Genomic DNA, 144,179 nt, shown 5'->3' with positions numbered 1-144,179 from the left:
CAAATAATTTTAACTAGCATAAACACGTTTTGATTTAAACTTTCACAATATTTACACATTGATACCGAGGGAAACGCGTTTTCACTGAGGCGATCCAGAAAAGTAGTTTTGACCAGTGAAAGCGCGTTTTTATGGAATCAATACGGAAAACTATATTTTAAAAGGGAAAACGCGTTTTCACTAAAAGGTTTATACGGTGGCAAACAGACTGAAGTTTTCAACGTTCATCTCTTTGCTGTAACTGATACTTTAATATTAAGTCACACATCACATCTCGGACTACCTAAGTACCGTGAGCAATCTCAAAACTTTTCCAAACCTCACCGTGTCATTTACCAACTCGGAATCACGCGGGAACACTTAGGACCCACTTAAAATTTCCCAACACAAATTCGCTAAATGCAGGCAATGTTTTCAGTGCAAGTTGCTAAGTACAGAATTTCTTAACTCATAATTACTTGAGAGTTGTTGATAAGTTGCGGTTAGTTCGGGACGTGCAGTGCGTGGGTTAATTATTTCTGATGTGGAGTTAATATTAGGGAAACTTTAATTTTGATTAAGTTTATAAATTTACTAATATTGCAGATGACAGGCTTCTCGTGTGTTATATTACTAACGTAGAAGGATTTGATATAATGCCTATGAATATTTTTACCGTTGCAACACACCGTGTACAATATGGCCTTTACACACGCTGGTCATGACTGGATCAAAAACGTTCGGGAAAGTGGTCATGCTTTCTGAGGACATTATAAACATCACCTAAAAATTTGGATACTTACATATTTTGATGACTTGCCGATAAGAATAAAATACAAAAAATATAACTTGCGATATAACAAGGAAATATCGCCAGCATCCTTAGTACAATACCTCAAGTAGAAGAGGGAGCTGGAAGGGGTAGACCTCGGCGGACTTTCTCTGATCAAATCGGGGAAATCCTGAAGAAAGGATCTAAACCGACGAGCGTGTATGAGGAATGTTATGAAAGTGAAGGAAGCGAAAGAGGTGTGTCAGGATCGTAGCAAATGAAAATCCGTGGTCTCTGCCTATCCTTCCGGGAAGTAGACGTGATTATATGTATGTATTAATTAATACATACATATAATCACGCTTAAACTAAATTTAGTTTAGTGTTTGTACAGTTACTGTTATACCTCTGTTTATATGTATTAAGTAATTTAATGTCCTATTGTAAATAAAGGAAACTTTAAACTCCGTTTATTTTATGTTTACAGGGAAATGGCGTGACCTTAACCCATACTAAAAACTTGGTCGCGCATTGAAAATTTTAGTGAAATTCTCTCCCTAGAAAACTTTGGCAGCAGAATGAGTGAAAAAAGGATACTTATTTAGAAATGTGCATGTAATTTCTCAAGGCCCGGCAGCAGCCATAAGTATTGAAATATACGATTAGCTATTTCACCAATATATTTTAAAAGTAAAAACACAACTTGTCAGTTTTCTTATCCAAGGAAAATACAAATGCTATCGATATCAGCTTTACGTGTACATTCAATAAAAACTAAATCTAATATATTCACCAAGATCTATATTAGCATAAGAGTAATATATTCCAAGGTGCAAATTATCCCGCAAAATAGGAGAAAGGAAATAAGCGGTAATTCTCTGACATATTCTACTATCCAAGCGGATATTTCGATTGTCGAGGTATTTGAATATAGTTAACCCCCCTTCCGGGTCAAACATAGTGGGAAATTAAGAACAGTAGGTAAAGTCACTTGATGGCGTAATTAAATTAAACTCCGACGCAAAAATAAGGGTTGAAAGAAAAAATAGATTAACGAATTTTCATTGCAGTCTAGTGTATTTCTCAAGCAAATTATTTAATTCGGTTCTTCAAGTAGTATCATTAATTAAAATATCCGAGACATATCTCGTTTATATTAATTAGTGACTATTCAATACGTACGTTGACTTTTGCAATGTAAATAGTTAAAGTATTATTATTACTCCACGAATTCCACGATACTTTAACCTGAATTAAATTATATATTAAAACCCTTGAAAAAATACTGACTTTTCAAAACAGTATGCCACTTTCCAAATCGGTTTCACATTCTTCGAAAGTCAGGGAACATTCAAAAATTAACCATGAGTTTCTCAAAATATTGAAAAGCCCCTTTTTAGATATTTTGAAGTCTGTTACAAATATAAAGTTCCCTTATGTCTGATACCGGAAACTACTATAGGTAAGTAAGCTACGAAACGACCCCAAAACAGATCAAATAGCTCAACACCATTTAGCCTACTGCTATACTTACCGCAGCACCAAGTGGCGAGTCGGGCAATAAAGTCATGTACCGTACCGATTATGACAAAATATGTACTATTGTGAGTCCTGCACGACTATTGTGAGACTCACTCAACCTCCGCTTCACCAAACCGAGGTTAAATTGCTCAATACCTAACTAGCCTACTGCTATATGAAAGTTAGATACCGTAACTTTTACGCCGTAATACTACTTGCACTACTGTTGCAAGTCCCAATCAAGCTCCACTGTAAGTACGAAAGAGATAGCATGATTCAGATGATTTACGACCTTACTCGTCACTTAGTTTTGCGACAAGTATAGTAAACTGTATACTGCGGCAAGTCGTGATGAAACGATGATTGATTTCTGTTTGCACTGAGGGTGGGTTGCAATTTAATATCTTATTGTTAATCGAAGGAGCGCTTAATTATTGTAAACGCCATTATTGTTTTGGTTATAATTTTAGTTGCGAAACCGGTCTTTGATGTTTGTCTTGGAAACGGATTGTTGGCTGGGATGGTTTCTTGATTTGGATGGAAATTATTTGAGTTGTGAGATATTTTACGTAAAACGTGAATATCAGAGATATTTAGGAAGTTAGTTTATTCGTTTCCTTAGTCCACTTTTGAAATAATAGCAAAGGTTTACAAGTCAACACGCGGAAAAAACTGTACAGTCAGTATAATATACACAGTGACAGCCAAAGAGGCCAAATATATAGGAATACCTACACAACACACTACGTAAGAAACGTGTGACACAACATACTCGTATTTATTCACTTTGGCTATCACTAATTTGACGCTGACTCTACAAGCCCGATTAGTGCCATATACTTATGATCAGTAGGTCTATCGCAAATTAATTATATATAAAACTTAATACCTAAACTCAACACATCGGTATCCTTCCAGAACTAACCTAGGCGCAATCTTTCGAGGTATTATTGGTGGCAATCCTGCGACAAATGGGATACTCACAACAAGAATTTGCACCGCACAAAGCAACTATCTTTCTCATATTAGCGTTTATTCCGGTTGCATTCTCCGATCTTGCTACGAAGCCCAGGGTGCACTTTCCTACTTTTTCTCCTCCACTTCGCACGGAATTAGGTTTCCTCTTTAGAAAATCATTGGCACGCATGCCATCCTTGGCAACTAGTGCAGCTGGCATCGCCAGGGCTTTCCCCTTTTTTTAGGTCCAGCCATAGCTAGACATTTGTTACCCACGCAGCTTGTCGATTTTTGCAAGATGTGGCCGTAAAAAACTACGTTCGAAATACCACTATGTACGAGTAGATAATTTACTCAGCCCACCGCACAAATGTGTCAATGCTGCAAGAAGTGGAAGTCACTGTCAGGCTGTCGACGATCTGTCTTCGTAGGATCTTCGAATTCTTCGGACACATAGCCAAGAAGAAAACCGCCAATCTGGAAATGATCCTGATAACGGGGAAAGTCCAGGGAAGGCGGCCAAGAGGAAGAAACCCATTGCGCTGGTCATATCAGATCCGCGACAGCACAAAATCCAAGGTCCACGATGCGTTACACACTGCCCAAGACCGCAACATGGAAGGCGTTAGTCCGCAAATTAATTAATAGAGGCCACGACCCTCCGCAATAAGGAATACGACACAAGGAGGATAATAAGATAAGATAATTTACTAACTTTTAACTGATTATTCATGTACACCCCTGCTAACATCCAAACACCATTGTGTAGATTCTAATTCAATTTCTTAGTCGTCAAATACATTTGATGAGATTAAAATAGCATCAATCTTTATTAAAACGGCTGAATTTTAAGGAAACTTTAGAGATTACTTGGTTAACTCCAAGTTAACTTTGCTATTTAGACGAGTGTTACCGAGCCTAAGAGAAGGGATTGAATTGTGATTTTGTGTGATACACACGGTCACCTAAGCGCATGTGGTATCTACTCGTATTGTGTGTCTGTAGTCTATTCAAGTTTATATAAGTACAATAAATGAAAATATTTTGTGTCAGATTAGTTAGGAAGCAGTTAATTTCAGTTATTTTTTAGGACTTCAAAATTCTAAAACGACGACGAGGTTCTTTAAACGATTTTATGTTTGTTACCTCAGAATTTCGTCATTTCTACATAATTATGTACATACAAAAATATAAGAAGTTTCCGATTTTTTTCCATATGGATATCGCAGTTTTGGAAATTTACCGACGGCACATTAGTACAGATGTAGACAGTGCATATATTACGTCGGTGGCAAACTAGCATACGGCCCGCCTGGTGGTAAGCAGTCTCCGTAGTCTATGTACGTCTGCAACTTCAGAGGAGTCATATGCACGTTGCCGATCCTAGCACTCCGCACCCTCGCCGAGCTCTGGCAACCTTACTCACCGGCAGGAACACAACATTATGAGTAGGGTCTAGTGTTATTTCGCTGTGGTTTTCTGTAAGGACTTCCCCAGTTGGGCTCTGCTCTAAATCTGGAATGACATCCGCTGTGCTGTGCCCTGCCACACAAAGCGTGATGACATTCACAATGCCCATACCTGTCTTTTGGACGTAGTTTAAGAACGTACCCGGGTCCCCAGTAGGCATTATTCTCCATCGTATTTTCACGGAAACGTACGAACGTGTCTTGCTATTTCAGTGACTTTCGGTACAAAAAGTCAGTACTTTTATACACGTACACGTAAAACGATCGTGTTTGTCATGCTGCTTCAGTCAACCTCAGTAGGTTGACCGAAGCAGCATGACAAATACGAACATTTCCGAGAAAATACGATGGAAAACAATAACACATCAGCATCACCAGTGTGTCAGCAACCACACGCACCTAACATTAGTGTAATTGCGATGCAAGGAAAGTTTGTCCATTAGTGGCATTATTGATGGGTCTCAAATTGCATCCTGCCCATTGGGACACCTAAACGGAGGGTAATGCCAATACTTGGATTGCTTCTGTAATAGTTTCCTTGTGTGACGGTAGTCGATGAAAATATTTTAGATTTTATAATGCATTTGGCGTATAATTTTTAATGAAAATAATCGCAATATGAGTAAAGAAAATCCAGGTTGTACAGGTAAAAGACGATATAGGATAAATGCAACTATGGGTTTATTGCGTCTATTATTTACTTCTCGAATACGATTGGTCGGCACATTACGTTTTATTTAGGTTAGCTCAGGCTTTTTCATCATCATCACGTTGTCAAGGCATTTTTGCCATGGGGGCCAGGAGTCCGCTTTGCAACTAAAACTAAGAATTGGCACTAGTTTTTACGAAAGCGACTGCCATCTGACCTTCCAACTCAGAGGGTAAACTAGGCCTTATTAGGATTAGTCAGGTTTTGTCACCATGTTTTTCTTCACCGAAAAGTGACTGATAAATATCAAATGATATTTCGTATATAAGATCCGAAAAACTCATTAGCCTGGGTTTGAACCCGTGACCTCCGGTTGCAAGTCGTACTTATCGCTAGTTTGTATTAAATTACTTTTGAAACGAGATTCTAAACTGTTATCGCTCGACTACCAGTCGCCACTTGCCAGTCGAATTTATAAGCGGCACCAATAGTTTAAAAAACTAACCAAAACACCCGAAACTCTTCATAAATTCCGGATCAAAACATGAAAGTGGCCAATTTGCCACTTGGAAGTCCTCAGCAGCCCATTGTCTTGACCGAAATTAAGTTCGTCAGAGTAAGTTGGCACGCCGCCGAGCTCGGTTTTATATATATCTGCATTTTGCACTCAACTATTTTGAAGTTACTTACTTCAATTTACCTTACTTCAGATTTCTAGCCTTACTAGAACATTTTTGTTTAACCTTTTAACGGTTTAAGTCATAAACAAAAACGTAACATGCCAAGTTAAGCGAGCTAATGTAAACCTTACTTCAAAATGTCAAGGTTACTTTAACAGCATAGGCCATAGCATCCATAGTTGTCCTTGGCGCTGTGGGCACGACTAGTAACGACGACTTTAGGTGTTCTTGGCGTTCAAGAGGTTAATGAGAAAATTTGGGTGAATACATCGCGCTTATGTGAATAGGAAATTAGCGTACTAAATAGAATTTTTCCACTATGGAAATAATAATATCATCATCATCATTATAATTTTAGCTTCCAGTCACCCACTGCTGAGCATAGGCCTCTTTTCGTGTACACCACGCCAGGATAACTCTTCTTGATATAAAAATCTATACATATATGGCGTTATGCGTACACGCGTTACTAACCTGAATTAGCTATGAATCGTTTTTCTTTATCTGACATTTTGACTTATGTATTTGTAAGAAAGGGATAAATAAAACATAATTTAACTAAATCCGGCCCGTAAAGTTTTATGATTAAGCGCGATAATCTATAGGGCCCAAAACATTTTGAGTCAGGCAAGGCCAGCACAATATGTTTAAATGATTGTTATACAATGGTCATACCGTAGACCTTAGCTTTTTGGAAAAAAGATATAAAAACGGTCTGTTAAAATTATCAACGATGGTAGAGGTAAATGGCTAACCATTTAAAACAAACAATATCAATGTGTTTAAAAATAAGAAATACTTGATTTGTTAACACAAATGACAAGAGAAAATACAAAAAAGAAGGATAAAGTGCCGTGAAGTGGCCTCTTCTCATGTGGTAAGCTAGATTAGTCAAGTTAGCAATAGCTAAATTTACGTCCTCAAAAAATTAAGCATTGAGCAGTAACTAAAAATTTAAAAAAACTAAAAAATTTAATTACTTCAAAAGTCCTTGTAATCACTGAGAATTTGGCAAATTGGCTGAAAATACCTGAAACGTCCGATACGGTTTAAATGTTAAGCCTATTTTTAGAGTAAATTTCCCGTCGTGACTGGCTCTCAGCTTACCAGTACAAGATATTCCACATATTATTTTTTGAATTATTTCTCATCGAAATATAGAGACATATATGCGCGACTCTTTAAATTTAAATAATGTTTCTGTTACTCCTTTTTTCTTGGGGTGACAATTTATAGATAACTAGAACCTAGACAGTATACAGTAAACAGGAAAAGGAAAATAAAAAACAGCGGCAAGTGCGAGTCGGACTAGCCCACTGAGGGTTCCGTACTTTTTAGTATTTTTTGTTATAGCGGCAACAGAAATACAATACATGATCTATGAAAATTTCAACTGTCTAACTATCACGGTTCATGACATGAGATACAGCCTGGTGACAGACGGACGGACAGCGGAATCTTAGTAATAGGGTCCCATTTTACCCTTTGGGTACGGAACCTTAAAAAAAGAATTTACATACTTTGATATTACTGATAAGATGATAAGACTGATGCTTTCTTCAATAAGATTCTAGTATAGAATAACAGATTTATTTTTTATGCAATGTATTTTATATTTTATGTAATTTACATATATATATACCTTTCAAGAGATCCAGAAATGTCAGACGCATCGGTCGGTCAACGTAAAAATATCGATACGAACAAAGTCCTAAAAATATGTGTACACGACCTTATTGCCCATATATTAAGGTGTATACATATTTTTGGCAATTTATCGTCCGTATCTATATTTTCAGACGTGACCGTACATAATAATATAATAATAGTAATAATTCAGCCTATATACGTCCCACTGCTGGGCACAGGCCTCCTCTCATGCGCGAGAGGGCTCGGGCTATAGTCCCCACGCTACACCGTACATACGTTTCGAAAAACTTATTTAAAGTCGCACACCTTAGCGCTATCTTCAACAAGTGTCGCTGTGGCATTCTCTTCTGAATTTGAGCGCGCGCCAAGTTTTGCAATCACAGCCGTATGTAGGCCAAGAGGCTGCGGAGGCTTAGGCTTTTTTACCCTTTGTATATTGGCGGGAAGGTATGGTAATGCACTTTCTGCGGGTCTTTTGTTTATAACGACATTGTTAATAGAAGGCAACGGATGCATGTTATTGAGATGAAATGAAATGGGTGGAATACGTAAGCATGAAGGAAAGTAGCGTGTGTAGTTTGAGAGCATTAAGCCTGACCTGATAGAGACATGTAATGCGTAAAGACAAAAGTTATCTTTAAAGATTATCTTTATACTTGTAGAGCTGTTAAAAAAGGTAAAACATGAAAAATCATGGACAGGATCAGTATTTTATTATAAATTAAAAAAGTAATAAAAACAGTTCAAACCAAAAATACAACACTATAAGAATGTAAATTTTCCACACTTTTGTCATACCTACCGTTTAATAACAAGTTTTTAAACAAGCTAAAAAAATATATATTTTTATAAAAATTACATTTATTTCTCAACATTGACCCTTGAAGGGCCAAACACTTATACCAGCGAGTTTCCAATTTTTTCATCCCCTCCAAAAAATATAATTTGTCGAGGTCTGCAAAAATTTTGTCCTCCAAGCCATCTTTTCAAATTTGGAAATAGGTAATAATCACACGGAGCTAAGTCCGCTGAATACGGAGCATGCTCGAAGCCCAATTCGTGAATTTTTGCCATTGCAATGGTTGAGTTGAACTGTGGCATTGTCTTGATGAAAGAGGACTTTCGTGGGGGATAACTTTGGTCGTTATTCCAACAATTCGGCTTTAAAACGGTCCAATAAGTCTGCGTTATGACGGCCAGTGATAGTCTTCCCCTTTTCTAGGTAGTCAATCATGATAATTCCTTCGCTATCCCCAAAAACTTTTGCCATCGCCTTCCCAACCGACAAAACAGTCTTTGCTTTCTTTGGAGCACGTGCACCAGCAGCCATCCATTGTTTGGACTGTTGTTTTGATTCTGGCGTATAATGGTGGATCCAAGTTTCGTCCACAGTCCCAAATCGTTTAAAAAAATTCCAAGGTTACGCTTCATCATATTCAAACAGAGCTTTGATATTCGCTTTCTTCCGCGTTTTTGTTCGAACGTCAACAAACGAGGCACGCATCGTGCAGACAGCTTAGTCATAGCCAAATCTTCGTGCAGGATTTTATGTACACCCTCAGTGGAGATGCCTATCTTCTCAGCTATTTCACGAACCTTTACTCGGCGGTCGTCGAGTATGATATTATGGACTTCTTCAACAACATCCTCAGTAGTGACTTCGATTGGGAGACCAGAGCGTGGAGCATCAGATGTGCTTGACCGACCACGTTTAAAATTATTTAACCAGTTATAAATAGTTTGCAACGTTGGTGCGTTAGTGTCGTGAACAGAATCAAGTTCAGTTTTTATTGTCGCACTGCAACCTTTAAAAAAAGGGTTTAATAACAGCACGATATTCTGATTTTTCCATAGTTGGTAAAAATTTATAGGTGATCACGGTTAAGCAATGGTTAAAGTAACAATTTGTTGTTTTTTTTTTGCCGAATTATCGATATTTTTCGTTTGAAAGATTGTGCCAGTCAGTGTTAATGCCGTTTGCCAAAAAAAGGTTTTAAAAAAAAAATATCAAACGGCCTTCTTACGTGGTGAATGGGTAGTGTAGGGTTAAGTGGGTACGTTATACCGGGTGTTGCCTATAACAGGAGCAATAAATTAAACTGTAGGCTGTACTCCTCAAACAGACCAACATTTGTTCGGCGACTTTTAAAAATTACTTATGTTTTGATTTTTATTACACTTTAAAGTTTATTCTACGACGCAATGTATTGCGAATTTTATCATGTTTAAAGCGTGACAAGTAACGCCAATTACAACGATGATGGCGTATGGCGTCGTTTGAAGAGTACAATATATGTTTTAATTATTTGCTCTTGTTACAGGAAACACCTGGTATATCAGTATTTTATTATAAATTAAAAAGTACCAAAAACAGTCGAACCACAACTACAACACAATAATAATATAAATTTTCCATACTTTGGTCATATCTACGTGGTGAATGGGTAGTGTAGGGAAAAGTGGGTAGGTTATATTATATTTATTTATTTTTGATGACCTGTCTGGCCTAGTGAGTAGTGACCCTGCCAATGAAACCGATGGTCCCGGGTTCAAATCCTGGTAAGGGAATTTATTTGTGTAATGGCCAGAGATATTTGTTCCTGAGTCATGGATGTTTTCTATGAATTGAAGTATTTATAAATATTTATATATTATAATTATATATCGTTGTCTAAGTACCCACAACACAAGCTATAAGCCTACGGTGGGACTTAGTTAATTTGTGTAATAATGTCCTTTATTTTTTATTTTCTAAACCAGCATTTCCCAAACTATTGGTCGCACTAGGTCACGACCAAAATTTGAGTGGGCCCTGGATCATACTTAAGACGACATGCCGAATGCCGACCGATCGGGTTCCTCGGTACCCGGTACTGATAATATTTTGTGGTCTGATAGGTATTACATCAGAATTGAGCGAGTGATGTAAAGAAACTATATATGTATAAAATATTTAGGTATCTGATTTAAAAAAAATCTGCAAGTAAGCCTCAATGACTCTTTTACAAGGCAATACAACATTTACAGTAACATCATATAGTGACTAGTGTCAAAAAAAATAGCAACATTTATTTCTATGAATTTTTTTAGTATATTCTACAGAATCAGCTTGCAAAATATAAGAAAATACCTAGTTTACATACAAAATATAGGTCGTTATACCAGATATAAAGGTCCGAGATCCTTGTTAGGATCCTATTTGTCGATGTCCTTTATTATAATATCGGATTTCCGTCCCTGTCCGTGTCAGAGCCAAAGCTGTGTATCCACATTTTGTCGGTAAACATGTCTCGCGATCAAACAACATATCCGAGGGAATATTTACTCGGAACTATCGACATTCTCAATGTATTATGGCACGAGTTATAGGTGAAGCGAGTTAACGCAAAATGAGTACAAACGTATAATAATACTATTCGCTTAGCACCTTCGCATACAAACTTCTATTCAAGGGGAAGGGGTACATTTTCTCTGCAGCTGACTATACTATGTAGGTGGTAGTTACCAACGTTTTAAAATGTTCTAATTGTAAGGGCCTGTTCACAATGTCTAAGTAAAGTCCGAAATAATTTGCCAATTATCTGACCAATAAAGTCATCATTGACGTTTCACAATCTTCAAATTAGCTTAACCGGTAGTTAAAGTGCCAAGTTTTGTAGGAAATTTTATCTGGCAGTTAATTTACTTGTCAAATAATTATCTATCCAATACTTTCGTTGGACATTGTGAAACAGGCCCTAAGTATTTTACTCGAGGACGCACTTCTTGGATTAAACGGATTGTAGAAAATTATTAAGTAATATGCTATTTCATCTGTGTGAGATGTTTTAAACAGCTTCCTGGCAACGAGACTTCAGTTCCTGGCTGTATAGCCAGCGAGAGAGGATCCCTCGTCCACACAAGCGGCAACAGTATGCTCCTCCGGGCGGGCGGAGGTTGGAGGCCTGGGCTATAACCGCGAACACCGAAGTTCGCATATTTGAGGCATCTTTCTCTGTCAGGCCTTAACAAAAAAATAAAAAGCATTTATTCCGTTAAATAGCACAATACTCAGAGTTGGGACTTCCTAGTACGCATGAATAATTGTTTTCCACATTTATCTAGTACATTTGTACACAGTTAACATTAATTGGAGTAAAAGAGAAAGATGCCCTCAATTTGCTAACTTCAATTTTCGCATCAGGCCCGGCTAGTGGCACCACATGCGTTTCTCTTTCAAAGATAGGTGAACCGTTGGGATAGTTTGGACTATAATTGGGTGGTTGTATGGTCTTGAAATTTGGACTTTAAAACTGCTACCGCCTATGGCTTAGCCCCTGGTCTCAGTTGTGAAGAGAGAATAATGTTCAGGATAGTTTCACTTTTCCACACCGCTGAACTGGATGCCATGAATATATCGCGCAACTTTTAAAGCGGAATCATTATTGTCACTACTAAGTTCGAATTTTAAAATATTTCTCTCACAGTGAAGTTTGCCAGGCATTTTATGAGGCGCATTCAAGTGAAAATTTTCAAGTGCGTTATGTTTTTTGAAATTTAGACTTTATTATTTATTTATTAGAGTTTTTGTTACAATGACCAAGTTGAAGGATGTGGACGTTAAGGAAGTAACTAAATGAGTTTTTTCTTACTTAGTCGAAGTATCGTTGGCAAGTTTCCAATATTTTTGAGAATCTGTTTTCTCATATATTCATAACTAACAAGTAAAGACGGCTGAATTTAAATACATACGGTCCGATTCAAACTTTAAGGTACGTCAAATCTTAGGTCTAGTTACGATGTGGATCGGAAATGTCAGTGTCAAAAGTGATGTTTCTGTTTGATGAAACGTCACTTTTGAAACTGACATATCCGATCCATATCTTATATACTAAAAAAACCTAGGCACGCATTCAGTTATTTTCTCGTCAGTTCGTTACATTACGAATGTTGTGTGTGTGTGTGTAATTTGCCGGATGTTGTAGATATTCATGGGTATGTACATCAACATTCTGTAACTAAACTGGTTACACGCAACTGTATGCTGAGGGTGTTGGCGGAGCGCCTGGACTGCCCGCTAATAAAGTACTGGGTTGATGTGGTCATTGGTAGGACCAAGTAGTGAATAATTTTTTTTTCACTGCTTGCTTCTGCCAATGGAATTGTTTCCCATTTTTTTCCACTTTTGTTTTATTTTGTTTGTATGTAAATTAACTAACATAGTCTTTTTAAGTTTTACTAATTCTTATATGGACATATATGTCTGAATTAAACAATTTTAATTTTAATTTTTTTAATTATAGTCCAGCAACCAACAACACATATTATAACATATATACATTACTATATATTTACTAATACATGACACGGTTGTTATATATTTATTTTTTAGCTTAATTTACCACACAAATTGTATGGGTAAATTTTTAGTACTAAAGTAGGTACATCAGTATCAAACAGATAGAGGCGGCCAAAGTGGTCAAATAAATCGTAACCTTCCTGCGGTATTTCCGGACCGATGCGATCATCAAACCTTTAAGAAAAGAGCTTACTCCCATCTCAAAGGCCGGCAACGCACTGGTGTTGCCAGTGTCCATGGGCAGCGGTAATCGCTTACCATCAGGCGATCCATTTGCTCGTTTGCCTCTTGTATCATAAAAAAAGTTACAATAGAAACAAGGACATTTACGGAACTCTAAATATGAAACAGTTTAAAAGTAGAATAAATACGAGTGCATGCATGCTACTTTGCCCACTTTCCTAATACAATCCTCCAATAATTGCCAAAAAGGTATAAAACATACGCAAGAGTGCTCCATTTCCTACTTCAAAGGCAATGGTCGGTGTCGGTCCTCATGGGCCAATTCTCCCCATTCTCCCCAATTATGGGGAGAGCGGGGGAAATCGCGCGACGAAACAAAGGGTAGTCCGGGCACTTAGCCGCAGTATCTGGCGCTAGATATTGCATTTTACAATTTTAATCTATTTTTGTTGAATAAAACCAGGAACTTACTTCTTCTTTTATAGATGCAAAATAAGTTTTCGCAAGAACTTAGGAGTCACATGAACGTAAATAATTGAGCAATTATTTATATCGGAAACTTATTGGCAACTACGTGAAACAACCTTTTGTTGAAACTATTTAAAATTGACACTTTTACATCGAATGCAAACCTACTTTAGATTACATGAAATAAACTATAGAGGGGAGTATACTACGTGATCGTCATACAAAAAGAAAAAACGTTTTTCTACTTCTAAATATTTTCCGTTCTCCATGATTTTTTAGGTTTATAAGTTTTCCTTTTTTTTAATTTGCAAAACAAAAGTTTTTTTTTCAAACAAGCGAATATATTATGCTCAAGCGATATACATCAAACTAAAAGTGATTTGTTAAGATTTTGTTAGTGGAAACCGTTTTCTCCCGAAATGGAATATCATAGAAAAATTACTGTGTTTTCGTTAGATTCAAAAAGCTATTGTTCCCTCTTAAGGTGCATTGGGACAAATTCGCATGCAGGGTAATTTAAAAAATAGCAAATATGTACTAAATTAGAAACAATTACAGAGTCCTAATAGGTTTGTTTTAAAAAAATCCCTAAATGGGTACCTTGCTGGCAGCACAAAAAAATGTTTGCGACTCTGTTTTGTAATTTTCACCTGACTTCATAATATATAGGTAATGTATTTGTTAAAAGTATGTGTATGTTCATATCTGTGTGTTATTTATGGTTGCAAGTACTGTGTCCGGCAAAAATACCAAATCGCATTATTTTTTTTTTTATTGCACCGCCTACAACTTATCTGCTTTGGCCATAGGTTGACTGGTATGGCATTAAGTTCGCCTTTTGTACGGGGTGTCTATTTTGTGCAATAAAGGTTAAATAAATAAATAAATACTGTAGCAACAACAAGCAAGATGCCTCGGTAGGCGACGCAGTAGCGTACCTAAACGGGCCTACTGATTAACAGTCCGCCGGACGGTATCGGCTGTCAGTTGTTCGAAACTGTCAACTTTTTGTTTTAACTGACAGGCCGATACCGTCTGGCGGACTGTTAGCCAGTGGGCCCCTTAAGGGTACATTTACTCGCATTCGAGTTTCACTACATTGCGGTATTTGATCAATAACCTCAATAGTCCGCAATGTAACTAAAACCGCATGCGAGTTCGCGTGCCGTCTCCCTAAGTGTTACTAAAGTATGAAGCGTTTCTGATATTTTTTACCAATTTTAAAATTAAGGGTAACTTTCGAAATAACCCCAATGCATCTTTCAGAATGGTATAAGGGAACTTTCATAGAGATAGGAAGTGCAGCAATGCATAGTCTCTAGCAATTATTTCAGTTTGGACTCTGCCGAGCGGAAAACTTCTTGGATTGGAAGCGGAGTTTTTGCTCATTTTAACAAAAACATTGCACAAGGGAGAAAAATGGTACTGTTAAGATAGTTAAAAAAGAGCACCAAAGTATACTGTTTTAGCAGGTAAAAAAGGATAAGGAGGTTTATTATGTATGTACAGTCAGCTGCAAAGAGAGGTTACCCCTTCCTGCAGATTAATTGTATCAATGTATGCAGGGATGTCATCTCTCTCTGCGCCTGACTGTACATAATATTATACAATTATAGGAATGTTTATTTTATAAAGTATAGTGTCAATCTATTGTAAGTACGTAGTATGTATAAATCAAACACCTTAACCGTTGTACAGGTACTACGGTCAAGGAATTTGATTTGGTGTCGTAGGCTCGGGCTTTTCATTGGACCCCAAAATATAACATTGGACTCTGGAAATATTGGTATTTTTTTCGATTATCAACGTTATAAACTTACTTATCTGTCTGGATAATCAGTACGCGGAGGAGTTCTAAAACTGACCACATTTTATTAAAGGAATTATGATAAACTTAGACTAATGCCTAAAATCAAGAGGAGATTATTCTATCTCAAACTATACCCTAAAACTAAACTATTACACGTTGCAATATAACGTACCAATATGCTACATTGTTGCGCTTCTTAACCGACCACGATTTGCTGAAGTTAACCGAGTAGCCCGAAGTTTGCCGAAGTTTCACGAAGTTCGGCTAATCTGGCCCGAATGGAAGGCGAGGCGTGATGGCGTAAAGTTTGGTGACTCGGTGTTTGGTAACTGGTCTTATTCCTATCGCCTTTTAGGTGAATCGGAACATCATTATCCTTGGTTACGCATGGTTAACACACGAGTAATGTGTGACTCATGGTGTAACTATAATTAACATTTTGCAAATTTCGGCAGAAGTCGGCTATAAATGATTATAGCCGACTTCTGCGTCATTATTTGGTAATCAGGCAATATAGACATGGGCTCCCGACAGTTAGGATTTAGGTCATATTGCTAACCAAATACTACCCACTAATAGACACATGCGGATTTTATAGAAAATTACCAATTTGGACAGTTTGGAAGATTTTTTAAACTGTTAGGCAATAGTTCTGCCCAACACCTTTGTTTTTATAAATTGTATGCGTGTGTCTAACCCAAATTGCGCAATTGGTAACGCGTTGGACCGGAAGTCCAAAGATGTGGGATCGAGTCCCACGTTTGACGTATATACAATTTATAGATTGTAATGTGGTACGTTCCACAATATCAAAGGACTTATGTTTTAATTTCTAAATGTTTGGTTTACTTACTTACTTACTCCGTTGGCTCAGCGACCCAAAATGAGACTTGGCCTCCGACACAAGACATCGCCACTTTTCTCGGTCCTGTGCGACCTCTCGCCAATTGTCGACTCGAAGCTCGCGCAGATCCACCTCCACCATGTCGCTCCAGCGATACCTAGGGCGTCCGATAGGACGTCCTCCTGCTAGGCGACCCAGGTACGCTCTTTTTACGTTCCGATCTCCGTCCATTCTCTCAAGGTGGCCCAACCAACGGAGTCTGTGAGCTTTACTTTCTCCCATGATGTTAGGTTCAGCCACAAGGTCTTCAATCTCACGGTTCTTAAGAACCGTGAGAAATGTTTGGTTAACTTTTTTTTTTTTATAGGTTGCTTGACAAGTATCTTTCAATATTGTTGTGATTTTTTAACGTATAAGTTTTTATTTGGTTGTAAACCCCAAAAAAATCGTATTTTCCACTTTGACCAGCAACATTCACCTGTCAGAGTATCTTCAGCAATTCAAAAAAACATCCTACTTTTTGTAACGCAGTCACATCTAATCTAGTTTGTTCTTTAGTCAAACGCCCGGCAAGCGATTTTTGCCATATTCAACTGTCTCATACCTATGTGTTGTTGCCATTTGCCATAAACCTTGAATATAGTTGCCTAAAGTGGATTTTTGCTTCATTTGTCGAATACACCAAAATGTGTTTGAATGGTTCAGCGTATCGGTCAGCAACTGCCTCCTGCTGCTGATTGTAAACTATTAAAAGGTTGAGCCGTTCATTTTCTGTTTCGTAATTTAAAGCATAGAACGTTATAATTATGTTTTAAGCCTTAAGATAGAAGAATACCTTTGCGATCGTAAGACATTCCATTTCAGGAGAAAACGTTTTCCACTAACTAAATCTTAACAAATCACTTTGATTTTGATTTCGATTGCTTCAGCATTATATATTCAAGAATTTCAAGGTTTTATAATTATCGCTATAAAAAAAGTATTGCAATTTTGAAAAAAGGAAAAGCTATAAACCTAGTTTTTCAATCATGGCGAATGGAAATTATTTAGAAATGGAAAAACGTTTTCTCTTTTTGTATGGACGAGTAAAATGGTATACTTCCCTCTTAACCATAATCAGGAAATTTGATAAATATAATGTTTATGAGGAATTTCCTCCCGAAAAAAAGGAGTGTTGAGATTTTTAAAGGGTCGGCAACGCGCACGTGCCTCCCCTGGATTTGCAGTTCCGTAGGTTAAGGTTTACCGCTGTAGGACCGCTACCATCACGGAGGCCGTATGCTTGTTTGCCACCGAGGTGGTGTATAATAAATACTATATGAATAATAAAGAAAAAATTACGTACAAAAACACTCTTATCTGGCCGTGTTGATAGACCTCTAGGCGACATCAAAGTGATTATCTAATAGGGTGGGTCATTTTTACTTAAAATAAAATAATTTCATTAGAGCAGCGCATTTAAAAAAGGCATTGTCTTTTGGTGATTCATTATTATTGCCTATACAAGGTGCCCGTGAGCATTGCGAGAGATTTTAACGGTGTATTCCTGATGGCAGCAGAAGCAAAAAATGTCAAACTTTTTGTGAAATTCGACAAAATATAATGTTTTAATTTTTTTTTTTTAACACTCCTGTACATAAAACGTAATTTTTATTGATAAACACATAACCTTAAATTAACTAAAAAGTTTTTTTTTTATTTGGGGGTAGCCTCTCGAATACATTTTTTAAATTTTTCGATGTCAATCAATAGGTATTTTGTACCGACTTATGGCGAAAGAATGATTTCGAAAAACATTTAATCATCTCTGAAACTAGGGCCTAATCCAGAAAATTTTATATGTCATTTTAGTTTCTAAATATTACCAGGAATGCACCGTTAAAATCTCTCGCAATGCTTACGGGCACCTTGTATTTTTACAAATTATTACAAGCTTTTTCCTACTCCTCTACTGTTATCTGTCATTTATGCATTCATTAACACGAATATAAGAACATATATAAAAGATTTCAAGAAAAGTCTATATTGTCTATTCCTCATAAAAGCTCTTGTGCTTTTATAAGCTATAATGTTACTGCGATTAATGGCTACCAACCTAACAAAACCAAAACGAATACAGTTTTAAACTAAGTGCATTGATGCCAACTTACAAAATATTCATTTGGTTGCATAGTAAAAATAATTACTTCATAAGTCAGAAACACGCATGTAACACCCGTAATATAGCAACACCCATAGACTACGAAGACCGCTTAGCGTTGCTTGTTAGTCTCCGTAGGCTACGATGGCCAAAATTGAGAAAAAACTGTCCAAAAAATTAATTTAGCAAGTAGCAGGGCCTCATGAGTTACGAGGAGGTGTCGCCGACCGCCACTCACGCCACTCGCCTTTTTTGACCCTTCTTATACAACTGTTGCATAAAATACTATTATTTACTTTCACCTGACCGTTGTCTGTTTGTAATCAAATCTTGCAAGTTAAATTTGACCCACTTTCCGGTTTCCGATGAAGCTGAAAATTTGCATACATATGTAAGTCGGGTGTCAATGCAATATTATGGTACCATCGAGATGATCTGATGATGGAGACAGGAGGTGGCCATAGGAACTCTGTGATAAAACAACGTAACCTAATTGTGTTTGGGTTTTTTAGAATTGTCTCGATGAGTATTAGTTACTCGTCGAAAGAAAAGTACAGTCAGCGATAAAAGCTTGTACCAACTTTCACCTGACCGTTGTCTGTTTGTAATCAAATTTTGCAAGTTAAATTTGATCTACTTCCTGGTTTCCGATTGAACTGAAAATTTGCATACATATGTAAGTATATTTATTTGTGTGTATTTGACGACCGGTTTGGCCTAGTGGGTAGTGACGCTGCCTACGAAGCTGATGGTCCCGGGTTCAAATCCTGGTAAGGGCATGTATTCGTGTGATGAGCATGGATATTTGTTCCTGAGTCATGGGTGTTTTCTATGTATTTAAGTATTTATAAATATTTATATATTATATATATCGTTGTCTAAGTACCCTCAACACAAGCCTTATTGAGCTTACTGTGGGACTTTGTCAATGTGTTTACACACATAATGTATGTAATGTCCTATAATATTTATTTATTTATTTATTTATGTAAGTCGGGTGACAATGCAATATTATGGTACCATCGAGCTGATCTGATGATGGAGACAAGAGGTGGATATAGGAACTCTGTGATAAAACAACGTAACCTAATTGTGTTTGGGGTTTTTAGAATTTGCTCGATGAGTACTAGTTGCCTGTGGAAAGAAAAGTACAGTCAGCGATAAAAGCTTGTACCAAAAATGAAATTTTTGCCAAAAGCTTATTATTTAACTTGCCCTGTTAGTATGTATGGGACAAATCTTGCAGTTTAAATTTGACCCATTTCCCGGTTTCCGATGAAGCTGAAGATTTGCATACATATGTAAGTCGGGTGACAATGCAATATTATGGTACCATCAAGCTGATCTGATGATGGAGACATGAGGTAGCCATAGGAACTCTGTGATAAAACAACGCAATTAGAATTGTGTCGATGAGTATTAGTGGCCATGGCCTGTGGAAAAAAAAGTACAGTCAGCGATAAAAGCTTGTACCAAAAATGAAATTATTGTCAAAAACTTATTTTTAGCATTAATTTTACTGCCTCCAGATTTTAGTTGAAGTGTTCGAAAAATGTTTTTTTGGGTACTTATTTTTTCAGTGAATTGACTTTAAGGATGCCTTACGCTAAACCGGACCGGGGCGGACAAGAGCTTTCAGCGTTTCGTTTTCTATGGAAAGCACCACTTGATCAGCCGTCAAAGTTATAGAAAATGACGTGTTGGACGCTCCCGCGGCGGACCGGCCCCGGCCCGGTCTACCGTGAGTCATCCTTAAACTTGGTATTTCGAGCAAATAATGGTACATCTTTTTACATAAAGTTTAAATAAGGAGACAATACTTCGCAGACCAAACAATATTTACATGAAAACTTTGAAATGGATCCGCAGGCAAAAAGTGAGTTCCGATTGCAAAATAAATTGATATATTGTTTATTGGCATTTATACGTATTTTTTTATAACTATGCCCGAAACACAACTAATACTTTTTTAGGATTCCGTACCAAAAAGGTACAAGAGGAATCCTTATGGTTAGACTCAGTCCGTCCGTCCGTTTGACTGTCTGTCTGTCTGTCACATCGCTAAATATCTCGAGAACCACTTAAGTTATTGATTTGAAATAGTTAAGAACAACGCTAATGTCTGGGCCATATTGAAAGCATTTTCTTTTATTATTATTTTTACCGTTATTTGCAAAGACCCTTACCCTATTCGAAATTATTTACGCAATTTCAATTTATGAAATTTTTTAAATTACTTTATTATTTGGGACTGGTTTGATTTTGTGACCCCAAAAAAAAAAATTGTCTACTTAAGGAAATTTTTTTAAAGCTAAAATTGTATTATATAGCCCATTCAAAAGACCGCGAAATTCTGAACACAACTGTATATTGAAATAATTTTCGTCATTTTGTCGCGAGGTTCGTAAGATACTACGTCAGATTTGGGTAAGTAAATAAAATTCAGTCACTTGTATAAACACGATACCATGAATAATAATTGACGCTAATTTCGGTGGAAACAGATAAGGTTGTCATTCGGATAAACTACGTCGAACATGTTCGACGGTTGCGTGTTGTTGTTATTCATATCAGGGTCCCTGGCCGACCTGAACTTAATAAGTTCGGTGGCGAACCTAACATCGCGGCCGCTCAAGGATATCACTAAAAACAAGGATTTTATCCAAATTGCTATCGAAAATGGATACAATGCTGAGAAGCACGAAGTGACAACCGACGATGGTTACATACTGACCGTGTACAGAATACCACCCGGGAGTAAATGTACCAAGAAAACTCCACTTCTGCTAGTTCATGGCCTTCTGCTATCAGCTGAGTGCTTCGTAGACTCGGGGCCAAGTGCACCCGGGTTTGTTTTAGCTCAACAGTGCTACGATGTATGGTTAGGCAACGTGCGAGGCAACTTTCACTCCCGGAGACACGTGACTTTGGATCCTGACCGCGATTTGAAGTTTTGGAAGTTTTCAGTGGACGAAATGGGACAGTACGATATCCCCGCCATGGTCGACTACGTGCTTGATGCGGCGAGTGCAAGAAAGCTGATCTATATCGGTTACTCACAAGGCGGTGGCAGCTTCTTCATAATGAACTCCGAGAAACCAGAATATGCTGACAAAATTAGTCTTTTTATTGGTTTAGCGCCGGCTACGCGACAATATTACACCAAGTCGGTACTTTACAGATCAGTAGTGGATGCCATAGAGTCTTTGCAAGCCCCTTTGGAAGCCTCTGGAGTTTGGGAGGTCGCGTCCCGAGGTTTACCTATTCAAGAAACCCTAAATATATTGTGCCAAGTGAAGTTATTAGCAGCGACAGTTTGTAATCTGGGATTGTCCGCTGCAGATTCACCTCATCCAGGCTCGATCACGTCAGAAACTACTCAAAGATTATTCGAACACTTCCCAGCCGGAACCTCCGTCCAAAATCTGGCCAGATACGGACAGGCTATGGATGAAATCAAGTTCGTTAAATTTAACTTTGGTTCACAGGAAAATTTAAAAGTTTACGCGGTATCTGAACCTCCGGAATACGATCTGGGAAAGACCAAGATGCCGGTTGTTATCTTCCACGGCAAATCAGACCACTTAGTGGATACGAGAGACATGGATTGGGTTGTTAGCCAGTTACCGAATGTGTTGGAGTACGTCACGGTCGCAGATCCACTGTGGAATCATTTCGACATGGCCTTCAGCCAATACTGGAAAGACCAAATTTTTACTACGTTAGAAACGTACTTAAATGTATATGATAACAGTGAAAATGTATTAAAATAAATATGATGACATCCACTTGGTTATGATATTTGGCGTTACTATTATTTATTTATTTACTCAATTCTTCTAGGTCACTCTATTCAACGCAGGAAACAATTTTATTTTCAGTACTTTTCAAGAATATGGTTTAACGTATTATTCAAAATTTATTTAATTTTTCCTCCAGCTGCCGCCGTCGCCGAAGATATATAGTTTTTTACCCTTGCTTATTTTTCCAACAGTGAAATGTAAAAACAGGAAAGAGACCTTGATTATTGTTTTTAGTCTTCATTCATTTTATTTTCTCTATACAATCATGAGTGACCCACCATAATATCTAAATAATCTGACATAAAAAATGTTTTATTTTTTGTCTTATTTTTTTCTTTTTTTTTATGTGACAATTGCTATTCATTTTTTAAGTATCGATGCATATCTAAATAAAGAACATCATTTTAAAATTTTAAGCAAATCGCTTGAATACATCCCGAAATACAATACATTATAGAAAACACTTCAAAAAATCATTAGTTAAAACCTGTCACTAGTAGGATGTTGATACTTAGCATAAATATCCTTCACCATAAGAGGTACCCACAAAAAAATCCCCGAGTCGAATTGATTTCAGGGCCGACTTGCTATGGAAACCCGACTATGGCCTTTGTTACAAGTTTGTTTTGCTTTGTCAAGTTTTTCCAAGTGACTTGAAAGTATTTAGTAAGTTATTTAGGGTCACAATTTTATCTTGCTATCGAGGCTCGGAATCGATTTATTCGGTTTTCCTCCGAACTTTTATAAGAACGCGAACGTTTTAATAACTTTATTTTTAATCTAAAAAAACGGTTTGTTCGACGTGTAACGACACCGGCCGGCCTGGTGGTGTGCCACGTAAACATAGACACGGACATAGGAAGAAACCGGTTTTTATTGCTCTAAGCCGGTTAATTTGACAAGAAGTGTTCTCATAGTAACCAGTTTAATATAACTGTTGTTCGAGCGAAAGTACATGATAACGGTTTGGAAATTTAACCGGTTTCCGAGCCTTGCTTGATATCTACATCAGTGAAGCTGACAAGCCATGTTTGGTATCGTTTTCGTATAAAACGGGGGTGCTTAATTAATTTATGGCATCACATCAACACATTTATTCCGAAGTAACCTTCAAAAGTAAACTTCAAAAACTTGACTAAATTAAACTTGTAGCAAATTTCATCAGCTTTCGTTTTGTCTAAGTATTCATGTCGCTAAGACGCAAAGTTTCCAAGATATAAGTGATAAACCAAAAAATGGGATCATCAAACCCCCCATTTCCCTCCGGCTCAAGGGTTGCGGTCGGGGACTTTTGATATGTTCACCTCCTAACTAGTCGAAACAAAGTTACGGAGTAAAAAATGTGTTCCAAGCATTTCCCTCTTATATCTTCTTATTGCTTGTTCTAAGGAAAAATAGGGTCAGAAAAGTTCCACAAGTCAGTCTTCATTTTTTCATAATTTCACGAAAAGCAATTAAAAATAGCAACTGGCTATGCGTATTAACTTGCTTAAGATAAACCTTCGTAAGACTTGTAATTTGTACTAGCCCTTCAACACGGGTAGTCCTAAAATATTCCACACAGTCCACTGCATTTGTATAGCCGGTTAATCCGTCACCCTATAAAGTTACCTTAGCTAAAACGTCGTATCTTCAAACGAACTCCATATAACAGCTGTCTTTGTGTTATGTTGGCAAAAGACGGAGGCATTCAAGGAAAACGGTCGACGCAATTGGCTTAGGGATTCACAGCTTGGCGCTTTGAGGTGACCGGAGATAATAGATAGGGCAGATTGAGAGGAACGGGGACGACTGGTTTACCACACAAAAGTAGAAGCCCGCGTTTTCCTCTCTGGTCAATAGAAAACAAATTTTGTAAAAATATTCTTGCACACCTGTGCCCCGTAAAATCAAATTAAGGGGCATAGCTATGATTAATATACCTACATCAAATTGTGTAAAAATATTTCCCACAATGTAATATACAGATTGGAATATATAGCCAAGCACGTAGGGTACAATTGGGGGTCTAGCTACGATGGCAAGCGGACATGGACAAACGCCAAACATAAATAAATAAATATCGGGATGGGATCGGGATTATTTCAGTTTCGATTTAGTTTTCTGTCAACTTGTTCGTACATGTATTGGTGCGAGCGAGACGCATGATAACTAAATGACATAATTCAGATATCATTCTGATGTCAGTGTACATTTGAATTGGCCTGCGAGTACCGTAAATGTTTAATTTTCTTGACTAAAGGGGCCCACTGATTATCAGTCCGCCGGACGGTATCGGCCTGTCAGTTAGAACAAAAAGTTTTTTTTTTTAATCTTATTTATTTTATAAGCCATACATCTTAAGATTAAGTCGGCTTAATAATAGTAACATTGATACTTAAACTTTAGGTGTTACTTAAAACATTAGGGTTACTACTTAAGGAGTATTTTTATAATATTCAAAACTAAACAAAGTTACTTAAACTTTAGATGTTACTTAAACAATTGGGATTACTATTTGAGGAGAGTTTTCATAATATTCGAATCTAAGGTCCAATGACTGTATGATGAAACTTAAAAATCTACCACTATATTCGGCAGTGAATCCTGAACTTAAAATATGATAGAAAAAGAAGAGAAGATCCCCCGCAGAGCACCGAGTTTCTTTTAAGAGATCCAACCTAGATTGTTCGTTGATTTTACACTCGAGAACTAAGTGGAGGAGGTCCTCCTCTCTCTCACATCGTGTACAGTTTGGATAGTTGACAGTTCCAAACAACTGACAGGCCAATACCGTCCGACGGACTGTTAACCAGTGGGCCCCTTTACAGTTGTTGTAACCTTTTCACCTGCATACAATTATTTACTCACAATTTTTTGCAAAGCACAAGCTTTGTTTATAAAATGCTTGATTTAATATTTTTAGTAATACATTGTTCTTATTTGGTGTAAGATAAACAGCGGGTACACAATTTTTCCTGTTTAGCGGGTAGTTATAAGTCATAAACCTAGTAACCTGTAATCCATTATGTTTACTTTTGTAAACACTGAGAAATAAGCGACAAGCGGGTTTGAAAGACAGTTTTTTAACAAATACAAATTATAAATAGCGACAAAATAACTAAAATAGGTAGGACCTGTTATAAATAGGTACCTATAGAATGTATGTAAAACTTTGCAATAGGTTAGTGTATCTAGTAATCAGTCAAATCAGCCGACCTAGCCAGCCTAGATAATAATCGTACACTTACAAACGAAAAGTATAAATGTACCGGGATGCTACAGAAAGTTACGTGACTATCTATTTCCATACATTGTTTTAAGTTCCGATTAGTTGGCTAGGCCCCCTGCTACTTTATAAGACACCAAAACAAATTGTTACCATGATAAGCCGATAAATATCTAAATAACGCAGCGATGAATTCACATCATTATTCTTGAGTTTGAGTTGATAAAATAGTTGAAAGGCAAAACCATGTTTTATTTTTAATAGTTAAATACAGTTTGGACTTCATAATAGTGCGTTTTAACCGTGGTACCACTGCTTTGACCCACAGGGGGTCCACGGGTATTTTTTTTACCCGTTAGCCTACCATTCTTAACAGTATTTGCCATTAGGGTAATTTATTTTTACAATAGTCCCACCGTACTAAGTGGTAATTTAAACAATCATTAAAAACTATAGCTTACTCGTATAGATTTTTATTCCAAAATTTTTTTACAATAATATTTCCTTCATAACATAACAAGGCGGCTCCTATTTCTGGGCGGTTTGCCCTTCGGTTATCTGAAGCTACCTAACTGTATCTAACGAACCTAACCTAACTACCTATTGATTTGGTCTGACTATACCGTGAAAACATTACACTTTGGGGAAACGCGACTTGGATTTACACGTGTAATAAAACGTGGTACTATGAAAATAAGCCAATGCTTGTTAATTTTGCTAATAAATTTAACACTTAGTGCGGCTGGATCCGTGGGACCATGGTAAAAATAAATTACCTACCCGTAGACCCACTGGCAAACACTGTTTAGAACGGTAGGAATACAGGTAAAAAAAAAATATCCGTGGATACACCAGTGGGACATGTTGTTGGGAGCAATAGTAATACACCCATAATCGCTGTGAAAAAAATTCTTTTATCTATAGGAAACAGCCCTATTGCAAGCGAACATATGTATTGTTATCATAGGGCAAAATTGAATAATGTATTTCTCCGCTATTTTCAAAAAATTTAAGAAACTGAAACGACAAAAAACATATTTAATTATCGAACCCGCTCACAAAGTTTCACAACAATCAATTGAGAATTGTGACCTGTAGAGGAGAACATCCGGACACATGAAAGCATTTTTGCTCAAGCCGGAAAGGAGACCTTCGCTAACGCCCGGTAAATAACTTTTTAAGTCATTTGCAACGCAAACCTTTCAAGACTTATACCAGTATTCGCCTACTGGAACGGTGGACAGTCATGCAGCGTGGCATGCCAGTATAGTATAAAAGTCGAATCGCCCCGTCGTCCACGCCACGGGGCAACACAGAACAAGGCTGCCCTTTATCATGCTTACGAATTACTTCATACGGTTATTTTTATTTAATTTGAGGTGTGAAATTGATTTAACTTTTATGCGTATATATTTTTGTATTGCCCGCCGTTTCGCACATTTAGAAGGGGTATTTAGAAATATGAAATATAATAACTTATAACTTGTATTAAATATGATTGTTTTTATTTTTTATTGTTTTTGTTTCTTATTATTTTTAGCTGTTGATTAGGAATTTTGTTTTAATATTTAATGCGACTATTTTTATTTTAATACGACTTAACAATATTATTATTAGTTCTGACATTACATATGTCTCTACATTACATTACATCGCTCTAGCAATACATATGTAGATAATTTTTTGACATTGTTCATTTTTTTGACATTGTTATTAGCATGATTATTACTCTCTGATATTTTATTTTACTGTAAGTATTTGACTTTTACTTTTAATATTATGTCATAATGATTTAATTGTTTTTTTTTCCATAATATGTAATTATTTTTAATGAAATATTATTATCTTATACAATCTGACGATCTTTTTGTGAGTTCATGTTATTTAGAAACATTGTGACATAGTTAAATATCATGTAATTTTCCGTAAGAAATAAATTCATCCATCTATATCAGTTATATTTACTCGTGACCAAAGCGAATATATAGATTAGATACAGGTTTTAAAAGTTTACCAACGCGTAAGGTGCTGCAGATGTCAATAGGCTACTATGACGGCTTACCATCTGGCGGGCTGCATTTTGGTTTACCACCAACGTGGTATAAAAATATGTACCTAAATGATTTAAACAGACATCAAAATTCACTTAACATAATACTTAATTCACACTTACCGGCATTATCATTTCTTTATTCAAGTCACGGATAACCGTTTGTTTAGATCCGGCAACTCGAGACGCGACAAGAGTACCCGGGCGTAGTATCCGGGTGCGCAGACTACGTACTTATGTACTTATTATTAAGATACGCCACTTATGCCGTAAATATGCGTTGTAATATTTTTGTAACTATTATTTTAAAATTATTTTTTGCGAGATTAAATGACCCAAAATAATTTAAAAAATCAATTGTTTCAGATACGAGGAAAGGAGCAAGGAGGAGCAAAATGTAGCATTTATTAATTATTATTCTAATTCTAATAATAACACAGATTTTCAATATCTGCGTTGAGGATGTGCTATAGCCATAAGAAACTTGCCATGGTCGTAGTCAGCGTTGAAGTAAAGAGGATCAGTAGCAGAAACAGATCATCTCACTAAACATAAGCTTACATAATGCCACGGGAAACGGCCAAAAAGTATGCAGTTTATCCTTTTCGATCCTTACAGAAATGAGTAACAAAAGGGGCGTCACCTCGAGTTGTTGATAATTCAGCATAGAATGCTAATAATATGATCAAATGAGTGAAGACCTAATAAGCCACATGTCGTACATTTGTTGAATTTGACACACAAATGCATCTTGTGGGTTTGAGGTTTGCTACCATCATGCTATAAATTAATTGTATCTTTTGGTTTTTTTGAGCCTTTGTGTGATTGTGTTAGAATGACACACCTAAATTCTTGCTCAAGGAACATCGATCTTGCTCGCGAACAAATCCATAACTGGGCTTTGGATGTTCGCGCGCAATCAATATTTTGGGAACCTATTTTTCGTGGCGTATCTATTTACCTTATGGCATTTCATAATCTGTGCAAGTACCCTAGCCCCGCTACGGGCACTCGTGAAGAGATTTAAGGCTTCGCCAGCCAATATTTGCCCGGGTTTGCTGTAATTTGAGATAATGTATTTGGATTACAATTACAGGGAACTCGATTATGGAGCTTGTTTGAGTTTGTAGGTTTTTCGATAATGTCTTAAATTACATTTATTATTTGTTTATAAAAGATTTTTGTTTTACGAGTACAGTAGGTAATGCGCTTAAAGACAGAGTTGTATATGTAATGTATCGAACTTCTTACTTTACAACAAAAACAACAAAGCAATAAACAAAGCAATCTTACAAACAAAAAAGCAATAAGGTAGAAGTACTAGTGCTCGACGCTGCACTAGTACTCGACATGGGCACTTTATGTCAGTGACAAGGATTAAGTTCGAATACAGAAAAATCTTCGTTGTTCAAATTTAACCTATATTTTTATGAAATAAAGTGCCCGTGTCGGTGACTAGTGCAGTGTCGAGCACTAGTACTTTTGCCTTACAGCAAGATATGTTAAAAAAATCAAAACATATGATTGAAGCTTTATTCGGCTAAAGGTGGAGGAATTTTTAATTAACAGACTTAATTGTAATGGCGTTACCAAACGTCACCGATAATCGCATGCGATTTGCAATACATTCCGACATTTCCGACGTTTGATAACCTCTAGACTTCCGGTTCCAGCGCCATCTTGATGGTTAGCCTCATGATTAATTCCTTTGTTTCTTGCTCATTAATATTGTTTAAAGTGTAGTATCGACAGCTTATAATACAGTAAACCAGGGGTCACCAAATGGCGGACCACGGTCCGTATCCGGATTGCCGACCTATTTTATGTGGAGCTTAAGGAAACAATAACTTGTATTACTAAGTACGTAATTTAATAAAAAAAATGCAGCGCTTTCTCTTTGCTGCCGTCAATTGGACAACAGACGAGCGAAGTAGCGTGCGATAGAGAGATGTAGTAGGCAGAGTTGGTACGAATTTGCTTATTAAGCTCAAGTAAGGACCGCGATGTTCATTTTATTTAGAAAACCGGACTGCTGAAGAAATAATTGGCGATCCCTGAGTAACGGGGTAATGTGCAGTGAATGGAGAACTAATCTTGAAACGCGTTTAACCACCATTTTAGAGTCAACAGTCGGTAGTCCACGTGCTAGGTACTTTTAAAATCCAGCTATCGCTTAAAAAGCTAATAAAATCACCGTACACTGTCTTGTATTAATCGTACAATTTTGGTCGTATTTAAAGCTCTTCATACTTTGCTGGCGAAATAGTCCCACTGGACTGAAGTCCCCACCCACCCATAATTTTAAAAGAATGAATGAATTAATGCGACGTTTGGTCGATCGATTGAATTCGTTGCTCCGACTTAGCCAGCGATTATGTAAAATCGCATACCAAGTTGCAACGTCTGTCGAAGCCTTAAAACAACTTTTACAACAAGGTATTTCAATAACTTTAGACATCATTATTTAGATTATAGCATTTCTAAGAATGTATTGCAGCCTATGGTGTTTTTGTAGACGGTGCTGTAATACAAATGCCACAAAATAAAAAATATAACTACAAAATACATAAAAACACAATAAAGTCACCCCTGTAAAAACAAAACAAATAATGAAACATTTTATCGAGATCATTCCCCACTCTCCAAGAAAAGATCTTACAAATGAATTCAACACATAAGTATCGAAATAAAATATTCCGTTAAAAGATAATTTTATCGCCGCCCGTTTATCGGTGCAATTTTAAAAACAGGCCATCAAGATAAACGGTTGATGTGACTTCATTTATTTTTGAATACGGCGGAGTGCGATTTAACTTTTTTTTTATGAGTAAATTTTGGAAGTGTCAACAGTCCCGACTCCCGACCAGTGTTAACCATATTTAAGGGTTCCGTAACCCAAATGTCTAAAATTGAGTTTTTATAATTTTGTCATCCCTGACAGCATTTTACAGAAAACCGCAGCCAAATAACACTAGACCCTACTCATAGTGTTGTGTTCCTGCTGGTGAGTAAGGTTGCCGAGGGGGGGCGAGTTTAGGGTTGGCAACGCGCATGCAGGCGTCCATGGGCTACAGGAACTGCTTACCATCAGACGGGCCGTATGCTTGCTTGCCAGCGACGTAGTATAAAAAAAATACATGTATTTTTTTTGCAGAAAACAAATCTTTTTGTCTCAGAAAAAGGGGGAGCATTAGTAAAATATTAAATTTGAGTAAATAGCTAGGAGCCGAAACGAAATCTTACTGCCGAGATCCCTTGTATTCCAATAAAACATCTCCGTAAACAATCCGTCCAATATTGTAAGAGATCGCTAAATGTTTGAGCAGACCGGGCAAATATTCCCTTTCCTTGTAACCAAAGACCACTTAGTAAGAAAGACTACAGGGGGCCTAGCCAAGTGACAATCGTTAATTCTTGTAGAAAAAGCCAACCAAATGAAATAACGTATATTTTTCGATCGGCGCTTTGTCGATATACGATTGGCATCTTGGCCAGATCCTCTGAAATATTCATGAAAAAGTTGGAAAAATATGAGCGATTGGCGTAAAATTGCCACAGAGCGCAAACCCTGCAAAAAAATGAATACATACATAGGTAAATCGCTGTTTCTTTTGCAGTAAAGAAGTAGCAAACTTTGATAACTAGGATTAAAAAATACAGTTTATACTAGTTGATATAGGTAAAAACTTAAGTAACTCACCTAACTACATACAACAGCTGACTTACTTAAGTTTTTTACCTATACAAATATAATCTTCTAACAGGCACTATGTCTACTTAGTTTTTTTATTAAATGCCAAAAGCTCTTAGAACGAGGTCTAATCGGAGAGCCTAGCAGCAGGCCAATTCGAATGTACACTGAAATCATAGTGATGTCTGAATGATGTCATTTAGTTAACGCGCCTATACATGTACGCATAAGTACGAGCGAAATGCACGATAACTGAATGACATCACTTACATGTAATTCTGATGTCAGTGTACGTTTGAATATGCAACGTGAGCAGCGGTTACGATAGCCGCCCGCCGCATTTGTGTGATATCATGTCGCGCGAGTGACTGAAAATACGCGAGTTATCTGTAAAATTAGTTTAATGTTACTATGACTCACGACTGTTAAACATTGATTAAAAGTCTTTATTATTGAATCGTCTCGGTACTAACTAACCAAACCAAGTCACTTCGATACCTAGCTCTGTTGTTTGTGATCTTAGAGTTACAAGATTGTTATAAGGGTTTGTGAGCGCTTGTCGAAACTGTTATTGATTAAATCATAAATTGTTCAAATATACTGTAGCCATGTATAGAAAGGAGTGCTGATATTAACTCCAGTTTCGAGTATAAATTTGAAGAACTCGACTCGTATTTACGAGATGCTCTAAAAAAAACTGAGTTTTTTTAAGTCCCTAATCGAGTCCTTTATTGAGTTTTTTCTAAGCGCAACTCAAAAGGACTAGAACCTCCGAATGAAGACTACGTCAACAATTTTGTAGGTTTTATTTAAATACTTGTCTGCTACAAGTATTTAAATAAAATAAATAAGCGTTATTGTTTGGTTACGTAACCCATGAACTGCACATGAAGACAATGCATTTTGAATTTTCTCGTGAAAAATGAGAGTTCTCTGTAAAGGACTCAAGTTTCTACAGAAGACTCGGGTCTCTAAGTTGAAAAGAAATCGAGTTTCGGCCTTACTATATGAATCTGAGAACAAAATCAAAGAGTCTCTCGAGTCGAGACTCGAGTCTTAACACTACGACTGCCAACGTTTTCATATCGCTACGCTCGTAGCCGATCCCATCGTTTTCCCGCTTTGTAGAGGAAAGCGAATACGAACAGAAAACCCGCCGAGTGGGTTCCCGGCACTCAATGTGTTAAATTTGTTTGTATTTATGTAGCTCGCGAAACATAAATAAAAAAAATATATCATATTTTATAGTGTCGGTTTCGACAGATTTCGTCGTGAACTTCATATTCCGACCAAAAACTGCCGAACATTTCGATAATATACTTTCGGATCGCGCTTAGCTAGTTTTCTATAATTATAAATCAATTCTAATTATATATCTAAAAGAAGTTTTTATCTCGTCTGAGAGCTGAGACAGTGAATTTTTCCACTTTTCATTTATTTCTAAACTGTGGCATCGTTTCCATTTAATTAGAATTGTGGTCTGATATGTACTCGGCCGGTGTTTTATATTACTTGCACAAATTAAAGGTAGGTATTCCATTATTCATATGTCTAAAAAGAAAGGCCACCGACATTTTTTCAACACGTCTCTAAAAGTTTCGGTTTCAATTTTTCCGAAACTAAGTTACAGCCGAACCTTCGGCTTTGGTTTCGTTTTCAGCAAAAAATCCAGTTTTACTCGGACACTAATATTTGATTCGCCTTTTTACTCCCTTGAACTAAGTTTCCTTGTCAATAATAATAAAAAAAAAACAATTTTTACAGCAAAAAACAAGTGCACCGAACGGAAATACAATTAAAAACTACGTTGATCAAACCACCAATGAATATTTAAATACTATCAAAACTTCACAGACTTTCCACGATTTTGAGGCCGATTTAGTTTTAAAAAAATTATTTGGTTTTCACTACGAGATTCGACCTTGATCGTGAGCATCAATCAGCTTTAGCGACTAACCCCCTTATTCATAAAACTTTACGAGCCTGATTAAATTCAATTATGTTTTATCCCTTTCTGACAAACACAGAAGTCAAAATGACAGATAAAGACAAACGATTCATAGCTAATTCAGGCCAGTAACGCGTTTATGAATAACGCCATAAGGCTGTAGTCGTCTCATAAGGCATTTCGCTTGTACGTATTGGTACGCGTGAAATTTTTGATACGTCTATGAGTCGTTATCACGCTACAGTCAGACTAAGATAAGTTGGCAGCGATTTTGATAGCCCAAATGTTGCAAGTGTCAATAAACCTCATAATTTCATAGAAGTTTGACGTTTAAAATAACACTTGCACCGTCTGGGCTATCAAAATCGCTGCCAACTTAGCTTGTTCTGACTCTAGAACGGTCCGGGTCCGAACCGAGGCGTTCGAAGTTGCGTTTTCTATAGCACGCATCATGTGATCACCGATCACTCTTCATAGAAAATGAAGTGTTGGAAACCTCAGAACGGCACACGATGGGTTTGAGCATTTTCAAATCGACTTTCATAGAAATAGTAACTAAATTTTGGACGTGTTAGTTTATTATTTATTGAAAAAGCTTTTATTTAGATATAATTATATCCCAAAATGAATATACTTAGGTGAATTTGGTCGACAAAATAATTCGAAAAATATGTATTGATCGTATGGGAAAATATCTGGAACTGAGAGCGAAAGTGCAAGCATTGGTGTCGAACAAAATCTGCCACACGTGAGTTTTTTAATCGAATTTATTTCATTTTTTTCTGTAGTTAAAATAGCGAGTAAAAGTAAATTTTCAGTAAAAAAAAACAAACTTTTTTTATAGAGATGATTTTATTAAGTGCTACCGGTATAACAAGTCTTAAAATCAGAAATAATTGTTATTGTAATCAACTGCGACGATATTAGGGTTTACCTTTTAGTTCCAGAGGAAATACCATTTTCCAATATTCTAGGAAAAAATATTATGGTACGTTATTTTCTCGACTTAATTCACTTATATTCATTTTAGGATATAATTATATCTAAATAAAGCTTTTTAAATAAGCAATCTAACACTTATTGAGTTTCTATATCTATGAAATCCGATTTTCAACCCAATGTGGGCGGCCGTTCTAAAGTGAACAACTCAAGGTCATATAAAAAATTGTTAAATCAGAATCGGCCTTTGAACCGTAAAAAAACATAAAAGTGGTGAAAAACTAGCATAAGTTTATTTGTGACTCGAATAAATTCCGATAATTTTCGCTGGTATGGCGCCCGTTTTATTCGATGTTGCAGACATTGATTGGATTCGAATACGAAAATCGTAGTGCATTTAATCAGTCTGTGTTAGTATAACTAGCGGGTTATAAGATTTGGAAATAATAACATTTGTTTAAATAGGTAATGGGCACAATTTATTATATCTACGGAATTAAGATGAGATGGGGTAATACTAACACTTGGGCAAGAATAAGACTTTATGTATTCAAATTTAAACTGTCGTGAGACATACTAACATTAAACTAATTCGAGCTGCGTGAGTTCGTGCTGTTTGTCACTACAAGTGTTAGGTGACCCAAACCCAAACACCACACCACCTATGCCCGCGTACTACGACAGCGCAAGACCTCCCCCAACCGGTTCTCTCAGCGCGGGCGTAGCAGTACGCGAATCACGGCCATCGTGAACGCTGCTCGCACTGTTAGTGCTTGAGAAAGGAGACCTAGGCTCTCCGAAACATGTCGCGCGAGTGACTAAAAACACGTTAGTGGAATCCGTAGAATTAGTTTAACTTTATGTATTCGTCACCTTGCCTCGAGCAAAATAAACAATGTTACTCGTATTCTTACCCCATATCACGACATGTTTTCAATTTCTGATAATATATTATACACAGCAGTAAAATCGCGGCAACCAAATTTATCATGATATATTCGAAAAAAAAATAATATTTGAATAGTTTTTACACTCATCGTTGATTCTAATAATCTGACGAAGTTCGGCGGATCCATCTTATTCCAAAAATATTAGAAAATGTTAATACCAAAAAATTAAAACAATTACTCATCGTTTAGTCCTCTTTTTATACATTAACACATAAAACTTGCTTAATTTAAACGCTAATTTTAAACGTTACATTGAACTATTACTCGCCTTCGAACTGAATTAGCATCTCATATTTCACATTGAAGATTTCCGTCCAAGCTAAAATAAGAATATATATTATATTTAAATATAGAAAAAATGCAGGAAATATTTTGCAAGTGCATAGCTCGCGATTTCCGAGCTTTTTCCACGAGAGCGCGCGTCGAGCATTTCTCGCGTGAGAAGGCATTGCTTACACTGACGTTAGAATACGTGGGGTGTAGTTGGCGTCATGTCTGGGTGAGAAATCGGATGTTTTTGGTACAAATTTTACTCTTATTTCTCTGTAGGTAACCAAAGTGGATTTACAGATTCTATAGAATTTTACTACATTATGTATGCGTATAAAGTCTAGGTAACCTCGTCATCCTAAAGCTCGTTAGCATAAAGAAATAATAAAAAAGTGAAAACCATATTTCAACATTTCACTAAAACATAGTTAACTTAAACGCTAATTCTGAACTATTCATTCAACAATATGCTCGTTAAGGAACTAAATTAGCATAACATAAGGGTTGAAGGTTTGCAAGCTATCCAATGCAAAATAAGAAGCAATATTTAAATATAGGAAAAATGCAGAGAAAGTTTGCAAGCGCATAGCTCGCGATTTGCCGAGTATTTTCCACGAGATCGTGCGTTTGTCGCATGAGAAGCGCGCGCTTACATTGACGCAGAATATGTATAGTTGACGTCATGTTTACGCGGAATATCGGTTTTCGGTGTACATTTTATGGCTATTTCTCCAAGTGGATTTTTCCATACAAAACGAATTCGTATTTTTAAGTACTTGCCTACGGTTCCAGTTCGGGCGGTAGGTAGGTATAGGTATTAGGTCGGTCGGTAGTTTTTGTCTTATTTAAGGGGACAAACCTTTTGATTTTTTGAGTAATATTTAAAGCATGACTTGATTTTGGTAGAGCAAATAGTATTGTGTGCAGGGTTTCATACTTATTTGTATTTTGACTTAAAATGTTGTGCCGCCCATCTTTAATATAAAAATAAAAGTGTGTAGGTGTCACTGGGCAAGACGGCAAAAAGTAAAACATTTGAACAGAACCCTTCCATGAATATCGTAGTCGTGTAAAATATAAGACAGTGCAGCCCTTAACCCTTAATTTGGCACTGTATCACATGTTATACAAGTAATACAAAAAAATCTACCAGTCGCATATTGATATTTATTTGTTACCATTAATTTTTTTATGATAGCAACATTATTCACAAATTTGGTAAAAAAATAATTCATGACACTGGCAACCTCAATAATCAGTTGTCAACAAGATGCCGGGGCGAAGGAAGAAAGTTGCACTTTCCAAGGTAATTATTGTTGTTTTACTTTGTTTTTCTCTATGATACGTGCTGTTTTTTTCTAAGTTTGTAATGTGGTAATATATTTCACATCTGCTTTCATTAAAAACTTACACCAACTAACCTTATACTAACAACTATTTTGCTTCAAACTTGTTGTATGGTGTGACATACTCTGCCAATAACATAAGAAAGCATGGTTTTATTTAGCTGTATGACGTGTCATACACTGCCAAATACACTAAAGTTTATGATTTGAATTACATGTATGGTGTAGCATACATTGCCAAATAGTAAAGAAATAACCTAAAACCTTTTTTGTATGACACGATATGCACGGCGAACTGGTCATTATTATTATTTTTGCATTTTTTGTTTGTTTTTGGGAATGGTTACCATAGTTTTTGTTTATGTTGCCTACAGCACCAAGTTCAAACGCGTGGTGGAAGGTTGCTTGCTCTTGTTTCGATGGTAAATGCCACATCAGATCACAGCGAAACCTCAGACAGCGAACATGAACTGCTCTCCCCTGCACAATCCTCATCTCCAGCCCCATCCATTGCTAGCTCCTTAGAGAATATTAACATTTCTGATTCCGATGGAGATGAAAACGTCCGCTTGACAACCCATTCTTCATGAACTTTGCCCAGAGCCTGATAAAGATCCGAATTTGAGCCAAATCCCGATTCTAACAGAATTACCGTCTCTAACTGATACTCCTTCATCCGAATGCACCTCGCTTCGGTCTCCTGCCTCTGTGCCTGTCAATTTTTCTGCTCCTGTTCCACCAGCTACGCCTGCGACATCTGTAAATCTCTTCATAAGCCCTTTAACTCAACGTATACGTAAAAGAAACGCTAATGCTAGACCACAACAAACTAGATACGTCGTTCTACCCAAACGACCACGAAAAATTCCAAAATTCGTTCTTGTTTATAAGTGGCAAAGGGCCATGTTTCGCCATCAAGCAGTTATTGAAGAAGACGAAGATTGGGCAGACATCCCTGAAGTAAAATCACCGTTGCACTATTTTTCCGAGTTTTTCTCGTCAGATATGATAAAGGATATCGTAGAATAGACCAATCTCTACTCAGTTTCCAGTGACGGAAAATCGGTTAACGTTACAGAAGAGGAGATTCGCGATTTTCTTGCAATCAAAATATTAATGGGTATCGTAAAAATGCCTTCTTACTTGGACTACTGGTCTCAACGTACGAGATATGATAAAATAGCCGATTGTATGACCCTAAAACGATATCAGCATCTTCGTAAATATCTGCATTTTGTTGACAACGCTTTTGAGGATACCGACAGATATTTTAAAGTGAGACCTCTCGTCGAAAAGGTACGAAATAATAGCCTAAAACATGAGAATGAGCTGACGATGTAGACGACGTAGATGAGATGATGATCCCTTACAAGGGGACAAAAGCTGGAAAGAGACGTCAATACATGAAGGACAAACCAACTAAATGGGGATTTAAATGTAAACTGCAAAAAAATATTATAAATATTGCTACAAATACTTGTTTTATTTTTTCCATAACAAAGTCTCTTAATTTGGCAGTGTATATTGTGACATACATGTTTTTTTTTCTAAAATAAGCCTAATAGATTTTTTTCAATATTTTTCTGTGGTATATTAAAGCTGTATAGACATGTTAAAACAAAAAGAAGAAAAAAATGCATTTTTTTTTCTCTGCCAAATTAAGGGTTAAGGACGTACCTGCTCGTCGCAGCCCTAAACGCATTTCCTGGCCGTCGATCGGCGTCTTTTATACAGTTAGCGCCAGAAATAGCTAAGCCGCGGTTCAATTCGAAACGCGATAAAATTCAAAATGGTTTACTATAACATTTCAGGAAAGGATGTCAAAGTTTTATTTCCGACTAATCAGTCATATGTAACTTGAGTTGTCACAATTGTTTTTGAAATGGATTTCAAACAAAAATTCATTATTGGCGTTCTTTCAAAAGTTACTCCAACTAGCGAAAAACAATCAGAACAATATAAAAGTCATTTTGGCGGTTTTGTTTCTTACCTAAGGTCAACGTCACGGTAATTTCCCAAATGATTAAGCTGTGATCCGATAATTTTGCACACCTCGCTCGCTTAGCTACTGCTGTAAAAGTGACGTTCGGATTCAGGCTACACCAGCATTTCTGCAGCAGTATTGCAGCGCGACAATACTGCCGCGAATGTCAAGAATCCAGATATCAACATTTTGCAGTAATGCAGTCGTCAGTAATGCCACGCTGCAATACTGCAGTCGACTCCATTACTGCAGGAAACTTCAATACTGCAGCAGTATCGCTGGTGCAGTTTAAATCCAAATAATATCCAAATTTAAATATTAATTTACCCCGTTAGCTTGAACATGTCATGCTTGCCTTAAAGTCTTTGCGTGCGGTGGTGTCGTTGATCAGGTCGCCACTTTCCCGAATGAAGGTTGAGGGAGGCGATGGCTGAGATACGCGTCATACTCGAGAACGGGTACTGTTTGTGGAGACTGGTCTGTTTAAGCTAACTTTATTTTTGAGTATAATTACAGTGAGGCACCTCATTCGCTTCTCGTATGTTTCTTTTATCTTAATGAATGTTTTAATTATACACAATATTGACTTTTAGACACTCTATACATCTCTAAGGATAATTTGATAAAAGTCATTTAATTCTGTCTTTTAGAGATATTTACACCTCTAAATAAATTTTGACTTTTTTTTGTATCTGTTTGTGTTTTTTTTTTGTAATTTGACATTTAGAGACTTCATACATCTCTAAGTAATAATAATACTTTACTTACTTTTCTGTAAAGAAGAATACTTTAGTATGCATTAATATTTTCAATTAATTGTATTTCATAATTCTTGATGTCTTTGTTTTTGCTTGTATGTAAATTCCATTTTGACGTGTAAAAGTGCCCTTGTGGCCTATTTTACATGTTGAAGTTGAAGTTGAAATAGTACCTTAATTGTTTTTGTTACAGGTGCAGCATTTAGCAGTTCTTATTAAGCGCACCATCCATCAGTGCCACGTATTACTTATGCATTCGCCACTGGCCGGTAATCCAGGACGCCGGGAAGTAATGTTTTATTGTACTCTATTTAGATAATTAGTTATTCTGCGTGAGGTGTTTTTGAAGCCACCTTGTGGTTGATGTTTGGATTGTTTGCTTAAATATTTCGGAAATATGTCTAATTTTTTAACTTTACTGTAATTCATGTTACTGATATGTTTAGATTAACCACTAAGGTACATGACGATATTTTCGCCTACGTCAAGATCAAAATTAAACACTATTTTAAGACTAAAAATTATCTTATTTTGTTCAAGCTTTAATAAGTAGTCTATGGTGCGTGATTGTTTCTAGGGAATCATCAGTCTAAAAACTTTGTATTTAAATTAACACTGTATTTGCACGTGATACCAAGTAATAATTAGTTTCCTGGAGCCCCTGGAGGTCTAACCTATTTAGGATGCAGTAAAGTGCCCTTTTAAACCCTATTAGGCATCTAATGCAAAATATTGAAGCGCAGAATCAAATCTATTTATCGCCGCTCTACTCTTACACGCTGTCACGCGATAACTAAGTATCTGTATTGAAAACAGAGTTTAATTTTATTAGTACTCGCCAAGCGGGCGTAATGCAAAAACGGAAACTCCCTTGAGACAAACTCAATTAATTCCCTTTAAAACACAAGTCGCTTTCAATGAAAGCCTGAAAATTTAAACATTTTCTGATACAGCTCTAAACGCTTGGCATCCATTACTTTCTTTCCTACCACCTTTTATTTTTAACTATTAATAAAAGCAGCAATGTACATAATACGAGTCCTTGTTCAAACTGCGAGAGAGTTGTTCAGTGCGCATGACTGTAAGTAACTTGTTGGCTCGGAAAGCGTTTCAAAGCGGCAGTGCGGCGTCTAACGTCCTCAGCGTATCCCGCTGGGGTTTACCGCTCTCGGACTAAGTTTCTCGGACGAAAAATCCGCGAAAAGCGTTCGGATTTTGAATTCGAAATGGATTAGTCGTGTTTTGTTTTTAATTGACTTTTTGTCATGTTGGAAGCGGGGTTTTTCGAAACATGGATACAACGTGACTTTAAAGAAATTAATGTTGATTTTAATGGAATGATTGAACTGTAAGTGTTTGTGATGGCGTTGAAGAGACTTGTTATCGCCTGGGCGGTCTGGCTGGCGTTGCCATTGGCAACGGGCCATCTCAACGTGCTTATCAGCCAGGCTGAAGTGATGAAATTGCTCGGTAAGTCTGATTAGAAACTGTACTTGTGTAAGTCTTGAGACTTGGCAAGTTGTCTGCGTTGTTCATCTTAACTATCTGATGAAACTATGTTTGTTGTTTATGTCAATCTACAGATAGCACATACACTATTAGGAGCATCGTTTCGATAAGAAAGTTGCGCGTGGAAAATCCGACTAAGCATGAGTTGTACCGTAATGGGTAGCAGGTAGCACAAAAAAAAATTAAAATCTATACCCATGTTTGCGTTAAGGCTATGTAATATTTTAGATATGTAAAAAAAATATTTATTGCTCTAAAAAACTTTTCAATAATATTCACACGTGGGTTTTCATGATTAGTTCATGTGCCATTTTATACGAAAAATTGTTTGTTCCTAACGACAACCGATAAAGTTAACGTATAATATAAAGGGATGTTTTTAAGATAAGTAGTCGCCACGCTGCTTTCACGCACTTCAAAGTAATATTTTCCTTTCTGCATGATATTTTAGTATGTTATTGACACAATGAAAAACTAGGTTCATAGGTTTTCATTTTTTTCAAAAATTACCAACCCAAAAAAAAAAAAAACGAAACCTATAAACTTAGAATACATTATGCTGAAGTGAACATCCAAATCAAAATGATTTGTTAAGATTTAGTTGGTGGAAGCCGTATTCTCCCGAAATGGAATTTTATAGAAAAATTTCCTTTATTTCGTTAGATTCAAAAAGCTATTCTTCCCGCGTAAGCTTAAATCTTATTACAAATCAGTTTTCGTAAAGCTCGCTTAAACTTATTAATAATGGCTTTTAATCTGTATATGGAGCGAGTACTTTAAGCTTATTTATTTCTATATGACGTAAAACACTAGTAATCATTAACATATTTTGTTGATTAACAATAAAGCTAGAAATTTAATGATTAGACGTGTGTAACAAAGTAGGTATATTCCGTACACGGCGGAAAGAAGTTGATAACTCGAGAGAAAAAAAATGAAGAAAATTGAACCTTATGTTACCGCCATGTACAGTCAGCGTCAAATACTTCGTAGCAGTCAAAGTGGCCAAATAGTTCGGTACACCATACTAAATATATGGTGTACCGAACTATTTGGCTACTTTGGTTGCTACAAAGTATTTGACGCTGACTGTACCGTATTAGAATCGATATGTTTCTACAAAATCATATTTGTTGTAAATTAAGGGGTGTAATATTTACCAAGGGGTGCCGGAAGTACAAAAATGATGGATAGGCAAGGTTAGCCCTAAAAATAAATATGAGGGCAAGCGGTATGTCACCGGATAAGTTCTAAGGGCCTGTTTCACAATGTCCAAGTAAAGTCCTGAATAGCTACTTGCTACTTAACTGACGAATAAAGTCATTATTGGCGTTTCACAATCTTCAAATAAGTTTAACTGGCAGATAAAGGAAGTTTCATCTGGCAGTTAATTTATTTGTTAATTAGCTTTGCAATACTTTACTTGGAAATTGTGCAACAGGCCCTAAGTTGTAAAACTTTGCAATGGCAGGCAAATCTTTGTGTGAAAATGTTATCACCGCAAAAATTTGTGTGAGTTGAAACGTGACAACTTATATAGTTTTTTTCGATACAAAGTTCCTGTGCCGCAGATCATAGAGGTTTTGTTACTATCGATGATGTTGTGTCAAGATATTTTAGTTATTAATTCGTTTTCTTATGTTTTTGTGTCATAATTTTTTGATTACACAGAGATTTGACAAGTCTCGCCTTACAAAAAATTGGTTAGGTATATAAAAAACCTTTCCGATAGTATGTCGCTTATTCTAATTGGTTTATGGCCACAGTGTCGATACAAATCTGCCCATGCTCCTTTTTTCCAATTTTCTCCAAAAAAAAACATTATAAAACCTATAATGTTTCCTAACTTTCATACTTAAATATGCTTGAGGAACCGAGTACCATCAGCTGTAGAAATATTGGTGACTACTTCGTTTGCACCTCATTTTTTTTTCTACTTACTCATGTCTATGAAATGACTGATCTGACAAAAATAAAACAATATATTTCTCAGAATAACTTATACAATCAGCTCAGACCATAATTTCAAATCAAAGTAGATACCTGGTATTTACTCAACGGTAACTCATAGGTACATAATACTTACATACATTTCTAAAATGTTAACCTTTCTTGTTTGTCGGTTAAAAAGGATATCATCAATGTTTCCTCTTTTCTGAAAACACCCTTTTATTTTACATCACATTACGACTCGTATCATTCCTACGAATTCTTTTACGTATCGCTAAGCAAAGACGTTCCGTATATTTGCGACGTGACGACATTTCACAATCAGAATATTGATATTTCTCGTATTTAATATCTACATAATATGATCTTATACATCAGAGAGATAACCTGAATTGAATTACATCAAAAGTTACCAAGGGTGCCATTATTTAGATAAATAGTTACTCTATTTAAATAAATAAAATAAAGGAACCAAGGACAACCCATCAGGCCTCTTGCCATCATTCCTGTGATGCTAGTCGGCTCAAGAAGAGCAGGCACATTGATGCTGGCAACGACGCATGTCTTGAAAAACGACCTGCACTTTTTTGACAAGATAATCCATAAAGTCCCAGTAGGTCCACGTCCGTGCCACAAGAGCATATATAAGTATGTGGCGTACATATCGAAACCCCGAGTTGCAAACCAGTCGCGTCTAAGTGAGGTCGGATCCAAGAAAGTACCAGGTAAAGGATAGGCATGTAGCCAGTAACCAGCTTTCCGGGCTTCGACGGCCAAACTTTGTATAAAATAAAAATGTTGTATAAAATATTCGTAAATCGTTTTAGCCCACGCTGATATTTTAAAAGTTTAAATCGATTTTTTAATAAGTAAATTTTAAAAGAAAGTAAATATTTTGCCGCCGAACACTGTCTATGGAAATATAGTTTTAAAAAGTATATGTAATAGGCCACTTCTTTGGTTTCATATTTGTCTATTGCAAAACATATCTAGTGACATATGTATAGTACTAGCTTCTGCCGGGACTCCGTCTGTGTGTTCTATGTCCTTCCATCATCTAAATTGGTTCAGCGGTTTAAGCGTGAAGACTTGAAGAGTTAGACAGACAGACAGAGATACTTTAGCATTTACAATATTACTATGTAGGTTTTACTCGCGACTTCGCCTGCGTAGAATTAGTAATTTGGGTAACTTATTTTTTATCCAAACTGCTTTTTGTTGATTACCTATACAAACTTTCTTATTCGAGAGACAATTTTAACGCCTAGATAAAGTCATTAAATTTTAGCACATCCTTACATCAATTATCAGGCAATGCATTAATTACATGTATACAATAAATAAATACATATACAAATTATCTCCCTTTCTCCCCGCTTTTAACCCTCTTAAGGGATGATTTTCGAGATAGAAACTATCTTATGATTATGACCTTCCCCGGGACTCAAACTATATTTTTATCAAATTTCAACTAAACTGGATCGGTTTAAGCGTGAAGAGACAGACAGAAAGACACACTTTCGCATTTATAATATGTAGTATGGAAGTATGGAGAGGCTCTTGTAGATAAGTTAGATTTTTAGTTCCATTTTATTTAATATTCCACGATATAAAGCTTTATTTTAGTCTCATAGCTTATGGATGAATATAGTATTGATAAGTAAGGAATAATATGAGCACGATACCAAATCACCAAATTACTACACATTAATTATCCAACAAGAACACAATGACACAGTTTAGGTATAATCACGTTAAAACAAAAAAGAGGCAACTTATATATTATAGAAATGGATGGAGTTGCTCTGCTAATGGAGCCTGAATATGATACTATTGAAACTAAACGTGGACGCGTTGCCGAAAAAGCTTTTATTTTTAAAGGTATAGCCGGTTTTTATGGGTAAATGAAGAAACGATTTTCCTTTTATATAACAGACACATGAGTAATAGATATCCATTGAAAATAAAATGTACCGAATATAATCGTTTATAAAAATTAGAACCGACATCATCAACATCATCCCACGCTGACAAAATCGCGGGCAAAAGCTACTATTATATATATGATGGCTCCTCTACTCTGCACGATGGGCCATCATATGTGCCCACTAAGATGAGCTAGTATGTGAAGAGCGCAGTGGTGTCGGATGGCTTATCACGCAGCGGGATGGCGATGTGCCATGCCACGGTGTCGGTTTTTCATCCACATCTATCCACATCTGGCGCATTCCAGAACTATATCGTGTAGTTGCGTTAATCATCGCATGGCCATCTCGCTGGTCCAGCCTTGGGCCATTGTGTAGAGAGGCCATCACCATCGCATGGCCATATCGCTGGTCCAGCGCTGGGCCATCGTATAGAGGAGACATGAGGTTACATTCGGATTGAGACTGCACCAGCGCTACTGCTGCGTTGCTGTAGCGCTGGTGCTGCATGCTGCAGGAAATGTTGCAATTCTGTGAAAGTTAGGGTTAGCAAAACTATCTACGGCGGGAACCCCAGCGTCACCATTTTTGCCTAACTTCACCCAAGTAAAAAATTAAATAATAATTTCACCAATAAATAATATCCATTGAATTTTCAACGCTTGACTCTTGTAAATAATACTAATTAAGTACCGTATGTCTAACCTCCGTTTAAGTAATTAAGTTTTTGATTAAAAATATCTGTAAATTTAGACTATATTTATAAGATAAGATAATAATCGTGTGAAGCATAGACCTTCTTCTGTTTTGAAAGTTGGTTCACCTTCGTCTTTATATTTTTTTGCAAAAAAGCCTAAATAAAATAAGGTACGTGATGACAAATTCTCAGTATTGTGTGTTGTCAAAAATAACCTCGAGGATAATAAATATACTACAGCAATAACGAAACCAATAAACAATGAAAATATCATCAAATCAATCTCTTATTTCCTAGTGGATCGGTAAATGACATGTCAACTTGTTTCCAATTTCCTCCCAGAAACATTCCAATACCGCATTGCGTTTGACTTGCGTCACCTCTGAACAAAACCTCTCACAACTGTTGATACGTCACAAAGGCATTGACGACCCCTGCCTCCGAAGATCAAAAAATGTAATTATCTACCCCTGATCTACCCTCAACCATTTATATTTGTTCTACAAATTCGACGTATGTGAGTGCGTGTCCATCGATTGAGACGACACGGGAAAGAAGATTATAATTTCCTGAGAATATTTGAGGACATGCGTTAGCTTTTCGTGTTACTATAAATTTGTTTCATATTATTTTATCTTTTAAACAAGTGTTAGTAATTATAATTAATAATTAAATTAAATTAAATGATCATTTACTTTAGGCGTAACATAATCCATATATGTTTCAATAACATACATACCTAATAAAAATAATGTTAAAGTACAATTACATAACAAACAAACATACAAGTTAATTGTTTAGTAGCTTAGGGATAGGACAAACCCGGATGAGGAATAATAAGATTAGAATTAGTCAGTCATTTAAAACAATTACAATATAAAATTTATAAAATGACTACCACTGGTGAACATTTTATATCTTTTTCAACGGGTTTCTCTCAGCATTTAAGGTAGAGAAGTAAATTAAACTAGGTAATCATAATAAAATAAATGCAAGAAAAGAGTTTCGTTATCGTTATAGTTCATCTCTTCTAAGTCTAGCTACTTCTTTATTCACTATTAGCACTAACCATTAAGTTTCCCAACTAACATTCGCTTTCCAACTTTCGCCATCCAACAATGGAAACAATGATAGTGCACCCGCCACTACTTTATTACTTTAGGGAGTACCTACTGCCAGATCTGAATGAAAATCTTATTAGAGATAAAAGAAACGCCACTGTGCAATGCATATGGAATTGAGACATAAACCAAGCTGTCAGATAAGTGCAGTGGCTGAATAATGGTCAGTGCATGATGGAATGAGGCTGCATAGTTGTGATATTGTTGGATATCTAGAAATTCTTGGAGAGACGTGAGCTACATGCGAAAGAATCTAGTGTTTAGTGTAATCGGGCTTTAGTTGGCGAAGCAAAAATAACATACATACTCGTATATGTAAGGCCTTTTTGATAGAAGTGTCTGTAGGAAACTAATCAATCATCTGTTATTTTCGTACTCTCTGAGAAAGATTTTACTTAATCAAATTAAAATGGGACTGACGTGGAGGACTTTTATTTTTAGGTTATTTCTGTTAATAGGTACAAACCATTTTTGTAAATAGTTAGGTACTATTATGGCATATTATTGGGTAAGCATGATTAATTATTTAGTTAACTTCGGTATTTAGTACAAAATACGAGTAGGTAAGAGTATTAAGTATCTAGTGAAACAATATGACTGTAATCTACCTGTCATTAAGGATTACTCTAAAATATTTGAGCTGTATTTTAAATGAAGAAAATACTTCCACTTATATATCTACACCTAAAACGTATGACTAAATCTAAATAAGTATTTTACGTATTTGTTATTTGCATAGTGTAATTTTTAATAAATGATCACTTTGCTGTCTAAAGAGTTGTGTCAAGAAACGATTCGCTTTAAAACCCGTCTCAATAAGTCTGTAATAATGCTTTTATACATTCCAACTCATAACTTATTATTGAAACGAAACAAATTATTCCAATACTTATAAACTATTTTACTTTTATAGCACGAAAGTTCAACGTACACTCGATTAGACAAAGATAAATCATTTTAACGACAAATGACAGTCGTATGTGTCAAAAATAATAGACTGGAGCGACATCTGTCGTGCGGGGAATTAATGACAGTTCAAACATCAATTTGGGAGTCTTATCGTATGGTTGCAGCGGTGGGGTGTCCGTGTATGGTCGACGTAAAAGATGTGACAATTTTAAACCGTATCCCCTTGTTATAAGGCGAAAAATATATACATATCTGTAAAGGCGTTCGTATGGGGTTATTTAGCAATTTTTGTAGTGGAGATTAGGGTAATGGTGGAATAAATGGGGTGATTGGAAGAGCTGAAGAATGGCAAAGTTGTGTCTTCATTTTAAATGTGTGGGGTGCCGTGATTACACTCGTGGTATCGTATAATTAGATCTCAATTATTCTGGTTGGTAAACAAAGTGATGACTAAGTTCAGTTGTATTTATTGTTATAATATACGGATATTACCCCTTTTTATACCCAATCAATTTTTACTGAGTATTCTAGGCATTAACTGCCTTGAGATAAGGCGTAATGTTAACCTAATGTCTGCTACAACATCTCAAATATTAAGAGTAGAGTCTGACTACTTGGATTTGATGGCGCAGATGACTACCTTTTTGTTTCCGACAACTACTTACGTGGTCGTAGCCATCGCCTCATAGCGAATGAAACCTGTCACACATTAGCACACCAGTACTCTTCAATCGTCCGCTCCCGGATACTCCTCAACATTTTTATTTTATTTTTTGCACCTGACTGCGACTTGTTTGCCGACGCAAAATTATAAACTTAGATTTTTTACGTTTTTGTAAATCGACATAATAACTTATAATTATTGTCATATTTATGGTACAATTTTATCACCTGTAGCTTAATAAGCTTTAATAAAACTTAATTTTACAGCGCATTGTATCTCAATAATATCAATCAATATACATACAAAACCCTCTGGTTTGCAGATGAAAAGGCCTTAAGTACGAGTAGGTAGATACCTATTCCTGTGCCGGTACTCCAGTTCCAGATTAGGATTATCTCAATATTTTCCTATTTCAATTCTAGGAATTGTTCCCAATTCTACAGATTTCTTTTACAGATTTCCATGTCTACAGATTCCTAATTCTACAGATTTCCATGTCTACAGATTCCTAATTTTACAGATTTAGTAATTTATTTATTTAATTTTATTTTTATTTTTAGGGAAGCTGTAGTATTGGGAATCTGTAGAATTAGGAATCTGTAGACGTGGGTATAATTCATCATTGTCAAGAGGGCGCTGTAATTCTCATGTATAGGGTGACAGTTCAGTTTAGTATGAAAAATTTAGTTCCAATGGAGTTACGCAATATGGCGCGTGGTTATATATTCCTGGTCAGGCTTTACGTACGTATCTGTACTGATATACAGCGTCAAGAGGAGACAAGCTACGAGTATACAAATATTTCTCAGGACTTGCTATACTAAGCAAAAGTTCAATTTGTGTCCCTATTTATAAAAAGGGTGTTTTAATGGAACAGCACGGAAAAACTAATTCGCATGACTTCAGATACGTAGACTGATATACGGACCTGAGGTCACCAACCTCCGGGATGGAGATATCACATGAAGAAGAAGAACAACGGTAGCATTATTATACTCCAATACAAAAAAAAAACCTTCACCATTTAAAGCGCCAATCATCATCATCATCATATTATACATCACATTACAGAGGTCATCAAGGTATTCCTTAAAGATCTCCACAATGACTGGAGTACGCTGTTTTCTAATGGCCCGTCATACTGATCAGATCGTTAGTCCTTCATAACCTTCTTTGACTACACCATAGTTCTGCAACGACTAACTTATTCCGGCGTGAGCTTTCCACGGTACATAAACCAGCTAACTGTGTGAGTAGGGACTTAGAACGTTTTGTTCCTGCTAACGTTTTCCTTCACTTTGAACTTAGAACCTGAAAGACGTAAGTGGCGGAATTTTATGACTAAAATACGCTGTTTTGTATGAGCGTTGCTGTAAAAGGGATAATATCAATAAAACGTACTTGAAGTCGGTTTATGGCGTAGTTTATGGCAGGCTTAGTGCGATTTGTAAGGTGAAGGTGTTAAAAGGGCGTAGTGGTAATAAATATGTATACTCGTAGTTACAATTGGGGAAGAAATGGGCTCATGGGTTCTAAGACTTATATATGCATGAGATGACCTTGTTCCTTTGGAGGTTTCATGCTCGTACATGGTTGTAGACTCGCGGAAAATGCCCACCATAACTAACTGACTTAGTTACTTACATGCTCGTACATATGACATAAAATACAAATGACATAAATTTATTACTTTAAATCGGAAGTTGCTAAGCGAAAAAGATTTTATTCAAATTCTTGACTTCTGTTTTTGAGAGAAATTCAGGTTTCATTGTCAGTTTTTTGTGGATTGGAACTTTTTTTCTAAATTTCGTCTTATAACAATTGGAGCTTTGATACGAATTTTGTACTAGATTTTTTTATAAGTTAGAAATGAAAAACTAAAAATTCTAAAACTTCTCTTGTAGTATGATTATCGTAATTTTCTGAAATTTCCAAGAACTTTTTCAACTTTTGGAAATTTTCCGCACGTCGCATCGGTGTACGTGAATAATTCATTGGTTGAGGGTACAAATTGGTAAAATTTTCTTAACAAAATATTGCAACAAAAAAAAACTACATACATATTACCTTGCATCATTTAAAAAACAAACAAAAGGACAATACAAGTTCTCAGGCTACGTGTTCTAATGAAGATGCATGTCGTCCATTTGTGCCCGTCTACTATGTGGGACAATGAGCTGCGATGGTAATGAAGGATGACTCTGACAAACAAACATATAAAAGTACAAAATCGGTGTAAAATAATACGGAAGTGCAGAACATGTGGAATTTCTCTATAAAGAAGATTCTCTTTACGAAAAAATAATTAGCTATTGCAATATTTCAAAAGTAGAACCTACCTAGCTACCTACTAGGCTATTTACGAGTTATCTACTAGTTAGTACATTGCACCATTTAAAAACAAACAGAATGCTTTATGTACTATCTACAATACAATAAAATACAAATATTATTTATTGCTCACCAATATAAAAAGGAACATGACAAACAAATTAAGCACATAACTTAAACTAAGGTAGACAACGGGCAGTCTTATTGCTAAAGAGCGATCTCTTCCAGACAACCTTAACCTTATCTACGTACCTATTGAACTACTTAAAAATAAAGGTACAGTAATAGTTCCAAGGCTTTCTACGAGCTCTAACGAAGACGCATGCCGTCTATTTGTGCCCGTCTGCTATGTGGGTCACTGAGCTGTTGTATATGGTAATGAGGGATGACGACTGTCTTCGCTATTTAGGTCTTGGGCTTTATGTACTATAAAATATGGCTATAAACTTATTTAATATGGTATCAGGGATAACAATACAGATTGTGAGTGTAAATTACTCGGGAGTGAAAAATAATTGTCAAACATTTTGAGCATTAAGAAAATTAACGAAATTTAAAACGTCGGTACTCAGTGTCTAAAAACGATTTCATATAGCAGTTATAGCAGAAGTGCTTTATTGACAATTAATAAAATCTTTCGGCTTCGTGAGATACTAATTAAATACATGGAATATAATATAGTCATTTCTTTTAAGTATTTATATTAAATGATTTATTTCTTGATAGATATAGTTAATATGCACCAACACAACAGCAACAGTTTTATACCACCTACCTAAAACTAGACCATAGATAATTAAGTTTCAACAAAAACACATGTTACAAATTAGACGGGATATGTTACAAATTAAGCCTGTATAACATGTCAAAATAAATAACTTAAATGACACTCGGGATCCGTGTGTCAAAAATAACCTTTAACATAAACGCCATAAGAGCGCTGAGCGCCATTAATGTGACAAAATTTTACAGATTGGCGTTTAAAACGCATCAGTCAGTGTTACCATGATGAACAACTCGCCAGACCGTCACGTGAATGGCGATAAGTATTACAATCGCTTATTAAACTTAAAATAGTCCGGCACTCGAAATGACCAGTCATCCAGCCGGCAAAGAGTGCTCTCAGATTCTGAGATGTAAACCTAATAAGCTTACGAACACCAGAAAATGAGAAACTAAGCCAGATGTGTGATTACTGTCAACTCTCCCTTCAAATTACGGTCGCTGAAAACATTTCATTTAGTTGATTTACCTCACCATTAAATTCATTTCCACCGTCCCTACAGGAATAATGTTATCTTCAACCATCTCGTTTTGCATCACAATTACCTAGGTCTTTGCTCCTGTCATTCTATTCACAAACACGGGTTACATGGACTAGATACACGAGTTCCCGTTCGCGCTCAACTTGTATATAAATAGTAATACTCTAATGTCCAAACATTCATTCCGTCTTGCGTTGCATTAGTTATAATTATCTCGGTGATATGACATGTCATATTTTTCACTTTTATGAATTATATACACGGGTTTGTCTGACCGCTCGACTCACTCGTGAAGCTACATGAATAACCCTGATATCCAACCATTCACTCCGTCTCGCGTTGCATTTTAATCATCTAGGTAATATATATTCGAGTTATACTTCAGTTACACGGGTTAGGTACACTTTTGTCTGACCGCTCGACTCACACCTCTAGCTACATGAATAAACTTCATGTCCAACCATTCCGTCTCGCGTTGCATTATAATTGGCTAGATCTGCTCCTGTCATTTTTCACGTGACACTGTCGAGAACCCGTGGTAATAGATCACTTTTGATGGATGGTGCTGATATTTAAGAACTTATAAATTCCTGGATATTTATAGGGGCTTAACGTGTGAAATCGAAGGATATGAGGGTGAATGCGTTTAGTTGAAGGTAACTGAGTGAAAGAATACAATACTTGAAATTTTTAGCCTTTAAGGGGGTGAAAATGGGGGTGGAATTTTGTATGGGGAATCAATAACCGCTGGACCGATTTATTTGAAATTTGTTATGTAAATAGTTTTTGTTATAAGGAAGGATATATAATAGTTTTCAACCCCAAATTTAGTCAAAATATGTGGCTTGGCCGTTTCGTTACTACAAGAAGTATTGTATGATAAAAAATAATGAATAGTGAATACATTTTTCACCTTACGCCCATGTGACAGTAGCGAAACGGCCAAGCCATATATATTGACTACGGTGTAGAGTTTGTGAAGTTAGGGCTTGTAAAGTTAGAAACTTGGCTCTACATATAAGAGATCTGATAACTTTTTAACAGTGCGAGCCTTTTGGTTTCGTCTTGGCAACATTTTCCAAGGAAATGTTTTTGATGGGATCCTTGTTACTGTTACCTGTAGCAAAGTCAATATCTATTTGATGCTGACTGTACTTAATTAAAATGTATTTCTATTATCGAAAACTTCGTACAATTTACAAATGCTTAAACAAAACATCTACCCAACTCAGCTTTTTGCAATAGAGCCATTAGTACCTAACTATTATGATCTAAAACATATCTAGTTATGATAATCATTATAATTATCATCTAGCCGCCCAATTTCATATGCAATTCCCAATTCATTGATTCCCGCACCATTGCCTCGGGATCTGATAATAGTTCGCGGTCGCCATAAACTATACTTTATATTGGACTCGTAAAATACATTATTTTAACAGTAACTGTTATTAAGCTCTGGCTTTAACGATACACTTTCATATTTGGCATATTAGGACATCTATAGGGAACTGTATAAATAACACTTATCGTAGTTTCAATAATTAAAGTCCACTAACTTTTTAAACCGCAAGATGCAGCGTGGGAAAGCCCCAGACTAGATGAACCGACGATCTGATTAAAACCGCGGTAAAACCGTTGGTTGAGGGCAGCGAAACCACTCGTTGTAGAGATCCTTGGGGGAGGCCTTTGTCCACCAGTAGACGTCTTTCGGCTAAGATGATGATGTACTTTTTTGCATTTGCTTTATGCATAACCAAAAACAAAGTACACCATAACAGTTTTTTAAGCGATTTGATTTTATCTGGACATTGTGGGCGTGAAGCAAAGGATTTTTTTTATACCACGTCGGTAGCAAACAAGCATACGGCCCGCCTGATGGTAAGCAGTCACCGTAGCCTATGGACGCCTGCAACTCCAGAGGTGTTACATGCAGGTGTGTGAAGGGAATCGTCTAGGTATATCTCCCCCATGCTCGCACTTTGGTTTCAATGAAGTCATTCCCTTGTTTACATCCTTTTTTATGGTACTTAAATTCGCCACTTAACAAGATAGGAGAATAAAAGGCTACGGTCTGCATGACCAGAGCCCCTAGTGTAAATTTATTCGGTGGAGTCACTGCACGCTGTTCGTCGCAGACGCAGATGGCGTTTTAAGCCGACGGTAGCCTTAGGAGTTTTCCACAACACCACGTCACAGTCACAGTCATAGTCAATAAATACTATTTTAGTAGTAGTAGGAGTAGTAACGTCTTTGATCTGCAAAAACACATTTTAAAAGTAACTTACAATGATTAGGAAAAGCTAAGTACAATGGCGAACTTATCTCTTTAAGGGATCTCTTCCAGTTAACCTTTAAATAGATGAGAGGGGAGAATGAGAAGAGAGTGACAAATGCAGCAACATGTACGACAAGGTTGAAGGTACCAGAAAGATAAAGGATATAAATACATACACTATTTACAGGACTTTTTTACTAGTGAAATAATAATGACTAAACGAATTTGAAAATTATAAAAAAAACTTATTTCAACGAAATGTTGTTCGTGACCAGCCATTAATTGTACCTATACGTCAGAGGTGACATCTACAATTACAATCATCATCAAAATTCAACATTAACGGATTTTTGTTTAACAAATAGCGTGTGATACTTTTAAACACTAATAATATTTTTAGCTTTATTTATATATTTAAAGATAAAGATAGTTTATTATTCATATTACAATGCGCTTATGAACGTCAAATAAAGCTACGTCAAATAGAGATACTTATTTAATTTTGAAATTATAAAAGTGTTTCAACAATTATATAATATTAATTTTAGCTTTATGTAATACCTAATAAAACTTTGTCGAAATTTAAAAGCAAAAAAAAATTAAAACATCGATAGAACACGGTAAAAATAACACCCACATATATGACAATCAGATAACTTATTATTAAAGAGTTAATGTTACTAATACACAATACACAATGCAATTAATATCCTCTCTTGCATAAAATCAAACGTGCCATATTTTCCGTAAACACAAAGTACTAAATAAACATACTTTATGACCCTTTAAATTTATGACATGTGCGTTGCGTACACGCCGTAAAACATTGATAACCAAACGTGAAATCAAACGGCTCCCTGTGGACTGCCAAAACTGGTGGAATGGATGCTTTGCCGTGGAACATGTTTGGTGAAAGGTGGAAATTAGCCATATACACCGTATTTTTTCCGTTAGTTTCGAGGGTGCATTCTTGAGCTTAAATTAAGTACCTAACTTTCTGAAAGACACCGGTATTCTAATTAACTCCATTTTGGAGATAATCAATAATTATTTTTTATCTTATAAGGTTATGTTTAAAGCGTGACAATCAACGTCAATTTCACTAATGACAGCGTACATTGAAGGTAATATTTAATTTGTATGAAAAATAGGAAGTCTAAATGATTCATAATGTTCAAAAATCGTTGAACAAATGTTGGTAAGTTCGAGGAGTACAGCCTACAGTTAAATTTATTGCTCGTGTTACAGGCCACACTCGGTATAGGTAACTGATTTGAAGGCTGCTTGCATTTCAGGTCTGCAGTTCATTGTGCTCAGCAATGCAATTAATGAATTGTGAAAAAGTCACTATGAATTACTGAACTAGGTAATATTATTTTTACTATAATTTAGAATTTATATTTCTTAACTACGAAATTGTTTTACTAATATAATTGTTATTCAACTATCAATGGAAAATGTAACTTTTAATCTAATTAATTTTGAATTTACGACAGTATGACATCATATTTTAATATTTATAAGCGAACTTATTAATTAATTGTACTAGATGTAAGTTTCTAAACGTAATGTATAAATTGTAACTTAAATATAAATTTAATGTATATCCTACTACATATAGAATTGCTTTTAACATAATGCGCAAACGCAGTCTGATCCGCTAAATTGGTGTTTATGTAACTGACTGATTTAAAAAATAATATTTTCCTTTTATTACTTTAACATTCTACATCATATAATAAAATACCTACTTTGTCTACAGAATGGCCCAAAAATACGTTGACAAAGTTTTTTAGGAATATAAATCTTAACGTTTTTTTACAAAATGACAATGAAAATAAAAACTACAATCATCTAACTAAAACAAAACGTATTTACTTCAAAATATGTGTTCTCTTAACTTTGATACAAAAACGCAAACGTAAATATGCAACAGTAAAAAAATGTCAACGTATTTTTGAGTCACCCTGTAATAACTAAATATACTCCTGTACCCCTAGTGTAAATATTTTCGACAGCGAAACGTGACGGACGCGTTTGCGTTAAGTGTCATTTTGTATGAGATTTTTGACTTTCCAAAACGTCCCGCTTGGCGCGCTGTTCTAAAACCCATACAAAATGAGACTTAACGCAAACGCGTACGTCACGTTTCGCTATCGACAAAAATTACACTAGGGGTACTGGACCCTGTCCTTCGCCGCTACGTTTCCACTATTTCTATTAATTCACGAATCAAGTAAACCTCAGCGTAAATAAATCTAAACTACCAATTACTGTAAGCCTACAATTCGCGTGTGTTTGCCAGGGTTGTCTCTATAAATAGACTGGACAAAGGATACCGTGGGAACCATCTGGTGCTACACGACCGTATGTCAACCCTTTAGCAATTACAACATAGAATTAAGTATAGATTGGAGCAAGCTTAAGGTTTTGTGTAACAGTGAATACTCGTACAATAAATGGAGTACGCGATAGTGTTTATCTAATTATTATTTTGTTTAAAAGGGAGTATACCACGTGATCGTCGATTCAAAAAGACAAAACGTTTATCCACTGTTAAATATTTTCCATTCTCTATAATTTTTAGGGTTCCGTATTTAGTATGTTATGGTCACAATGGAAAACTAGGTTTATGGATTTTATTTTTTCAAAATTTGCAATTTTTTTTTCGAAATCGAAGCCTGGAATGTTTTATACTAACTGCGCGTCTTACTTGGGCGATGACTCGCGAATGCGACGACGCGGCGCGGCGCGGCGGCCCAACGGCATTCGGAGATCCCCCACATAGGACACTTCCATAGGTATCAAAGGATTGAATTTACCCGCGCCGCGCCGCTTCGCATTCGCGAGTTATTCGCTCAGGTAAGACACTACCTAAAGCGATCGACATCAAAATCATAGTAATTTGTTAAGATTTAGTAGAAAACGGTTTCTCCTGAAATGGAATTTCATAGTAAAAGTACCGTTATTTCGCTAGGATCGCAAAGCTATTATTTCCTCTTAACACTAATCACAAAACATGTTGTATTCCTCATACATTCATTGAAAAAAAAATACTTAAAATTACTTGAACACTGCAGTGGCCGCGGGTTCAAATCCTGGCTCGTACCAATGATTTTTCGGAACTTATGTACGAAATATTGATTGATATTTACCACTAGCTCTCTGCATACATCTGCGAAGAAATTCAACGATGTGTGTCAAGTCTCCAATTCGCATTGGGCTAGCGTGGGGACTATAGCCAAAGCCTTCTCGCACGTGAGAGGAGGCCTGAGGGCCTACCGCGAACCACGTTCGACGTGTTGCCACTCTGTCGCACTTGTTAGTTCGTTCGTAAGTGTGACAGGGAGGCAACACGTCGAACGTGGTTCGCGGTAGGCCCTCTGTTCTCAGCAGTGGGACGTATTTAGGCTGAATTATTATTATTTTATGAAAAATTAATTTTAAACTAGAATATAGTGTACTTTTGGTAATAAAGTGTATAGTAGCACTATTGTTAGGATTTATTTTACTAGTGTTCTATAGCTATATAGTTAATATTGATTGCCTAATGACATTCTTAGCTAGTCAACCATCGTGTAATATAACTAATTGAAATAAGTTTTTTTTTAAATATTAATTCGGTTCATTCATTAATTAATTAAAAACATAATTATTTGTAATACATGTACCTCATTATTCGGAAACACATTAAATGTTGATACTACTATCCTTGTAATGTAATATACTTACACACAGCTTGGTCGAAAAATACGTATACAATTTTTTTTTATAAATATTGTTCTTACTTACTTATGTCTTTTAAAATGAAAACTATATGATTTCACTAGAATACAACGTATTATCATCAAAACCTTCTCCTTTAGCACTCATACACAAGCTCAAACGTTTGTTGAAATCATGAACAATATGTCGCAGGAAAAAAAAAGGCAATATATTTTGCCCCGTATGTTCAAGACGTATGATACCATCCACCTGCCGTGTATTTTTCTTCACTTACGTGAAGGCACAGACACACTCACCTCATAATTTGCCACCGTAATGACCGGTATTTATAGTCGCTGATAGCTTCGACAGCTCCCGTCAGACTGTCAATAATTATCGTGTTCTATATCAGTACTGTTTGACGTTAGTTGACCAGCGCGATATTTCCAGTGAATAATTTAAGAGGGCGGAGTTTACAAACGGAAAATAATAGCACGAGTTTCTTTGCGTTTTCTTTTCTTCTGTTGAATAGATAATAATTAAGAAGGCTTGGGCTGTTTGACAAAACAGTATGGATTTTGCGAAGTATTTTTTTGGCTGATTGAATTATTTGTTTTCGACTCTCTTGTTCGGAAAGTTCACTTTGCAAATTAAGATGGCCGCTCCGTTCAAGTGCCTAAATATATCGGTTGCAATGTGTATGTTGTTAACAATCTAACTACCTACTATCAAATATAATTTGAAATTTGTGGATTGTCAAAGTAAATTTTCATCGCTCGAAAAACGTTGCCATACCTTTGGCCTATGCTCTAGTAGATGGCGCAACTTTTTGATATTTAACAAATTTATCACATATCAGTGAAAGAATAAGGATTAAAGTCAAATGGCGTTCTCAAAAGTTTTAATCGTGTGTCGAAAGATAGAGTAAATTTACTGTGGCTACAAAACTTCATTTGACAATCCACCTCTATTTAAAATTATCTTTGCTACGATTTAACTCATTCCAACATTTCCAACATGATGAACTGAAGTAACATCCTTAAGGAAGGCTTCTGTATCTATCAGCAGCTGTAGGTATACAGCGCTTTTGTTATCTAAGTATATTGACTGTAAGTGCATTTAAGTTTCGTAAGTCGTACCCATCATGATGTCAACTGATAGATAAGGTACCCTTTATAATGTTTACTTCTATTAACTTACACAATAAATCAATCGTTAAACTTTACACAAACAACAATAGCTTAACTTGCACGTGTTGCCCGGTGTTCAGTTTATTTTGCCACAAGTGTACACTTCAAGCTGTGATGTTATTCCCGTAACCACCGCACTGTTCTAAAAACCATCATAAAAGTGATCTTCGGTTATGAACATTTGTCTTTAATATAGGGACCAAGTTATATTAGTTAAGGCAAATTGCGAGGTGAAAGATAAGCTTGACGCGTAACGGAGTTATAGTTTGTTTACCATTCCCATTACACTGGCGGGTAAGTTAATGGCTTTTAGATTATGAATTTACTGTAATTTGTTAAAGTGGTTTTTAAAAGTTCAGGTACGTGATCCTATTTTTGGGTTAGGGTAAAAGTAGGTGAAATGAGAAAAGGCCGCTAAAATTATTTTGACACTTACGTCATTACTTAAGTATTTGGTACCTAGCTCGGATTTATCGGTACAATTATTAAAACTGTTCGTTAAAAAAAAATATTAAGTTGAATTTAAATTCAATTAGTGCACAAATGTCCCTACAGTTAGTTTAGTATTGGCAAAATATAAAGGTTATGGGGGCCAAAATACTTTTTAATGCCTAATCCGAGCATACAAATTTCGATAAAAAATAAAAATAAAATATTAAATTTCTTTGTTTTTTTAGGTTAATATAGATGAGTTATAGTTCGATTTATAATATACATACCTCTGCAGCGATAGTTTTAATGAGTTTATTATATTACTGGCAACTAATATATCAAGGTGTCAAGAAATTAAACAACAGCGTTACTTTTTTACAAAATTAACTTTTTTTATTAAAATTGCACAATCAGACTTTTCAATATGTCAGTTTTAAACTGTAACGCTTACATTTAGCTCTTAGTAAGTTAAATCACAGAAATAATCAGTTTCATGGAGTATTCTTAATAATTAAGATTACTGCGTTACCAAAGTGTCATTTTAAAACTTAAACTTTCCTATTAATAACAAAAAACAACTTATATTGAATACCACCTAATGGCATAACCTTCCACTTTTGATCAATAATACGTACGTAAGAGGTTCAGGCATTTAAGATCACTAGAAGCCCATGTATTACTGAAATTACTACAATAATCAAGGGGACACAAAAGTAACGCAGTAGTAAGCTTAGTAACACAGTAGTATTTTCTTACATACTATACTTAGTACTTTCTATAGAGATCTGTTATAATGATAAAACAAAACAAAATTTTACTTCTTATGACGTGATATCTTATCAAGTAACTCAAATAACTTCAATAACAACAAACTTAGCAAATTTAATACAAATAATTCAGTCTTACTTTTCATATACGTTAATTGCTTCATCGTAATGAAAATATACCCTTTTACCTTTTACGATAACTTTAGGGTTAGGAACAATTTCCAAGATGTTATCATAAGGCTCGTAAGAAATATCAGTCTCCACTGCTTTGAATCTTTTGCCAGTTTTATCTACCATCTTGTAAAACATAATTTTTACGTCTCCTTCTTCATCGACTTCACTTTTAGCAACGCCGAGGTAAGTGTAGTGTTTGTCTTTGACAGAAGACACTTTTATTAAAACATGGACACCGTCAGATATTTTTGAAGGATGAACATTTTCCTTTTCAATTAGCTGCATTTCGTTATATTAGAAACCGATAGTTGGCTAAATCTTGCTAAAGGTTCGTCGTCAGAGTTGGAAGATGAGGAATAAACCGTATTATAATATGATCTTCTAGGTACGGCAACGACATTAGAAATGTCATCTAGGACTGATTCCTCATCCAATTCAAACGAAAGAATATCTTCTCTAAGTGTATTAATGACAGGAACAGGAACAGGCTGATATGTTTTTGGATTCATGCAACGGCAAAAACCCCTTTCGCAAAAGCAACTGAGGTCTCTGTATTGAAGTTCACCGGGAGTGTCAGTAAAAACTTGATGTACTTGCATAGTACCCTGGAGTGGCACTAGGTTTTTAGGTAGTGCTTTTTCAACGATTTGAATGTCGCTTTCAGTCAGTAAGTACATTCGAACCTTGCTCAAATCCTTCAAAGTATAATAAAAAGCTTCTGCATCAGAAATATCGGAACCAGCAGCTACTTTTTCATCTGCGGTGCGTTTGAGGTAGCCACCAACGCCATCAGCAGCCCCTTTTCCATGACCAGCTTCAAAGAAATTCCATGTAACGCGGATGAAATTGTATTCGCTGAATAGTCTGTGACTTATGAAATAAAAATTTTGCTTCTGCCGGTATTGAGTAGCTGGTCCATCGGAGAAAAAGTGAACTGTAGTTATATGACGGTTGTTGTGTTGTATTTCGCGAATAATTGGATGTAGGTGTGCCCAAATGGAGGCAGGGTTATGGGAATTATTCGCAGAAATGGTACAAAATGAATTTACAGTTGGCTTGTCATGTCCTTCAGGTTTCGTGTACATAACTCTCGTATGTAAAGTTACTTGCTTTCTTGATCCGCCAAAATGGTGGGACTGCACCTCTTCAAAATGCTTACAGTTATAGTTTTCGCTAAAGTCGACATGCAGAACGACTTCGTTATTATTCAAATTATCTATAGCATTTCGATAACTCTTGTACTGTATTTTAATGTTGTAAATATGTTTCTTTAATTGTATCAAAGTCTGTTTTAAGTTTCCTATCAATTCTTCAACTGTTCCTTCAGCTATTTCCTTTACGTTTTTAGTAACTTTTACTTTTTTGCCTGATTTTTCAATCATTTCCGATTTCCTTATCCAATGAGCCCATTTCACTAATCCGAGATTACCTGTTGTTTCCCTAAAAAGTATTTCTTTTGTCTTACAATCTTTACAATTGCCAGTCATACAAGCTTTGTTATATGTCGAGCATACTGTGCTAGCGATAAGTTCGTTCATGTTTGAGGTTGCAAGGACTCTTGTTTTGTGAAGAGCATCTATAATATACTGCGCATTTGTATGTGTCTTGCATAGGCAAGTCTCTCTTCCAGCAACTGAAGGCGGTTTTACGTAAAAAGGCCTATTTTTTATGAAATATGAATAAGAACATCTCAGTTCTGGGTTTTCTTTTTTGAATGAACGAAATAGGCCTTTCATCGTGTCCAGTAAATGGCGCTTCTGCATTTTTATTTTTTTAAAGGTGACAGTTTCCCGTTTACCCGCCGTAGCTCTAGAAACATCATCACGGTCAAAAAAGCTTTTAATATTATCAGCCAGAAGCTTTTTCCCTAAAGGGTTATTCTGTCGTTTCATCACTTTCATCTGATCAATGCCCAAAGTCTCGCGTATAATACTAATCTTCATTTTAGACTTGGCTATGCCTTCTCCTTGGAAAATTCGTTTTAAGGCTTTCTTCTCTCTCACTGACTTCAAACTTTTGTAATGGTCTTTGATTGCATTAGATATCGTTGAATACTTGTTTTGGTTAAGCTTATTTATTTTTTTCGTGTCTTTGATTGTGGTTTTAGCTCGTTGGTATCTCTTTTTGTATTTATCGCACAGCCGTTTCATTTTTTCGAGTTCTTCCTGAATTTTCAGATTTTTTCTGTAAACTGCAGAGCGATCTCTTCGTATTTGTCTTCGACCTCTAGATCTCGGTGAAACTGGAGTTCCTGACCGTGGGCTGGACGCCGGTGTAATGTTCATAATTTGTTGAGCACACTTTTGACGTTCTCGTCGTTTCTTGTTCGCAGTCTTCCATTTACGCTTGATATTTCTGTGTTCACGCTCTGTCATATCTTTTACAAGTTTTTTATTAGCGTGGTACCTTTCAAGATGTTTTTTTTTGGCTTCAGCATTTTTTATAGGGTCCAACTTTAATTTAAGCCTATAACGACGTTGCTTTTCTGCGTTCGTTAACGCCATTTAGTGCAGAAGCTTCTTTCTGTGAAGAAAGAAAGAGTATTTTTGCATTTCGGTCTTATTAACATATTTCTAACATTAAAAATAATAAAAAACGCAACTGCGTTACCTTTACAACAACTGCGTTACTTTTTTCTAGTAACGCAGTGTAGCAGTTACGCAGTTGTAAATATTTGACTGCGTTGTAAATATTCACTAAAAAGAATAACAAAATGCAAATATTCTAACACTGACAGAAACAAAGCATGACTAACTGCGTATTAAAATAACAATAATGTAAAATATCGTCAGTACGTACCTTTCAACAGCGGTAACTCAGCGGCCACGCAATAAACACACGCACCTCTCTCAACGACTGTGACGCGACTGATCCTGCTAGCGGTCTCCCCCCCGCGCAGTTGCTATCATTCGTTCTAATAGTTACAATAAGTCGAACGAAATGAAGTGAAATAAAATGTAACACACTCACTTTAAGGTTTATTTTCATATAGCAACGCAAGGTAGTTACGATTTTGTTCTTTATTGGGGACACAGACTAAATAATTTTTTATTCCATGAAATATTTAATGTAAAAAATATCTATTGGCGTTGTAATAAAGTTCAAATGTTACATTTTCATAGGGACATTTAAGATTCAACGCCACCTAGGAAATATTGGGAGAAATAGCTAAGTACATCTTGACACAGTGCTCAAGGACAGCAATATTTTGTACTAAGAACGACTGCGTTACCAAAAATTACAACGTTGTTACCGCAATTTTAGGAAAAATAACATATTTTCCCGGTCAAATCTTGTTTTCTGCGTTAGAAAATAATGTTATATTTCGATATAAGTATACTTTTTGCGCAATTTTGTACTGATATCCCATAAAATTAATTATTCTTTCGGAGGGACCAGTTTTTAGGCATCAAAAAGTATTTTGGCCCATGGCCATTATTCATAATTAAACGCTCATAATCACTGTTTTAACTAACATTTGTATCCACGTCTGATGACTTATGTTTCTTAGGAAGGAATTAACACAGACTTTTAGGGGGCGCAAATATTGAGGTAAACTATACAAGATACTGGGCGGTGCATTACAAAAAGTTTGTTGTTTATACATTACTTTGTCCCCTGGGTCACTGCTCTTAAATAAGTTATAAAATATTAAATCATGATAAATAATATTGCATTACGTAGCTTGTTCATCTGTTTTTTTATATAATAAGAAAAAAAAATTGTATTAAATCCGATTTTTTTTAAGTTTTTATACATTACTTGATTTCAAGTGTATTAGTTTATTTAGTTTGTATTTGTTGCTAAGTCAGTCCCTGTTTTCCAGTTAAACGGAACCAGGAATGAAGTGGATTCCGTTCGCATTGAACTAACAAATAAACAAAGTTTTCTACTTTTTCCAAGACCCTGTTACTTTCCAAGTATCATACATGTATCTGTAAAGAGTGGTATTGAAAAAGCAACTGTACTGCAACTGAATAAAGCGGTCTTTTAAATATAAAATAATTTATATAATATTAAGTTTAGGTATAGGACGTATCTAGTGTAGCAAAGCACAATCAAAGAGAAAATGTTTTTCTTTTGCTTCCAAAGATAGTTTAGTTTTTTTTTATTTTGTTTCGAGTTGAGCACGGGAAGCATTGTTTAAATTAAGTATTTGGGAAACTGATGTTTGGTAAAATAAGGTATTTGTGTATAAAAATTGGTACCTGGGTGAATCAACTTTTTCTTGTTTTTTGCAAGAATTGCCCGATTTGCCCGTAATCATTATTAGTTCAACTTTTGTAAGTTTTAACATGGTCAAAATAAAACAAGATCCTTAATTTATATGCCAGATCTGGCAGAAATGTAAAAAATGGGTGACCGAGTGGACGATGCCTTATTTTCATACAAAAGTGTGAGCTTTGTCCCTTGGGTCACAAGTTATAAAATATCAAAGCATGATAATAAATATTGTACTACGTAGCTTGTTTATCTGTTCTTTTTTATATAATAAGGAAAAAAAATATATGTAAAATACGATTTTTTTAATTACTTTTAGTAAAAAAAGTTGGTTCAGCCACCTAATGAATATTCAAGCTATAGAACGATATTAGTGACATATTTATTCTATAGTTTTAGACAAAGAAATTTTCAAAACTTACAAAGCGATGACTTGTTATGGTCGAACTTTTTAAATTAGAGTATAGCCCAATACTTGTCGTATCGTAGCAAAGTTACGTAACGTATCAATTTTTATTATTTTCAAAATTGCCTTGTAAATTACTACCCTAAGAACAATTATTGGTAATAGCCGATTGAAAAGTAGGCTATCATTATAAGCAATTTAGCACCATGTGTCGTAATATAATAAACCATTATATACTTGAAAAGTTGACTTTATCCGATAAAAAAATTAAATATAAATAGTGTAAAGCCAGTCAGCATTCACAAAGAAAAAAGAAACCAAGTATACAATAATCTACGTAAAATATGTGTACGATTTTATACCTTTTGGCATTGCAATAAAGCGTATAAACGGACATATATTAGACATTCTACAACTTGGAGAAGTACGAAGGTCCACATTAATAGACGATTCAAACCCGTGGTAAGTTGACGTGTAAATTGTTACGTTCATCATTTAATAGTACATTGCAGAGGCCGGGAAAAGGCAATTCGTGGATGAGTTTCGATTGGACAACTAGTAGTAGCCCGTTGTCTGCCTTCACATTTAATCAATTGTTTCTTTTCTTTTCTGGTATCTTTCTTTTTTTTTTCTTTTTTCTTGTATCTTTACTTGTATTTTTTTTGTTTTTTTTTTTCTTGTACCTTAGTAGGTGTGCCAATAAAGTGTGTGACCGAATAGAACCGATTACTGAATAACAATATTATAAGCTATTCAGTTGAGTAAGTCAAATTTAATGATAACCTACTTCAATTTTATCTTTAGTGTTAATTACTAGATAAAACGTCCTCAACGGTCGCCTACTCGTAATTTAAAAAAATATGTTATTCTTAACGCATCAATTAGGTTATAAATAAATAAATATTATAGGACATTATTACACAAATTGACTAAGTCCCACAGTAAGCTCAATAAGGCTTGTGTTGAGGGTACTTAGACAACGATATATATAAATATTTATAAATACGTAAATACATAGAAAACACCCATGACTCAGGAACAAATATCCATGCTCATCACACGAATAAATGCCCTTTCCAGGATTTGAACCCGGGACCATCGGCTTCGTAGGCGGGGTCACTACCCACTAGGCCAAACTGGTCGTCAAGTAAACAGTTCGTATGTTGTCAAAAATAAATGAAATTGTGATTTTTAAACCTCGAAGTTACGTTCTTGATTTCATCAAACTTGGAAAATATTATAGAGGATATATACAGTCTGGCAAAGATTTTGTTATTCAGTAAGAAACAGATATTATACTCATCTCTTTCTTTTGGGTGCTAGTACTAGCGTATAAGGCAAAAACAATATGATTCTCTCTATCTATATAGATATTTCAAAGTTATATTTCATACTATATTTTAAATAATTATAATTCATAGTATGATGAAAAGCACTCCACGGGAAAATATTTCCAAATAAATAATTGATTGATAACACAATTTACATTAGTGTAACGGGTGACTAAGATCATAATGCTATCCCCTTTACCCTTGTTAAGACCAACCATTAGTAAAAGAGATGGCATTATGACCTGACTCGCCACTTTAGTTTTACAGCAAGTATAGCGGGAATTGAGCAAGAATTTCAAGGAATATAACCGAATATTTGTTCAAACAATAACTATTCTTCTCAAGACAAATTAGCATCTTCATCTCAAAGCGCTGGCACAGCTATAACACGTTTTGTTTTCTTTAAAACAATTTCGGGGACGCAATGCTGGAAGTTGGAACATTGTTTTGCACTATAAGGCTTAATGGTGCCAAATGCTTGAGCCAAAAAGTTATAGAAGCAAGTCGAGATGAAATAGAAGTCTCTGAATACAATTTGTTTTAAGACTTTTAATTTGATTCATGACATTACTGCAATATATATGTTATTTAGTATATTTTAATAGTAACATTTTAATTTTTCAAGATTAATAATGTAGAATCGGTCACTTACTGAACTAATTGAATTTCCGTTTTCAATGTAGGTACTAAGTGATCTCATGCAAGTAAAGTTTTACTGTCCTTATTCTCAATCCCTATAGAGGTGTTTTTTATAACTTTTAGTATGGGGCCCACCTTGAAATCGTGAATTGTGAAAAAAAATGACTCTTCCATAGAAAATATCAACATCTAACCAGCCAAAATGTATGAAGCCTGCGACATTTTTTTTTTCGTTTTTCGGGGATGATCCCATAGTAAAAGTTGCTCAGTATGACTTCTATATTCACATCGTAAAATATTGCATGTTATTAAAAAAACATTCACGTAGGTATTACTCGTACTTGCATAGTAAATAAATAAAACTTCAAAACTTAAAGTCAATTACAAGGGTGTTAAAGTCACGCTGGCTTCTACACTAGGCCTAGGCGCAGCCTGTCTTGTAGGTAAGCAAATGCCGTACGTATGTGTGAAATTGCAAACGTCTATAAATGACGGTTTCCGATAAAATAGGCTATACGCTGTTTCGTCACTATCAATACAACCATGATTGCATTTAAAAATTACAAAACATTAATATATTCTAGTCTAATAAATGTATAGTTATTGTACTGATAAAATTGTTAGCCCAACTCATTGAGTAAATACTAATTCTAGAAATAACTTAAGTATTAATAAATAAATTCTGATACCATAAAACCGTTTTCTTTGGTACAAACCGGCCTATAACATAGTTCGCAAGTATCAATTTATGAATAGGTAGTACAAAATATGTTGGTACAGTCACGTCTGAAAATATCGATACGAAAAATATGCCAAAAATATGTATACACTACCTTAATATATGGGCAATAAAGTCGTGTATTATACATATTTTTGGCACTTTTTTCGTATTGATATTTTCAGACGTGACCGTACTGTTAATTAATACAAACATTTCTTTCAGTGCAGTGTAACCCATCTCGGCTACCCTAATTAACAAAGGCATCAAAGGATGACAAAAGTTACAATTTATCCCCCAACAAAAACATGTAATGTAGATATTCGGTAATTTCCCGCAAGGTCGCATACGTGACGGGCCCGGAATACTTTGCCGGCAACAAGTGGGGTATAATGTCGGAAAATAATACTTTATCGAGCTTTATTGGCCTCCGCTTTGCAGATGTGTTCTCCATTCATGTCGCATTGTTTTGGTTTTATTTGGACTTAATGTGTTTTTAGTTGATTGATTGTTTGTGCTTTTATTTACTTTACTTAGAATATTGTACAAGTACCTACTCAAAAGGTAGGCAATCCAGTTGTAAAACCACGAAGGTTGTGGTGGTCGGTTACCGTCGAGAGGATTATACGCTTGTCAGCATCGGTTTAAAAAAATTATAATAATATTTTGAAAATCGTACTTATTCTATTTATTAAGATTCAGATAAAATTCAACTTGGCTGAATGGTAAAGAATGTAATGAGGAATAAGTTCACCCTTTGTGCCTTTTTATGCATAATAAAGTATATAATAAATAAATAAATAAACTTGATCATTGCCCTACTCATTAAAATCATGTCCTGCTACAACGAGTTCAATACTCGAATTAATACATTTTAATGTATAGTTTTATTATCAGTATGACTTACGCTAGCTAGTTTAATTTTAATTATTCTTCGAGATAATTTTCCAAGTCCTTCACCTTACTAAACTGCAGCTACCTAAGGCAGAAGCGCTTTTAGGTCACGTGAACTGAAATCTAGTATTCGACTTTACCCTCTAATTGTAGTAATTTAGATATCCTATCCACTCTCTCGAATTACTATTATAATCCTATATATACACTAGTATATAGTAATATCTAGACTATGTATCTGATGTGAGTGTTGAAACTACATAGATAAATAATAGTGTATAAAGCAAAAATATGTCTGTGTTTATACTTTTTTTTATACTACATCGGTGGTAAACAAGCATACGGCCCGCCTGATGGTAAGCAGTCTCCATAGCCTATGTACGCCTGCAACTCCAGAGGAGCTACATGCGCGTTGCCGACCCTAAGCTAAGTTTGAGCTATAGTCCCCACGCTGACCCAAGGCGGGTTGGGGACCATATTTCTTCGCAGATGTATGCAGACTTCCTTACGATGCTTTCTTTCACGGAAGAGCCAATGCTAAATATCATAATGTAGTTCCGTACATAAGTAAAAAAAACTTATATTCTTTACTTATTCCGAACACCACACTATAATGTTAAAACGATTTAATTACTATATGTAGGCATAATATTTATTTTTGCGAGTTAATACCCCGTTTTCAAAAGTAATTTATATTATAAATGAACATGTTAGCTTGAAATCTGTTGTCAGCCTTTTCATTCGATGTAAAGACAATAAAGACACTTTACAAGTCCCTGTGACGTCATCGAAAGTAATAACAATGAGTAATCCACATTTGCATGCTCTAATCAAGCACTTGAAGTTAACATGTGGTCATAACATGTCACTCTTCATTAAGCTCACTTTATGTAATAAAAGGTCTTCAGCAAAACTGCATTGTGATGTCAGTTACAATTGCTTTCGCGAATATTACAGCTTATGAGTGACATGTGGACGTTCTAAAGGGAGGTCGGGAGTGCACGTGAGAAAGTTCCCAAGGAGTAGTGGAAAATTAAACGTTTGTGTTATCTATGGCGCGCCTAGTCAAAATCTAGATTAATCAAAGCCCCACGTTGTCTGTTCTCAATACAAATTTGAATACTCAAGCCGTAGCTATTTTGGTGGTTACACTGCTTTGTATATGTGCGTAAAAATGTGTATTTGTGGGTTTTTAGGGATGTGGACTGGTCGATTTTAATCATTTTATATATCGTTAAGCGCTACCTAGCGGAACGGAATAGTGATTAATTGAAGCTTCGATATCTTCAGTAAAAATAAACATCATAGATACTTATAGATAATAAATATTTCGTAATATAACTAAATCACTCAATTCTTGTTCCCAATCTGGTTATTTTGCGGCCCGATTTGAAGAACGATTAAGACACGTTTAAGATCTTGAAAAGATCTTTAAAACATTGATAACTAAACCACATGTCAAAATTGACGTTTATTTCGATTCCGCTGTGATCCCAATACGATCTATCTACGATATTTCTGACATCAAAGTAACATTGGTTGCCCGAATCGAGCTGCTTCTGTCAATTATACGACATAAAAACCATATCTAAATGAGAACTAATCTAAACCAGAACTTATCGTTATCGTATCTCATTCTTCGAATCGGACCGTCCACAATTCGGCAGACATGACCCAGCCCAGTCCCATTTCAACTTAGCTTTCGCTTTATGAATAAATATTTATATTTAAATCTAATGTAATAGCATAAGGCTTTGTTACTTTGTTACCCATCAAATAATCATCCTAAAAGCATTCCCGTTTCAAACTTAATTAAATAACCGTGACTAAACAACTCCTTGCATTCGATTTCAGTTTCAGTAAAATTAGAAGTCATCCTGCATTTGTGAAGCATGTAATACCACCGCATTGAAATCAATACTTAAATGCAAAACGCCGTATCTGTCTTACCATCTGAGCTATTTAAGACCTTATAGTACCAAGCGTAGAAATTATTTGTGTCGTAAAACTCATAACTTCCAAGAACTCATAATGTCTTATGTGGTTATACAGTTTTACAAACATAGCGCGTTGTACGAAACAGTACACACTCTTTTGTCGCGCCGTGGGAACGGAGGCGTGCGCTCGACAAGAATACCATTAGTCAAATCTTGTGACCGAGCAAAAACGGTCTTAAGGAAACGTCTAATTTTAAGCGGTTTTAAAGTGGCTGGCGGTTTTGTGGTGGTATTTTAAAATGTGGGAATATTGTAGCTTAAGTATTGGCTGGAACATTATTTATGAAATAAATGCCCTTAGGTACTTATTTGAGACAAAGGTAGAGCCATTCTCCAGATTTGTGCTTGAGTCTAAACTCCGTCAAACTACGTTTGTATGGAGAACCGAGCTTGCTCCTGTATCTAAATTCAACCATATGTCACACGTCACCTACGAAACGTCACAATATTCCACATTATGACAGGGAAATGCTCAAGACATGCAAATGAGTCAAATTATTGTCCCTCCGCGTCCTGACACACGTCAGTTACAGGTGGAGACGCGATAGCATCAACTGCTTGAATATTAATGAAGACATGTATAATAGGGCCATTGAACGGGTTAAGTCATTTTTAGTGTTTCGTACCCAAAGGGTAAAACGGGATACTATTGCTAAGACCCCGCTGTCCGTCCGTCCGTCCGTCTGTCCGTCTGTCACCAGACTGTATCTCATGAACCGTGATAGTTAGACATAGCTATAACAAATAATACTAAAAAACAGAATAAAATATTTGAGTTTTTGCTAGTTTTTATAGATCATGGTACGGAACCCTTCGTGCGCGAGACCGACTCGTACTTGGCCGGTTTTATAACTGAATGCCTGTATTCGTTGGATTATAGCATGTGTCAGTTGTGTAAAGTAACACATTTTTTTTATTCACGCGCAATTTTATATATATATTTACTTTCCCAAGTAGCATTTAAGTGTCGGTAAAATCAATATACCAGCCAATTTAGAACTTAGGGTGGTTTAAGGGACTTATAAGAGTGTCAGAGAAAACTAACCTGAGCTCAAGCTGTATAAAATCATTATAAAGGAATCTGCGTACGCATGGGGTGTTATATCAGAAAATAAAAAATCTACTATAAAACTTTAAGTGTTGTGTGACACTTCGACCTAATTCTATCGTTAAAGCTGTATACAGGCTGTATTGTAGTATCAATTGGCACTTGTTGCTGTAAAAAAGTATCTGTAAACTCCGTTATAAAACTTTAAGTGTTGTGTGACGCTACAAGCTTATTCTATCATTTAAGCTGTATAGAGGCTGTAGTGTAGGATCACCTGGCACTTGTTGCTGTATAAAAGTATTTGTCAACTCCGATTTAAAACTAATTCTTATGGCGTAATTTTACACTATTATAAGTATAATGGTGTTATAACTTCTGTCTGTAAGGTTATTATAGAACTAAAAGAATAAATGACAGCTGTAGTACAGTTTTTGTCTGTATTTCTGACCAAAGTCGCTTAAAGTAATTTTTTGGCGTAATTTTGCACTCATATAAGTATAGTAGTTTTATGATTTCTGACAAGGAGTGTATTATAAAACTAAATGAATAAATGGCAGTCATATTACAGCTTTAGTTTTTTTATTTATAATACGGATCTCTAACGGGAATTATAACTTATGTACAGAAAGCCGAAATACAGTCAAATGTATAAAAATATTCTATTACAAAGCTGATTTAAATCCAAAAGCTGTAGAAGTGACTCCATTAATTACATAGTACAGCTACTAAGATTATGATGCTCTCCAACTATCCTATAGGCTGTTTAAATACTGTCGCCATTTTACTATGAATAAAAACATATTTGAAAATATAATTAAAGATAAACTTGCAAATATTTAACAAAAACTTGTCATATTATGATAACCAGCTAAAATAAATTGACTTTAACCTTAGAATTAACATTAAAAGAAAAAAAAAAACCTTAACCTTAAAAACAAAAACTAAACTTATGTACCACTTTTAGATATTTTTGTTATGTTTTTCTTGATTATTAAGCAGGGGCGTGAATATTTTGCCAGAAAAGATACACATGTTCACAATAAATAATAATCGGCACTTACCAATAGTAATATAACTGCTCTCAAGATCCTGTATCTTAACTGCACTTTATTACTTTCCACTTATATTTGTCATTTGTCGCCATTACAAATATAACGAATGAACAGAAGACATTTTTAGACTTGAATATTTTTTATTCTATTGTAATTCTTCTTAAAAACCTATTTAAAAGTGATATTCTTAAATCCCTCTCGCACATGAGAGGAGGTCTGTGCCCAGCAGTGGGACGTATATAGGCTGAATTATTATTATATTCTTAAATCATATTTATAAGAGATAATCTGTAGTGCTAAGGTTTCCATTTACACCGAATTACAGCTATTATACAGCTTATCTATTGCTTGTACAGCTACTGTACAGCTACTGTACAGCTCTAATAACGCGAAAAGCTGTATAATTGGGGCCCTTTTTTAACTTATAAGGGCTGTATAAACGCTTATACAGCTGTAGTACAGCCTAAATGTACAGCTTATAGTATTCAAATAAACTGATATACAGCTCTTATACATGGGTTATTACCTACATATAAACAAATGGGAAATAAAGGCAAAAATAAGGTAGGGTAAAATGTTTTAAAGGATACAAGTCTCCATACGTAGTTACGCTTTCATTTTAATATGACTAGCTAGGTTGCTCTGAAACTTTGTACTTACAATAGGAGGGTATATCTAGTCCTGTTATTAGTTTACGTAGCTTCAGGTACCATAGTAAAAAAAATACAGTGAATTAAGTTTTTCATACAAAATTTGGTTTTGCTTTATTTCTGGTATTTTATAAACTGGAGCTATATAAACTAATTAAAAGACTATATTATTTACCTCATGTCATTATACAGGATGACTTCAAATTGGTAACACAAAATACTTTTTTGTGATTCAGTTAATGTTAAATAGTATTCTATATTGACCCCGTTGTTAAAATTATCTGTATATGATTTTCGCTAATTTTCTAATAAAACAAATAATTAAAGTCACGAACTGTGGTCACAAAAATACAAAAAATACAAATACAAATACGTTTATTTCATTACTTTTTACAGCAGTTCATAGGTACAAATATTACGTAGGTAAGTAGTCCATCTTAAGTACAAAGTGTAGGTAAGTATTTATCTCAACAATGTGCAACAATTTGATTGTGTAAGTAATGAAAAAGGTGCGGGTACAGCTTGCTGGATTTAAACCCGCCCTTGGTCAGCTGATTAAAGAGGTATCGGTATTATTTAGCGAATTATATAAGTGACATAAAAAATTAGAACATTAGTATATAACAAGAGCTTTTACGGGGTAATTAACACTAGATAAATATAAATAACATGTGTATCATGGAGTTAGTATTTACCTAAAAGTTACCCGCATTAAATACCTAACTGTCATACATGGCACTCTTATTTTCCTTGACAAGTGACAATTACTAATCAAAAAACGTTTACTTCATAAATAATGTGGCAGGTGATTGATAACCAAAGAGAAAAGTGTTCATATGAAATTATTTAATCTTGTTTGTTGATCATTGTGTTAGGAGAAACCACGTAAAGCCTAAAAAATGGGATAAGTTAAAACTTAAAAAAAAATACTTTTAAATATTTTAAACGCATGAGCGTTAATTGAGGGGCTTAGTTTAGAGAAGATGTGTGTAAAACATTGATTATGTATTACCAATTTGAAGTCACCCTGTATATGCAAAGTTTCATTACAATCCAACACGTAGCTTTAAAATGGGAACGAAACTCCGTTTGTATGGGAAGGTGAAATTCGGCCAAGCTTGCCGGGGACTCTTAAAGTAAGTTAATGAACAGGGGTCGGACAAAAAGTGCGAATGACGTCAAACCACTTATAGGATGATTTCAAATAGTATTTTTGATTTTCATAAACAATTATCACTTATCATTTATCAACCTCTTTATTAAACGATATCGCCACTTGAAATGAGTAAGTACGTTTTTGACTGACACATTGTCAATCAGATGAACAATAAATTGACTTCGTTATTGTTTAGCTATTGTATCTTCACGATTATATTTAGCTAAAATTTATATTTACTAATATATAAGAAAACGCTCTATAATGTCATCTTTACTCGAATATTGTGGCGATCCCACAGACTTGTTCTAACTAATTTCAAATAATTATACCTTATGGTAACAAGTTTCGTGAAATTTATTTTATTCACTACATGACCCTACCACCTGTATTATTAATTCCATGGATTTATTTACGATTATTTTGTTACTTCATTAATACTACTTTGTTACTACATGTCACACGGAAGTTTAAATACAAACTCAAACATCATCCTGTGTGCAAGATTACGTCATTTTTACGTCATCCGCACTTTTTGTCCGACCCCTGTTAATGAACAATGACATTCGTCCCGATTCGAACTTTAAGATACGTCAAAAAATTCCTAAAGATACGATATGGATTAGATAAGTAAGTGTGAAAAGTGACGTTTCATAAAGAAAAAACGCATTGACACTGACATATATATATATAAGTGAAGTGTGACACATATGTTCGAATCAAGCCGCATATGTCTACGTAGGTACCTACTTACTGGTATTTCCAACATATCTATCTAGGTATAGTTTTCCTTGACAATTTAATTTTTATTTATCTATTTTCATGATGTACCTATTTCTTTTTCTTTCTCCTTATTATCAAGATGTCACACTGTATTAAATTTATTAATGCCCAAAATATTATAAGGAATACTTCAGTGACTCATTCTAGAGAAAGTCTTATTTAATTTTTAATCCTAAGTCCACAATATACCTAATATACCTTAATATACCTAATCTTCCTACACATTATTATATTACACTGAACTAAATTCGACTCTCTGAATCTATTTCCAAGAGTCCAATTAAGTTCGGTGTAATTTTGGGGCGATGAGTCAGCCAATGCAGACCTATAAATTCCTTAAATCATTATTAGAATATTAACACCTATCTCTGGTCACAGTTCACAGGCTTCTGACCAAATTATTAATATTGCGAACGTGAAACTCGATAGCAGTAAACCCTTACGGGCATGAATTTACTCGTATAGCTAATATTGATAAAATATTTTTCACCACACCAATTGGTAAAGCCCGTCTTGATTGTTCAAAAACTAATGAGAAGGTTGCATTTTATCCACATGTGGGGCAAAGTTATAACTGCTTATCAGATGCAAATTTTCTGTTATTTCCTTATGTTAGCTGGTAAATTTTACTTTTAAATAATGATTTTGAATGATATTTTTTTTATTACGTTCATTTGGATTTGATTGTGTTTGATTTTTTTGGTATTTCATATATGTGAAAAACTTTGTGTTCACTCGGAGGCGAAGTTTGTTTAACCCTCGTGTCTTAAAACCCTCGCAACGCTGAATATTCCAATTTAAGAACCTCTCTCGCTACGCTCGTGGTTCAATTCTGGGATGTTTCGCTTGCTCGGGTATCAATATTAGCACGAGCGAACAACAACTTTGCCCCCTTGTAAAACAAATAATTATTTCTCAATGTAATATTTTTTCAAACCGACACATGCTTAAGGCGATTATTATTAACTTACTGTAGAGACCATACATCTCTGTCATATTGTAGTCATTATTTATTTTAAGTTTATTGTAAAATAATCTTCTTCTTCTTCTTCTTCCTCGCGTTGTCCCGGCATTTTGCCACGGCTCATGGGAGCCTGGGGTCCGCTTGACAACTAATCCCAAGATTTGGCGTAGGCACTAGTTTTTACGAAAGCGACTGCCATCTGACCTTCCAACCCAGAGGGTAAACTAGGCCTTGTTAGGATTAGTCCGGTTTCCTCACGATGTTTTCCTTCACCGAAAAGCGACTGGTAAATATCAAATGATATTTCGTACATAAGTTCCGAAAACTCATTGGTACGAGCCGGGTTTTGAACCCGCGACCTCCGGATTGCAAGTCGCACGCTCTTACCGCTAGGCCACCAGCGCTTATTTCTTCTTGTTTATTGTAAAATAATGTTTACCCAAATATTGGCTGTTGTATTTTATATTTTTCATGTCATTATAATAACATGATATCACGGTAAATGTTGTATTGACTTGTGAAAAATCACTTGAGGCCACATAGATACCTACAGAAAAAAAAAGAATTCTGAGTCACTTTTGATCGTACCTATGTCACCTATGTCAAGATTTTACTTTTTATGTAAGTACCCGGGCCTTTTACAATCCTGTTTAGGTAGGTAATTTATTGGCACTTACCAACGAATAATTTTCATTTCGGCTTTAGTTAGTTATGCTGGGCATTTTCCGCAAATCGACAACCATTGTGCTTATTTTGCGTGAAAACGAGGTAACATTAGTCACCCCAGCTCCTCCACGAAACCTAGCAGTGTCTTCAGGTTGCTAACTGCCTCCTTTAGGGTGCACGGAGTCCCTAGGTGTTTGTTCCTGTATACTTCTACCTGTTTCGTTTGTTTCGGCTTTGTGTACCTAGCTAATAATTAGATTTATAATTAGCAGGAAAAACTGTTCACACAACACAACGTCAGATTATTAACATTTCAAACAGAAATATTATTAATTCCGGTTGCCTTTACAGATCTTAGCGTTCCAATTAACTAAACGAATCGCGCTTTTAACTTTTTTAGGATTCCGTACCTAAAGAGTGACAAATCACCCTAATGAGAATAGGTACTGTTAGTAGGTAGTATACTAAAATCAAAATGACGATCATGGTCATTATTACTGTCTCTTTCATTCTTGCTGCGACTTAAGTGTAAATAATAACCTCCGTTGTCCGTTTGTCTGCTTGTCTGCTGTGCGTTTCTTCCAGGAACTTCTTGCCTAGCGCAGCTAAACTGTGGAATGAACTGTCGCTCGCGGTACTTCCGGACCAATGCGACCTTAATTCTTCTACAAAAGTAGCAATGCACTTGTGACCCTATCTCTGGTGTTGCAGGTGCCCATGGGCGATAGTAATCGCTTACCATCAGGTGATGCTTGGTGAGGCGTCTGCTTGATGATTTGCCTCCTATACTTATATAAAAAATATTGACGCTATGTACCGTTGTTACTTACCGACCCAGAAATGCGCAGGATAATTATCAATTGGCAAGTTGACCTACAGGGTAGTATCGTATAGGTAGGTATATTGCAGGTAGTGGCACATGCGGTTTATTTATCAATAGACAAAGGATTAGCCGCTCGGGGCTAGCTACAAAACTAACGACTATAGATAGGTAGGTACCAACAATTGACATTTTTAAAACACGTGTATTTGATTGTCATTTTAACACCAAATAATGATAATTTTAAACACTTCATTCAAAACACGTATTTTTTTGTATTTATACATAATATAGTGATAGTTAAAGCCAAGAAACCCACCGGCTCTCCTTATCCACCAACCACGCTCTCAGTGGAACCTGAACGAAGCCTGGTCCGAAGAATGGTCGCAGGAAGATGTCCCATCTGATCTCTTCGAGTTTTACCCGCGGAGCTACGTGCCGGGGTCCAATGAAACACGTCGTGCCTGGTGCATGCTCAACCGTCTGAGAACAGGAATCGGCCACTGTGCATACCTCCAGAAAAAATGGGGATGGAATGACCAGGAAAGTTGGGAGTGCGGGTGCCCAAAGCAAACTGTTCGGCATATCGTTTTGGAGTGCCCACTGACAGAATACGATGGCCCAGTGGAAGATTTTAAAAACATAACGAGTGCAGCCATTACCTACTTGGTGAAATGTCGATTTAGATTATAAACTAATAGTTATTCAATTTATAGTGTAGTAGTAATTGCCATACGATAAATAAAATACATAAACATACGGGGCCATTTATTTTTCGTGGTCCGACACGCACTTGGCCCGTTTTTTAATTGTACAAAGCGAAAACGAGTTTTTCTACGAAACGTTGGTAGGTCAATTAGGGCGTAATGACGAGAAACTTATCAAAGGAGGTTTTTCGAAAAGACGATAATTAAAAACATAAATTTTAACGAGACCGATTGTCGATGAAACTGTCTCTTTTTTTATAATTGAGTTTTGGGGTGGTAAGCTTTTTACGCCACTGGCGTTCTTTGTAGGCTTTATTTAGAGGCTGAAAAATTTAATAAAAACGAAAGATAAATCAGTGCCAGTTTTTGTGTTATAATAGTATTTTTTTGAATACCTGTAGTGTCTGTGCGAAAGAAAAGAGAAGAGTCGTGGAATGTATGGGGCCCAATACATTCCACGCAAAACTCCGGATGGACTCTAACGCAAAATTCATTATAGGTGTCCATTTAAAGGTTTTTAAAATTGCTTAGGTATAATATTGTTGTTAATATAATGGTACAGTAAATACTTCAACATAAGTATAGGTACTTATACACACGTCGACACGTCGCTATACTAGCTGCTTAGAAAAGTTGATACCTACTGACTATATTACCAATATTAACATTTCATAAAATATAGAATCGCTTGCAATTGATGTAGTAAATTTGCGTTTTTACACCTAGTGCATGTTATTAGAACTGGCGGCCTAGCCAAGGTGAAAATCGCTTGCACTACGACAACTAAACGCTTTATTTCCCTCTATCAATCTTCCATATAAGTGTGACATCAACAGTGGTAGTTGCGTTTCGTTCGCTACGGAGCATAAGCCAAATATTATAAGCTAATATAAGGCACGTCTGTTACGCGTTTTGTCAATAAAAAAAAGAATATTGATTAATCTATGAGAAAAATAATCCTGTAAACATTCAGTTCATTTTTCGTATATTTCATTAAATATCTAGCCCATTTCGAATAGTCGACGAAAAACAGTTTAAATTTTTCATCAGCCATAACGAGAACAATTCAAATATTTATTAAGAACAGAATCTTGAACTAATAAATAATAAGCCAGAAAAGCACTCCTAAGTCAATTTCAATTACATTCAAAAACAAGAACGCGATGGGAAAATTTGCGAAAATTCAGCTCGCAAAATAAGGAACAAACTCAAATTTATTGCGGTGATAACAGAACTTCGAAAAGGCGGCATAAATTTCCGTCGAGTGTACTTTGACTTGTACATTTTGGAATTACGAGCCCTGGAAAAGTTTTGGGCATAAGCATATTTGAACTTTTTTATGTGGAATAGTTCTGAATGGCCCGAAGTTTCGTATAGACTTTGACTTTTTTCATAAATTTCTCGAAGTTAAGAAGTATGCAAACTAATGATCTATGACAAGAAATAATGCCTAATATGAACAATTTAATAGAATACTTACTATTTATTGACAATAACAATATACATAATGGATATATACAGATGATTACTATAACTAGCTTATATCTAAAATAGGCCCTTGAGGCATTGTACCAAGGATGCTGGCGGCATTTCCTCGTTGTATCGCAATACTGATACGTTGTGCGAGGAAGCCGCCAGCTCTTCGGTCACCAGTTACGTCAACCAGACGTTTCGCGATTTCTCCAAAAAACTTGTGCGCGCTGGGACCCCATGGACCTAGAGTTTCAACGCCAAATTTAATTAAGAACTGACATATATGCATGTACTAAAGAAAAGTGATCAAGCCCCTCCGGTGGCCAAAGCCAGAAGCCCGGAGGGCTTGGCCAGTTTTTCTTTATAGGTATAAGTATTTAATAAAATAATTTAACTTGTTCCCGAGAATTTTTCGGGTTTCATAATTTTACACTTATTTCAACAGGACCAATTAAATTAGTGCGGGTAATGCAAAAACTAAACTAGTCCAGATAGAAGAAGTTAGAAGATATTGAAGTCAACTTCGTCAAACTTTCTTCGCGACCACGAGGACAATTTTGTTCTCAAAATTTAGTAGCTACTTACTCTCTAGTTAGTTGTAGAATTACCAAAGTCCATATCATGTACTCATGTACAAGGCTCGGTATAACGGTATACATCAGACGAAACGCCCAAATTTTAGCATGCACAACGCCTACTTTAATAAACCATACCAATCCATTACAATCACCATTACCAGGTAATCTACGAACCACACAAACTCCTCGAATTTTTGTCGCCACGGGACCTCACAGATAAAGCTTTTATTACCTCACCGCGCTTATTTACAGTCTAAACTCCGGCACATTTATTAAAACGGTGATAACATGCTATTTATTGTCTCCTTACCTCCTTAAGGGTCTCCCCAAACTAGTCGACGCCGTTTCGGCAAATCGCGTACGGAAAAAGCTTTATGTCAACGCAATAAGAACGAATAAGTCGTAAATCGGCTCGGCCCACGCGAAACGACGTCTTTCGACGGGAAAACGGCGTTTTGCCGTAAAGCTGTTCGCATTCGTACGACGCTGTTTGCAGCCTACCGCACACGTTCGCATTCATAAATCTCCTTATACCGCCGTACGGTGCCGGAAAGAGTTGAACGGCTCCGATCACGGCCGAGTACCTACGATAAGGACCGGTCAGAGCTGGCGGAAGCCGTTCAGCGTCTTCGACGGCCGAACTTAGCTGACGACGGCTGAACAGAGCCGATGACGGTAAAAATGCTGGTAAGCCTTTTTTTCCATGCCCGTCTACGTAAAATATCCATCATCACAGGTTATTATATAATATGTAACAATTACCAAGGAAAATAATCTTACAGGTCTGTTCAATTTCAAACTCAGGTTGTTACTAACAACCAGTCTCCAAAAATGAGATTTACGATTGCCGATCACCCGCTGTCCTACATCTGTTCGTCGGACTCAACGGCTGTACGTGTGCTGTCTGACGTCTCGACGGCAGGACGGAGCACGGGAGAGCCGACCGTCGCTTTTCAACTGTTGCGATAGCAAGTCGCAGGCGATCGGGCGTCTCTACGGCCGCAAGGAGGATGAGACTGCTAAACGCAGGTGTCCAACCGCGGAGACGGTCGATCGACTAAATGCGAATAGTGTGGTGTAAAACACTCGGCGAAAGCCGACTCCGCGTCGACTGGTTTGGGGAGACCCTTAGTCGGTGGAAACACGCGAGATTTTTGTAGGTGTGATGTCGGAGAACAATAATAATGTATCTGTAACATACAACGGTTTTAGACTTTTAAGTAGGTACTTTTAATTTAAATACGTGCGGTTCTTATTGTTGATGTAAAATAATGTTACTACATATATTTGTAACTTCACAAAAAATGTTTTTTTTTTGTTGATAAAATTGACCTTTTTGTTATTTCCTGCAGTAATGCAGTCAATAGTATGACTGCAGCAGTATTGCAGCGCGACATACTTAACTGGTGACTACACAAACCGTTGCGGGGCAAGACCAATTTTTTATGCGAACATTTAGCGAGGCCCTCTGGTGGCGCAAGAAATAACGACGGACCGCGAGACCGTAGGCGGTGGCCCACGTCGTCTACGCCTAACGCCGCCTTTGTTAACACAAATGTCAAAATCGATCTCGTCGCCCGGAATTTAGATATTTGCGTCAGTGATGCAGTGACCGCAATGTGGCGCCGTAAAACACCATCAGCAACACCAATGCAGTCTAATACCGAACGGTACCTTATTGGCACCTACTCTACTCCTGAACCTTAGTTTTAAGTTGTCTTCGACTAGTTTTAGTCTGCACGTGGAAAATTAAATAAACCCGAAAGATTTTTTTAATTCCCAACTGCTGCAGGTTTAGTTTTGAGTTGACTTCGACTAGTCTACACAATAAATAAAGTTAATATTATTTTTGATCTCATTTGTAAAACTTTACAGACATAAATAAGTCTTGAAAAGTATTCAAACGAAACACTGAAAAGTAAAATTATTCAGAAGAAGATTTTTTTTTTATTGTGTACTTTGTAACTTACTCGAATATCATTGAATAAACCACTTGTACAAAAAGCTTATTATCTTTTGAAACACTCTTGACATTGATTTCTTTTACTTTCACTCGAATATGAAATACTTACAGGTCTTGGAGGACTCCTCTGTAATTTTCTGTACAAACAAAACAGTCGAACGATTTTTGCGGGGGAGGGGCACGTCAAATGTATGTTTGTACAGATAAACATCTGTCCATATGACATATGACCATTGGCCGAGATTTTCGACAGAGGGGTAAGCTCTTAAAGGCGACTCCGAAGTTACAGGTAGATACGCTCTCTTAATTATTTATCTACGTAATTATGTAGATTAGGTAAATAATGATTAGACCATTTTTTTTTGTTAGGGGGGAAAATGCATTCCGCATACCATCCGGGTGCGGGGGGTGACCCGAGTGGTTATGTGGGACTCCCGTCTAGCCCACCCACTAAAAACCCCCCTGTATGCCGCCTCGCCGCCCTATTGGTGGGGTTACAGGAACGCTTGCGTACTCATCCGCGACCCCACCGGCGGCAGCCGCCCACGAGCGACTCCTTCGCTAAAGCCCGAAGGCACTTCACGCTAGGCGCGCCAAATGGTTTGTCGCGCCTTCCTCCTCGGCTTCCGTCCAGCAGTGTAGCGAACCCCCCCGAGCCCGCCACAAGAAGGCCACGGGCGCCAGAAAACTCCCCAGCGCCCGGCGACAGATGAGGTCAATGGTTCTGACGCAAACCACAACCCGGCTGCAGAGGACAGGGAGAACGGCACACCGTAACACCGACACTCCTCTTCCTCTGCAGCCCCACCAACGCCGCTACAGCGGAACGGCCCCGCCAAGGTCGCAGGGGATAGGGAGAGTGGCGCATCGTGATACCATCACGCCTCTTCCCCTGCGATCCCACCTCGGCCGTCGAGGATAGGGAGAACGGCTAATCGCAACACCGACACTCCTCTTCCCCGACGGCCACCTCCAACGCGTCACAAGCGGGCTTGCTAAGCCCACTTGGAGCGTCCTCCTCGGGCCAGCCCGTGCCTCAAACAGGCCGGCCCTGGTTGCCTCTTCGCTTCACCGTGGGTGACCAAGCCACGGCTACTAAGCCCCTCCACCATGACAAGGTGGGCAACCCGCGGGGGGAAATAATGATTATACCATAACACAACTCTCTATTGCACGTCTCAACAAAAGAAAATTGTAAGGTTAGGTTAGGTTAGTGTGATAACTTCAAAAGCGGGGTAAGTTTGAAAAATGGCAAATGTTTTCTAAACTGGAAGCACTATCTACTGTAAGCAAGATGCCTTGGTAAGCGTTGCAGTAGCGTAAGTGATGTTAAAGTTCATATATATTTGCCAATTAAAAAATTACCTCACTTTCGAAGTAACTCCAATTCAAGATAATAATATTATTATAAATACATCGAATTGCTCTAAGTACACAAAGGACATGCCTCATTAACTTTGCTTTCCCGTTACCTACCATAAAGATGTCGTCTCTTTGACTTCCCCAATCCAAGTGGACGAGTCTGTACAACACTCTTTAGCTTTGGCTTACCCCTGTAAATTAGGTAAATTATTAAATATTTCCCATCACCCTAACATGAATTCAGGTATTTTAGGAATTTTCAGTCGATAATGTAAAAAAATATATTTTTAATACACCATTTGGTTTAATTATTAAAAAATCATGACAATATAATCCGGTTATAATTTAACATACCCTTATTTATCATTCTAAATAACCATAAACTATAAACACAGGGCTCCGTTTCGAACTTTAACGAACCATTACCGAGGTTGTCAAATGGGCGGTGATTTCGACCGTAATTCGCCATTTGTAGCGCTATAAGGCTAATTGGAACGCGGACTTCGGGTTTCATATTGTTGATTAACAGATGCTTATGGATTTTAGGAATAGCATACCTATATGACACACTTACACCTCAAGATTAAAAAATAAAGAAGATAGGAGTGAAGGGGTGGTATAGCCGCGGCCATAACGACACGACACTGAACCGTGTCTAAATACTATTACTACCTTGTCAATAGATATCAAACATCACTATCATCACTAGTTTATACCAGTTAAAGTAAGTCTCACTTGTACTTTACTCCCCAATTATCTTCATGTCGAACGTATGTAATTTAGTGAGATCACTTTACAACTCTGAATTGTTTCGCAGAAATATTTACATATATATACCGTCATTACCTTTTGTATTGTTTTTGAGCTCCCCATATTTCAACGCAGTTACTTGCATCTTGTTCACGGGCCTTAAACATATCAAATGCTAGCGCATATAGAAAGGATATTTAATATTGAATTTTAGCGTAACTATTTGAAGGGTAGTTTTCTTTTTTTTTTTTTGTAAAAAATGTTTTTGGCACACACGATTTCCAGATTGGTAGCTGTCTTCCCGCTCGCCTATCATTGTACGTGTGTGTATTGTTTACAGTAAATTCTTTGTCGCAAAACAGTTTGTGTTGCCAAATTGCGTCCACCTCGCCATCTCATTTTCGCTTATCCTTTCAGCGAAAATAATATTCTCTTTATTTTGTAACACCGAAACTTGTTATCCCGTTGTCTTTGATCATTTCCCCTCGTTAGCAAATTCCAACACCGGGTTGCTTTCTTGTACGCAAATATAGTTAATTTCACATTACTTTGCTTTACACCTTTATGAAATGCAACACTGTTGTCATTAAGGAACTCTTGCTAGGGGAAATTGTGTTTTACGTACCGTACGTTAGAGATTATAGTAGGTTGCTCAGGTTCACAGGTATTAGCGCCTTTGACTCATTAATACAAAGGAATCGCTGCAGGGTCCCGTACTGTCATTATGTAGTGCATTTTAATAACATGCGACTTGTATTTAGTACGCTTGAAGCTTGGTTTAAACAGTACGATATTATAATAATAACAGCACCTGTACTTTCGAAGCATTAGGGTAAACTACACACGATTTTAGGCATCTAGTCAAGTTTACGGCAAGTTGATAATGGGGAAAAGTTTGATTTTACAGAAGACTATTTTAAAGAAGGTCCCATCAGTGCAAAACGTTGCTGTATTCAATTGTAATTACCAAGACTTGATGTTATTACTTTCATAACTTAAAATAACATAACATGACCAAACGTGTATCATCTGTCCTGTATAAATTTCACAGTGTTTTAGTTCGCTGTAATGCTGCGTAAATTATTGAATCAATAAAATAAAAATAAGAAAAACACTATTTTAACTAGCAGATGACCGAAGAAATAGTTTTTTTTATTATTATTCAAGAAACTCTCTTTTAATTGATTGCTCATACACTTCACAAGAGTTTATGGATAATTTAATAGGTATATTATGTGCAATAAAAAAGAGCATAGCATTTATATTGTGATAAATTCATAATAAATACATAGTTATTTTAATGTATTTTGTTCTGCTTGTTACTATTTTTTCTGTGCCATAGCAAGTGTGTACCCATGTACGTACGAGTATAAACGTGTTGCCACGCCCCAGTAGAATCCATGACTGTACTTATCTAATTTTAAGAACATGTGTAAATACCATGGTTTCCAACGTATAAAATAATGATTATGGGTTATAATTATGTATGAACTCTTTAAAACTACCAAATGTTTGAAATTCCGCCTATAAATATCATACCCTCAACAATGCCGCATTTGACATCATTTTGTATCCAACACCTCAGAAATACGAGCCCCAACAGTCTTGCAATCGATCGTTAGCGACTGAAACTGTCCGAATATGAAGTGGCACTTCGCTCAATTGATGAATCACCCCCGTCTGCTACTTCCGAAAAGAAAAACGAAGTAAGTAACCGACTGTCACGAACATGTATACAATTATGCACCCTTTTCCTGTAGTATAAAGCGCAATATTGTATATTTTTTTAGGGTCTTGGCTGTAATGTTCCTATGTGATTTTTCCTAAAGACGACATAACAGCTGTCTTTGCGTGTGACTGTGTGTTTTTTTAGGGACTTTGGCCAAGACGAAGAAGTTTACTGTCCCATCATGCATTTAACTGTAAGTGATGACCACACACTACCTCAATAACTAGACGGAGGGCATAAGACAATCGAGGTCACCATATACATATAACCGCTCCCGCACTACTGGTAATTTTGTATAAGAACGTGCTTATTTCAGTTGCGCCCACAATTACGACCAGTACTCATGCAAATTAAAAATATTAACACTAATTTAGCTTTGAGGATATAACTTGGCTATTATAGTATTTTTATACTATGGTGTGGAATACCACTAGGCTGTGCTGCTCACATAGTAGCATTTCACAAATAAAATACCCTACATATGTGTGGTGATCTCGTGCTCTTTGTAAAAGTTTCATAACACGGTGTCTGCGTAGTCTGTGGTGACGACACTCGAAAGCTGGTGGTGTAGTAATGGTAGTTTAGCTCATGGCCAGCCAGTCCAGCGAGATGGCCATTCGATGGTTATGGTTCTTCTTCACGATATCCCAGCGCTCGATCAGTGAGATGGCCATGCGATGGTCGAGAGCACGCACTATAGAATGGGCCACGTGTAGATGCATAACGCACCATTGCTGGCCCACTACCTTTGATGTGCGGACGAAAAACCGACACCGTGGCCATCCCGTCGCGCCATAAGCAATCCGACATCACTACCCTCTCTAAACGCTGGGCCATCTTATTCGTGGGCCAGTATGATGGCCCATCGTGTAGTAGAGCCATCACTGTCTGTCACCATCTTCCTAGCCTTTTCCACTGTCGGAATGGACAAAGTATGGATAATAAATGTTCATCTGGACTATGGTTATCATTAGATGACTATAAAGTGTTTTTTTGTTATTAATCTTAAGTTAGATAGACGCAATACACTTCAATAGCCTTATGAAAAACGTAATCTAATCGAGTACCTTGGAATTACATTTATCTGCAATCGATGCAACCCATCATTTCTTCTCAACCAAGCTCACACAAAAATAGACCCAGTCTCATAAACACAAGGTTCAAAATTATAACCAGGAACCCCTCCCTACACTTTTCAAAAGCAAATAGTGTTAGTTGGATAATTGACGCAATGGCAACCCTAGGGACAGGGTAGGGATGCACCCTGTGCAATCGTTCGTACGAATTAGAATAATAAGATTTTCCTGCAATTTGAAATATTGAACAGTGAAAGAGCATTTCCACGTAACTTAGTTTTTTTTTAAAGTGCATTCGTTTGCATAATGAATGACGATTGTGCGCAGAAATTTGTGTCGTGTTTAGGTATTATTGGGTGAATAAAAGGTACTTATTATTACGCTTTTATTCAATTTGCTTTTAAGTCGTTGAGTTTGTGTAGGATTCTTGCGACGATTTTGAGTTCCTAGCTTCAATCCAAGATGAAGAAGATGCCGCCGTATTTGCCGACAACCGGACCGAACATTACGGCTCAAAATGAACTGAGGGCCTACCGCGAACCACGTTCGATGTGTTGCCTCCGTGTCACATTTAAGTACGAATTCACAAGTGCGACAGAGAGACAACACGTCGAACGTGGTTCGCAGTAGGCCCTCTGTTTCTTTAAAACCCGTTTTTGTATGTAAATTGTAATTTAACTGATTTAATTTTGAATCTATTCAAAATTGCATATAAAGTGTGCTTCTGTAAGCTTAGGTGTGTGAATGAAAAAACTAACAATTTGGATTTGCTAAAACATCCTTGGTCTGTGATACGATACGGGATTATTTTTATTGGATAGTATTTATAAAGTATAATTTTGAATATTTGTAGAAAATCTAAGAATTTCCTGTTGTTTTGCTACCCTTCAAACAACCTTAATTCAAAAATTACACAAAGCTGGACATTTTCATTTTAACTTGTATTTTAAAACACGACTTAAGGTGTGTTTAAGTCACGTGTAAGTGTCACTTTCCTGACAAATTGTATGGGGGTTAACATTCATGGTCAGTTTTGTGACAATGAAAAAATAAATAAATAATAATAAATAAATATTAAAGGACATTATTACACAAATTGACTAAGTCCCACAGTAAGCTCAATAAGGCTTGTGTTGAGGGTACTTAGACAACGATATATATAATATATAAATATTTATAAATACTTAAATACCATCAGCTTCGTAGGCAGGGTCACTAGGTCACTACCCACTAGGCCAAACCGGTCGTCAAACAATTAGACAATTAAATGAAAACGCCCGCCTACATTTTGTCAGGAATGTGACGGTAAAGACAATTACTGAAACACGACTTTAGTCACGCTTTAAAGTAAAAGTTAAAATAAAAATGTTCATTTCAGAAACGAACACACACAGAGTTTGCATATCAGTCGGATAACGCAAGATTTACAGTCCCATGGCGTATATTATTCACTGGTTGTAAAGTTCAATGTTTGTTGTAATATGTTACTAGGCTTAATTGTAACCGTCCGTTAAAATTCACACGTTTGCTGTAGAATCGAGGTCATGTAGACATTAGCTTAGTTTACCAGTCTACGTAATTAATTACAGAGCGAATCCAGGTGAAAACAAAACACGGTCGTCCTCAAATGTGGGTCTTGTTATTGTTAGTTCTTTTTTCATCCTTCAGTAGCATATTCTGAAATAATAATGGTTCATGACTGACTAAAAGCTAACTTTAAATAGTTGCCAAGTCAATCTATTTACCTAAAATTTAAAAGATTTTTAAAATAACTAACCTAACCTAACTCTTATAAGTAGTGGTTGATATTCAACAAATTGTGTGAAAATAGTATCAATAATGTTAATATCCAAAGTGGAAGACTACGTTTGTATGAAAAGAAGATTTCGCACGGGTTCTACATATATAGATAGTATTCTATCTTATGGGAGCATTTATTGTACTTCCTAACTAATACGACATCTCTTTGTTTCAGGTCTCGACGCAGAACTATACTACGTGCGAGAGGGCGTGGTAAACACCTATGCCACGGGCTTCATCGTACCAGTACCTGCGCACATAGCCGACCTGGAGTTTATGTGGCAGTCCTTGGGCAGGAAGCCTGTAAGTTTCTCTCTCTCTCTCTCTCTCTCTCATCTTAGTTTATCCCGGTATCTACTGTTTCGGAGCTTAGGTTCTGTTTCTTGACCAAAAATTATACTACGTGCGAGAAGGCGTGATAAACACCTACGCAACATATTTCTACTGCCCATTGCCTGCGCACATAGCAGACCTAGAGTTTATGTAGCAGTCCTTGGGCAGGAAATCAGTAAGTTTCTCTCTCTCTCATCTTAGTTTATCCCGGTATTATCTACTGCTTCGGAGCCTAGGTTCTGCTTCTTGACCCAAAACTATACTACGTGCGAGAAGGCGTGATAAACACCTACGCAACATGTTTCTACTGCCCATTGCCTGCGCACATAGCAGACCTGGTGTTTATGTGGCAGTCCTTGGGCAGGAAACCTGTAAGTTTCTCTCTCTCTCTCATCTTAGTTTATCCCGGTATCTACTGCTTCGGAGCCTAGGTTCTGCTTCTTGACCCAAAACTATACTACGTGCGAGAAGGCGTGATAAATACCTACGCAACATGTTTCTACTGCCCATTGCCTGCGCACATAGCAGACCTGGTGTTTATGTGGCAGTCCTTGGGCAGTAAACCTGTAAGTTTCTCGCTCTGTCTCATCTTAGTTTATCTACTGCTTCGGAGCCTAGGTTCCACTTCTTGACTATACTACGTGCGAGAAGGCGTGGTAAACACCTACGCAACATGTTTCATCGTACCAGTGCCTGCGTATATAGCAAACCGGGAGTTTATGTGGCAGGAAACCCGTAAGTTTCTCTCTCTCTCTTTCTTTTATCTATTTTTTTTTCATTATTACAAATATGCTGCCTTAGCACTACTTCAATCAAAAAGATAATCATTTGAGTTAATTTTAAAGCATATTTGGGAACTTTTGTACCATGGTTGTGTGGTTTCACGGTATACTATTTGTGTTATATACCTAAGCGAATTATAGAAGGCTTTATCGTGTAATATATGACAAAATAATTGTCACTTTTTAACACTACGCAATTGAAGGAGACAGACACTGTCTTTATCACGCTGTCACATAGATACATTTAACCAAAATATGCGTACTGTGGGACAGGTTTCATTAATTATCGGTGGACAGGAAACCCGTGAAAGTGGTGGACTAGATTGTTTACACGTTCCACGCGTTGTTCTAACTTTAATAATTTTATAAAAACTTATAAACAATCGACCTAATAAGGAAAATATCTTTAATAATCTACCCGAGGAAATGATGATACTATTATAGACACTTATTCACCCAACAACTCTTAATTTCATCAAGACATCGCCCACTCCGCTAACGAAACTATTCATCGCTAAGTAGGTAAACAAACATACCTCTGTATATATTGGTACCTGTATACTCGTATCAACGAAAAATAATACCGCGATTAGAAAGAAGAAAGAAAGAAAATACATTTATTTAACGCCACAACTTATAAAAGAATAGAAGACATGCATTTATTAGAAGATTGTTCTACTATTTTAGCGAGTTTATAGGTACATGTTAATATTTTTGTGTTAAATTGAAATATTCATGTAATAAAGTTAAAACCAATATAAACTGTAATAATTAAAAATGTCTTGAACAATGAAATAATTGACTTAAGTTTCATATTACTACTCGTATGTCTGACAAGTGAAGTCTGCCCGAAAGCTCCATACCCCTCGCGCCAAATGATACGAGTAGTCCCTATGATAGTTCCTTCAAGTGGGCTAAATAAAAAATAAAATATGTTTTTACCCTATTTTTATTACCTAAATACTTTTGGCGCGTTGTTTTATCTGCTGCTAGTGATGCTGACTGTACCTAGACGTTTATTTTAACACACAACAGAACCTGAAACATGCAGGCAGGAGACTCCGCGCTTCCAATTTGGCTTGAATGCTATTCCATTTACGAAACAAAAGGACAGCATTCGTTTTGGAATGTTCTAACGAGCTTCTGTTGAGCACTTTGCCCACGAAGTATAACAACCGTAAGCGACATTTTAAAATCAGTTTGATCTTGGAATACATTCAGTGACAATGACAAACACGTGAATGAGTTTTCGAATGTCTGTGAGGCGTAGGTATTCTGAATGTAATAATAGGTTATGAATTTGATCAGGACTTGTTATGGATGTAATTCTGTAGCCCTAGTGAAACCTTGTACAAGTGTAAAGGTGTACGGAGATCTAAAAAACTATAAGTTACACGTTATACTTATGCCATTTTATACCTAAGCTGGGCGAGACTTGTACACTTTTTCACTAGGGCAACATAATTAGACAAGTTTTAACATTTTTTTCTGTCGAGCGTCGAAACAACTTTAAAGTTTTAAGGTTTAAATTGGAGTCTGCCCTTGCAAATATCGTCTAGTTTATTTACGTGTGATTGTTTTCAAGGCTCCTGATTAAAAATTCAACATAAAAACTACAATTTTGAAATCAAGTTATTTGATATTTCAATTTCGCGTTAATGGTCTTAAACACCCTGTTATACATATCGTTTGTTTCAGCTGCCGTATGTTATGGACATAGACTACGACAGCCGAGGGGCGATGTTGCCGCCGCAAGTCAACATCTCGGAGAGGGGGATGGTGCCCACGAAGTTGCAAGCTTTCAGGTAAACACAGCCTAAGATGTAGCTATAGAGATTATAGACGGGCTTGATGTAAAGTTACTGCTATCTAGGTTTATGTTGAGTTACCTAAGGCATTCTGTAAACTTCTGTGCCTATTAATAGATTTATAGACGTAGATACTATCTAAGTTTATGATGAGTTACCCAGGGCATTTCGGTGCTTAATAGATTTATAGACGTAGATGGAATCGTTTTACACCAAAACAAATCATATTTATACTGTCATGAAACTCACGTGTTTTAATTCACCCTACCCGAGCCTACGTCACCATTTTTAAGCACTAATAGTGCGTAATTAGCGTTCACGTCCGTGCGTACTGCTGCACGCCGTGCTGCACACTGGACGCGCGATGAGTGGTAACAATACGTGAGTTAACCGTAAAACTAGCAAACTACAAAAAAAAAAAAAACACCTTTCAATACTTAGTTATTAATTTGTAACAGACAATTTTATAATTCTAAAGCGTACCGCAGCGTAACGTATGTAAGGGAAGATATGTATTTATGGTAAAAGTGTTTATTTTTATTTATTTAATAGCATTTGGGAATTGACTTTCCAAAAATCTTTTATAATTGTTTCGTAGCATTGAAACATACGTCTTGTTGAAGTTTGCGGTTATATAAAAAACAAACACTGTACTGTAAAAAAATTTTACCAGGGTGCGCTTGCCTTGCACCGGCAGCAGGAGCGCCGAGATCCTGGTGACCATGCAACTGAACATTTCGGCCCCTGACCGCGCCCACAAAGATGTACGGCTGCTGTTTAAGAGGAACAAGATCTGCTTGAAAGGTGAGTAACTAAATAGTGTTCCTTATTATTTTCTTTTTTTTTAGGCCATGGAAATACCTAAAATAGGACGTATATAAACACAAATAATTGATTGTACTAAAGCGAGTATTAGATGTTTATGTTACATAAAGTGCGTCACAATCAGCGAGTGTTTGGCGTATGTCAAAATCAATAATATAGGCAGATAGCAAAAAAAGTTAAAAAATAAATATTATATCTATGTCACGCTATATAATTATAAACAATAAATAAATAAAACACGTAACAAGATAAAAAGTGTAAACCAACATTCGGGGGCCCATTTCTCGAACAATATTAGACTAATATTATCCACGAACTGTCAAACTGTATGACTTACCATGGCAACACACTAATAATATTAGACTAATACCGTTTGAGAAATGGGCCCCAAGTATTCAAAACTTATATATTTGAAGTACGTAATCGTCACTTTCACATGTTGATATCCTAGTCTGTGCTGACAGCTTCCTTGTACGACGAATCACGCTACTGTACTATACAGCCTTCGGCGACCACCGGACTACATTATTGCGTACAAAAGATAAGGACACACATTATATTTCTTGCTATCGTAATAAATAAATATTATAGGGACATAAGTACATAAATTTACTAAGTTCCACGGTAAGCTCAAGAAGGCTTGGGTTGTGGGTACTCAGACAACGATATATAATATATAATATACATATACTTAAATACAAAGAAAGCATCCATGACTCAGAAACAAATACCTACACAAATACATATGCACGTACCGGGATTCGAACCCAGGACCGTCGGCTTCATAGGCAGGGTCGCTACCCACTAGGCCAGACCGGTCGTCCAAACTAACTAAATAAATATCGGATTATTTACATTGCTTTCCTCTCCTCTTTTTTTAGTTAAGTAAGTAAGGCCACTTACTTTACCTATCAAAATAAAAAATAACTAGTTCCATTTTATGACTATTCTAGCAATTTCGAGAGTTGAAGCCAAACACAAAATCTTATTGGTAATTCAATAGTCTAATAAAACAATGAAGGATCCTCTTACACCCAACTTCAATGCAATCCCTGCTCAATAAATTATTTTACAACTACCAATATAAAACTAGGAACAATTTTACAAAGTTCTACACTTTCCCTAGCAATAATAATAACAGTAAATCAACTAGGCAACATTGGGAATAGTTTCAAAAATAGAGGGTGGGCTAGCAAAATAGTGAACATGGCTACCCCATGTTAAAGAGCTTAAGCTATGTCCACACTTTTGTGCTTCTATGCTCGACTTGCATTTTTCTTAAACACGTCTCTAATCCGCTACGGATGATCTAATATATTATTTTAAACAGCACGTAATGACAATAAAAGTAGGCATGCACTGAGTAATTAAAGCCGACAATTGAAATGGGCTGATGTAGACATATCTTTATACGCTTACTGCAATTTTCTTTTGGAATGTTGTACAATTTCAAAAAGTCTTATAGACTAAGGCGTTCCTAAGCAATGTTACTTTTTACTTGCATTATAGTGAAGTCAGTTTACTTGACAAATTGGGTGCCTACTATATTATTCTGTACCACTATCGAAGTTACGTCGTTCTGTGAGATATATGTGGTGTTTTATTTGTCAAATAAGGAAGCATTTGGCGATGTTGGCACAAGATGAGTCATTTTGCATCCGGTTTTTGCGAGTGGAGTGATCTTTCATGTTTTTTAGGTGGGAATGAAAAACTCAGTATGCAGCAAAATATAACAGTAATAAGATTACAGTAGGGCTAAGATGGTCGGCTCTTCATCATTTGTCACCATGCCTGTCACATTCATTCTAATAAGTATGTAAGCGCGAAAGTGACGGGTATAGTGGCAAGTGATAAAAATGGAACCATGGTGCCACCGCAGGACTAGTGTATATCTATCGTAATTACAAAGTTTCAGAGCAATCTAGCTAGTCATTTTAAAATGAGAGCGTAACTACGTTTGTATGCAGAACCGAGCTTGCTGAAGGCTCTTATGATAAAATTTTATTGTTAGTAAAAAAGAAGGAAAATGCAAACCTAGAAAGGAGTATAATATATCCTGTATATTATACTAGCTTCCACACGCACACGCGACTTCGTCGGTGTGGGATGATGATAGTTCATAGAAACTTCTAGAAAATCCTTCTTCGGGCCTCGAACAATCTCAATACTAATGTTCATCTAAATTGGTTCAATGCTTTAACCTCTTGGGGTTCAAAATTCTAATACTAGTACATATTACCTACAATGAAATTTGAATCATTATTAAATGACCAGAGTTGTTTTTGTTTTGTTTCGTTCGATTTTAAAACAAAGCAAATTCAATTCTATTTTCTAATAAGTACCAATTATTCAAATTTGCATGCATGCATGAAACAATAATTTAAAAACGAAATTCAGTAATCATCATAAATTTAAACTGAATAAATCATGAAATATTATTCATACTTTATCTGTTGACAAAAATCATTGCATAGTAAACTAATGTAATATTTATTGGAATAAATGGCTCTACTACTACTACTACATAATTCTCCATCAAATAGCATAAAAAAAAATATTTTCTCAAAAAAGTACGAATGTCCTCTTTTCGGCCGATCCAGTAGGCCGCTAGAGGTTAAGCGTGAAGAGGTAACAGACAGACAGACAAAGTTACTTTCACATTTATAATAGGATTCCATTTATATTATTAATATTACACATATAAAAATAAAACGCTGCGCAAAAATCTACTATGGAGATAGTTTGAGTACCGGAAAATCCCTTAAAAGATTAAAAACGGGGGTAGATTTTTTCTATGAATGTGCGATATGAAAGTACTAATGCTACTCGTACACAAACAAAGTAACTGACAAAAGCTAGTTTTCATATAAAATACGTATCTCAAATTACGTTACAAGTTTGTGCACTATTCAAATTCAGACTATAAACCAATATCTAAACTTTATAACTAGAGCTAGTAATAATGTGTACGATATCATTATTATCTTCAAGTTCCCCACAGCGGTCCCTAATCAAATTGTCACATATAACGAACGGCCATACTTATAGTTATCTGGCCTTGAACTTGACGGGTACACGCGTTGCCTCGAGGCTTTTCCTATTATAGATAGCCATTAAATAACAAAAAGAAAAATGACAGTTATGTCGAAAATAACATATGCCATATTTTAAATGATAATTAAGATTTTTATATTGTTTTAACATCGGTCAAATAATTAGCGTGTCCTTTGTAAATGTGTCTTATAACTCTCAGGTTAGCGCCACTGGCACGGACACAGTTAGTACTTACAACCTAGGCCTAGAAAGGAAAAAATATAGCGTAGTAAATAGTAGCTTACTGTGATATGGTACTTGCTTATTTATTTATATAAAGGAAGAAAAAAGACGCGCGTAGAAACAGTAGATCGACTTGAAAATGTTCTTTTTTGAAATAACGTTAAAATTAAAAAGATGGCGTATGCCTAGAAGGAATCCGAAAAACCAAAGGCAATCTCGAACTAATACGTTCATCCAAAATCCTTTCTGCGCAGGCATTAGATACGAATCCCACTAAATGAAATATTAAGGATAATAGAAAAACTTTGCAGGGGAGCGAAACGGCTAAATAATAACTCGCCAAAATGTCTTAAGCGCCAACATATTTCAACGAGAATACGTCCTTCAAAACAGAAGCAAAACGAAACAGGTAGGTCGAACGATGACTTACATCACCTCGCTGAAAGAAATTTCAGTATACTGTAATAAACACTATATACTGTTTAATATAAGGTCGAAATTGGGAGTACATTTTTAAGAGGGTTAAGAGCTTTTGAGTGTTATTTAGCACGTTATTAAATGTCAACGACAACGCTCCAGACATTTTAATTAAGAATCAAGAGGTAATATCATCCATGTAGGTATATCATCTTGTACTCGTTTAAGCTTGAATGGTAATTTTTTTCATGTACATACCTGCCTAGCTTTATATGCCATTTTGAGGTTCAAAGTCACCTTGTTGTTAGTCACAAATAACTGTGCTGAGAATATTTTAGTTGAGTATTAAATTTAAAATTGTCAATGCTCGAGCCGAAAATGGTCACCAAAGGTTTCGGGAGACTTGCTAGGAAACTGAGGGCAAGTCTATCGGACTCTCCTTATTCCTTAGTTTATTATCTTCTAGGTTAATTAAAAAAAATCAAAATAATCACCCTAAATCTCACATTTCCAATAAAGAAGAACTCGACAATATTAAAGGTTTCAATTTTCAAGTACTCCTTAAGGCATTTATCAAAACGGCCAATTTTATACACTCCACAAATCACTCCCTCGCATTCTATCCTACGAGTGTATCCAGAGGGATGAAGACATGAACACACTAAACAAATTTTATCAGCATGACATTACTGTCAATCCCTCCTCACCTGACTTAACACGGTTCTTGTACAAACTATTTTAATTGCTGACATGTAAAATTCTTATACATATTTTACAAATAAACGAGTATGAGTATAAGAAGTTGGCATAAAATTACACATAAAAAGTCCTGTTATATTCTGCCTAGTGTATTTTTTTTAAATGCACAACTTGGGTAAGGGTTTTGAGACTTATGAGTTTCAAACTCCATTTATGTCCGTATTCATCCGTCCGTCCGTCCGTGTCCGTGTCATTTATGTGTATGTGTGTGTGTGTGTGTGTATGTATTTAATTTTATGTCCGTATATTTATGCTTTTGCTGTGTGTTTTATCGTAACGATGAAACTGAGTCAATTTGGGTGAATATAGGCTACACTACACATTTATAACTGACTGATTCCTCAGACTTTTTGCTAAAAAACTTCCCTTGGATTAAAGTTTTTCGTGTGTTTTGCTTGTTATGTTCTTCACAGGAGTTTTTTTAGAACGTTTTGTAACTTCACTACAGGGGATGATTTACTTTTTTGTGAATTAAATAAATCCAAAACTCATGAAGTGCAGGTTATTAAATAATTCATAAAAAGGAAGTTGAACTACTGTGCACAGTATTACTACTGCGATGGAGACTTTAAGGGACGCTCCCCTTCTTAATGTGTTTACAACGAAGTATCGATTGTTCTATTGCGCTTTTATTTGACTTGTAAATTTTATGTTTCTTCTTACACGCTTGTTATTAATAAAAAAATCTTAATGCGGTTCATAGAATACATCTACTTACCAAGTTTGAACAGTATAGCTCTTATACTTTCGGAAAAAAGTGGCTGTGACATAAACGGACAGACAGATGGACATGACGAATCTATAAGGGTTCCGTTTTTTGCCATTTGGCTACGGAACCCTAAAAAGGTACTTAGGCTATTAGGTAAAGGTCAAATAAATTGGCTATTAGTAGGGAAGTCGTTCTTTAGTTGCGATGCTCGAATTGAGTCTTTTATGTATATTTTTTATTTTTCCCTTATTGCTCATTTTAAGTTGTTATATGAGAGTTTGGAGTATTTCCATTTTTATCTGCGAAGAAATTCAAAGGTGTATGTGAAGTCCCCAATCCGCATTGGGCTAGCGTGGGGACTATAGCCTGAGCCCTCTCGCGAGGCCTGTGCCCAGCAGTGGGACGTATATAGGCTGATTTATATTTTTTTTTATCCTTTTTACCCATATTAAATTTCATAGGAATCTAGTCTACTCGTATTAGTGAGTTTATATCAAGGATTGATCCTGTTTTAGGTTTTTGACAAACAAAGACTTTCAGTAAAAATACAATTCTGTCAGACACACATACTACAACATACTTTTCACGCTGCTGTTCGGAAATGTGGCAATAGATGGTCTACTCGTAAAACCAAGCTGGAAAGTAGGCAATAGCTGTAGCACCTGAACCACCACTACTACAATGTTTCATTGTTGCCATCATCTGTCATTGGTGATCATTGTTATCATCTGTCATTGGTTATGGTAAAAGTTCTTTTTTTTTAATAAAATTAGGTTATTTATAGGACCAATTACATGTAAAAAAAAAATAGAAACGTCAAAACCATTCAGTTCACGCTTAAGGCGTTTTTACTTTTGTAGCTGTTTGTGGCTTTTTAGCAAAAACGCTTCTAAGTTAAGAGTCGGTTTAAAGCAAACAACACAAAAACGCCTCTTAAAAGTCATAAAATAAGTAAAAAAGGCGGGACCATAAAATACTGAATTGGATAGTGTAAATTGTGTTTGACTAAAAATACATGAACACGTATCTACGATAAAAATTAGTTCTTGTAGCGAAGAAGACATAAATAAATGTTCCTGGCAAATATACATCGCTTTCTTTCAACAATTGTCCTCACGCCAATGTAAATATTAATATCTATTAAAGTAAATGTTTACTTATTCAAATGTTTTCTTATTTCCTCGCAGTAGTCGTGAAAAGCACTATGTAATGCCTCGGCCGGAAACGCTAAAGATGGACTCGTATTATTTGTAGGCCTCCACTAACGTGTCGGCCCTCAAACTCGCTCGTCTAGTGTACTATTATGTTATGTGTGTATTATGTTAATAGTTTCAAAGAAAAACCTACACAGAAAAGTTCGGCGGAAGTATTCAAAAACCTACAATAACGGGCTAAAAAAGAACTTTCTTAAACGCTTTAGGAAACCCGACTTTGAAACTGTACTTACAAAAAAATGGTGTCAAGATTTTCGCTCCAGCGAAAAGATTACTTTCAAATTGCTTCCATAAAGTGATTCAGTTTCTAATATCCTTTTAAATAATGAAAATTTAGTCGAGAAAAGTTATTTAGGGAGCTTGGAAAATTTTAAATGGCTCCTTGTGACCTTAAGCGGACGGAAGTGATTTTATAATGAAGTGAAATTCATGATTCAGATCGCGTATTAACTAAAATAATGAAAATCTATGGAATTGATTGATGTAGTTAGATTAAGATGATATTTGTAAAATTTGACGATTTAAAAGTGCTTGTTGCTAGGCCTATTTGAATAAAGAATATATTGACTTGACTTAAGTTTATAATTATTGGCGGTGCCCGAGGAAGAAATGGTCTTGACTGAAAACGTGACCTACAGGTAGCGGGAGCAGGGAGCAGCACGCGTTATTTATATTAGTAATAGGTCTTGTGGTATATCTGTGAACAATGTTTAACTATTTTCTAAACTGAATTCTTATTTTTTCTTACTGTCCAATTTAGATTTTACGCCTTGTAAAAAGGTATGAATTGGTTTCGGAATAAAATGACTGCTTACCGTTTTAAACAATGTTCCTCGTCTACAAATAAACTTGATCTGAAGCGTGTTGTCCAAGAAGAGTGGTGGGCAAACTTTCGTCATTGGGGGCCAGAAAATTTAAAAAAATCCGAGGAGGATTTAGAAAGACCGACGGCGGGCCGGATGAAACCCTTGCTCGGGCCGGAGCTGGCCCGCGGGCCGTACTTTGCCCACCACTGCTCTATATATCTAATATTTGAATATTTCGGAAAATTATAAATAAAAGAAAATATTTATTCCAAGTAATATAATTCGTAAAACTTGCTCATAATGCGAAGTTAGCATCTTACTTTTAAAAAATGCGTAAATCAGAATAACAATGGGCAAAAGAGAAACATCTAGGGCTTTAAATAAATAAATGGGGACAATCAGTTTCACAGACACCTTATAGGGTGCTTTGAGATCGCATTCGCACTCGGTCTCTTGGACACTCCGGGAGAGAATCGAGCTCTGAGAAGATATACCGCTGGAGTGATGTAGCCCTAAAAGACCTGTCCACCCTCGAGTATCCAACTAGCGTGGAGATGCGTAGAATAGGGCCGAGTGGCGTTCTCTTGTGTCAGAGGCCATGATCCTTTTTGGTTCACTGACCCAGTGGAGTAAGTAAGTAAGTAAGTATTGCTTTCATAGTTAGTAATTCATTGTCAATGGAACTGATAAAGACTGAATGTAGACGAATGAACACGAGGTGAGGCACTAGATGAACTTCCAAATATACACCAGTTAATCCGTATATAAACCCGAGGAGGTTGCGAATTAAGTACGGTGTTAAAGATAACATTATGATAGCAATCATTGAAAATTGGTTGGGGTAACGTCTTTGTATTAAAACATAGTTATAAACGTTATTTATGTGTTATCTAAATTATCCGTTTATTCGGATAATTTGAGTTAATAACCCCATCTAGGAGGTACTAATACTACGGCCAGACTATGCTCCTCGCGCTACCGTGATGTTGCCCTCTCCGGCCACACACTGCTCTGATATCGTTCCAGTCAAAGTTGAGACTTCATATCTCATCCTCTTCCCCAGGTCTATCAACAGTAGTCACCCACAACGAAACCGCCATGTTGGCTGGCGACGCCACTCGCGGCTCCAGCGGCGTAGCCTTCGCCGCCGGCGGCTGCGCGGCGGCAGCGTTGGCGTTGCTGGCGGCGGCGGCCGCGGCGGGCACGCTTTACCGCCGGGGCGGGAAGGCGCGCCATCATGATTCTATACAGTAAGTTCATATTAAAGGGGCTACTGATTACCAGTGTGGCTACCATCAGTACCCCTAGTGTAAATTTTATCGACATCATAACGTGACGAACGCGTTTGCGTTAAGTCTCATTTTGTATAGGATTTTGAGTTTCCAAAACGTCCCGCTTGGCGCGCTCTTTCTAAATCCAATACAAAATGAGACTAAACGCAAACGCGTACGTCATGTTTCAAAATCGAATTTATTTACACTAGGGGTACTGTTCGGCAGTGACATAAACGCTATCGAGAAGGTAACTTAATTTCTATACATCTCGCTCGTACTTGCATATAAGTGCGAACGAGATGCTCTCGTATAGAAAGTAAATAACGTTCTCGATAGCGTATTTGTCAGTTTTGAGACTGTCAGTGACTCATGCTACGGGTACAGCTCGCCGGACGACATCGGCCTGTCAGTTATTTGCGATTGTCAGCTTTTACAAATAACTGACAGGCCGATATCGTCCAGCGAATATATCGGTAATCAGTGCCTTTAAGCGTTATTCAAAACACTTAGCAATGTGTTGTTCAATTTTGTATCTTATGTCAATTGCTGTTGCATTATTCTTGCAACATTACTTCTGCGGTCTTGATGCGGGCGCTATATTTGCTTCATAAAATGAAACTCAAATAAAACTTCAATTCTTAGTGAACGGATATAATCCAAAGTACTGGTTTACAGGGGTTTTCGCCAAAACGGTTAGATGCCGGTTGCGGTGTTGATTATATGGCGGATGCTGAAAGTGTGATTTAGCAAAAAGGTGATTTAAATTTAGGTGCCTTATTAGCCGCCCCACAAAATATGTGATGCGCTCCTATTGGTGCTTTTGAAAAGACTCCGAATACTAGCCAAGGCCGACAGCTACGTTTAGCTACTGCATTAGTGATATATTGATTTTATAGAAATAAAAAGTTGCGTTCGCAACACTCATTTTATCAAGAAAATTGACAGATATGGCGGTGGAATCAATGCCGCAGCAGTAATCTTTCAACAGTAATTCAGCTGCTGTTGACATTCGAACGTCACATTCAGAAAGGTCAAAATGACAGACGAGACCAACGATTATTAAATTTGACAGACGTTTTAACACCATAAATGATACAGTGAGCAAAATGAGTTAACGCCAGTGGAGTGTGCGGTGTGAGGTCCAATAAAAACAGATGAAAGCGTATGTGACAGGCCTCAGTGCATGCTGTTCTAAACATTAAGCAGCTTGACGCTATGCTTACACGCCCCGCCGATCGCTCCGCTGGACGTTCCACTGATATCAACTTTATCATTAAGTAGTTGATTAGGAAAGACTTAAGCCTATGTAACCTACTTAGTTATAGAATCTATTCTTCCTTTAGAATACGTGTGCCGTCCAATGAGAAAATAATAACAAAAAACATTTAGTTCCAATTACATCGCCTTTCATCACATTTTATTGTTCAATTTGTTTATATTAGTCACAACACAGCCGAACAGAGTCATAATAAACCCATAAACGTTTATACTCGTGCTTTTGTCATTTCCAGTTCGTTTTTATGGTCATTGCTTTTATTTAAATTTATTGTAACACAGTTTTGTTTTACTCGTATTTTCATGTGTATAACACAATACGAATTTTAATTGACTTTCAACTAGGAGGAGTTTAGGCCGAAGGGTGTCAAGTTTCGGCGGTTCCGAAGCCGTCTATCTGACACTGCGGGGTGGCGTAATGCATCGCAACCATAATGTGATTTTTTTTATACTACATCGGTGGCAAAAAGCATACGGCCCGCCTGATGGTAAGTAGTCTCCGTAGCCTATGAACACCCGCATCTCCAGAGGAGTTACATGCGCGTTGCCGACTCTACGTTGCGTTGCCGTTGATTTGTAGTGTTTAGTTTTAAATTGTTATAATATGTATGTTAGTATTAAGGTATTTATTCATGGGCCAATAGTTGCCTGAAATAAAGTTTTACATTTCATTTCATTTTGAACAAAATTAGTATTTGACACACGCATTTTATATTAATGCGAGCCAGTGGCTATTAATATACATATTTAAAAAAAATATACTCTGTCTTTAGGCATTTAAATAAAAGTAAACAAACAATTGGTACATTTTCGGGTAGATACAACATTTTATTGGTTAACCAACCAAATACAAAACCTGGATCTGTGACTGAACGACAGGTCGTTCAAAGTCAGGACTTTAACCTACATTATTTGATCATGTAATATTTTCATCTGCCCTCAACTGGCTTAAGGAGTCATTTGAGGGTAGATTTTGTTTACTCTTAATACTTAAAGACAGAAAAGACACAGAGTATATAATGCTACTCACTTAAGAATAATGCTGGTCACTTAAGAAACCTTAGTAGGAAATGTAATTTATCTGTATGTTAGTCAATATTAAATTCACAGCGCTACTCATTCCGTAGCGCTACGCTACGATCCGTAGCAAATACGTGCATCATGCGAGCTAGAGCATGCCAGACCATATACACCGTAGATATACCTTTAAATAATAAGGAGAAAGCAAAAAGAATAGTGTGCCAAATATAAAAGGGTGTATCAAGTCCAAACCTTAGGTCCATTTATTTTTTGGTGAAAAATTCTTAGTTCAACCGCTAATCAGGTTGAAAAAAGTATTTCTAAGTGTTTATAAGCCGTTTTTGTGTTTTTTTTTAATCTTTATTTTGAACCCACGGGCCACGGTTTGAGCGACCTTTTGTATAATTTAATTTTTGTACTAGGCACGAAATTATTTACTATCTATTAGATTACTACTTTATTGTGTGCTTTACCTACTTTACTTTTTTCTAGCACATGATAAAATTCATCAAGCCATTTGTGTACTAGAACGGTTAACAAACAAATTCGAATACTTACAGTCGAAAAGATTGCCTTTCCTTCATTATCAGTTGGGTGAAATTCACCCCAGTCATAAATACGAACAAAATCCTGTTTATTACCATAACCTTAATACAAGCGTACATTTACTAAAGATAGAATATCATTTTCATTGAACAATTCCTCTTTTCCTCGATGTTTTTCCGCGAGATTGAAATAAAACTCAATTGTGCTCCCATGCGCGAACTTGCTTAACTAGAAAACAAACAATGCCAGAAATTGGATTACTTGAAACTTTAGATGGATATTAAATGAAATCCCGAAGATTATTCAAAAGTGGGCAAAGTTCCCTTTTAGGTTATTACATATTCGAAGTTGAATTGCCTGTCGTTAACGAATTATGTCGCTCTAATAGGCAATTAAATCTAAAACTTTGGTATATAACGAAGGACCAAAATCGTTTTAGATATTATAATAAGTTAACGATTTGGCTTGTCTATTTATTTTATTTTACCCGTTGGAAAGGTGAATGAGTATTAACAAAGTATAAAGAGAAAGCACTATATACTTCGAACATTTTCGAGTTAAATTTACGCTCGTTAAAGCAATCCAAAGTAAAAACTTTGTACACAGACAAAACGAGTACGATTTATCCAAATCACTGAACAAGATAACCCGAACAGAATCGAAATGGATAATTTATATGAGTTCTTTAAAGGTATTGATATATTTTACATGTACATGAATAAATTTCATTTGAGTATGGATTATCTGAGTAGCAATTTCAGCGAAGGCTGATCTTCAATTACATATGAAATGTAATCATAAGCTGGAATCGATGGTCTTATAGGCATCACTGAGCATTGATGTGTTTGTGTGTGGCTATATATATATATGTGTAAGTACCGGCGTCTATAAAATTTGCTAAAGCAATTTCAACTTATGAATCAAAATATATTTAAAATCGATACAACGAAGATTGTCAATGAATTTTCTTCTAGGGTACGCCAGCTTTTAGACTTTTTAACTGCACTTGTTGCGTATTCTTCTTGGTTTAGTTTTTCTGTATAACAAACAGATTGCGCTTGTTGCTTGGTCTGTAGTTATACTCTGGCAAATCCACTTTGTCATTAGAGAGGGCGCGAAATCCAAATGTTCTATGGGAAGACAACCCTTTACGCCTACATGTATTAAATTTTGCCGCCCTTTTTTTACTGACGGTTTGCCTAACTATATGTTTTTATTAGTGTTATTAGTTATTGTATTGCTTCGGTTTCACATCTTATTCAAATATAAATAGGCGGGTCATTCTACTTTTTCATGACCATTAATCTCATCATCTTCCTCGCATTGTCCCGGCATTTTGCCACGGCTTATGGGAGCTTGGGGTCCGCTTGGCAACTAATCACCAGAATTGACGTAGGCACTAGTTTTACGAAAGCGACTGCCACCTGACCTTCCAACCCAGAGGGTAAACAAGGTTTCCTCACGATGTTTTCCTTCACCGAAAAGCTACTGGTATTTCCATTGGCCAAAATGATATTTCGTACATGAATTCCGAAAAACTCATTGGTATAAGCCGGGGTTTGAACCCGCGGCCCCCAGATTGCAAGTCGCACGCTCTTACCGCTGGGCCAGCAGCGCTCTGGTTCTGCTTTGGATTCATGACCTAATGCCAATAAAAAGTATGATTGATATTGAATTCGTGTATCAGATTTCATTCCCAAATTGTACCTGAATCAAATAATAGGAATTAATTGTCCAAAATTCATTTACATATTAATATTGATTTATGAAAAAAGATGGTACCGCAGTGGTAAAATAAATGCCTTATTTTTATCCAAATCGGGCGACAATCGAAGACCCCTTAGTAACTGTGATTAAGAATGTTTACAGTAATTATTGATCAAAAATATCGAGATTTATTGCCTAATTAAGTCTCTTTCTCCATCACAGAACAGAAAATCAAAGTTATGGCAAAGTACTCTAAAATATGCAAAAAAATATTTACAACATAAAGTAGAATGGCCCAGGTAATTTTGACAGTCGTAGGTACAGATGCCGTCAAATATATCGGAGCAGCCATGGTGCTCACACATATCTGAACACGCCCCTATTGTTACGGCGTTAGAGTGGCTGTTCAGATATTTTGGAGCACCTTGGCAGCTCCGATATATAGTGATCTCATTCTACACACAAGCAACAAGCTCCCATAATTTTGTTTTATACCTTTGCAACTCTAAATAACCACTCGAAGAAAACATACATTGTAACCTTCCCTTTTCACCACAGTACTTACCAAAATATTTCCAAAAACGTATCCATTTAAAGCTCCCGCATATTAAGTTCAATAGATCGTATATAGGTCGACCCCTGTCTCTGCTGATGGATGATGTGGTCGCGGCGATAGACACTCAATCCGAGTTTAATTATTATGGAGATTTAGACTGCGCGTAGGCAGGTTCAGCCACAAAAGTGAGGTTAACTGATTAATTTAATTGATGATGTGATGCGGAGTTTATAATAAAAATGATAGGTTATTCTTTTATTAAATACGGTATGAGTTACAAAAACGTTTTTGGTGATGGAGTGATTGCAGATATAACTAACGGTAACATTCGGGTGACACCTGCAGCACGTTGCAGTTGCGACGTTACTGCGGCATTAATGCGGTTGTTGTCACTGACAATTTGCTTTATAAAATGAGTGACGTTCGTTCCCGCATTACTGTCGTGCAAACTTTTAATCCGTCATGTCATTTTCAGTTCATTTTATTAAAAATTTACATTGACAGTGACTGTATCAATGCTGGAACAGTAATGCAGCTTCAGTTGCCATCCGAAGGTCACCTTTATGGTCACTTTGACTAAATTCTTTTCATCTCTTACACATCTATGAAAAATACTAAACGAGAGCGCCAATCACTAACGATGCGTCTTCGTTTCAGCTTGGGCTAAAATACTTTCGTATGAACGTATGTTCTCCTCTACCAGGCGCCGGTTTAGAAAACCGCGATTTCGTTTGATTCGTTTTTTTTTTTACTTTCAAAATGGCGTAGCTACGGGAATTGGTGAGGTCTACAGCGCACAGAGCCACTAGTTTTTAGTCTATATCCCAGTTTTATAAATAAAAGAAAATGACTTTTCTTAATTATAACATATTAAAGATTATTTTGTAATTATATAATATTATTAGTGTTAATATGTACATAAGTCCTTGCTTTGCCCTAACAGGGCCCATGTGAAACTATTTATAATATTGTGTAACATCTATATTACCATGGTCGCAATAAAGTATTATGATTATGTTTGCCTACAGTACATCATACACCACAGCAGCCTACGGCAGTCATCAGAACGTCCTGCTGCGACTGGATACCCTCGGCAGACCACCGAGCTCCACTGGATCTTATGCTACTATAGCCAGCTTACATAAATTTCCGTTTGGTACGTGTTTTTCATAATACATAGATTAAAATATTTTTTGGTCGATTTTAACCGTTTCACGGATCAGATTATAAGAAATCCTCAATTCAAGCCTCATTGCCACCTTTTAGTCCTAAGAAATCTCCTTTAGAAAAAATACAAACAATGATATTATAAAGGTTAAAGATATCTATACTTCTCTATACTCGTAGTCATCATCAAACAGACAACCAAAGAGGCAACACACCTTTCCAAGTATGGTATTCACAAATCTGCCTTCAATTTTTAATTGACGTGCCTAGTTTAAATTATCACAAATCAAAGTATTTTCATAAAATTAATGCAATTTCACTGTAATAATATGCCGTTCTCATTATAAAACAGGCAGCAGAAGATCCCCTTCACCATACGCGACGACCCACATCGGTGAGCACGTGTACGCGAAGCCGGAGTCCCGAGTGTCCTACTACGCAGCCTCTAATCTCACGCACGTCTCGCAGGTGATTTCATTAATAGTTTTCGAGTTCAATCCACTTTGCATTTAATAGGTTAAATTAGGGCAGAGGGAAGTTATGCGCGAATATAGTACTCTATCGGAAAATTGTCTTCGTGATACTTTGTGATGTTTGTTTACAGCCAAGGTGAATATATAAATCACCCTAAACATTTGTTTGCAATGCAAAATACCTGTTTCAAAAATTTTTAAACAGTCGATTTGGTCAAAAACTTTTTGGTAATCAGGCATCTTTCCTGTGAACAAGTTTAGAATCTTTACTATTTCAAAAAATTTAAACAGTCGATTAAGTCAAAAACTTTTTGGAAATCAGGCATCTTTCCTGTTAACGATTTCAGAATCTTTACTAATGCTTTCATCAAACAGCTTTTAGCAAGTAAATGTTTTGAATATTTCTAACGTAAGTGCCTAGCAAGAAAGACCTTAAAGTTCACTTGTTGAATGATGTCCTCGGAAAAAAAGGAAATAAAGTAAAACAGCGTTTGACCCAATTGTTTGATTACACAATTTCGGAGCTTTGTCTCGTAGTAAAAGATAACAGTTAAAACACATTTTACAGTGGCAGAAATTGTGAGCTTTATCTTGCGTTACATTTCAATAAGCGCGACCATCACAGGGTTGTTGATGGGTAAGGTCACGAGAGCTCTTGAGGTTAAGGTTGTTTAACGTTGAAGGTTCTTGCCGCTTAACCTATCAACACAAGGAATCTTCATAATCGTCTGATGAATTCATAATTATCTTGCAAGTATCTTTATGGTGACGGTTTACCAGCAAGTACCTACTGTTGTAACTCGATATCTATTATATTTTTTATATATTTTCCTGATGGTTAAGAAAAATCTAACAACTCTATCATTCGGTCAACGTGGGCAAAAGCATGAAAACTGTAAAGGATAAAAGTTAATTCTCCCTTTCTTGTAACAATAGTAATTAGGGTCTTATGCGTCTCAAACATTTCAACCTAAATATGCACAAGAAAACTATTTATTGCATTGTCCTTGCCTAGGCTAGAACCATGCAAAAAAAAATAAGCCGACCAAACAAAGCACAAGTAGCATCCTGTTCATAATCTTCATAAAAAAAACGTTAATTAATACCTTGGCACAAGGTACCGTCTCAAAATCTCTACAGTTTTCTTATTGCTGTGGTTTGCGTGGAGTACGCAAAAGCTTCACCTCATCTTCATCATGATCTTCCTCGCGTTTACCCGGCATTTTGCCACGGCTTATGTAGGACCCCGGGCTCCTGGTCCGCTTGGCAACTAATCCCAAGAATTGTCGTCGGCACTTGTTTTTACGAAAGCGACTGTCATCTGACCGTCCAACTCAGAAGGTAAACTAGGCCTTATTGGGATTAGTCCGGTTTCCTCGCGATGTTTTCCTTCACCGAAAAGCGATTGGTAAATATCAAATGATATTTCGCATATAAGTTCCGAAAAACATTGTTACGAGCGAGGGTTTGAACCCGTGACCTCCGGATAGCAAGTCGCACGCTCTTACCGCTAGGCCACCAGCGCATTCATCTTCACGTACAAGCTTCACCTACTTCACAAAAAAACTGACGCTGTAGACTGCAACGTAAATTGTCCAACTTTTCTATGCCATCCGAATAAAACTCCTTCACCTCATTAAGAATCCAATTTAAGACGAGTTATCCTGTCTGCAGGTAATACAAACGTAATACAATTAGCAATGTTCAGAGAATTGTAGAGAACTTCGACTAGAAGCGGCAAAGTTGACTGTCGTTTGATGTGCGGAAACTGGGAGTTGAAGTATTGTTTTAATCAAAACTTACTGTTGTATAGTGAAGTTAAATTGAATTGTCTTAAGTTGTAAACAGGTGTACAAAAGCCGAAATTATTGTTTGTAAGTTTCTTAACTAATCAATGTTCTGCGTTCGTGTTCATGTTACTGAGTTCTTGATCGTTAATTACTTAAAGATTTTACGAGAACTCTCCTTTGATGTCTCCAAATACTTAAATATTTCATATTATTATATTTATATTAGTATATTTGGACCAAAAAATAAATTTGCTTATGCCAGGTAATTTATAATCCACATAAAATTGTGCTTCTAACTCTGAAGTTTCCTATCCTGCTTTCGCATTCAAAATTGGTTATTTGGTCCTTCGGTTAATGGCTTGGTTCGGTTAAGAATAATCTTAGTGACTAGCCACTTCCAGCGGACGGCTCGTCATTATTAGGCCTTAGCCAGAGTTTTTAATTTGCGATCCCCTTTTGTCCGTAAATTTCTCGCGCCGCTGGATATTTCCAGGAAACATGAATTAGTGCTCTTTAGCGGGGGAGGGTTAACGAATCCGGAATGCAAATAGGGGGTATCAACAATGCACAAAGATCCTTGGAGCTGTTGGTTTGGAGTCGAACTTAATGAATTTGCTCCGGATAGTGTCTTTGAGATGCTGAGATTAATTGCAGCTTGCAGTTTTGTCCGGCTAAGGAAAATTGCTGTTTATAGGTACTTTGTTAATTAGTCTCACTGTTGTTTGATTGAGTTGATAAAGATAAAAACCTGCCCTGCTGATCATAAAATTAGTACTTGCATGAGAAAATCGTTTAGAGAATAAGATAAAAAATTCTTGTGTTTTCAACTGTGATTAAAGCATTTATTGTTAGCACGGCACGGATATATTTCTGCCATGTTAACAATAAATGCAGTAACCAAAGTTGAAATCACATGAAATTGTTTTGAAATTAAAACAGAAAACATTAAAAACTTTAACTTCTTTCTTTAAATTTAGTTAAAAGTTTTGATGATATAAATACAAATATATTAGAGTGTTAATTTAGAATCCAGATACTTTGATAAAGCATAACAAACATTTTTTAACCCTTGTGTGTGTTTTGTGTTGTTTTTTTTTTTTTCAGTTTTAGGTGTATGGTGAAATATTCGGCTGTTTTCATTTCTGTTGAAAGTATAAAAAATATATTTTCTGCACATATTTTCTGAACGTCAGACTTATAAGCCAGGTATAATCGACATATTTATTCAAATATTTGTAAAACCAAATTTAACTTACATGCACGTTAAACGAAAAGATATCAACATGTAAAACACTGCAGAGCTATGGGTTGGAAGACCTTTTCCAATCTAGCAGTAAACTCGATTAGCGATAGCGTTCGCCCGGCGCTCAATGAAATTATATGCCTGAGCACCTGCCAACTGGGTTCAGACTTCGGAACTGTGTGTATAGATTTATATCTGTAACAGTGCACAGGTATAATGGGGCTAGATTAAAAACGATAGCTATAGAAGCATTGTGTTTTACGATGCAATAAGTAGCGGCAACGTTTTATTGTATTTTTCTATATACAAATTATAACTTTTAAATTCTATTAAATTGCTGAAATAGTAAGTTTTGTTCTCATGATTTTTATCAGCATTGTTTTCCTAAAATGAGCGTACATATGTACACTGACTCAAGTAAATTTTATTCGACTCCTGCATGAAGTCTTATAATATATTTTAATAGGTAGATTTATATCGATTGTCATTGTGTATAAATGTAAAGTTTATCAAACTGCTAGAGGTACTTTTAAGCGTTTACGAAGTAGAGACGTAATGGGCTTCCAGACGGTGGTCAGAACTTTCTCTACAGCCAAACACCCGTTTATACGTCCCTATAATCTGGTACCCGTTTTCAGAACACAATAACAAAGGACCGCATCACAGACCCGGCTGAGCAGCTCCGAATTCTAACGACACCTCGTTCGAACATTCGTCTTGAGATCCTGGTTCATGAGGGAACGTTTGGACGAGTCTATAAGGGGGTGTACAAACGAGGGGATACGTATGAAGAGGTCTTAGTTAAAACAGTGTCTGGTGAGTAATTCTATTATAGATTGCAATTTTGGTATCACTGCTGATCTGATCAAAAATGAATCAGAAGTTTTGTAGGTTATGATAAGTTGGGTTAGCATTATTTTTGTCTGCCGAAAAATTGTTTTGTTTATTTTAAAAATATAGTTTTTAGTTTGATTTGTATTTTTGTACCACGACCTTCTTCTACTTGCCCCGATTTATTTTAAAAGGTGTTTCCAGCTTGATGAGCTGCTAATTTTATCCATTGCTGAACCCTAATAAGTAAGCAATTTTATAATCAATCAATAATCAAAATGTGTATTCACTTATAATATTCAGAAGCAGCATCGGCCATGCAAGCGGCCCTGCTCGTCGCCGAAGGCTTAAGGCTCTGTGGACTTGTCCACAATAACGTTCTAGCACCAATGGCAGCCTGTGCTGAAGAAGCACGGAAACCCCTTTTAGTATATTGCTGCGCTTCTCACTCATCTAATCTTAAAAGGTAAGTGATCGTCGTTGATTATGGAGCCTCGCTATTTCGTCTTCGTCAACAATCTCTGTCAGTGCCATCGTTTACTATGTAAAGTTGTGCCAGATTAGGTAATTATGGAAGACAAAATTTCGAGCTACTTCCATAATTCATCCTCCTATTTGTACTTCTGAGGTTCATTAGAATATATATATGCCTAAACCAAAATTTTGTTCATTCATGCAGAAAGTAGGTAGTGTGATAGTGAACGACAGGTATTCATTATATTATAACATGATATTAATATTATATCTCCATATATGTATTTTTGAGTTCCCATTCTCTCAAATTGTATGTTGCTCACTCTTGTCGACGATTTCTATCAGGTTCCTAACATCGTGTCGCCTAGGCCACCAGGCAGCACCAGCAACGCGGGAGTTAGTAGAGCTTGGTGCGCAAGTGGCTTGCGGTCTTTCTTACTTACACGTCCAACGTTTTATACATGCTGACGTCGCTGCGAGGAATTGCGTGTGAGTTTATATTTATTACTGGTTAATTTATTGAAATGAACAACGAGTTGTCGAACAAAGCTAGTCCAGCAATGGGACGTACATCGTGAAATATTACCTCTACTCTTAACACATAAGTGACATAAGTTTGCAACTTACCACATTATCACACGTCCCCTTTTAATTAATTGATTTACGCTGGATAGACCATTCTTACGTATTCCTATTTTTTCATATTATGTGACTCATTTCAAAATATGATCACATTTTTGACATTTTATTTTTTATTTTAGAGTGGATGAGAAATTGAGACTGAAGTTGACCGACAATGGCCTATCAAGGGATTTATTTCCTGATGACTACCACTGTCTTGGAGATAACGAAAACAGGCCAGTGAAATGGATGGCGCCAGAATCTCTTCTACAGAACCAGTACACAACAGCTTCTGATGTGGTAAGATCTTAGTTTAATAAAGGATCAGTTTTTTTAACTAACTATCATCAATTTGATAGTTAGTTAAAAAGGTATAAGGTACATAAGCTGCATGCGAACACTTCGGAAAAAATAAATCACAAAATATATAGGTAGAGATGTAACAAAGAATGTCAAGATTCCTGTCACCTGTCAAGTTCAAGAGAAAACTAAATAAAGTTTTGTTACCTTTCAAATGACCCGTCATTTGAAAGCTAAGAATATGTTAGTTCAAAACAAATATTCCGAAATATAAAAAAGCTGGCTAGTATTTTTTACTGCTAACATTTATTTTATGTTGCCAGTGGGCGTTAGGGATAACGCTATGGGAGCTGGCAACTCTTGGTGCTTCTCCATTAGCTGAATTGGATGCTGCTGATGTTGGAGCATTCCTCAGCGGAGGTTATCGCCCATCTCAGCCACATAACTGTCCGGATGAACTGTAAGTACTCAAGGAACATTTTAATGAAAATAAAGTTAATAAGGACATTACAATGTTAAAATGAAAGATGCTATGATCCTCTTTGACGAACCTGACGAGAAAGGCTCCATCAATAATCTTAGGATTATTTTATTATGAGCTACTACATTTGCCTCGTGGATATATTAGTCAGTTTAAAGAAGTAACAGACGATTTTCTTAAATCAGGTATGGCCTAATGTCCTGGTGTTGGACCACTTCTGCATCAGCGCGACCGACAGCACCTCAGCTTTTGGCGGCCCTTCATGATTTCAGACAAGCACTTAGCACGTATATCTAAATTTCGTTGATTCAGGATCTTTCTTAACAATTTTTTGTTTGACCATGTCCCTGCTTTATTCCGTTTCTAATAAGTATCTTTGAAATATGAACCTTTTTATTTATCCGAAACGTTTAACTTTTGGAATTTTATAGTCAATTCAAATAACTACTCGGCACTATTTTTCGTATACTACTAAACCCAAAGTGCCTGCCAAAGAATCTTAAAATCAGCTAAGTAGATGAAACATAAAATCGTTCGGTAAAACCAAAGATGTAATGTCGGATGGCGTAGTGCTTGAGCTAGAGAATTGATGTAGGATAAAGTAAGGAAATGCAAAACGGTGATATATTTTTAATTAAGTCATAAGAACCCATTATGAGTACGAGTATACCCAAAATACTTAATTTTCTTCTTGAATAGAAGCTAGTTAGATTGTAGGACAGTAAGTGACATTACAGCAGGATATATATAACCAAAGGAATTAAATGTCCCCAAAGACGGTTACCAAAGTTTAGGTATAATTTTAATATAACCTATAATATGACTAGACGAAAATGAAATATAAAGTAAATAAGTTTAATTATCTAAACTAGGTTGGACGGATGCGTGTAGTAATTTGGTCTTGTAAGATTTATCTATAGCTTTTATCAATTTTATGTTTCGAATAACTACTACTATCAGTTTTAAGAATATGAGTGTGATTGTTAATAATAATAATAATTGATTTATTTGAAAAGAATATTGTAATATTTAGTTTGCCATTGTTAATTTGTTATACGTAATATAATTTTTACACTTGTTTAATAATTGCACGTTTCTACATTTTCGAAAAATTTGGACCAATATCGCCCAACCTCTTGTGTACATACGAAATCGATGCAAAAGGAATTTAATTTTGATAAATAGAGCCGACGGCTTTGATTAATTTAATTGCGATATTAATCGTTTTAGACATAATTATTAGGATAGAGTTCCTGAGGACATATAAGTCCGTCCAGGAAAAAAAGGATACAACACCAAAGCAGTAGTTAGTCATGATATAGTTGACGGAATGGTTTTGATGAATCATCAATTTAAGACGAATTCATTAGTAGCATCGAAAAAGAAATAATAAAAAGATCACTTAGTTCATATAGTATCAGTATCCATTGCTGGATAGATTCTTCAAAACCATTGATCGTGCAACGTTCATGATAAGAAGATGTCTATTAAACCACAATTACTCATAGAAAATATATAAATATACTATTCAATATAACTAGTACTTAAAACGGAAGCATAACAATATTCAAATATACAAATTGTGTATATATATTAATTTAAAAATCAATGTCAGATTTCTTCAAACCATCGTAACAGTAAGAAGTACCTAAATTGAGGTTAGAAAATAAATTTATCAACAATTTTAAATCGGTGTCGTCATTTATGGTAAAATATACGTGTATTACAAAGTGAGATTTAACTATAGATATTTTAACCAATTTATTCTCATTAACTTTATTACTTTTACTTTTGTTTGTTGTTTGATCATTGTGTTTTCTTTATTAGTTTTTTGTATATTCTACTTTGATATTAACTAAATGACTATTGTTCACTGCGTTATCAGTATTTAAGCTACCTCAAACATAATCTGCTTGCTGTTTATTCCTAAGACCCTAAATGCTTGTTACGTTTATTATACCCGCTAGTAAAATTGCTATTTTATATATAAAAAAAAACATCATATTCATTTGTATGATCTGTAAATTTCAGAACTGATGCGAACATGTCATTCAATAAAAACCTAACCTCGATCACCTTTTCATATTTCACTTATAATTTTATGAGTAATTATTTATCTACATTAATTCCAATGTCATTGACATAATATATATATGTATATGCTATTAATACTTGTATCTAAACATGTTATGGATCAAACAGGGTCTTTAACTCTTAGGCATTATACGTGTTTCTTAATTTTAATGTGTTGCGCTTTCTACTAATACTTCGTAGCTTGATGTTAACTTTTCTATTGTAAAATCGGTGTTCTTGTAAGATTCTAGAAATAAGCAGCACCCTAAACCATTAGAATATAATTAAAACCTGTAATTTTGCGATCGGTATTGAACAACATGCAAATATGTAACATGAAATAGCTATATTATAATGATTTGTATTAAGAGGACGAGGAGGAGTCAGTACCTAAAAAATAAATGTAATTTAAAAAAATCTACTTTAAATTCATTAGTGATTTTTCGAGTCACCGATCTATTCTACGAATCTAAAACTTTCATGACTACTCTTAGAATGTTTGCTAACATCTAAAATAGCCCTAAGTCCGTGGACTGGACGCACGTGGCGAACTACCGCTTGCGCCGCCCGGCTCCGAGCGGCACGATCAAAATGTAAAAGCCTTGAATGAGTCTGTTTTGGACGACAGTGGCGACTGTTTTCCGCGCCACCCGTCGCCCCGCTCGCCGAGTCGCGCGCCCAGTGCGTCCAGTACAGTTGGACATCAGTACTTCTAAAAATTGTATAGATATAAAAACGCGTCATTTTGTATAATGACTGAGTGCCAGATGAATGTGATTGTATGTTATATGTTGAACTGTGTTTAAATTATAATATAAGTAACTGTTTCTAGTGGTAAATGGATGTATTGTAATCAATATGGCTTCAATGGCGAATGAAACGAAATAAAGGTTATTTTATATTATAGTACAGTCATTTTATTTTACAATTTAGCACTCTCCAATGTCCCATTCCTCTAACATTATTGTAAGAGATAGCGACATAACAGGGAGGATGTGGTCAATACCTATAAATAAACATAAATTAACAGCACTTTTGCATTTATTTATTTTTTCTCATATATTTTAGCTACCAATTCGGCTAGCCTTGGTGGCTGTCTCTTCTGGAATGCCGGCCCGCACAGTCATCCGTTCTGTCTGTCAGCGAGATCTGATTCTAAATTATTAAAATATGTAATTGTTGCTAATCACCGTCCAAAAGAAAGCTGTAAATGTTGGAAACCTTGACAATATTTACTTTATTAACTAGTGTAGCGGTAACTCGCTACCCGACCCGCTCCGCTTATGGCGCTTGAACCATCGGCCAGACGCGCGGACACAAAGGGGCAGCGCATACGTCACACGTCCCGCACGCCGCGCGCAACACCCGCCGTCGCCTCGAGGGCCGGTTCCCTCACTGCATCGGCACCCGACACTCGCTCTCTGACCGCGTTCATATGCGCCCGCGCACTTGTCTTGTATAACTGCCGCTTACGTAAATTCAAATTGTAACGTTTTTAATTTGCTATTTTGTTCATTATAATTTCAAGTTGAAGTTGCTTTTCTCATTTCTTCGCTTCTCTGCTATCGCCTTGCTTCGCAAACGAAAGCTACGTGTAGTGACCGTTACGGTACCCACAAATTGGTGACCCGCGACAAAAGGAAAGTGGACACATTCATCGGCGGCAAGAAAGAACTTTCAACAATGCCTAATGAAACGGGAAATGTGCAAAATACAAGTGGTGGTTCAGGTATTCCGACAGAGGCTAGCAACAGATCCGGTCCAGGTACGGTACATTTGGGTGGTGGTCCAAGTGATGTGTTTCGAGTGGGTGTGCGTCCGCCACCGTTTTGGCCGGATGAACCAGAGGTTTGGTTCGCGCAATTAGAAAGCCAATTCAGTCTTTCTGGCATCACTTTGGACGAGACAAAATACCATTTCGTGTGCGGCCAGCTCGACCCAGAGTACGCAGTCAAAATCAAGGACATTCTTCGTAATCCCCCAGCTACTGGCAAGTATACTAAATTAAAAAGCGAGCTCATTCAACGTATTTCTGTCTCTCGTGAAAAGAAAACCCTGCAATTGCTCCAGCATGAGGAAATTGGAGACAGAAAGCCAACCGAGTTTCTGAGGCATCTTGTGGATTTAGCTGGACCGCACATGCCGCAGGAATTTATTCGGACTATTTGGACCAGTAGATTACCACCTAATGTACAGAATGTTGTTGCATTTCAGCCTACCTTGGACCTCGACACCCTGGCAGGCCTGGCAGACAAGGTCATCGACGTAGCGCAGCCATCCTACAAGGTTGCTAGCACCTCCTCGAGCGTGCCAGGTACCGCTTTGGAACAGCGAGTAGAGGAATTGACACGGCAAGTAGAAAGCCTCCTTAAGGTTCAAGGTCATAGGTCTGGTTCATTCAATAGCCGCAGGCGTTCTCGCTCCCATTCAAGGTCAAGAGGCCGATCCCGCTCCAGACAACGTCCCGAAGGACATCCACATTGCTGGTATCATTTTACTTTTGGCAACAAAGCAAAGACATGCAAGCAGCCATGCAGTTACCGTTCGGGAAACGCTCAGGGCGGCCACTAGTAGCGGCGAGCGACTGCCCAACAACAACAACCCGCCGCCTGTTCATCACTGACCGTACGACGAAGGTGCAATACCTAATAGACACGGGTTCAGACCTGTGTGTTTTTCCGAGGTCAGCTGTTCGGGGGGCATGTCCCAGGACGAAATATCTCCTATTTGCCGCTAACGGCACAGAGATTGCCACTTATGGACTCCTGAACCTCCATATTGATCTAGGTCTCCGGCGAGCATTCGAGTGGCGCTTCACAGTTGCTGACGTCTCTAAACCCATCATCGGCGTCGACTTTTTAGGATTCTACAACCTTCTCGTCGATGTCCGAAACCAACGCCTGATCGACGCCATAACATTACTCACCACTCCGGCCAGGGTCCCTGGTAGCAGCGAGGAAATATATTCCATACACATGATGGCCTTGGAAAGTACGAGTACGCCTTTCCGTGAACTACTTAGTAAGTACCCAGACATTACCCGTCCAGCTGGTAAGCCGGGCACTCCAAAGCATAGTACAGAGCATCACATCAGGACCACTCCAGGACCACCGGTCTCCGGCCGTCCGCGTCGCCTGGATCCAGAGAGACTGGCTATAGCAAAAAAGGAGTTTGAGGATATGGTCCGCAACGGTACTGCTCGGAGATCAGAGAGTGCATGGTCCTCTCCACTACATTTGGCACGCAAAAAGAATGACGGAAGATCTTTAGTACCATAGACTTAGTCAAGGCGTATAATCAAATACCAGTTTTTGTCGACGACATACCCAAGACCGCTATCACCACGCCTTTTGGCTTGTTCGAGTTCCCTTACATGACGTTTGGCCTCAGAAATGCAGCTCAGACATTCCAGCGCTTTCTGGATGAAGTGCTGAAGGGACTCGATTTTTGCTTTGGATACATTGACGACATAATCGTCTACTCAGAGTCAGAAGCTCAGCATCAACAGCATCTCCGCCAGCTGTTCGGACGACTGCAGGACTTCGGGATGCTAATAAATACAGCAAAGTGCGTCTTCGGTCAATCCAAGGTCACCTTCTTAGGGCACGCAGTATCCGCACAAGGTATCAGCCCTTTGGAAAGTAAGGTACAAGCCGTCCAGGAATTTCCGGTACCTCAGAATACGAAGGAGTTAAGGAGATTCCTGGGTATGATGAATTTTTACCGTCGTTTTATCCCTGGGGCAGCAGCAATACAAGCTCCACTCCATTTACTACTCGGCGGTGATCAGACGAAAGGTTCCAAGCCGATCGACCTGAACGCAGAGCAAACGGAGGCCTTTGAAACCTGTAAGTACAGATTGGCACAGGCAGCACTTCTGGCTCATCCAGACTCCAAGGCCGAGCTCGCTATCCAGACAGATGCATCAGACGTCGCGATCGGTGCTGTGCTCCAACAGTTCAAAAATGGCGCGTGGGAGCCATTAGCTTTCTTTTCGCGGAAGCTAAATGCAGCACAGCGAAAGTACAGCCCGTATGACAGAGAGCTTCTTGCAATTTACGAGGCTATTCGGTACTTTAGGTACATGGTCGAAGCGCGTACTTTCAGTATCTATACTGACCACAAGCCACTCACATACGCATTCAGCACACGCAGAGACAACTGTTCACCACGTCAGTATAGATACCTGGATTATATTTCCCAATTCACCACTGATGTCAGATTCATAGCCGGCAGAGACAATGCAGTGGCAGACACACTATCACGAATTGAGGAACTCGCCTTTACTCCCTTTGATTACCAGTCTTTAGCTCGCGACCAGGAGGCAGACACTGAGTTACAGGACCTACTCAGAGATGGTTCTTCGCTAGACCTACAGAAGGTAACAACTCCGCATTCAAACGTGCCAATCTACTGCGACGTGTCAACTCCAGAGCCTAGACCGTACATCACGCCAACGCATCGGCGTCAGGTATTCCATGCTCTCCACAACCTAAGCCATCCTGGCGTCAAAACTACAGTACGATTGGTCACGCATAGATTCGTATGGCCTGGCGTGAGGCAAGACTGTCGACAATGGGCAAGGGAGTGTATACACTGTCAGCGTTGCAAAATAACGAAGCATACTTCCTCACCAATTGGACAATTTAAGCCACCTCAAGCCCGTTTTCGACATGTCCACATTGACATTGTCGGTCCCTTACCCCCATCTAATGATTTCAGGTACTGCCTCACAGCCATCGACCGCTTCACGCGATGGCCTGAGGCGTACTCACTGAAGGACATCACAGCAGAGACCTGCGCGGCCGCATTCCTGGCTGGCTGGGTCTCACGCTTCGGTTGTCCAGAGCGCATCACAACGGACCGCGGCCGCCAGTTTGAGTCGCGCATGTTCCAGTCCTTGGCGAAACTGATGGGCACCGAGCACCACACTACGACCGCGTACCATCCTGCGGCAAATGGGATGTTGGAACGTCTGCATCGGCAGCTCAAGGCCGCCATCACGTGCTATGCGTCGCCATCATGGACTGAGGTCTTACCTTTAGTACTTCTTGGGATTAGGAGCGCCTGGAAGGAAGATATCCAGGCATCTGCAGCTGAGCTGGTCTATGGCGAGCCACTCCGCTTGCCTGGGCAGTTCCTGACTTCATCACCCGATCAGGTGGTCGACTACGAAGACTACGCCAGCCGGCTTCGTTCTCATATGGCCAAGTTGGTTCCACAGCCGTCATCCCGCCATGGTACTCGACCATTCTACATCCCCAAAGACCTCAACACAGCTACACATGTCTTTCTACGGCAGGGTCCAGCACGAAGACCTCTTCAGGCAGCATATCTTGGGCCGTACAAGGTCGTTAGAAGGGGATCGAAAACATACGACATACTCGTGCAGGGTAAAGAAGTTACCGTCACCATAGATCGCCTCAAACCAGCTTATATGGCAAAGGACGAGCAACTGGCACGTACTGGTACTCCTGATATCAGCAGAACGATCGAGCAAGAGACCGAGAGAAGAACAAAGAGTGGGCGGACAGTCAGATTCCCAGATTACTATCGCCCGTAGTCACGGTCTCAGCGGGGGAGTACTTGTAGCGGTAACTCGCTACCCGACCCGCTCCGCTTATGGCGCTTGAACCATCGGCCAGACGCGCGGACACAAAGGGGCAGCGCATACGTCACACGTCCCGCACGCCGCGCGCAACACCCGCCGTCGCCTCGAGGGCCGGTTCCCTCACTGCATCGGCACCCGACACTCGCTCTCTGACCGCGTTCATATGCGCCCGCGCACTTGTCTTGTATAACTGCCGCTTACGTAAATTCAAATTGTAACGTTTTTAATTTGCTATTTTGTTCATTATAATTTCAAGTTGAAGTTGCTTTTCTCATTTCTTCGCTTCTCTGCTTCGCAAACGAAAGCTACGTGTAGTGACCGTTACGGTACCCACACTAGCATTAAGGCTAAATAATAAACAAAAGCGCGAAACAATAAACAAAATAATAAACGAGGTGAACGCAGGCTAAGTAATCTTGTCAGATATTCAAATCGTTAGATAATAGTACATTACGATACAAGTGCGAAAAATAGGAAATTCGAAACGAGTGGCGATAAATTAAAACACGACCGAAGGGAGTGTTTTAAATCGACACGAGTTGCGAATTACCTATTCGCACATGTATCGTACAACGTTTTACAGTACATATGGCCCTTTAAATGTTCGACACAGTAACATAATATGCTACTTCTCGCACTAGTGCTATAAAGTAGCCCCATATGTACTGTAAAGTAAATAATAGTAGAAGTATAAAAATACAAAATGGTTTGGGCAAAATACTCTCGTACCACAAATAAATAAACACGACAGCTTAAGAAGAGTAGGGTGGTACAAAAAATAAAGTTACGAATATTCCTTTTTCACAATGTTCTTTTTAAACTAACATACATACAAGTAGAAATAATCCAAACCTACATTTTTGTTTGTATGAGATTTTTGCAAACCATAAAATAATAGCGACGACTAAATCAGTCGTAGTCGTCGTCGTTTAGCACATATATTAGTATGTAATAGAGAGCCTTGTGATTTTTTTTTCTGTAAAAATTAATTTTTAATAAGCAGAAACATTGCGAACATTGCTATTAAGCTTAGAATAAATTTAAAAGTGGAAAAATTACTGTCTTTGTGTTGTATAGTCTTGGTGGCTCATATGGCAGAGCGCTGGAGTATCGATCCAGAGGCCGTGAGTTCAAGTCTCACCCAAGGCAGTAATTATTCCACTTTTAAATTCTTCATAGAAAGTTAGACAACCCTAGGGAAAGCTTGAAAGAGGTCACGTAAATGTTAAAGCTGTAAGTTTTTGAGTTTTTATCTTAACTTAGGCGGGTACTTTGCTGTGCAAATGTAAGATTGGGCATGAATCAGTCTTTATTATATAACGACTCAATCAAAAATCAGTTTCCGGTAAACGGTTTTATAATCCAACCAGAGTTCAACCCAATATAGCTAGAAACACCAAAACGCTGTAAAGCGTAAAAAGCCGGTATCAAACTTCCAGGCCGGTACATAAATCAGAGCACTTAATGGCCGGCGCTCCTCTGTGACCGTTTATTTACTATCAGATTACAGTGTTGTGTGACCAACTTTCAGTTGTTTTTGTTTGATAATGCCGCTTCGCTTTGTGGTGAAACGTACGAGGTGTTTTGAAATCCCGCTTTAGTATTCATGGAAATAACAAAAGGCGTTGTGACGATTTTCTACTGACAATAATAACTTTGAAGCGTTTTTTCTCGATTTTGGGCTTTTTGTATCCAACCACTTTGGCGATACCCATCTCGCAAACTGCCCTCCATATTCTGACTTCCTAAACAAGTCGGAACTCGGAATACAAATAAGTAAGTATAGATAATGAACTTTTTCTATCGTTCATATTCTCCATATACCTGATTCCTTTTGGTATTACCAAATATTGACGTACTCCACTTTCCTAGAATTTAATCCATGACATAGACTTTAGTATCTGAAGCATACTAGAGTTACACATACATAAAACATGTTCGGGTTACTTCGACGTGTGAAATATTTAGCGCTAGGATAGACAAAACATGAGCTCTAGGTGAGAGGCGTGTTAAATATTTGACAAGTATGTGCATTGCATTCGTACTCGAAGTTCCCACGGTTTACTTTTATTTCGTGACTTTTTTGCTGTAATTTATAAATGGAGAATCCTTTGAGACTCTGAAGAAATTCATCAACCCACCTAAGAAAGAGGGTAAGAGCGACCCAGTTGAGTATTTTATCTTTATGCGCCATTTTTTTTCTAATTCATGTTTATTGATCTATTATATTAATACGGTCCTTAGCTGACTATCATTTAAAGGGTCTAGCAGGCTAAGCGAACTAGAGGTGCCCCCAACGACGGATTTGGTCATTCTTTCAGGTGGTGTACTGGCAAGTCCTAAGAACACTCGATGCTTAATATCAGTCCTCGATCTTCTTTTGTTTTCGAGTTATTCAGGATAATGTAAAATAATCAGCGGCGGCAGATCGTTAAAAGTTCTCCCACGGTATGGCCATAAAACTATCTACTAGAACAGCGGAATGTCGGAAGCTCGCTAATAACAATGTGTTCTAACGATGAAACAATGTACGTTATTCCCAAGGTACTTCATACTCATACTATGAACTCCAACGGCTTGAGTTGAGAGGAATTAGTCACAGCAGGTGAATTTGTATATAGGAAAATCAGTTACGACAAAGTACGCCCAGTGTCCCTTTTCTCGAACGGAATTAGTCTAATATTATTAGTCCACGAACTGGGGCCCATTTCTCGAAAGGTATTAGACTAATATTATTAGTCCACGAACTGTGTTATCGTATGGGTTACCATGGCAACACACTAATAATGTTCGAGAAATGGGCTCCAGCACCCATACCATGAGTCACACATACGCTATCGAGAACGTAATTTACTTTCTATACATCTCGCTTGTACTTATACGCGAGTACGAGCGAGATGCATAGAAAGTAAGTTATATTTTCGATAGCGTTTATATCAATGCGGAACTGGTGGTAGCGACGCAGGTCAATATGTGGTAAACGTTCAGTGTTGTTATATATGACGTTAAGAGGCAAGAGGATGGCCGACTCTCCATACAAACCTAGTCCCCATTTTCCTTTCAGGTTATTGACATTTTAGAAAATATTTTTACATAATTTATTGTATATTAACCATAGATATACCCCTACGTTTGATTTTTTTTTGTATTATTATAAAAATTAGGAGCGAGAAACAGATTTCATACAAATTTTGAAATGCCTCTGATTGTGAATAAGGGGGTTAGACTGTATCAGATAGTTTTCAACCCGAACTGGAGAGATTATTGTCTATTTGGAAAATTATTCCAAATACTTTTGGCGCGTTGTTATACTGTACTAGATACATGTAGGTGTAATCAAAGCATGTAATTTAAGGGCTCCTCTACACGATGGTCCAGCTTAGGCCAGTCTAAGGGACGCAGCTATGCGGCGGAATGAGATAGCAATATCACATGCTCCCTCTAACGCATAAATGCGTCCCTTGGACTGCCTGGGCCATCGTGTAGAGGAGCCATAAGAAAGCGCATTTTGTATAAAGCCAACTTTGTCGTATCTCCCAGATGCGATATTCTAGTATTTATTTGTGTAGTAGGGCACAGCACAGCGAATGTCATCCAAGATCTAAAGCAGAGCCCAACTGCAGAAGTACTTCCACTTTACAGAAAACAGCCAAATAACACTAAATAAAATAAAAAAAAAAAAAAAAAAAAACACTAAACCTAATTCATTGTGCTGTGTCCCTGCCGGTAAGGTTGCCAGATTTAGACAACACGCCTTAACACATCTGGAGTTGCAGGCGCCCATAGGCTACGGAGAATGCTTACCATCAGGCACGCAGGTATGCTTGTTTGCCAGCGACGTAGTATAAGAAAAAAAAATTACGTACCAAAATCATGTCGTTAAACACAATCCATGTGTATTTTGAGAGGATAACGGATATGCGTTTTTTTGTACACGGTCGTAGAAATCTTTTGTACCTTCAGATATTATTTACTATTTCATCTAAGTTTATCTGCTGTAATTTTCTCTTTTCCAAGCGCATAGCTCATAAAAGTCCAGTCAACGGTGCAGTAAATACTAGTTTATAGTGCAACTACAGAGATGTCGCTGCCGGTTACTACCCGTGGTGGTTAAGTTACACATTTCCGCACCTTTATTGCGTTTGTGCACCTTGTCGATTTCATGGAGAGCAGAGGGAGCAGTAGGCAGAAAAGATTTTGTTGAATCTTAAATCTAGGTTTTATAGTAAATTTATTGTATGATATCCATACTAAATAAGATTACTCATTCCAAAAAAGTATTGAATGCAACTGTTTTGATCCTTTAAGTTTTTATCTCGCGAGAAATTAAACCAAAGGGTTTAATTAAAGTAAGGGCAGTAAAAGTACTGCGTACGTGTTAAACAGTATAAGCTGATTTTTCATAACACTTGCTCGAAAAAGATCTTATTTCATGCAGGTCTACTGAAGGACAAAGGCCTATATTGTGCCCACGACGGGAGTTATGAATTGTGAAAAAAAAGCTATAACTCTCTAGGGAGCTATAGGTTATTTTAATTTTGTTACTAATTCATACAAATTAACTAGGTTTAATTGAGTTTTTTTTTTAAATATTATCGTTTATATTTTAGAATTTTTGTTCGTGTTTAAAAATATTTAATTTGATTAATTTAATAGCCGTTTGAAATATTTTCACATAATTTTCAATCGTTGCTGAATGCAGATTCTATTCTATTCTATTCTATTCTATTCTATTCTGAATGCAGAATTGGTCTGTGCCTTCGATGCTTAAACTGTCAAAGAATAACAATACGGCGGACGAATGTTAGAAATGTCACTTTATTTAAGAATTATTTCGCTTTAAATTTAGTTTTTTCTTCGCAGAATTCTCTATCGATAATATATTTTACCCCCCCTCGTTGTACAATTTACTATAATACCTACGCTATATTTTACTAGTCCATGTACTTTTGTTTTTTGTTTGTTTTTGTTTACTTCTGTTTCTATGCCTAGAAATGCCGAAAAGGAATTAAGTATATTTTCACGAAAGCTAGAAATATTGTTGTTTGGCTAACACTGCAATATGGAGTAAAGTAAGGACGGGAAGCACGAAGAACTTCGTATATTGACCCGCGATTTCGTATCTCTATCATACGTGCATTATTATAATGCTGTCCCGCTCGCACAGTGGTACCATCGGCATCATGGGCGGGATAACAATATAATTACGCGCAAGCCATAGAGATATACAATGGCAGATCAATGTACGAAATTGTTCGTGCTTCGCGTCCTTACTTTAGCAGCTTTTATTTAATTTTACGCTCTAGTGAAAAAAGTTTGTACATTAAGTTAATAAACTAAGCACCTCCCATCGCCGCGAAATCACTCCCAAGGGTACAATCGACCTTAGCAATCACCTTAACGTCTTATCACTTCATCAACTTAGACGATAAACCACCCGATTTCCTTACATCTTCATCTGACCATAATTTCAACTTTCCGCCCTAGCGCGCTAAAGCGAAGAACGGTGAAAGTAATCGCCGTATCAAAGAGAAATTTGTCAAAAACACGACTCCGCGTGCACTTCCGTCAATTCTCTCCAATTAATAACTTGCAGCCGTCCTATTTTAACCTTAGCAAGATTCAATAAGTTTATCTCCCTCGTGTCCCCTTGTTTGAGAAGCCCCGTCGAGATAGAATATTGCCACTTTGTCCCACCACCTCCTGGGGCTGTTTATACACAGTGAAATTGCAATATTTCCGAGGCGGGCTATTGAAAAATTCAAAGTTTCACAAAGCGAAGAAAATGGGGTTTGAACCTTATTAAATTGCAGACGCCTGTTTACCTTGTCATGTAATTACTGAATGACCTTTGCGGGTAGACTTTGGGACGGGACAGTCTTTAAATATTAACATTATATTATTATAATTTATAGCATAGATTATGACGCCGATTGTGATATTACATTTTGTTTTTGATGTCAATAAGTTGCACTAACAAGTGCGTGCAGATGCCTTTTGACAAAAATCTGATTGCAATTCGCGCACACCAAACAGCGTGAGCGATCGGCAAGGTCGCGTCAAAACACGATAAAAACTTAAAAAAATTGTTTAATCGGCATGTAGGAGTGGCATTGTTATATATAAAATATCGATTCTATATCAAACCAAGAACAAATTTTACCGTACCGTACCGTACTGTGCGGTTGAAATTTGACTGAATTTGTTATGTCGTATGGAATTCTGTTGTGGGGAAAAGCGGCAGACATTCAGACAATATTTGTACTGCAAAAGCGAGCTGTACGTTCCATCTATGGACTGGGCGCTCGAGTATCCCTAAGAGAGAAATTTAAAGATGCAAGCATTCTTACCGTTGCATCTCAATACATACTTGAGAATATTATGTATGTTCGGAAAAACATTAACGAATTCAAGCTTAACAGTGATATCCATAACTATAACACTAGAAACAAGCATAAACTTGCTGTGCCCGCCCACCGCCTCCGTAAGGTTAGTACGTCTTTCGTCGGGAACTGTACACGTTTTTATAACAAAGTTCCAACTGATATAGTGAATTTGCCTCTTAACAAATTTAAGTCACACGTTAAGAGCTCTTTGTTAAGTAAGGCGTATTATGCTGTGAATGATTTCATAGATGATAAGGATGCCTTTAAGCCAGTAGCTTGATCTTGATAGTATGATAAAAATGTCAGTAATAGTGTTTTCGTTTTCTTCCTGTGAAATAACCATACTAGCGTCCAGTAGAACTGACACAAGAGAACATCATGTTCTCGTTTGATTGTATTATTTTAGTTTTGGACACTTAGAGACCTTATACACCTCTAAGATTTTATTTTATTTTAAATTTTATTTTATTTTAAATTTCATTTTATTTTAATACCTATTTTAATGATTTGGACACTTAGAGACCTGTACATCTCTAAGTCAATTTAAATTTATAATTTAGTTTTATAGGTAGGCACTCCTTATGAATAATATGTAGTCGCGTTTATGTGGCGCTATGCCGTCTTTAATGTAACTTACAAGCACAAATGTTGTATCTCACAATTTTTTTATTATATTTATATTAATACAACCCGGCAGCTTGAACATGTCATGCTCGCTTAAAAGTCTTTACTTACGGTGGCGTCGTTGATCGGGTCGCCACTTTCCCGAATGAAGGTTGAGGGAGGCGATGGCTGAGATACACGTCATACTCGTGAACGGGTGCTGTTTGTGGAGACCGGTCTGTTTAAGCTTACACGGGGTACAGGTTATGTTAAAATATGTAACTTTACTTTTGAGTGACATTAACGTGAGATACTTCATTCGGTTCTTGTCTGTTTTAATTTTTTTGTCTTTTAATTATTTATATAAGAATTCAAGCCTTGGCGACCCTCTACATCTCTAAGGATAATTTAATATATATTTTTATATTTTATCTCTGACACTTAGAGACTTATACATCTCTAAAGAATTTTAGTATTTTATGGTTTTATTTTTTTATCATAGTTATTTTTTTTGTGTAATTTGACATTTAGAGACAGTATACATCTCTAATAAAGTATTTATTATTTCATAGATTCGATATTTGTAATTGTTTTTTTTTTAATTTATTGTTTGTAAAAATGGACATGTAAAAGTGCCCCTGTGGCCTATTTGCTGAATAAATGTTTGATATTTGATATTTGATATTTGACAAAAATCTGATTGCAATTCGCGCACACCAAACAGCGTGAGTGAGTGATCGGCAAGGTCGCGTCAAAACACGATCAAAACTTAAAAAAATCGTTTAATCGGCATGAAGGAGTGGCATTGTTATATATAAAATATCGATTCTATATCAAACCAAGAACAAATTTTACCGTACCGTACCGTACCGTACTGTGCGGTTGAAAAGAAATTTCCTCCCGCGGACGTTCCGGTGTGTAATGAGCTCCCTTTGGAGGTTTACCCGAGGGTCTACATGTATGTATGGTTTTTTTTCAAAAACGGAGTGTACAGGTTTTTAAAGGGTCGGTAACGCGCACGTAACACCCCAGGAGTTGTAGGCTTCCATAGGCTACGGTGGCTGCTTGCTGCCAAGTGCAAGTCGGACTCGCGCACGAAGGGTTCCGTACCATTATAACGGCAGAAAATCACGTTTGTTTATGCGAGCCCCCTTAAATATTTATTTTATTCTATTTCTTATTATTTGTTGTTATAGCGGCAACAGAAATACATTATATGTGAAAATTTTAACTGTCTAACTAACACAGTTCATGAGATACAGCCTGGTGAAAGACGGACAGCGGAGTCTTAGTAATAGTGTCTCGTTTTATACTTTGGGTACGGTACCCTAAAAATTATCTGCGATATTTACTCGTTAAATAATACTAAGTATTTATACAGAATATATAGCATATAATGAATTATAAATATATATTTGAATTTTTGTTAACCAAGGTGAACTAACCTAACCAGCTTTAAACTTTATAATTCATTATTTGTATATGTGGCTAATTTTGCAAATTGTGATTTTGCCAGGGCTAAATTTATTTTTAATCAGTCTCCCGTTGACAAAGACGCAGGCAAAAGTTAGTATTTATTCTATAATAAGTAGCAAGGTATTGTCGCGTAGGTACGGTCACGTTTGAAAATATCGATACGAAAAAAGTGCCAAAAATATGTCTACCCGACTTAATTGCCCATAATATTAAGGTACTGTATACAAATTTATGGCACATTTTTCGTATCGTTATTTTCAGATGTGACTGTACATATTCTACCCGAGTCGCAAAAGTTTAATTTTCGTGTACAGTCACGTCTGAAAACATCGCCACGATCGAAGTGCCAAAAATATGTATACAACACTTTATGGCCCGTATATTAGGGATGAAAGAAGCCCCTGGCGTCCGTTGGCTCGTTGGGTGGACGACATTCGGAAAATTGCGGGACACTTCTGGATGCGATTAGCTCAGGATCGGGACAAGTGGCGTACTGGAAGAGAGGCCTATGGTCAGCAGTGGGCGATAAAAGGCTGATATGATGATATGATGATATTAGGGTAGTGTATACATATTTTGGGCACTTTGTCCGTATCGATATTTTCAGACGTGGCCGTACCTATAATTTGCATCGGAATCCCCGTACCAATCAGCGCAAGAGTATTTCATTAATTTAATTCCGTTGCAGACTCGCAGTAAAATAATATTTGTCACCAATTACAGGAAGAGGCACGCGTGAACACGAATGACTGTTGAAACAAAATAAAACAATCGAACGCCGCACCGTAAAAAAGATCTTCAGACTTGATTTTTTTTGGCGTACTTAAAATAATTAATCTGTGGTAGTAATTTCTGTACTAACGAATAATGAAACAGGTCACTTTGTAACTAAATTTTCGAACAAAGTAGTTAAAACTATCATGGAAATTAACAGTGACGTTTACCACTTCTGCAACGCTGTAAGCCTGCTACACAACAGTAGTAACGCTGCTAAGGTCGCAATTAGAATGCAACCTTTTTGTAACGTTAAGGTGACATTTGTATGACAACTGCAGCTTGGTTACTGTTGCGGCATTACTGGCTGCGAATAGAACGGTCAAAACATAAATTACTCGGGAACAAATATTGGTGATGGGAGTTGAATTGAACATAATTAAAACCGGCCAAATGTGAGTCGGACTCGCACAGGAAGTTCCGTACCATTATCTATAAAAACGGTCACCCATCCAAGTACTGACCCCGCCCGACGTTGCTTAACTTCGGTGATTGGATGAGAACCTCGAGATTGGAAAGAAATATTTATTTTATTCTGTTTTTAGTGCTTGTTGTTATAGCGGCAACAGAAATACATAATCTGTAGAAATTTCAACTGGCTAATAGTTAGCCACGGTGACAGACGGACGGACGGACGGACGGACAGCGGAGTCTCAGTAATAGGACAGTTTGACCCTTTGGGTACGGAACTCTAAAAAACGAAGTTTTTATTGAAATGTAATGCTTAATTATCGTTACAAAACTGACAGGTAATTTTCAGAGACTATGTAAAGAAAAAAATCGTTTGCTAATTCGTCAGCTACAATTTTCTTCAATAGAACACCGTCAACACACCATTTCCCATCACCCTGGCTCCGATTCAGATGAAAATTAATTGAATTGCACCGGACAAAGCTGGTTTTTGTTGCGAAGTCGGCGTAATGTGATTATTTCCCGTTTCACATCAAATTGGACGCTCGGTGGATGGATTTGATGAACTTTTGACAACGTTTGATTGGTTTATAGAATTTTACTGTTTGGATGAACACTTTGGATTTTATTTGGATTGGCGTATTGAAAAACGTAAAATATGACAGCTCTCAATTTTCTTTCGACACTGCGCCATTGCACATGGGTACATTAGAAGTCATAGTGTTTATTATGAAAACATGAAAAAACGACAAATGTTTTATTTTTATTTTTCATGCTCTGAATGTGGATCGTAGTTGTTCTATAAAGTTTGCAGAATGTAATACATTTCCGGTCTCGAGAATTTTACTTTCCAAGTGCGTTTTTTTTGTTTTTGTTTTACGATAAGTAAATAAATTCGTTTTTAAATGGATTTGTTGTCCAATTTCATTCTTTTATGTAACTATACGTTCCATAAATAACGATACTCTTACCTACATTGTTAATTGAAAGTACCCTCAAGAAATACTATAAAAGATTATATTTAGTAAATTTTTTTTAAAGACATATTTTACTTTCTTCGTATTCGAAATGAAAGAAAACAGAGTGGTTTACTCGTGCGGAAAGCATCATTTCAGCCTCGGACTATTGGCGCTCTCACTGCGTTTGAGCGACAAACTGCCCCGACTGAAATGAGAGCTTTTTATCCAATGTTAATCGACTATTTCATTTTTTTGCCCCGTTTTAACAAAGTGGTTTGTTTGTATTTATTTATAGCATTCAATGTGTCAAAATTTGTATTTTTGTGTTTCTTTTAATAGATTTCAATCTTACTATTAAAGTAGATAGATACTTTTTGAGATAGAGGTAAACCGTTCCCTGTTTCGTGAGAGCAGCAGATATTTTTCCAAGATAAGTGTGACAACATTTGAACACGCAAACAAAAACATAAGCTTTTGTGTTTCTCTCCACTGAAAATAAATTTAGTGGAAAATTCTGGAGCAGTAAGTAATCCTATAAATAATCAGGTTTACGTAGGCTTTATTTGATAGACACGCATGTTAGACAATACTTTAGCTATTTGTTTTGTTACGCTTTTACATTCTTCATTTTCATTCATGGCTGTAGTATATTTAAAATTTTAGAACGTGAAAATAAATACTAATGAATGCCTATTATATAACAATTTTAGAATAAATAAATAGATAATAAATACATATTAGAGGGACATTCTTACACAAATTGAGAAGTCCTACGGTAAGCTCAAGAAGGCTTGTGTTGTGGGTACTCAGACAACGATATATATAATACAGAAATACTTACGTACATAGAAAACATCCACGACTTAGGAATAAATATCTATGATCATCACACAAATAAATGCCCTTATCGGGATTCGAACCCAGGATCATCGGCTTCATAGGCAGGGTCACTCACTGGGCCAGACCGGACGTTGGACATGATTTATATAGAAAAAGTTCAGCAGACATTTGAAAAGCAACTACAGCTACATTAATGTTGCGGCATTACTGCGTGCCGCGGCCGTAGTGCAAGGCTGACATGGTCACCTTGATAAAATAGGTGATGTTTGCAGTCGCATTCATTCTATCAAGGGAATTGAGGATGGAGATTGACGACCGGTTTGGCCTTGTGGGTAGTGATCCTGCCTACGAAGCTGATGGTCCCGGGTTGGGCGGGAATGGGCTGGTAAGGGCATTTATTCGTGTGATGAGCATGGATATTTGTTCCTGAGTCATGGGTGTTTTCTATGTATTTAAGTATTTATAAATATTTATATTATATATATCGTTGTCTAAGTCCCCTCAACACAAGCCTTATTGAGCTTACTGTGGGACTTAGTCAATTTGTGTAATAATGTCCTATTATATTTATTTATTTATTTTATTTAGTTTTTAATTAACAGTGACTTCGCCCGCGTCACGGTCGCTGCAGTAATGCAGCTGCAGCTGCCATCCGAATGTAACCTTTAGTAACTAATATTTAATAATGGCAAGTTCCTGATGCTTTCACACATTACTGATATGGTACTTTAGCGGTTTTAGTGATCTTGTCTCATGGAAAATACTAGCTTTTACTTACAACTTCATCGGCGTGAAATAAAATGATGATAATTGATAATAACTATCCTGTGTCCTACTCGGAGTCTAAATGCCAAGTTTCATCTAAATCAGTTCAACGTTTTAAGTATGAAGAAGTAACAAACAGACAAATAGATATACTATCCCATTTAAAATTACTAGTAGGTATTCGATCATTCACTTACAATAATAGCACTCTTCGTCCCAAACTTAAATTCTTATTACACTCATAAATCCGATACGCGTTCGCTCCAATATCTTCCGCCATATACATTCAGGTGCACACTTTCAGCGATTTATATCGTTCATTACTGCCCACAACTGTACGCAATCTCAAGACTTATCTTGAGAACAATCTGAGCATTCTTGGCCTGTGTTCTTATTGCACGAGTGGGCGTTGAGCTTTCGGACTGGCCAGTATAACATGAACTTTTGCCTGGTTCACATCTATTACAGTGGCATTCCAGTCCAGTGATCGAATCCAGCGCTGAAATGCTACTGAAATTATGAGTAACGGCACTGGAATATAATCATTCCAGTAAGCATGCCAGTTCAGTGACTGGAATGAACTACTTTTGATTCCAGCTCGCCCAATGAAGCGCCACTGGAATAATGTGGGCCTTCAATCCAGTGCTGGATTAAACGTTGTATATAAAAAACGTAATGTTTTTTTGGTAGCAGTCTCGATAAATTCACTGGATGATGATAATGACTGAAATTAATGTAAACGATTCGATCCAGTTCAGTGCTGGATTTGATCACTGGACTGGAATGCTACTGGAACAGATGTTAACGGGGCATTCAAATCAGTTTGGTATAACTGCGTAACATACATTGTGTTGAAAACTTGCAAAAATATCCCTCCCCAAACAGTTTTTCTCTAATCTAAGTAGGTTCATTGCTTTGTTTATCAAGCCAAGTTCTCTCGGTTGTGAAGTGCTTTTTACAGAAATTCTGACCTTTGCTCGGCAATCGATTAGAACAACACACCTGGCCTCACCTTTGTTGCAGCATTTGTCCTTAATGTCCACTCTTACCAAATCAAAACGGTGTAAATCCAAACGCGTGACAATCGACTTTGTATTCTAAACCGATGTATTTAAGGTTGATTTGTGCTGGTGATAATCTCAAGTTGGTGTGGATCTGATGATTGGAAGGGAAGTTTTTGTGTTTGAGCAAACTCATCAATTTTAGAGGCGTGAAGCTGTTAGGTAGCGTTGACCTAGTGTGTTTGGAGTTCTTTTGTCACGTGTTACGTTGTTATTGCCGTGGTCGGGAAACACTTTTTTGGCAAACAGTACGGCAGGCAAAGGTTCAATACAGTTGGTTTCAAGTTTGTTCTGGTTAAACACGTGTTCACGGGGCTTTTAGAAAAAGTTTAGCTTTATTTCGGATTGTTTTATGGTCCATATCAGAATATGCCAAAAACAGAATGGTCAGTTGTTTTAAACCTTAATATATTTTTTTAATTTCATTCTGTTCTTGTAGTGTATGTTATGCACAGATTTATCGAAGCCGTAATAAATAATATTTTACAATTTTCTCTACCTTCGTAAGCTCATGATTAGAACTACATAGTATATCTTGTTTGCTCTTCATTAAATATTAAAAATAAATTTAAAAAGTTATTATTGTTTAATGAACGGATCACTCTTGCTTTTGCACAGACGCTTCATCAATTTCATCAACTTATACAAATGAACCAGTAACCCAATTCATTCGATCGAAACTAATTCAATTACATATAATGATAACAATCGACTCGAACCGACTGTTAAACGCTGCTTTTCGCTTGTCCTGCATTAAAATGCTGAAATTACTTTATTAATCTTTTGCATATCTCATGCCAATTGCGAAATAGTTTAAGTCTTTTATTTATCGCATATATATCAAAGTAGATAATGACAATTTACAATCGAAACAAATTCAGATATGCAAAGTGGCAATAATAAATATGTATCTATGGCTTTGACCTCCTTTAATTGGTAGCTTAATTAATAAGCCAAATTGTTGCTACGTACGTTGACCAAGAGCGTTTTCACTTATTCCGATCCAATATCGACGGCTGATACGACCAATTGAATGTTATAAATATACACAAACAAAGAAAACCAGCATAATCTTAAAATAAAGAACCATTAAAAACGAGGCAATAAAAGTTGGACATTTTCTAAGTAATAAGGCAAGTCTTAAGGCAAGGTTGTCTAGAAGAGATCGCTTATGTATTATATGTGTTTCCATGAACATTTATGCTGAGGTTGTGCAATAAAAAGGATTTGTATTGTAGTGTATTGTATTGTCTTCGTTTTGGAAACGGAATTGGAAATAAAAAAAATAAGTTTCTAAAGTTTTTATTTGAAGAAGATTTTACTATTTTGGAAAATTTTGTTAAAACATCTTCACCATACATTAATTTACCACATAGATTTTTTTGCTTTGTCTGACAACAAAGGTTATTTATAAATGTACATCAATCAGAAATGATATGCCTATAAAATTATCCACGAAAAGTAATTCATTTATATTCACAGAAATAAGTTTGTCAATTCTACATTTCTTGTCTTGTTTGTCGTCTATCTCATTTCCGATTCTATCTCACAGAGAAACTAGCATGGCCCTGCCATACGCCACTTAAAAACACTTGGATAGATAGAAAAATCCCGTATTATTTTGGACTGAAAGCGACCGGATATGAAAGCTAGCTGGAAAGCTCGCTTCCTCTCAAAGGCACACGTGCTGCTTTTAGTTTCTTTGTACTTTTAAATTTGAAAAAGTTCCTTTTGCGCAGTTTTTATGCTTCGCTTCTTCGACACAGTTTTGTTTTTTTTAATTAATTGGGCTGTCTTACGTCTGTCTCAGATCATCTTTCTGTTGTACATTACAGTAACTACAGAGTTAAGTGACCCCGGCAGAGGGGTCACTTAAGGGGGTCACTTAACTATGGAGCTTACTGTATGTTTTCACTGTAAGACTTATAGTTCGTTTCATCCAAGATGACGCGCAGATTAGTCAAATCTATCCTTTAATAACATGATATTACGAATCAAGGCAGGCGTCGTCGTGAATGACACGATCTATGTATGTCATAATAATTTTAATTTTTACATCATTGTAATACCAATGTCGTAGTAATGTGAATAGGTTTCACAGTGGGTCAGGAATCAAGTTTTGATTAGATTAGAACGGAAAGTGATCAAGAGTAATATATTTTTCTCAAACTTGTAATGAAATGTTGACATGACTTACTTCAAATTAGGTCCGGAAATACTACATATCAGTTGCGATAAGTGAAGATGATATATAAGGGAATTTCATACAGCCTTTTACACCTAGGCCGGTAAGGCAACCTTCTTTTGTTTTTAAACGTCAAAATTATGGCATGCCTTGGCATTCAACCATAAAAAACCTATAAGCCAAATTCTGCCATTACGTTTTTTCTCTTTTTTGTGTTTTTTTTGTTCCCCTTCAATACCCCACGCACTGAATAACCTATCACATTAGGACGTGAAACAATAATCATCATCATCCTATTTTTTTAAATTATTTCATTGCAAGTTTGAAAAAAGCGCTATCCAAATCTTGGCGAGAAACGGGGTTACCGGCCGCGTATCGCTATCCGCTAAATACTACGGAAAACGAGTTAATTATCATGTATATTTTATTTGGCGAGATCCCGATATGTCGGCACAGTTGCACATTTCATCTAAATGGAGTAATTTTATATAAATATAAATAAATAAATATTATAAGAACAATATTACACAAATTGACTAAGTATCACAGTAAGCTCAATTAAAGCTTGTATTGTAGGTACTTAGACAAGAAAAGGTATATATAATATAAGTAAATACTTAAATACATAGAAAACAGCCATGACTTAGGAGTAAATATCCATGCTGATCACACAAATAAATGCCGTTACCAGGATTTGGACCCGGCACCATCGGCTTGATAGGATGGGTCACGCACTAGACCAGATCGGTCATCAATTTTACGATGTAGCATTAGGTACCTATAATCTTTATAACTTACACAAGAATAACATATCAATCCCACAAACGACATTAACTTTATAGTGCGGTAAACCCACTATTTACGTTTGAGTGTGGCCGTTTTTTCCCACGAGTTGGGTCGTACCATAAATTTCTGTATCGACGGGTCCAGGGTTGCCATAAAGAGGGTAACGTGACGGCCGCGAGGTTTGGCGTGTATGAGACTTGACGTCGTGTTGGACTCGGATTTTATTGGTTAGGATGACATTGTGATGTTTTAGTTTGTGTTGGTAACATTTTGTAAGGACATCCGAATGACACTAGTGTCTATTTTTAGATTTTCTATAAAATATAAAGAGTGTTAATATTCTATAGATACAGTCTGCAGCAGAAGTTACTTAGCAAGTTATGTGTTCAAAACGATAAGCGTAACTTTATTGTTCACGGAGGGAGAGCATGTGCTATTTTGATTTCGTCACATTTTTAGCTAAAGCAAGAACACTAAACACGAAAAATTTCGTATATTGTACCCACCATTTTTTATCTCTAACGTACGGCATGATTACATAGCGGAATTGACCGCCGGAATTATCGGCGGGAGAGAAATATAACTATATGAGTACTTCGTGCTTAGCGGTTTCTGTTACCTCGATTGCTGTCTGTAGGTATATCAATTTTGATTTATGAATCAGGTTTGTACATTTACATTACAGTATAGCTAATTCTACGATAAGTACATAAAAATACACAAAACAAATACAAAAAAGGAAGACAACAAATAGGATTATTGTGTGACAACCCTAGAGAATAGCGCGTTGCACGTTTTGTTTCTACAATAACAGTACTATGCTCCAACGCCTGGATTGCCGAGCTAAGCCTAGTCGGCTTTAAATTTTTTAGCATGTAACTGGCCACAAATATCGCAGTATTTCGTTTGTGTAGAGCAAACATGACAATAAAAGCAGTTCAGTTTTGAAGCAAACGTGACCATACAAATTTATTAGGCCATATGGTATCAGGTTGGTCAATAAAAATGTTTGGAACGACAGCGGCATTTCTCCAGGAACCTTAAGGCCTACCGCGAACACCGAAGTTCGCAAATTGTGGGCATCTTTCTCTTATACTCCAATTATGGCTCAATTAAAGTGACAGAGAAATATGCTCGTAAATTGCAAACTTCGGTGTTCACGTTTCGCAGCGTACGACGTCAACGCCATTACAATAACAGTAAGTATTTCTGAGAGATACAGGTTAGGTTAGGTTTCTAATTCGGTATTTGATGTTAAGGAAAACGTTGGCTAAGAGTGTAAACCTGCCAAATCAATTTTTGAAAACAGATAAATTTATACCTATTTTTATAGACAAAGTTAAAAAGAGATAAATTTCAAAAATGGGTTTAGCAGGTTTAACTCTTAACCGACGAAATGTGTTCTCTAGTGCATAAAACTATTCACTATCTGCGTCAGTATTTTCGCCGCGTTTGTTTTTAAGTAGATTGGAAACCAATTCAAAAATAACGTATGAATAAGTAGATCGAATATAAAGGAACTTAGAAGTAAGTCTAATTTTATGAAAAATCAAACCAGAGCATTTGTCAGGCTATCACGTTTTGACGGATAATTGAACTGAAACCACGCTTAACTTCCAAAACGGCGAGATAAGATAAAATTTGCGCTTCGAATGATTTATTGCGATTGTTCGAATGAGAATTGTAAGGGCTTTTCACTCGGCGCTATCGAGATGGCAACGACCAGATATTTATCGCGTTTAATGAACATCCAAAAAAGGGGTGAATATGAACAGTTTTTACAACAACAACTTTAGGTTACACAATAAATTGCTTTACTAATAAGTAGAGAGTTCTCGGATCTCAGTTAGGTTTGTACCTTTTCGGAAAATGAAGGAAGTTGGATTTCTATGCCACTGTGGAACTTGTAACAGTGAAAATCATATGATATTCTCAGGGCGTTTTTATTTCTTGTCACTTCAAGTGGCACAAAAATCAAATTCTTTAATCCTACTGATTTTCAATCATATTGAAGTTCTTATAGTTTTAGAATCAATTTCGGCGTCACCACGGCCTTATTTCTACGGACAAAAGGTGTTTCTTGAAATGTCTGGAAGTTATAAGGTTTTTTCACTCGCTCTACAAAAAAGGCAACATTTAACAAAAACAAATATTGATGGCCATCATACAAAAGTATCACTGCATTTACCGGATTCACCCATTCATAAGCAGTGAAGGGGGCAATACCGGCTTAATAAAAACGTGTAATATGTAAAGGTATAATCGTTCTTAATTACTGAGATCTTAAGCAAAGGTATAATCGATCTTAAATACTAAGATCTTAAGCGCCATATGATCACGCCAATTCAAAATTCGATCACTTAAGCGTAAGCTGAAACCTAGTTATGATAATAACAGTTGTGCAGCATAACAGCGTCTACGTTCCGGTCGCAATGTCGTAACGACATCGTTTTTACCGTTTTCAAATTGTCATAATCTCTAATGTGATCGTAAACTGCTATTGTATCGAAATTATTTGGTCATTTGCGATTCGAACTCTGGTTTCGGACTAAAATTGTTAAATAGCCAAGTGTTTGCTAATGTTGCAACCATATTGAATTTTGAGATTTTGCCAATTAAAGTGGGCACTTTTTCATGGCGAGTGCCACATGAATGTAGGTAGGTAACAGGTATACCAGCTGACACGCATGTCATTTTAAAACTCTTCATTTAGGCCGAAGCAAATGATGGCTCTCTTGATTTTTCAGAAACTGATGAGAAACTTGCATTTTATCCACATGTGTGGCAAAGTAATCTAATGCAAATTTTGAGTTTTTCCTTATGTTAGCTTGTTGAATTGCCTTTTCAATGGTGATTTTGAATGAGATTTAACGACCGATCTGGCCTAGTGGGTAGTGACCCTGCCTATGATGCCGATGGTCCCGGGTTCAAATCCTGGTAAGGGCATTTATTCGTGTGATGAACATGGATATTTGTTCCTGAGTCATGGGTGTTTTCTATGTATTTAAGTATTTATACATATTTATATATTATATATATCGTTGTCTAAGTACCCTCAATACAAGCCTTATTGAGCTTACTGTGGGACTTAGTCAATTTGTGTAATAATGTCCTGTAATATTTATTTTATTTTTTATTTTATTTATATAATAACGTTAATTTGGATTTGTTTTGGTTTGATTTTATTTGATATTTTACAGTTAGTATTTTCCTCACATTGGTGTGGTAAATTTTTTTGTGTATCACTCGGTGGCAAAATTTGTTTACCCCCTTGTAAAAAAATAACTATTACAACAACACAACTCAGCTAAAACTATGTCTTGCGGTCTTCAATATGTGATTACCACAATTAAAGCTTAATACCCCGTTTAGACTTACCCGCTACACGATATTGAGCAGGGAAATGTTGCTCTAAATCATGGCGTGTCATTATACCTATATAAAAAATATTATCAGCTATTTTGGAGTATAAAACTGCAAAAAACACTTCTTATAAATCTCAAAAAGAAACAATATCTCAAGAAAGGCCCCCCCTGATGAATTTATGAGAAGCCGGTGACCGCATCAATCGCGTTTAGTCTAATAGTGGCGCCCCGCATTTATCACTCGGGGCCATTATTACGCCTAGGCTATGGAACACGCTCCGAGCGTGTACACTCAACGCTGCCGCTGAAGGCCATACATACGCCCTTTGAATGCGACGCCTATCGTGTGCGGTGTGTCATCGTGAAGCTTGACGGAATACCCGAATTGTAATTGGGCCGCGAGCGTCAGTTGACGTCTTTGGATGTCAAAGGCTTAAACAAATTTATGGCGGTCGGTGTTAGCGTCGAGCAGCACGCTCTGAACGTTTCGTGGCCTTCACTTAAGAGGCGGTGTGGGTACCACTAGCGGCCCGCCTTAAAGAGCGCTTGTGCAGTGCACTCCCATATATAATCATAATGAAATTATAGTACCTAATTAATATAATACTACTTATTCATAATTAATGTTTGTATTGTAAACAAATCAATAATAGTTACATAAGTGATTATTATTCATTATAAGTTTATAGACAGCCTATGACTATGACTACTCGCCTACTGCAGCTATATTTCATACGTAACGCGCGAAGCGGAGCGCTTTGGATTGCGCTCCTATGAAAAAATATTTAGTACCTACATTGAATCAATAGGAAATTCCATAAGAGCGAAAGAGAAGTTTAGTTTAGATGTTCTATGAAGAAAGACGTAAAATTGGAGCGGCGCTCCTACTGCTCCTAGCCCGTATGACCTTGTGCCCATGCCCTCTCGACGAATGCACGCGCACTTCGCGCGCCATGTTGTCATTTGTTACCTTTTACCTTAGTATTTTTTAAAGTACTCGCGGGAATGCAATTTTGGCTTTTTTCATTCTAAATAATTAGACAAGAATTAAAAAAGTGAGTGCACATATAATTTGTTAGTGGGAAAGTGTTTAAAAATGAATGAATATAACGTGACATTCATAAAATAATGTGAGAAAACTTTACAAAATCGACTCGCGTTATATACAAATGGACGACCTCCAACTTTCGTAAAAATGTTTGGACCGAAACTGGTGTGTTAACAATTTATTTATTTATATAATTTATTTCCATAAAATAAAATAAAAACATTCATAATCTCTAATCCATTTGTTAAATGAACTGCAGTTGACGTCCATCGGTCGTCAAGATATTAATTGTAAAACATTAGATTCCATTGCGCATACTTACCTAAAATCTATAAGATAGTTCAATGACCGGGTGGACGAAAACCGATACCTATCTGTAGGTATTTTGCGACGGTTAATAAATTGGGTAGTTTTAGTTTTTTCTTTAATGTAAGTGAACACCCGTAATATATAATCTCCAGCCGCCGCTGGTGGGTACCGCAAACGTTATCTATATTTCTTGGCTTTTAGGTACAGGGATTTCTACCAAACAGCCGTCAATTTTCTAATTTAGAATGAGGCTCCTGTCTAAAGCAGCGAATAGCTATAGCAGCGTATAGCTGTGGCGAATATACAATTGAAGCGAATATATGGCATTGGCTTTCTCAGTTTAGAAAGTTTGCGTAAATTTTTAAGGCGTATAAGAATATTTATATTTATATTGGTATGCTGGGTTGCGATATACTACTGAAAATAAATAAAATTAGACATGATTTCGTGTTTTTTCTATCGAGCCAACTTTTAACTTCTTAAGATTTTGGATGAAGTCTTCCCTTATTCGCTATGTGCATGACTGTCACGTAACCTAGCGTCCGCAAGTCTAGGGGAAAACGTCAATGCATAAAAACTAACGAACAAATTTTTATACGACTTTCATCTATCAATAGAGTGATTCTTGAGGAAGGTTTAGGAGTATAACTTGTTAAGGTTTTGTGTAAATTGGTTGAAATATACCGATGTTGTCGAAAAAAATCCCGCTGGCTAGGAGCTTTAATCGAAAACGCTGCCTAATCCGTTTGAGCTATAACAACACAATGAATGGTGGGGTTGTCTCTCTTTCATGGGTCTACAAAAAAGTCCGCGATGTTGAATGTCTATCTTTTTAGGATAACTTACTATACCCATTCTTAACTTCTAGAAAAATATCACATAGTATGTGGCATTTGCAAAGCTATATAACACGGATACAGTATTAATAATTACCAAATTAAATACGTTAGTTATATTAAACATTTCATACAGATTACAATGGTCCCTTACACCATACAATTTAAATATTTCAGGAGTAATCGTAAATTAAAATTTCATTTCAGCCATATAACTTGTACGAAATGTTAAAGACCCTATCCGCAGTTAGTTCTAGTTTTTACCACCTTATGCGCTGGGATCGCTTTACTTACCCCCCCCCCCCCCCCCATGCAAAGCCAATATTCAGACACGAAAATGGGGACTACGTTTGTATGAAAGGGCAATTTTGCGGGGGTCCTCCTCTTTCGTCTTATAAAGAGCGTAACGCAAAATTTTAGTTTTTATATTGAATTTAAAAATGGCCGTCCCCTTTCCACTTAAGCTATGCGATGGGGCCACGATAATTCGATGGGATGTTTATTAATCAGAGCCAAGGAAGTTGTGTAATGTAACAAAATATACCAATAGGCAAAACAATATCACTAGAAAAACACAATTTCATATCAACAACTACACGTCAAAACAAAAGTATTCATCTAAAATTGACTCAGCACATTACAATGCAAAACAAACCGTTTTACTATGTCAACAGGGTTGTATTTCTATAGTCAAGGGTATAATGGCATAATTGAATTGATGGCGTAATAACTGCGTTGTTTACGAGAAGTTGGTTAAAGTTTAATTGAGTCGGGCATGGACGAATCGGTAAGGGAGACACCAGTTCCGCTTTGCACCCGCGGATGTGTACCGAGAAGTTATAATTGGATTATAGTGTGAAGTGGTGTGTAGTGTTTTTATATGTACTGTAGGTTGCA

The 144,179-nt window shown here is 36.7% G+C and overlaps 1 protein-coding gene across 1 annotated transcript; it reads left to right on the top strand.

The window, feature by feature from the left end:
- The first annotated feature begins 40,449 nt into the window (after window positions 1-40,449).
- On the top strand, window positions 40,450-116,773 carry LOC133518808 (tyrosine-protein kinase Drl). The gene is made up of 13 exons (XM_061852518.1): window positions 40,450-40,877; window positions 89,283-89,410; window positions 91,921-92,027; window positions 92,704-92,834; window positions 101,100-101,286; window positions 107,443-107,570; window positions 107,934-108,049; window positions 111,726-111,903; window positions 112,222-112,384; window positions 112,738-112,881; window positions 113,154-113,313; window positions 113,637-113,773; window positions 113,980-116,773. Exons 1-13 carry the CDS (start codon window positions 40,769-40,771, stop codon window positions 114,089-114,091), a joined length of 1,800 nt encoding a protein of 599 aa, XP_061708502.1. The 5' UTR covers window positions 40,450-40,768; the 3' UTR covers window positions 114,092-116,773.
- Window positions 116,774-144,179: the final 27,406 nt, after the last annotated feature.

This window comes from Cydia pomonella, chromosome 6 (genome assembly GCF_033807575.1).
Source record: "Cydia pomonella isolate Wapato2018A chromosome 6, ilCydPomo1, whole genome shotgun sequence".
NCBI classification, from domain to species: domain Eukaryota; kingdom Metazoa; phylum Arthropoda; class Insecta; order Lepidoptera; family Tortricidae; genus Cydia; species Cydia pomonella.
This window is presented reverse-complemented; position numbering and strand designations above follow the sequence as displayed.

Coding starts and splice junctions, on each gene's coding strand:
- LOC133518808 (XM_061852518.1), top strand. CDS start 40,769: ATGGCGTTGAAGAGACTTGTTATCGCCTGGGCGGTCTGGCTGGCGTTG. Junction 89,411..91,920: donor AGTCCTTGGGCAGGAAGCCT/GTAAGTTTCTCT, acceptor CGTTTGTTTCAG/CTGCCGTATGTTATGGACAT. Junction 107,571..107,933: donor CTTACATAAATTTCCGTTTG/GTACGTGTTTTT, acceptor ATTATAAAACAG/GCAGCAGAAGATCCCCTTCA.